At 32.7% G+C, this 109995-nt stretch overlaps 4 protein-coding genes and 1 long non-coding RNA gene across 17 annotated transcripts; 2 read left to right on the forward strand and 3 right to left on the reverse strand.

The window, feature by feature from the left end:
* Positions 1-4060: 4060 nt before the first annotated feature.
* Positions 4061-18940, reverse strand: LOC148626866 (uncharacterized). Of its 5 annotated transcripts, none has more exons than XM_088552010.1 (7): positions 18685-18940; positions 12278-12330; positions 10252-10320; positions 9587-9843; positions 8929-9112; positions 7463-7639; positions 4061-5159 (listed from the first exon to the last, which is right to left on the reverse strand). In XM_088552010.1, exons 3-7 carry the CDS (start codon positions 10313-10315, stop codon positions 4663-4665), a joined length of 1179 nt encoding a protein of 392 aa, XP_088408136.1. In that variant the 5' UTR covers positions 10316-10320; positions 12278-12330; positions 18685-18940; the 3' UTR covers positions 4061-4662. The 5 variants fall into 5 exon arrangements, with proteins under 5 accessions (XP_088408136.1, XP_088407976.1, XP_088408055.1 ...); XM_088551850.1 differs by having other exon boundaries at positions 12272-12330; XM_088551929.1 differs by having other exon boundaries at positions 12247-12330.
* A 762-nt stretch (positions 18941-19702) lies between these two features.
* On the reverse strand, positions 19703-32126 carry LOC148626867 (uncharacterized). The gene is made up of 6 exons (XM_088552214.1): positions 31787-32126; positions 24659-24732; positions 23567-23823; positions 22829-23027; positions 22303-22479; positions 19703-22134 (listed from the first exon to the last, which is right to left on the reverse strand). Exons 2-6 carry the CDS (start codon positions 24723-24725, stop codon positions 21968-21970), a joined length of 867 nt encoding a protein of 288 aa, XP_088408340.1. The 5' UTR covers positions 24726-24732; positions 31787-32126; the 3' UTR covers positions 19703-21967.
* Positions 32127-40077: 7951 nt separating this feature from the next.
* Positions 40078-73068, forward strand: LOC148626868 (uncharacterized). The gene is made up of 31 exons (XM_088552988.1): positions 40078-40276; positions 41795-41964; positions 44588-44660; positions 44964-45031; positions 47134-47256; positions 47780-47924; positions 49018-49145; positions 49647-49820; positions 52004-52278; positions 53894-54068; positions 54647-54837; positions 56168-56264; positions 56551-56677; positions 56974-57178; positions 57939-57996; positions 58447-58575; positions 59840-59970; positions 60103-60238; positions 61844-61992; positions 62706-62856; positions 63486-63620; positions 64030-64209; positions 66813-66920; positions 67484-67612; positions 68610-68774; positions 69321-69416; positions 69650-69757; positions 70384-70481; positions 71330-71396; positions 71951-72057; positions 72296-73068. Exons 1-31 carry the CDS (start codon positions 40147-40149, stop codon positions 72831-72833), a joined length of 4566 nt encoding a protein of 1521 aa, XP_088409114.1. The 5' UTR covers positions 40078-40146; the 3' UTR covers positions 72834-73068.
* Positions 73069-74597: 1529 nt separating this feature from the next.
* Positions 74598-105504, reverse strand: LOC148626869 (uncharacterized). Of its 8 annotated transcripts, XM_088552561.1 has the most exons (13): positions 105332-105465; positions 101307-101327; positions 100696-100716; positions 90256-90306; positions 86850-87005; positions 86482-86570; positions 84208-84449; positions 83645-83865; positions 82507-82620; positions 80544-80612; positions 80169-80267; positions 78949-79137; positions 74598-76414 (listed from the first exon to the last, which is right to left on the reverse strand). In XM_088552561.1, exons 1-12 carry the CDS (start codon positions 105362-105364, stop codon positions 78955-78957), a joined length of 1299 nt encoding a protein of 432 aa, XP_088408687.1. In that variant the 5' UTR covers positions 105365-105465; the 3' UTR covers positions 74598-76414; positions 78949-78954. The 8 variants fall into 8 exon arrangements, with proteins under 8 accessions (XP_088408687.1, XP_088408759.1, XP_088408912.1 ...); XM_088552633.1 differs by lacking the exon at positions 101307-101327 and having other exon boundaries at positions 105332-105467; XM_088552786.1 differs by lacking the exon at positions 90256-90306.
* On the forward strand, positions 98595-105845 carry LOC148626870 (uncharacterized). 2 transcript variants are annotated; one of them, XR_015916668.1, is made up of 4 exons: positions 98595-98845; positions 100891-100975; positions 102556-102771; positions 105062-105845. It is a non-coding gene; the product is annotated as an uncharacterized LOC148626870 (long non-coding RNA). The 2 variants fall into 2 exon arrangements; XR_015916678.1 differs by lacking the exon at positions 100891-100975 and having other exon boundaries at positions 98601-98845.
* Positions 105846-109995: the final 4150 nt, after the last annotated feature.

Genomic DNA, 109995 nt, shown 5'->3' on the forward strand with positions numbered 1-109995 from the left:
ACCAAGTACTTGACTTAGTTTGACTAAATTAAGCTTTTTTAAGTACCCACTTACTACTGTAATATGTGCTATTTTAGTCTTATGAACACGATAGAGGGTTCAAAAATGTTAAGCACGATAACAAATATTGTGAATTTTCGTTTCATATATTTCTTATAATGATTGATCGATTCACGTTTCTCCAACATTTTTTTATTTTTATCACCTCAGACTAAAATAACAACAGGGGTTTAAGGTCCCATTAAAGGGGTATTTCAATGTATTCAAACATATAAATAATTTGGTATTGCTTTTTTGCATTAAGTTTTTAAAGTATTGTAACTTCATCTTTTTTAATTTTTTTTCTTTTAAGATATCTTATTATCTTGTTATATGTCTTTTGAGAGTAAATATAAATAACTACTGTTGTGTTGTTGTTCTTAATTGTATGCTTTCAAGGAAGAAGGGAGAAGACAAGTGTGTACATCACACCGTTTACTGTAGCATGTTTAATTGGGTAAACTGGTTTGATGAAGTGTGGAAGGTTCCGTCACCATTAGTGATGTTTGCAGAAACAAGTTTGACGAGGTTCCCTGTGGTAGAAAGTATAGTTATTTTCTGCGCCTTGTCATCGTCTGCTCTTCCTCCGACAAAAAAAAACGCAATTCTTATTAAACGTTTTGTATGAAACGGGAACAGATTGTTGTGGTCACTTTTTGTCATTTTCTAAATCGCCTAAGATAGTTTAACATGGCAATAATAAAGCTATACTTAGAGTGCCATGTATTATCTAAGATTATTATAGTTTCTTATTTATTCTACTTTATGTTATCCGAAGCCATCATCGTATATATGTTTTAATTTAGCTGATATTTTCATCATTATTTAATATTGTTTATATTACTCAGTTGATAAACAAGAAGATACAGAGGTAGTAGGGGCGGACAGGACAAGGTAGGCGACATCACACAGATTTGTCTTGTCTAAGCTTAGATTTCTGAATATGTTGATTTTGGAAACTAGAAAAAAAGTTTTATCTAACTTATTATTAATTTTGATGAAAAGTAAACAATTATAGAGATCACCAAACATTAAGTCATTAAAAGATGATAAAAATATCCAAATTATACTGTCAAATAAGTTCGAAAAGATTACAAACAGTGTTGTGCATAATGCGATGATATTACTTGTGACAACGTTCAAGTGATTTCACAAGTCCATGCGATGTGGTTTATTGTTATATTCCAGTTTTATGAGGAAATCTCTTAGAACATTGTTTTGTAAGTTTAATACAATTAAGATGTCTTTCACTACTTATTTAAAGGTGCGTTTACACTTTTTGAAAAATTTTGGTGATTTGTGAAAGTATTTACTATTTTGTATTTAGCCTATACTCTGGTGCATTTCAATAGATCCGTTCTTTTTTCAATTTTTATAGAAATGAAAAATTAGTTAGATTGTCTCATACTCTTATGTTTTAAGAGTATTTTCATTTTGTTTCTATTTGTTATTAATGTCTTTTCTCTTTCAGGAACTCGCCCTTTATTGTAAACCATTATCTATATGGCACCTTTACCCTTTATGGTAGACAATTATCTACAGATGAGATTACTTCTAACCTCTCTCAAAATCTGTCAGAATCTGTCAGGAAAACTGTTCTATGACAGCGGTTAGAACAGAAATCCTGACAGGGTCTGGCAGAGGCTGTCCTGGGTCATGATGACACACTTTGTCTAATTCCCTGACAGATCCTGACAGAAACTGTTCTGGGTCGAGACAAAGAAACACGAAAAGCTGTTCTAAACTGTCAGACCCCTGGACAGTTCCTGACACTAAATCTGTATTCTACGTGACGTCATTTAGAACAGGAAGTTTGATTAAAAAATGAAAACTGATCAAAAAAGAAGATTGTGTCTGTGTGTCGTGATTTAGAATAGCAATTCAGATTACAATTGTCGTTTTATTTCGAATATTTATATAAGCGCAGTCACTTACTTGTACACTGGAAACGCAGAAGTTATACCGTCTTCGCTTTGCGACTTTCACAGTACGTATAAACGATGGCGGAAATTACGTAAGAGATCGCTCGACGAAGTAGCAAAAAATCGTTACACCATCACACGAACAAGTTTTCAAAGTAACGAATCTGGAATGGCCATGGACATGAGAACGTATTGGCTGATAAAATTGCCCAATAGCCTCTTTTGAAATAGATATTCTCTCAGAATCTACTAAAATCTTGGCAATTTCCACATATGATGTTCGCCTTCTCGTAAATTATCGATCCTCTGTCTCAGATAAACTGAAATTCGGTGAACCTTTACGACTGGCATTACGATACGTGTCTTCTGGTGAACCAAAAAAGTTCTAAATGACGTAATTTGGAAGAATAGTATTATAATCTGTCAGGATCTGTTCTCGTTAGAAACTGTTCAGTAATAGAAACTGTTCAACGTAGAACAGTTCCTGATAGAGAAAGAGCGGTATCAGGACCCAGGACAGTTTATGATAGAGATTGTTTCAAGTCCTGACAGAGTCTGACAAGGTGTGTCATGGGTCTGGACAGTTCCTGACAGATTAGAACTGTTCTGACAGCAAACCCTGACAGGATCGAAGAGAGGTTAGAAGTAAACGCATCTGTACCTGGTCCCCTTATCCTTTATGGTAGACCATTATCTATCTGGCACCCTTACCCTTTATGATAGACCATTATCTATTTGGCCCCTTTATGTGATGACTTTTCATTCAGAATTGTCAACTTTCCTTTCATCTGTGGCAACATCCCTTCAGCACCTGCGTATGGAGTGTTCATATCAAAACTCATACGTTATGCCAGGGCTTGCCGTAACTACGCAGACTCTTTTGTATCGGGCTAGAACTCTAACAAATAGGCTTCTGGAACAAGGTTATGTTGCTACAAGATTGAAGTCATCACTACAGAAGTTTTATGGTCGTCATCATGAACTCGTGGATCGTTATGGTGTATCCATCTGCACATGAAAACTGATTTATTCAACGGGTCATAGTTTTCCTTTCCTCGTTTGTCTACCCCGGACTTGACTTTTTAAGAGCAACTCGGCGGGTGTTTCTAGAAAAGCAGAAGACGCTTACCCTACCGGTGCACCTGGTCCATGCTCCCAGTTTTAAGTGGAGTCCGAGTTGCTCATTTGCTTTTGTTACTTTGTATGTATGATTTTAGTTACTTTATGTTCTTTGTTGTGTATGTCTGCTTTCCATGTCTGGTCTTCGTCCCTGGATTAGATTCTTTTGATTACCGCTATAACCTTGGTTCCCTTGATTACTCTTTAACTGTAAATGACTATTGTAAAAGTAATCAAGGGAACCAAGGTTATAGCGTTATATAGGTTATATGCTAGATGTAAAAATGAAAAACCCTTTCAAATAACTCCGTCGTTAATACCTATCAAAGTATGTTACCTTTGAATGCAACAGGCCAACAATACAAAAACTATCTCGGTTTCCCCTTTCCGAAGTTAGATTATATTCTCATAACTAATGACTAACACTATGATTACTACAAAAAGTTGTTTAGTTAAGAGTAATAATTCTGGGTAGATACATACAGAATGAAGTTCGGTATTAGCCCAACAGTTGCATGTATCAAAATACCGTGTACTAGTGATTAAACATATTCTCTGTAAAAGTTTGAGACTTCTCGCCGTCAGCAGAATTCCTGGTGTCACGGTACGGATTTTTTTGTTTTGATTATCAGTAACAACTCTTAGGTCGCAGTATGGATGAAGATTAGAATAGCGTACACGTCATTTGTATACTGATTCACAAAAAAAATCAATTAGTTCGTTTATTTCATATTAGTTCATTTTATTTCATATAGTAATCCCGCCATTGGTCTACAAAAATAATGATATATTTGAAGAAAGAAATTATGCTGTCACGAATGTTACTACTCGTGAAATCATTTAATGTTAATCACTGTTCAGTAAAACGAAATTTGCGATAGAAGATCCTGTCTTTTTATTTTTTTTCCTTACGACCTGTCCTGTCAGCCTACATAACAATACAATGGTTGTTCCCTTAACCAACATGATTTATAACTATATGAATGTAAATCTTTATTATAAGTAAATAAAAGCCTAACTCATAAATTCTACAATGGTCATTCTGACATGAATGGATGGATATGGAAGAGATCTTGGGCTGAATATAAAAATGTATAATACATAATGAACTTTTCACCAAAAACATACAAACATAAACTGGAGATAAATTATACAACACAGCATCATTCTGTATAATATCAATGAACAACACATAGGAGTCATCTTAATGTATATTCTTAATTTTCTATACTACTCTTAAACATTCGTTTCAGTGTTAAATCAAGTCTCGAGGCAGATAAATCTCATTTCACTAAATTCACTAAAAATGTACTTCTTTATGGAAGTATAAGTTATGGAGATGACAGGAACTTGACTTACATCCTAGCTGCTCCAATATATATATATATATATATATAATTTACCTCTCTACCATGTCCATCTATGTATAATATTTGTCATATTTCTATCCATTACATGGCACATTTTTAACATTTTATTCCAAACATGTTTTAGGAACTCTCATCTGTCAGATCTCTAAACATCTATATACAACATAGCTACATTATGTATCACTTTTCAGGGAATCTACATCATTTATTGATCAGGAATCATTACTGCCTTCCTTGTTATCGTCACCAGGAGTTGTAATAGTAACTGCGGGCACATCGTCGCTAGTAAGTCCCTCCTTATCCCCTGTTTCATCTGACTTTGTTACCTCCCCTTGATTTTCAGATTTATTTCCATCGTCAGTTTCATCAGTCTTTTCTTGTTCATTGTCCTTTACTTCTTCTATATTGTCAGATTTCTTATCAACATTTTCGTCTTTCAATTCTTCAGTTTTATCTTCAATTTTAGCTTCCTCGTCGGCACTTTCGTCTTTCTTTTCTACGAGAGGAACTTCTTCAGCTCTATTTGACCTGAGTTTATTAAGAAACCGTAGACCACCTTTTTTCTTAGGTTTAGCCTCCTCGTTCTCTATTGATGCCTCGTCCTTAGATGTTTTATTTTTCTTGTCTTTCTTAGACTTTACTTCCCCATCTTCAGCATGTGATGCCTTATGGAACGTCATTTTTGCTTTAAATCCAGCAAACGATGGTCCTAGAAATTAAGCAGATTTATAGGTAAAACAATAATGTCTCCACAAATAACCACTTTGATACGGCTGTTTAGTTTACTCTTCCAACAAACAAGATTTTTCTTATTGTTTTTAAATGGTGGTGAGTAGAATGGTAGTTATTCAAATCTGTAGAATGCATGAGTGGTGCAATGATGTAGAAAAGATACATTGGTACTTATTTGATAATTCTATAAACGTAAGAGGTGTAGTGACTGGTGAGGTAATAGTTTGAGTCTAAAGAAGTAATACCTCTATGAACGTGAGAGGTGGGGTAGATATCGATGTATAGTGGGTGGTAGTTTAGGTATGTCGAATCGATACCTATAGTTGATTTTATTTCCAAATTAAAGGGCTCCATATGATGCATGGTGGACAATACAACAATCATGATTCATACAAAATGCACATACATTAGTTCTTGGTAAAAATTCCTCATACTTTGTAAAATATTAATTCCAAATACAGAAAAAGAAGTTTTCAAAATGTTGGAATTTTTGATCGACAACATATTTGTCAAGTGTGGCGGACGCAATTTTCAACGAACGGTCGGCATTCCAATGGCAACAAATTGTGCTCCTCTATTGGCTGACCTATTCCTTTACTCTTATGAGGCTGACTTTACAGCGGATCCGATCCAAAAGAAGGAACATCATTTAGCTCGATCCATTAATCTTTCCGCTATATAGATGACGTATTATCGTTATACAATCCTAGTTCCGGAGATTTGATACATCGCATCTACTCCAAAGAACTTGCGATAAAGGATACAACGGACACTGTGAAGTCAGCTTCATATCTTGACCTCAGTTAAAGAATGATAGTAACGGAAAACTACTGACCAAACTATACGACAAACGCGATGACTTTTCAATCCGTATTGTCAACTTTCCTTTCATCTGTGGTAACATCCCTACAGCACATGCGTATGGAGTTAGTTTTAATATCACAACTCATACGTTATGCCAGAGCTTGTCGTAACTACGAAGACTTTTTGTTTTGTATCGCGCTAGTCTACTTACAACTAGGCTTCTGGAACAGGGTTGTATTGCTAAAAGATTGAAGTCATCACTACAGAAGTTCTATGGTCATTATCATGAACTCGTGGATCGTTATGGTGTATCCATCTGCACCATGAAAACTGATTTGTTCAAGGTGTCATAGTTTTCCTTTCGTGTACCTTGGACTTGACTTTTTATGAGCAACTCGGCGGGTGTTTCTAGAAAAACGGGTGCCGCTTTCCCTACCGGTTCACCTAGTCCATGCTCCTAGTTCTTAGTGGAATCCGATTGGCTCATTTACTTTTGTTACTTTGTATGTATTATTTTTGGTTATTTTATGTTCTTTGTTGTATGTGTCTGTTTTCCATGTCTGGTCGTTGTCCCTGAATTGCATTCTTTAGATTTCCACTAGAAACTTGGTTCCCTTGATTACTCTTTATCCAACACACAAATTACAAGGCACTAAGATTTGTAATGATGAAAAGGACAGATTTGTTATGTAACAAGGAGTAAATCCTGGTAAAGACTGGGACATTATCCACAGACTTAACCCCTACATTAGACTCTAACTCAATTTCGATGTTTCTTTTATATTATTTTATTGAATTAACTTCTAAATGTAATTATTTATATATAATTTGATGTAGTTAATGTTTTTGTTCTATGCCGCCTCGTACTACAAGTAAAATAGTCAGACAATGCAACCTCGTAAAACAAGTAAAATGATAAACACATGACCAACATTTCGTGCAACACATAGGTTGCGTCTATTCAGAAATATGAAAAACTAGTCCAATCAAAATCGAAATAAATAACGGAAACTCCATTTTATCATCGTTTGACCACAGTTTGACCATTTATGGTGTTATTTCACCACTCACTATCGCTCGAGATAAAATAGTTCGACATAAACGTCAGCCCGTGCTAAGACAATGATAAAACAGTTTTCGTGATTCATTTCGATTTTTGATAGGACTAGTTTCTCATATTTTTGAATAGACGCAACCTATGTGTTGAATTCTAAATTCTTAAAGTAGGAGCAGTCGTACATGAGAATAGAAAATGTTTTTTATCGTCAATCTCGGGGTTGTACACCTTAGGCATCGTCTTTATTTTTTGGTACGTAATAGGTGTAGCGATGTAGAATCGATACCTCTGTGCCTATAGAATTTTCCTACCCCCCTGTGAAAGTGACAGGTGTACATGGTAGTTGTTGAAGTATGTAGAATTGTTCCCTCGATGAACGTGAGAGGTGTGGTAGTTCATTAAATATGTAAAATTGATACCTTTATGAACATGGGAGGTTGGATAGTTGTGTATATCTCTGCGGAATGGTTTGTTCTTGTAATAACACCATGTGATTAGAAGCATGATCAGGAACATAACGGCAAGACATACACCCACTAGGATCCCTTCTACACGTGATCTGCTACGGGCTCCGTCTTCACGCTCTTTCTTTGCGTCTACAAGTAATCAGATTAAGCAGAATGATTCCGCACCTGACAATAACAAGTCTGTTGATAGCAGTTTTTATATAACTGGAATTACTGTCCACAGAGGGAATCAAAGTAGGTGAAACAAGAGTTCATGGCTTGCGATGAAGCATTATAAATATTCCCGTATACAACATTGACAAGCCTTATAAGGTTCCTTGGTTAACTCAGATTAATTCAAAGTGCGGTCAGCACTGGAGGTGTTTTATTCTAGTTAAAATTTTAGCATGAACAAACTTACAATGATTACATGATGTAAAATAAAACTATAATCATACATTTACATTTCCCATAATATTTAGTATAATTTTTCCTGACATGTAAAAACTGAAGGTTTATCAATACTACTGATTTCTGAAGTACAAACTGTAATCAACTTCACACACATTTGCGTATTTCATTCCTTTTCACCTTTTTCACAACGTTTTAAACCTGTGCAAAAGTAAATTTGCAATCACATTCAAAATTATTTCAAAAAAGTATTATCCTACACTGTAATTATACTCAAACAGAACCAATTTCAGCTTACGAAAACAATTTCATTGATCAATATAAGATTTACAAAACTATACACTTTTTATCAATTTGAATTTTGCCGCCAATTTTACTTGATTAAAATCACTGCTCTTCACTTCCTGTTCATTAATCACAAAGTATTAATGTTGACTGATAATTGTGTTAAATGGAACACGGTGAGCACATTTAATGCTTCTTGACACATTACTGCAAGAACTCAATTCCCAAAATGCTATTTTTTTTATTAATCATCTTTCAAGGCCAAAAAGGAATCCCATAAAACTTCAGATCATTTGAAGACTAGTTCTTAATTCTATTTGCAGAAATAATAGAATATGATTGAGCTGAATTATTGCCATAAACATATTTTCAGGTTATAGAAGATGTGTTGAATGATAGAAAAGGAATTACATTTGGACTAAATTTTTGTGTAGTGTTCAGAAACAGTAAGGAAATTCCAGGCATGAACCGGCGAAATAAGATATTTTGATCCTAAAGGGCCAAAAAAAAAAAAAATCTACATTTTCTTTCTTTGTCTACTTTTCTTTTTTTCCTGGTCCCTTTTATTTGGTCCCCTCCTTAGGCTTAGTATCATTTATATTGCTTCTTTAGAAAGGCTGCCTGTCATTGTCAGCAAATATGATTTAGAAAGCTTTTTTGAAGGCCCTAAAATAACAAAGTAAATTGTAATACACATCTTCATGTAAATCCATTAATTATGAAGATAAATTGTAAATAGCTACCTTGTCTGGCCTTTATATCTTTACCAAAGGGCGAATCATCACAGATCGGATTGACTTCAATAGAGAAGTTGTAATGACGCTTTGACATCTCCTTGTTGTAGAAATACGACTCGGCAATCTCTACCGCCATAGCATTAGTATCGAAACACCACTCCCGAGGGAGTCGATGGAAACAGCTCATCTCCTGTAGGCATAAAGTGTGAAGATTATAAGAATAGGGGAAGACAATGATTCGTTTTAATGATGTTTGTTCACATTTAATTTACTAAAATAGTGTTTTTAATCTTTAATTCTGTTTATGCAATAGTGAAATCTGTAAAGACCTGCACGTCATATCCCATATCTGGTCTTGATAAAATATAAGGCTCTCTTTATAATCTTTAAAATATAGCCATATTTGCCATTTTATTGTAAAAAATGTTCATAGGTAACCGACCAAAACAACTTCGTTGGGGGAGAAGGATTAAGTAGGACAAAAATATCCCCAGTATAATGGTAACATAAAACAACAAAAACAACATAGATCACTGGCATTGAGCTCTCTTTAGTGGCTTGGTTGTTTACAGGGGGTTTAAATATTGTCCAAACACAAATGTATTCGAATTATTTCCATCTTTTGTCGTTTTATTTTCCCTAGTTAAACGAAATGAAAGCTTACTTTATATGGGTCATCATCTTTACCAAAAGCCATGCCTTTGAGTTGAACTTTGGCATGACATATGTCTATGTATTGTGACGTCACAGACATGCACATGCCGTGACATTTCTTGTTATCTTTCTTAATGGCATAAATAAGACCGGAACAGAAACCGATGTTGGTTCGCCCAGAACTTTTTAGAATAATTCTTTCATCTGGTTGGATTTCAATCGTTTTGCCACAGTGGTTGTTGGAAGAATCGTCTAAATTGTACATTGCTAAAAAGACAAATAAAGTATGTATAATATAACCATTGCATACGTAAATATCCTACAAGTAGTTCCGACGCTTGAGATCGCTTTGGCACCACTCTTCATTTGTAAGAATATCTTACTCTGAATATGTAACTTATTTTAAGTTTAAAAAAACTTATTTTCAGATAACTTTTGGAGTTGGATCATTTGATCTAAATAAAATAGAACTTTTTTTATAAATGAAGTCCACCGCACACAACTCTGAAGCTTTTCTTTGATAGATATTTAACTTAAGCGTAATTTGTTATTTGAATATATATTTCCTGGGATGGCTTGGATCGTCAGATTAAACGATCCTACTACTATATGATTAATAATCTAAAGATAAATCTTGACCGTAGACATTATAATAACATGAAGCTTAAGATTTACCTTGAGCGTAAATTCCACAGACTACAGCAGATAACAGGCAAACCACAACACTATAACTTGCCATTGTTCCTGCAAGAGATAGATCAACTATAGAATATACTATATCATGTGAAATTAAGCATATTGTCGTATATATATCTACTCCCAGACGTTAGACATGCTTTTATAGCTGTGTCATTATAATTACGAAGGGAATATGAATGAAGGATGTATCAGAATGCTAGCTACATTTTGTACTTTTATAATTACGAATCAATAAGTTCTACTGCTGGTTACAGGATCATCAGATAAATCTTCAATGTAATTACATATCGCAACCTTAACAACGTGTATTTAGAATACAACACGGTAGAAAACATAACAAAATCTGAGGCGAATCAATCAATACTTAGGATGTTCATTGTGTATCACTTGGAGCCTGATTCCAAATCGATTCCGATCACAAATGTATAAACTAGAGTGATTGGATCAGACAATACATACGATGTCTAATGAATTTACATTTTTCTTTTTGAAAATCCATATATATTCATTTATTTCTATAATGAAAAGTTAACACAATCTATTGTTGGCAATACCAAGGTTACAGGGTTTCATGCCTAACAGATTGTCATTGTTAAAAATCATATTGCTCACATATCTTCTGTTATTTGTGGGTTTTCTTTGGGGAATTGTATTTCAGCGTTTTGTTTTTCTAGTGGTTTTTGTGTGTTTTTTTCCTGTCCTGTTATTGTCTCTTGAGCTAAATGATTAAGATAGGGCTGTATCCATACTAGCACATCTCAAACACTAGACTAGTATCACCTGCTAAGCTTAGTACTCTGCCTTAATATTAAATCCTCAGTAAGGAAAAAAAGAAACATTTCATTCTAAGACCTCTAGGCTCTATCTGACAAATATTTTCCCATTTTTCTAGACTTTACCATCATCGAGCAGCACGCCGAGTGTCCTGCAATTTAAGTAGCTCGCCCCTCCAAGAGCATCGGCGCTCAACCCTGTTTTAGTAGTGTTTGTGTTGTTGGAGTCTCTGTACATGTATTTATCAGTTACATTTTTTTTTTGTTTTGCGTTGTGTGATTTTTGGTGCACCTGGTCCATGCTCCCAGTTTTAGTGGAGTCCGAGCTGCTCATTTACTTTTGTTATTTTGTATGTATGATTTTAGTTACTTTATGTTCTTTGTTGTGTATGTCTGTTTTCCATGTCTGGTCTTTGTCCCTGGATTAGATTCTCTTGATTACCGCTATAACCTTGGTTCCCTTGTTTACTCTTTCAAAGTATTGCTGTATAGCATTGTCTTGTAAATGTTTCCGGTGTTTTCCTCTAAGCGTTTCCGGTATTGTCCAGTAAGTGTTCCCGATATTGTCGTGTAGGTTTTCCCGGTATTGTCATGTTGGTGTTCCCGATATTGTCCTGTAAGCGTTCCCGCTATTGCCTTGTAGGCGATCCCGGGGTTGTCCTGTAATCGTTTCCGGTATTGTCCTATAGGTGTTCCTGGTATTGTCATGTAGGCATTCCCGGTATTATCTTGTAGATGTTCCCGATATTGTCTTGTAAGTTTTACCGGTATTGTCCTGTAAGCGTTCTCGCTATTGCCTTGTAGGCGATCCCCGGCTTGTCCTGTAATTGTTTCCGGTATTGTCCTGTAGGTGTTCCCGGTATTGTCCTGTAGGCGTTCCCAGTATTGTACTGTATAGGCGATTCCGGTATTATCCGTAGTTGTTCCCGGTATTGTTTTGTAGGCGTTCACGGTATGATCCTGTAGTTGTTTCTGGTAGTGCCTAGTTGATGTTCCCGGCATTGTCATGTAGGTGTATCCGGTAGCCTGAGTTCTGTGGGTGTTCTTGGTATTGCCTTGTAGTTGTTCCCGGTATTATCTTGTAGGCGTTCTCGGTAGGGTCCTGTAGGCGTTCTCGATATGTTATTATAGGTGATCCCGGTTTTGTCTTTTAGACGTTCCCGGTATTATTTTGTCCACGGATTTCAATCATTCGTACCTCCTGAATTAAATTTTCAACTCACATCTACCTTTAGCACACGGTGTTTACTTGTATATCTGCTGTTTTATATGATGCTGAAATCTAAATAATTGCCCCGTCTTAATTTTTGATATCCAAGCCAGTATAATTTTACTCAAAGAAAATGTTTAAAGATAATTTTCAAATTTATAACGAGAAGAACAACAAGTCACAAGGACGATTTGATACAATTTCATTAGATGTATGAAATACTACTAGAAATAACTGCAGGATAGTGATGTAGTTTGTTGGTAAAACAAGTCAACGACAGTCACTCTCATAGTACGTGGGCTGAGATAATCCCCCGTGCGCCCACAACTCATCAACCAAAACATAATTTTCAGGTACCCTTATACCTTCTATTTACGAATCTTTTTGTCGCCAAAAAATAAACTGAAGCATTCTTGTATTTTTTGGCTACGTTTCATACCACGTTGAGGCAAAAAACTATTTTTAAAGTTTTTTTTTTATTCTACGAACATCTTCTTTCTACAGAACGAAGTAAACATACAAATGTATGCATCATTATGCAGCTCAATGTCTCAGCTTTACAATAGCACCAAGAAAGAACACTTAGAATTAGCGGTAAAATGAAAAAAATGTACCCCTACTCCGCCGACATATTTTTTCGAGCACCCCCCCCCCCACCTACACACAAACACACTCATCAACTTCATGGTGATTTTTAGGTACCTTTATACCTTTATACCTTCCATTACCGGATCAATTTGTCGCCAAAGAATATTCTCGGATTCTTTTTTTTAGTATAAGCCTATATTTGTACCCTACTGGGTCAAAAAGCCAAGATTTCTGTGACTTAAATGTTTGAGCGTCTTAGCCTTCCTGGGATAACATGTGTGAAAAAACTAAGATATCATCGTTAAGCCCAATGTCTCAGCTTTACAATGGTACCAGGAAAGGTGTGGTAACACTTAGGGTTTTGTGGTAAAATGAAAAAATCTATTCCCACCCGCCGAAAAATCGCTTAAATTAATATATTTTTCAATGTCAAAACCCATAGAGTATTTAAGCTCCAGTAAAAAATGGCTTATTTGGTATTTTCTGTTTAGTATTATCACATTTTATACTTCTGGGATTCTTTTGATGAATTTTGGCGATTTTGGTAGTCAGAATTTATGGGAAAAAATGCGAAAAATGGGATTTTCGATTTTTCGGTCAAAAGTCACAATAATTCGAACTGTACAAGTTATTACTCAAATAAAACGTCTCAAACTTGATATTATTCGATAGATAATTCAATTTCCTACATAGATAAATCACGAAAAACTAAATTTCAAGAATGCATTTTTAGAAAATGTTAAAATTACTACCCCTACACCTAGAAAACTGGTCTCGGTATCAAACAGAATTCTCATTCACAGCATACTGACACCGTAGAACTCATGTTTTATGCATTCATAATTAAGTTAATGATGTACCTAACATATCTGATCAATTCGGATGCTTAGAGTTTATTTTTGGGTTGACAATTACTATAAATTTGGAAAAAAAGAAATTTTCAGAATTTCAGAATTTCTTCTATATCACCCTATATTTCGCTTTTCCTCAGAATACCGTAGTTCAATCAAGCTTTTAGGTGATACAGTACAATAATATGATGTCTTAGCTTCAAAATGAGCCCAAGTAATAAATATTTGAACTTTTCTAAGTCAAGTTAGGTGAAAACTTGCCTCCCCTACCTATGATAAAAAATTCATCAACATGAACCCAAATGTTAATAATTAATATGTAGACGGTTTACTATAGACATGTTGGGTACTATTGCTTTATTCATCGATGTATCCAACATATTTGCTCATTTCAGCGGCGTATTTTTCAGCTTCAATGAGACAATAATGAGTTTTTTTAATAAAAAAGGGTATTCTCAGAATTTCATACTTCCTTCCATTTCACCTATAACTGGCATTTTTTTTCAAATACTGTACTTCAAATAAGCTTTTGTATATTCAAATACGATCAAATTGTTTCTTAGCTTTGTAATGAGCCCAAGCAATATATTTTAACTTTTCCAAGTCCAATTAGGTAAAAGATTTCCACCCCCACCCATGATAAAATGCCTCAATATGAACCAAAATGTTAATTATTAGCACATAATCGATGTAAAAAAGCATGTTGGGTACTATTGCTTTTAATTATCGATGTATTCAACATAACGTCTCATTTCAGGCGAGGTATTTTTTGTTTCAAGCTGACAATAACGAGTTTTTCATGAAATTGGTAATTTTCGGCATTTAATATTTCGCCTGTAATGGGCAATGTTTTTCAAGTCCACTACTTCAAACAAGTTTTTGTATATTCAAACACATTTATGTAGCAGCTTACCTTTCTAATGAGCCAAGGCAATCCGCAACTAAACGTATTCCAGACCATTTGGGCGAAAGAATGCTACCCCTACCCACTAAAATCTGCCCCAGGTGAAAGATAATGATCATTTTTAGAATACATGGACTGTACGCAATGTCTGTCTTGTATTTATTATGGAGATCTTCTTGTAACAATCACACTGTCAAGCAAAATTATGCTTTTATTGCCCCGAAGACGACAAAATATTACAAAAAAGGGAAATTTAAGAATAAAACAGATGATCACGCATTTTAGCATGTAAATTGTATAGTTTTTGTTTACAATATCACAATTTTTACTTGATTTGATTTTGTTTGCTACTTTTATTTTTATACATATAAGGTTTCAAAGAAGCAACTACGATGAATGTTTGGCATACATATATCCATCACCATTTAAAAAATGCAAATCTACCACATACGAATTCTGGTTTTTTCACGGAAATTTTAGTGGGTATGGGGTACCATTCTTTCGCCTTTATGGCTTGGAATTCGTTAAAGTATGTGATGCCTTGGCTCGTGAGAAAGCTTAGATGCTATATAGATGTGTGTATATACAAAATTGTGTTTGATGTTGCTAAGAGTGCTTAAAAAAAAAATACAACTACCGTAGAAATGGAAGAAAAGATGAAAATCCAAAAATTCTTAATTTTGTGAAAAACTCATTATTGTCGTACTGAAACTGAAAAATACGCACCTGAAATGAGCAGGTATTTTGAATACATCGACAATTAAAACAATAGTACCCAATATGTCTATTGTATACCATTTATATGCCAAAAATTTTAGTTTATGTTGATGCATTTTTATCATGGGTAGGGGTGGCAATTTTTCACCTAACTTGACTTGGAAAAGTTCAAATATTTATTACTTGGGCTCATTTTGAACCTAAGACATTGTAATAATGAATCGTATCACACAAAGGCTTTTTTAAACTACAGTATTCTGAAAAAAGACAATGTCGGGTGATATAGTAAAAAATTCTAAAATTCTGAAAATTCCCATTTTCCGATCTTATAGTAATTTCGCCCCAAATGGAAAATGTTAGCGCCTGAATTGATCAGATATATTATATACATCATTATTTTAATTATTAAAGCCCAAAATATGAGTTCTACAATGTCAGTATGCTGTGAATGAGAATTCTGTTTGATAACTGAGACCAGTTTTCTAGGGGTAGGGTAATATTTTTAACACTTTTTTAAAATTGTTTCTTGATAATTAGTTTTTCGTGGTTTATCTATGTAGAAAATTGATTTATATATCGAATGATTCCAAGTTTGAGACGTTTCAGTTAAGTAATAACTTGTAGAGTCGAATTTTTGCGACCTTTGACATTTTTTCCCATAAATTCTGACTACCAAAATCGCCAAAATTCATCAAAAGAATCCCAGAAGTATAAAATGTGATAATAATAAACAGAAAATACCAAATAAGCCATTTTTTACTGGAACATAAATACTCTATGGGTTTTGACATTGAAAAATATATTAATTTAAGCGATTTTTCGGCGGGGTGGGAATACATTGTTTTTCATTTTACTACAAAACCCTCAGTGTTATCGTAACTTTCTTGGTACCATTGTTAAGCTGAGACATTGTTAAGTTTTTGCACACGTTATCCCAGGAAGGCTAAGACGCTCAAACATTTAAGTCACAGAAATCTTGGCTTTTTGACCCAGTAGGGTACAAATATAGGCTTATACTAAAACAAGAATCCAAGAATATTCTTTGGCGACAAACTGATTTGGTAATGGGAGGTATAAAGGTACCTAAAAATCAACATGAAGTTGATGGGTGGGGTGGGGGTGCACGGTGGACCCTGCCAGCCCATGGACTATTAGTTCTCAGTTATTGGATAAAAGGTAAAGTATATATCTGTGGTATTTCTTGTTTCTATTAAGTACGATATTATTTGCAGGAGAGTAAGGAAGCCTTAAGATTACTATGCACTGTTCACACTAAGTACATTTCTTGCTAATATTTATGAATAGATTAACTTAGTAATATAAAGGGCTACGTTTACATGTACATATTTTACTGCAGCTAATACATCATATTGAAAACTATCCCCGCCATTTCGACATCATACCTGCTATAATACGCTTCATGCAAAATTGAAATAACTCTTTTCCCCACTTGTCATTGTTTGGTTTTCACCTTTAGTTTACTATTATACTGCTGGAGTATAAAGGGGCAATTAACTATTTCGCTGTACCTGTGTATAATGTTTAGGGGCCAGCTGCAGTCTGTCCTGTGGTGTGAGTGTTTCTTCGTCGTTCATTGAGGACCAAAGGGTGGCCTTGAGCTGACATTTTCTATCCTGGTGGGTTTTTTGTCTCTTCGACATATACTCCATATTCATTCTCATTATATCATACACATTATTTGATTTGAGGGATGTCCACTACTATCTAGAAATTTGGGTATAATGTTTCCTATAGTTTTGAATAACAACTGTGTTATTCCTCACTGTTTCCTTTTTTTCATGTTCCCAACTTCATTATTCCGTAACCATAAATACTTAAAAGGTCTAGTTTTCAATCATACACCTAAAACCATTAAAGAAACTCAAATGTTTCAAGCATAAAGAAGTGTAGATCTGACCTTGACCAATATTCTTAAAAGGCCAATGATTTATCAATCAGTGAATCACCAGATAAAGTTATGTAAATAGTGCCTCGCGATTGTTTATCAATTATAGATTTCTGTTAATAAATGTTTTTAGACATCAAGATTCTTACACAGAAAATCATAATAATGTAAATCTAGTAAAAAACCCACACAAAATTTAAGGGATTCAATATTAATCTCTTTTAATAAATGACTTGTGTTACAAATGATGGATTGGTGCACTTGATGCTCCTTAAACATATGCCTTTTTTGAAAGTTTTTTTTTTAAATTCTGCTTATCACTATTTTTTTTTATTGTTAACTCAGTCATGCACTGCATTGAGGATCCTACTAGCAGTGACTGAATGGAACAATGGATAGGTCTTATTTTAATTAGATTAACTATATTTAAACTATTTTTTCTAAAAATCCTTCTAGTATATGTGTGTCACGAATATGCTTCTTCTAATAAGAGCTCACATGAGAATACCTTAAAATGACTCTGTGGAGACACCTAAAGTTTTTTGCTAACTATTATTGACCTTGATCTCCGCCTGGTAATGACGTATATTACTTTATAATTTTATGAATAATTCATGCTGTGATCAGGACTGCCTTTATTGCACATTAATTGGTAAATAAAAAATGTATCTGCATAGTGAAGTTCTTTTAAAAACGATACTTTGTGGTTTCGTCTGAATCCATTCGCTATACTCACAATATCAGGGTTATTTTGTCCACTTGTGTCGACACCAAGGTGGAACAGGACCTCTGATATTGTGAGGAGCATATATTTCAATTACTCAATCATGTACAACACCCGGAGTTTCTATATTCGATCATCAGTTGTAGTCTAAAAAATACACAGGGAACACAAAACCAGCACTAGTTCGTCGTCGAGATGTGTACTTTCACAATTCATACCTGTGATATTATCTGTGAAGCGTTTGTAATCCCGTTAGAGAATCAATACGTCAGCTGCTCAATCATTGTTATAATGAACTGCGATTTTACCCCTTGTTACAAAAAACTACCTTTTCTCATTTAATGCCGACTTGAAATGTGGTCTTCGGTTGATACAATGCACATTTAACATTTAGTTCGTATTAACATGAAAATACTTAATAATTTGTTGTAAATGTCAAACTTTTTATCATAAAAGTATATCGATCCATTACATAGGCTGATAAAGCTACGATTCATCATCATTTGGAATTCCAAATATCATTCAATCTTGTTTTTGCTGTATAACATATATCATTTTTCGATATTGTGTATTTGTTAATAGTGCATGGTAAATGTGAAATACGTGGGTAGTAAATCATTTTAAGCCAGCTGCTGAGGCAACATGCGGAAAAATTTACATAAAATATGCGACCATCTTTCTATTGTAGGACATTTCCATTAAAAAGTAAATTGTCAAAAATTAAAAATCCACTTACCGTTGATACGATTTCTGTGCAAAAATATGAATAATATAAACCATCAAACACAATACGAACGTGAATCAATCTCGAAGCGTCCGCGCTTTGTGACCCAAATACAAAACCACAGATGCCATCCGGCTTTTGATTCGTTGTTTTAGAATCTGAGGCTCTATACGGAAATCATTATTTTAGCAATCAATTAACATCAATTACAGCTCCTGACACGTATTATAATCTTAACAATATTTTCTAAAAATCAATATCAGATATGTATCAGTTATTTATCAATCCCGCAGGTGGTGTGGCGAAAACGACTCCTCCATGCCGGAAGCTTTTTACAATTGATAACAATGGACAGAAATTATATTTACTCACAATTTGCTAAATATCTAATATTTTCATTTTTATTGAATTGTATAATCGTAAACATGTGATGAATACCTAAAGCTAAAAACCGACACAATAAAAGGCGGAAGCGAGGACAAAGAAACTTTTAAATCCTTCAAGGGAAATAAAATTTGTTTTAAACATCAGTTCCATTTTTAAAAGCTTTGATATCAATATTAGGAAATATTGATTCTTCTTTGATTGTGAAGGATACACATATCCTCATTTAACCTGAGAAATTTCCATAGTAACCAAACTTTCGTTAAAATATTTTTATAGGTAATCAAAGCGTATATATGCGAAAATCAGCAAAATAGTCTGGTTCAGTTGAAAAGTACAATCAGCCATTGTTCAACCAAGTGGATTTATTCGCAACAGCGGACCAGGTTTTATTTAGCCAAAAAACATCTGCCAAATTGAACAATTAAATTGTCACTAATTAATAGAAAAAAAAAAAGAATTTTATTTGAAATACAGTTATCAGATTCTATACAAAAATATTTTTTTGTTTAAATTACAAGTGCAGGAGTATCTTAAACATTACCAAATACCATAATAATTTCTGGTTATTACATTATACGTGTATTGTCAAGTTTTTATTTATCTGCATGCAGACTTGTTCATAAATTATTAATTGACGGTGAACTAATTAAATTAACAAATTTATTCGAAGTAAAAATTACAAAATATACTACATTATTAAAAAGTGTTGTACGATTCTGTTTAACACAATAAAGTGTTGATATACAAAACGAATGTCAATAAGTTTTACAAAAGGGGAAACATCTGTACCATCAACTGTCGAAAGCAAGGTATGTTCGATGTCTGTAGAACGTCTATCAAACATGTCAAACTAGGAAACCCAGTACACTTATAACTGTTTCTAGCATTAATACATTGCAGTTCAACAATCTAGTCCAAAACCTGGACGAATTTCAATAGATACATCAAACTCGTAGACTAAATAAAAGAAAAAATTCGTGCACATTATAAAAATGGAAGAAAAAGTCTATGTACAGGAATTTATATTATATACGTTAAGTATAAAATACAATTAAACATACATTTAATATATTTACAGATGTATATTAAATATTTCAAAAATGTTTAATTTATTGGTTAATTTAAATAAAAGGAATAAAATCTTGACCTACACTTCGGTAGTAGCATGATATCAATGTTATTTAAGGAAGAACTGGTATGTTTTTTTTTCGGTCAATGCAGAATTAACCTCAATCACGTGGTGCACAAAAGGTCATTTCAAATAGACCGAACAAATGTAACAGTCATTCCTTATAATTAAATTATTGAACTACATGTATATCAAAAGAATGGCCAGTCTACACTGATCACGATTCAAATCATGGCGTATGATGATTGCTGTCCATGAACAAGGTATTCAAGTTCTTTTAGAATTTCTGTTTAATGAGAAAATGTATTTTCAAATTAGTTGCTCATTTACTTTTGTTACTTTGTATGTATGATTTTAGTTACGTGATGTTCTTTGTTGTGTATTCTGTTTTCCATGTCTGGTCTTTGTCCCTGGATTACATTCTGTTGATTACCGCTATAACGTTGGTTCCCTTGATTACTCTTTTATATAACATATATACTTCACGTAATACATTGTTTTTTTTTCTTCTTAATCTTGAACTGCTACATTGAATACCTAGGAAAACGTCAACAATAAAACAGGTCAAGATGAAAAATACAACACAATATGACATGAAACAATATTAAATTATTCCCCTTATTATACTGTTTAGAATTGTTTTGGTTGAAAAATTACAAAATATATATATATTTAAAAAACAGCTCTTCCGCGTAGACATGGAACACAAGGTTTTCTTTGGGGGAAAAGCGTTGCGTTTGAAATTGCACTACATAGGGACTGAAGTACTGGGTGGGTGCAATGTTGATATCTATCTACCCAGTTGATCCATTAGCAAAATAAACTACAGGACCAGTTAACTGTCAAAGCAAAAAATAATAATAATAATAATTGCCCCGCAAGATATCGTACTTCAAGACTTTTTAGACCCCCAGTTACTTACTGTCAAAATGATAAATTGTATTGTACAACTTGAAGGTTTTATGTGTGCTTTTTTCGCATGTCCATTAACTGCACATTCATTTTTTCTATAAAGACAATTGTTGTTTCCAGTCCAAGTTTTTGAAAATCGAAAAATTTAAATAAAGTAGTCTTGCAGTCTGTGTGGTGCTTTGACCTCCCTACCACCAGTTGTTAGTTTGTATATTTCTGCTAGTTCAAAATCACTATTCTATGACGAAACCCAGCACATGTAGAATTCTTTAAACAAATCCTATGAACAGTCTCTAAATCTTAAAATACAATGCCAAAATTACAATGTTCGAACAATAACGTGCATGTCACTGCTACATATGTCATTAGCGAGCCATCATGTCACTTCGTTCTACACTAACCAGCGTTCAAAGAATACTGATGACACCATTGTTGTTTATAGTGCCCTGACGTAAATGGTGTGAAGTCAGAAAGTGCGAAGTCTGTTAATGGATGTAGAGCATTGTGGTCAAACGAATGAATCCGATTCCTGAAAGACTGAGTGAATATTTAATTCAATTTAATATTCCATTCCGGTGATAACTTGTAATGGATTGTTGTCCATGCATGAGCTGTACGTAGACACTTGCTCCATTTACATGTATTTCTTTAATATAAGTAAAAAATATAACTTTATTTTTTAACTAAGAATATCAAATAATAATTAATACAAAACCGGTGGAGTATAGGACACTTCCATGCATAATTGTTTTAATTCTGCCTTTTTATTTCATTTTCGCTCGAATACTTTACTCGGTAAAAACCAAGTTTAACACCCATTTCATATACTAATACAAAAACGTGATAATATCAAACACTTCTTTGTGTTTAGACTGGACTGCTCTCAATACTTTTGTTATTATGGTGCGAAGTACTCGCCGAGAGATCATCATCAGTTTGCCTGACTTCTTGATACTTATCAAAATTATCGTTTTCTGAACGTGCTGTTGTTGATTTCCCTCCAAATCTTCCTCTTATACTGGTAAAAATCATTCCTGTAACATGGAGAAAATAAAATGTTTATTTCAAAATTACAAGAAGCTTTTATTTGTGAACTCTGCTGACTTTTGTCTCTTGTGTTGTATAACTTAATATATTGTTTTTTTTTCTCGTGTAATCTAGCTAGGATAAATAAATGTAGTCATGCTTGTCACGTTACTAACCTGCACCTCGTTTTGAAGATTCTTCACCAGTGACATCATCAATGGCCTTGGATTTGTAGTACAGATACATGACCACCAATAGAACTAGGAATATACAGGCTAGACAGGTTCCAACAACTATCCCTTCAACCTTTATCTGTTCCATTCTGTCATTCTTTTTCTGGTTGGAATTTTTTACTATTTAGATGTAAAATAGTTAACATTGTTTCAGTCAATAATGTATCGTGTATGTTTTCACCTTACCATATGTTTATCCATATAACAGACATCTATAGAATATGTACCGAAAATATTGAGTTGAACATTGAATGCCGGTAGGGTTGTTGTATCTTTGACATATTCACCATATCCATTCTCGTTGTACTGAAGATCACTTTGACTGCCATATTGGTATAACCTTAATAAATCAATTGATAGGAGACTAGAGGCACATGTATCTGTAAAATTTCAGGAAGTCAAATCTCAAATGAAATTATTATGGTATATATAAAATTGTATTTACTTTATCGTCTTTTAACGTACTCACCTGTCTTCGAAGTCACAGTCATAAACGTTTTAGGAGAACAGACCGGAGTGACATCTACAGAGAAGTCATAAGAACCTTTAAATGCCAGGTCTTGATAGCTGTAGTGGTATGGTTCACTCTCTATAACGTCCATCTGTAGCTTGTCCGTCGTAGGACACCAGGGTCCAGCAAAATTGTTCTGATGCCAACAGTCATAGACCTAAAATATATGGTAAGACCATGTACATTGATACAGGCATATCTGAGTGTTTTGTTGGTTCATTGGAGTTTTCATTATCATGTAAAGCATTGCCAAATTGTTGAATTATATGTACTTTTAATTTGTTCATTTGAATTAAATTCAACAAAGAACATAAAATAATCAAAATAATACATACAAAGTAATAAAAATAAATGAGCAACTCGGACTCCGCTCAAAACTGGAAGCATGAGATAATTTACATTAACTGTGTTAATGTAATAAAATTATCTCTGCTGTTTGTCCTTCTTATTTTGGAGTTTTAGTAAAACAGGGTTGTTCTGTTAATATATACTGGATAATCGTTAAGCCATATTAAATTAGTTAATTTGATAACTATTAATTATTTAACCGTTGCTGATGTAGTCTTTCAAAAAATGAGATATTGAAATTTATTTTTGTTATTTTTAGCAAACAAAAATTGATTCAAGCCATTATTTTTCACTGTTTTTACACTAAAAATTCGCAAGCATTAATTTCTGATCAGTAACTTCACTTACGTTAGTTTGATCACCATTGTTGTCAAACTTAACCGCTGTAAATTTCACTTTTACGTAACAATCTTTAAAGGACTTTTTCCTGAATGTGACACAAAACTTGCTACATTCAGAGTCTTTAGTTCTTGTTGTCCTGAAAAACAGGGTGCAGTGTCCATCTGGCACTTTCTTCGTTGCAAAAACAGATGTTTCGTTGCCAGGATTGATAACAATGGTCTCTCTGCATCTGTTGTTTTCAAGATTTGACGGACTCAAGTTTACTATAAGATAAAGTTTCCAGTAACATATTAGTACACTGGAACTAATTTATAGTTTTTTTTTCTGTATGTGTAGTAATTTTTCTGTGTTATCAGTGTGTTGTTTGTATAGGAGAAATCAAGGGAATCAAGGTTATAGCGGTAATCAAAAGAATGCAACACAGGGACAAAGACCAGACATGACAAAAAAAAGACATACACAAAAACAAAGAACATAAAGTAACTAAAATCATACATACAAAGTAACAAAAGCAAATGAACAACTCGGACTCCACTAAAAACTAGGAGCATGGACCAGGTGCACCGGTAGGGTAAGCTTCCTCTGCTTTTCTAGAAACACCCGCCGAGTTGCTCATAAAAAGTCAAGTCCGGGGTAGACAAACGAGGAAAGGAAAACTATGACACATTGAATAAATCAGTTTTCATGGTGCAGATGGATACACCATAACGACCCACGAGTTCATGATGACGACCATATAGCTTGTTATTAGCTGTAATCTTGTTAAAGTGTCGTCTGTTTGACTTGTTATTAGCTGTAATCTTGTTAAGGTGTCGTCTGTTTGACTTGTTATTAGACGTCCGTGAAGCATATACATATCTATTTATTATGCGTGTTGTCTCTATGTTCATGTATGTTGTAAGACTTTTTTGACAACTGTATGTGTTTTCAGTGTGTTGTCTCTGTGTCTTGATATTAGCTGCATCTGTGTTGAATATTGTCGTTGTGTAGTCTGTTTTGTCATTCAGTGAATTATCAGTGTGTTGTGTATATGAGTATTTTTAACTTTAAATTTTGATAAAATCATTTTATTGTCTTAAAACCACATTCCCCTCTTACCAACAATATCGGCATTGACTGGATAGAAGTTCGGAAGAAAGATCAACGTTGCTGCCAAAATTATCATTGTAATCCTGAAAAGAGACGTTAATGCTCTTTAACAACTTAACAAACATTATAACAAATAATAATTGGTTTTACCGGGTATTTTTTTTCTACACCATAGAGCAATGGTATAGAGAACAAAATTAATAACAACATACATATATATATATAATTACAAAATACACACATCTAGGGCTAAGGAGTTGATTGGTGTATATGTTTCTTAGAAGGAAAATTATAATAGCTTTCTATATTCATAACTTTAGAGATCTACCCTGGAAACGATATTTTTGTAATTTTTCACATAAGTTTATGTAAATTGTTAAGATCAGAATAAGATGAGCTATTTATCAAAGCTTTCAATTTCATGATATTGGTCTTTTTACGATTTTTTGGAGGAGTATATAGCTCTTTCGAATGATGTACATTCAAATATTTAATTGGACATGTCCTGATGAAATGTTTTATACAACACTGTATTTTGAAGGAGGATTACTGTTTTTCTTTAGTTGGAAGAGCGATAAGTTTTTTTTTATAGTTTACAGGTTGCTATATGGTAAGAAGTTTGAGGAATGTTTTACAGTTGAAAACAAATTATGAATGTTTTTCTAATACTTTTAGAGTGTTAATGCGTGTTTCACAGCTGGAAAAGTGAGATTTTTTTTTTACTGTTAGAAGAACAATGAATATTTTAAGTTGGAAGGGTACTAAATGGTTTATAGTTTGCAGGATAATGAATGTTTTAAAGTTAGAAGAGTGCTGAATGTGTTTATGAATGTTGTAAAGTTGAAAGAGCAATAAGTGTCGTATATAGTTTGTGTAGGATGATAAATGTTTAAAGTTAGACATTTTGTGAATGTTTTAGAAGTTGATGAGATTTACCAAATAATGTCTGGTTCTTTCCGAATACTTTTGATTAGACTGTGATCATAAATTACCCCACAGTTTATCAGATTACATAAACTTAACTATAATGACAACCAAAATAAGTTCGTGTCCTCGGTCTTCTGTTGTAATGAGTTTGTGTCCTCGTTCTTCTGTTGTAATGAGTTTGTGTCTTCAGTCTCCTGTTTTAATGAGTTTGTGTCCTTGTTCTTCTGTTCTTAAGAGTTTGTGTTCTCAAGCTTTATTCTAATGAGTTTGTGTCTTCAATCTTCTGTCCTGATGACAGATGAGTTGGTGTCCTCAGCCTTCCGTTCTAATGAGTGTGTCTTCAGTCTTCTGTTGCAATTAATTTGTGTCTTAAGTCTGCTGTTCTAATCAGTTTGTGACTTCCGTCTCCTGTTCTGATGAGTTTGTGTCTTCAGTTCCTTGTTCTAATGAGTTTGTGCCCTCAGTCTCTTGTTCTAATGAGTTTGTGCCCTCAGTCTCTTGTTCTAATGAGTTTGTGTCCGCAGTATCCTTTTCTAATGAGTTTGTGTCCTAAGCCTTTTGTTCTAATGAGCGTGTCTTCAGTTTTCTGTTGCAATAAATTTGTGCCTTAAGTCTGCTGTTCTAATGATTTTGCGACCTCAGTCTTCTGTTCTGATGAGTTGATGTCCTCAGCCTTTTGTTTTAATGAGTTTGTGTCTTCAGTCTTCTGTTGTAATGAGTTTGTGTTTTCAGTCTGCTGCCTTAATGAGTTTGTGTCTTCAGTCTAGAGTTCTAATGAGTTTGTGTCTTCAGTCTGCTGCCTTAATGAGTTTGTGTCTTCAGTCTAGAGTTCTAATGAGTTTGTGTCTTCAGTCTGCTGCCTTAATGAGTTTGTGGCTTCAGACTTCTGTTCTAATGAGTTTGTGACCTCAGTCTTCTATTCTGATTTGTTGTTGTCCTCAGCCTTCTGTTCTAATGAGTTTGTATCCACAGTCTTCTGACATAATGAGTTTTTTGTGTTCTCAGTTTTTTGTTCTAATGATTTTGTGACCTGTCTTCCGTTCTGATGAGTTGGTGTCCTCAGCCTTTTCTTCTAATGAGTGTGTCTTCAGTCTTCTGTTGCAATGAATTTGTGTCTTAAGTCTCCTGTTCTGATGAGTCTGTGACCTCAGTCGTCTGTTCTGATGAGTTGGTGTTCTCAGCCTTTTGTTCTAATGAGTTTGTGTCTACAGTCTTCCGTTGTAAAGAGTTTGTGTCTTCAGCTTAAAGTTCTAATGAGTTTGTGTCTTTAGACTTCTGTTCTAATGAGTTTGTGTTCTCAGTTTTCTGTTTTAATGAGTTTGTGTCCTCAGATTTCTGACATGATGAGTTTTTGTGTTTTCAGTTTTCTGTTCTAATGAGTTTGTGACCTCAGTCTTCTGTTCTAATGAGTTTGTGACCTCAGTCTTCTGTTTTTTATGAGTTTGTAACCTCAGTCTTCTGTTCTGATGTGTTGGTGTCTTCAGTCTTCTGTTGTAATGAGTTTTTGCCCTCAGTCTAGAGTTTTAATGAGTTTGTGCCGTCAGTATTCTATTCTTCAGACTTTCTGAAAATGCTCTACTTGGATCTCCCAATGATTGTAACGTCGATATTTAATCCTCCCCGATAATCTTAAGAATCCTTAATATATACTTTATTCAGCATGTTCAAACCGTGTAACATGCACAAATTATACAAAATTTGTCCAACTAATGCAGTATTAACCTTAAGTATATATGGCTTTATTACTTCCTGGTGTGTTGCTCGATATCTAAGTGGTAAAATACCTATAAGTGATGTGTGATCTTCTAAGGATCATTGAGGTTATGTCATTCAATAGTCACATTACAATCAAAGTTGAAACAAATGCAGGATAATAACAAAATTACCGAACCGACAAAATCTAGGCAGTAGCCAAAATGAATATTCAAAAGGAAAGTCCATATAACAAATGGCATTATCAGAGTGAAAGCAGGAAAGTTGGAAACCATTGCAATGGTCCTGACTTGACACAGGCACAGGTGAATTAAACCAGGTTTTATAGCGCTAAACTTCCCGTTCGAAATTATTTCCGCTATATTTCAACACTACTGGATAGTATAAAATTGTCAATCAGTAATGATTCATGGGAAAACATTCAACCTGGTCAACTTTACATCACTTGCGTGAAACACTATATTAAAACCACTTTGAAGTCAAATTTTACATCGATGTTTTAAAAATTGACAATTATTTTGACTATTTTTCATCAACAATTGTGTCATTGCTTACCGACCACGTAAGGTGAGCCTTTACTAATGTATGTTTTAATACAATTTCCGCTACAAGTTTGCATTCAAAAAAGAAAACATATTTCATCCGAATAACCTGATATACGCAACAATTAAAAATAACATTAATCTGCGTGGTTTGTAAAGATATTCAGACATACCATTTTATCGATAAATTAATACATTTGTATACATGTATATTCCACGTCATAAATGAATGCTGGATTCTGATTGGTTGATAGCAAGTGTATTTTAAACACATTTTTAAAGATTTCGGTCATTTTTACGGCTGCCTTGGAATATGCATAAAAATATACTCCATTTCTTCCTTAGCTGTGGTGTTTGCCATAACGATTACCTTCGCGAGAATTCGTTGGGAAATCTTTTGTCTTGTCACTCAAAGATTCGGTGTGATTTTAAAAACATATATATCATGACAGTGAGGGGCATTTGCGATAAACACCAGTTTCCCTCATTACTTAAGAAGTGAAGATCAACCACCACGCATGCACCTGTACAGCAAAAGGGTTTGAGGGACAATAAAGAAATCATGTTGCATAGTTTTAACTTAACTGCTATTCAAAAGTAAAAAGCGTCAATTTTGGTCGCTCCTTCAGTGGGATTCGGACCCTTCTTTTCTCTGACATCTATGGCTACATCGCCTGCACTTAGTCCAGCGCTCTAGACCACTCGGCCAACTAGACTAAAGAAAAACCGAGTGATACTTCCTCGTAAGTAAGTCTAGAGCGCAAGAGCGCAAACATTAGCACACGATACATCAGTTTTTTTTAAGACTTTCGGTAGACTTGTTCCATACATTGTAGTTCAATGAATGATTTTAGTGCTGTGTTTTCCTATATGGTGACAGTTAGTTTTATATTAGTATCCTTTTCGTGTCTATGTCTTCTTAAGGTTCCAATTTTTGCTTGTTTTACGACCTTCTCAATTGACAAATGGAATTTGAATATTGTGCATTATATGTAAATTTTGCCAAATGACTTCGGCGTCTAAGATGAAACTGAAGTTTTCATTAAAGCTGAAGTTTTATATAAGTATCTCACAGGCTAATAATATAGCGATTAAATCATCATAAATATAAACAAAAGGTTCGGCTCCAATCAACAGATACTGAGTTCCTGTTTGCAATTAAAATGTACACGCGTTATTTTGCAAGTAATAAGTGCAACTATGTAAATAGGGCTTAATTTGTCATGGAAACAGTTTAATGCCTATGCCAGACACATGAATATTACATGTACGTAGGGTAATGTCCTTCTACCATTTATAGGGAAATGCTTATAGGATTGGTGTTAATCATGATTTTAATAATGTATATATGTAAATTTTAATATCACGTATCGACCAGGCATACATCAAATTAAAATTGCATGGTGTAAATTCGCAGCCATGCTAGACACGAGTACAGTTAAAGTAGGTCTTGGGTACCGTATCCTGGCTAATTTGCGTATCTTTTCATGATTTTTTTTATTTTTCAAATGTATTTTTTCGCGCAGTCTTGAATTCGCTTTCGTTGATCAAATTGTATGAAATCTTCATGTTTAGAATGAGAATTTTTCATGTTTAGTGCATCTTGCACTGAACAACACAAGGTTCAGTACTATAAAAAAATAAATACGTCTACATGCATAACAGTGGTAAAAACCTCATAATTAAAAGGAACAGACAAAACTACCTTAAATAATACATCTATACAAAAGATAAAACAAATCCCCTCTCCAAAAAAAAAACAAACAAAACAAACAAACAAACCTGCAAACAAATAAAGAAATTCAGTACAACAAAAATGGAGCAATCCTATTTTTATTTACATACACAGTTTGTCATCATGTATTGTTAAACCCTTTGTACCTTATGGCTTTCTGATAATTAATAACGATGACTAAGAGATAAGCTAGTACATGTTTTATAAAGCATATCATATCATATTCCAGGCAGGAGTTTTCTTAGATTTCTCAACAATTAAAAGTCAATAACTTCGAGAGCTATGTTGTATAATCTTAATCCTTTATTGATTTAGCGACGATATCAGTAAAATTATAAATGATTAAAACGGAAGTAATGTGCTTTAACATGCGAGAAACATTTAGCTGATTGTTTCAAATGTTTTATGTAGTTCCACGTGGACAATTTTTAGTATTTTTCTCTCATTTCTTAGTGTTTGTTAATTAAAATAGCTTCTCAACAAAGCTAGAAAGACAGCATTCCTTTCAGTGCACGGCCGCTTATGTTACTGGTCGTTGTATTCATTGTTACACGTATCACGTATTGAATTGTATCTTTGTTTCGTCATAAATTTGTCTTTAGATGTATATATCAACCTTGATATTAGAGCATACATTGCATCATTTCTTTTTGCATAATGCTATTTGTTTTTGTGTTGATGTAACTGCCCGAGTATTGATGTATATTATACACTATAGACAAGTTTATGTCCAGTATGACGATGAATTAACGTCCATTGGGATCAAAACCACAAATTCTAATGGAAGCTTCAAATCCAATGTACAGAAAATTGTAGACTATCTGTCTGTCATGTGTTTTGAGGTTTGACATGAAAATGGTATGTTCTATTTATACTCAACTATTTTGTGATTAGACTTTGCGACTAGCTTGTTCTTGTTTTGTTTTTGTTTTGTTTTGTTTTGTTGTGGTTTGTTTGTATTGGTGTTTGTTTGTTTGTTTGTTTTTTTTTTATTTTTTTTTAGCTTACAGAACAATGGGTGGACTCATTTCTGATAATGATGAGAGGTCAGTATAAAAGATTGAATCATGAACCATCATTGGTTCCGCCTTTCGCGCAATAAAGTTATTGTCACACGTAATACAAATAGTAACTAAGGTTAAACAATACCGTCCATAATAGACACAGAAATCATTCATTTTAAAAGTTCTAAACTAGGACGATTGTAGTGTAATTGTCATTAATAATTAAGTGGGAACATCTCCCTTGACTCCCCAAGTATCGATAACTACTATTTGCAGTATATCTCAGTAATTGCTTTTATCTTGTTCTAAAGGCCTCTGTCCATGTACAGAGCATTGGCTTGGGATCAATACTCAACTCATGCCTTTATACAAAGTTAATAAGTTTTGATTCAGAGAGAATGGTTTCTCCTAGATCATTAAAATAATAGTTATAGAAAATAAAAATGCGTACCGTCCAAATCGCATTTTTTTTTATAAATGACCACAAATATTTATAATTTAGAGGTTGTCATTAACCAACACAAAATATTGGTAATAATAAATTTACATCACACGATTGGTTATTCAGCTAGAGCACTTCCACGGTTGTTAGCTAGAAAGTAAATGACCGTCAGTGTTTTCATAATAAGGGACACATTTCTTTTACTTTTTCAAGCACAGCTAAAACACCTTTATATAACAATCTTGGTAAATTTTACATCACGCAATATTTATAAGTTTATATTTCTATTTATTAGCCAGTATTTTACAATGCACCATGTAGGGTTGTTTCTATTTCAAAATCATAAACCACGCCTTTTTTTCTATTTTCAAAGCATACATTAGTTCCTTTTCCATTTTAAATAATAATAAAACTGTTTCTAAATACAAAGTATACATGTTCATGATCCGGTCCGATATACATGTACAATATTTGATTTGTTGCTAAAACGTTCTCTTTCATTTCCACAGAAAGTATGTACACGTTTCATGCGATATCTGTCAATACACTTTATACGGACCTCCCCAAATATTCAGTATTATTCCCTTGTAATCATGATAGCCAGCTGACCAAGTTTGCAGTAATTAAGGCTTTTGTTGGCTCATTGGTAGAACCTTCAAATAGACTAAAGTCAACTGTTTAATTTAAAAAAAAAATACAATGCATTTTAGTACCCTATTCAGAAGGAATATAAGCTCTACAAAGTAAATGAGAACTCTTAATTGCACAGCTTACCTTTTTTGTCAATGCCAATATCCCACAATAGGCTGTATTTCTTATCAAATACTTGTAACAACGTCTCAACACCTCATTTGAATGAATACGAATATGATTTTTTTGTTTTTCGTATCAGAGAGTACTGACCATAAATATCCCTTTTCTTCAGAGTTCAAACTGTGAGGATATGTATTATTAATTACATCATTCTGTAGAATCACAAGTATATTAATTCAATTCAGCATCATAAACCAGAAACAAGTAATATCATATCCTCTGCTATAGTTGATTGATTTTCTGGAGTTCTAGTGTATTGCCCCAGAGACCCAGCCAACATTTACTCATCGATCGGTGAATTTTCAAACCCCATCCATATCCAGCCAATATATGTAATTACTGGGTAATGTTTAAAACTTCAAACTCGATCAATACCTATTGTTTGTATTTACTAGTGCTTGGAGCCATTTTTTTTTATTTGTTCCAGCGATGCATCATAATCATTATCTCTATAAAACCGCTCTATCATTCCAAATACCTGATTAAATATTTGATACGTGTGTTTACCAAAATATACTTTATTCCTGCAGGACTATTAACGCCATATAGCTCACCTGATTCTCGTCTTGAATCTCCATGGAGACACAAGACTGCTGATAAATAAAATCTTATATTTCCGTTAATTTTGATTAGTTTGCGACTTCTTTGAATTCCTTGGTCTAAATTTAACGAACAGCGCTTGGGCCGATGTATTAAGCTGGTGACAGAAGTCAATCTGGATTGCTTAATAAAACTTGTACATGTATTATGTAATTTAACAATTCGTTTACTTGGCGTAGTACCTATCCCGTGAGATTCAGGAACTCGTGACTGAAATAATTTATAATTTAGCAGCTTTGCACCAAAACAGATGATATGGTATTAGGGTGTGTGCCATTTTTCCCCGACTTGTCATTTATACACATTTATTCTGAAACCTAGTTACAGAAATTTTGTCTGGTAACTATCCAAGTCTATTATTACCTTTTTCGAATGTTCAAAGGAATAAAAGATTCGTCAAATAGATAATAGCGCTATTTAGCTTGGTCTCAATGCACATTTTAAAAAAATCGTTTTGATACTAGTGTGATCAATAGGCTATTAGCTATAGCTGTTGTAATTTCTAGCTATAGCTAGTAGCTATTGTCAGTTCTAGCCAGCTGTTGTTTAAAGTATCCCTAATTTTGGTTGCAGCGCTGTTGAAAAATCTTTCTTAAACGTTTAAATCAGCTCGGAAATTATCATGCTATTTGTGACAACCAGAAGAATAGTACAATCAAACCTTAACAAAACTGTATACAAAATGTCAGAAGACATTTCATGACATGAGCGATTAAACAAGTTCCAAGGCATTGTACATGTACCCCCTAATCTTCCGTCATATCGTATACTGAATTTTAAAGAGTAATCAAGGGAACCAATGTTATAGCGGTAATCAAAAGAATGTAATCCAGGGACAAAGACAGACATACACAACAAAGAACATAAAGTAACTAAAATCATACATACAAAGTAACAAAAGCAAACAACGCGGTTTTTTTTTTTGTTTTTTGTTTTTTTTTGTTTTTTTTTGTTTTTGTTTTTTTTTTTTTTTGTACAGCTGTGACATCTATGGTAACACCGCCTACACAAAGTCCACATTATTCCTACAAGGAAAAATGACCCGGCCAGCGAAAGCTATATTTTCATATAGCTTAGCTGGCCGAGTGGTCTAGGGCGCTGGACTTTATGCAGGCGGTGTTGCCATAGATGTCACAGCGGTACGAGTTTTAGTCCCGTGGAGGGAATTTTTCAGACGTTTCTCCCTCCCTCTCTCTCTCTCTCTCTCTCTCTCTCTCTCTATATATATATATATATATATATATATATATATATTTAATATCCAAATAAATTGTATGATTCTCGTTATATGAATTTGTTAATCTAGTTATTTAAAATGTTGCAAAATTTTTAAGATGTGCTCAGCAAACACCAATGTCTGGCCAGCAGCATCAATTAGTAGCAATCTTCAAAATGCACTTTAACTCAGCATGAATAATGACAAAGTTTAACGAATTACAAAATACCATAGACTTGTAATAATCTATCAAAGTTAATATAATCATGAGGGGAGAACTGAGATTTTATGTCGAATGAGATTTCTTGTTCGCGCAAGCGAAAAATTTTTATTTATATTTCAGCAGTAAGCGAAATTTAAAAATCTGCCTTGTTAAGAGTAATCAAGGGAACCAAGATTATAGCGGTAATCAAAAGAATGTAATCCAGGGACAAAGACCAGACATGGAAAACAGACAAAACTAAAATCATACATACAAAGTAACAGAAGCAAATGAGCAACGCCGAGTCCACTAAAAACTGGGAGCATGGACCAGGTGCACCGGTAGGGTAAGCGTCCTCTGCTTTTCTAGAAACACCCGCCGAGTTGCTCATAAAAAGTCAAGTCCGGGGTAGACAAACGAGGAAAGAAAAACTATGACCCGTTGAATAAATCAGTTTTCATGGTGCTGATGGATACACCATAACGATCTACGAGTTCATAATGACGACCATAAAACTTCTGTAGTGATGACTTCAATCTTGTAGCAACATAACCCTGTTCCAGAAGCCTATTTGTTAGAGTTTTATCGCGATACAAAAAGTCTGCGTAGTTTCGGTAAGCTCTGGCATAACGGATGAGTTGTGATATGAACACCCCATACGCAGGTGCTGAAGGGATGTTGCCACAGATGAAAGAAAAGTTAACAATCCTGAATGAATAGTCATCACGTTTGTCGTAAAGTTTGGTCAATAGTTTTCCTTTACCATCGATTTCTAAGTGTAGGTCAAGATATGAGGCTGACTTCACGGTGTCTGTAGTATCCTTTATCTCAAGTTCGTTGGGGTAGATGCGATGTATCAAACCCCCGAAATTAGGATTGTTTAAAGATAATACGTGATCTATATAGCGGAAACTGAGATTAAAAAATCTAGCCAAACGATATTCTTTCTTTCGGATCAGATCAGCTATAAAGTAAAGGGGAAATATGGAATCATTATTATTATATTTTTCAATTGATGGTTTTTAAATTTGGGGCATATATTATTATTTCTAGTAAAGGAGTCTAGCCCCTCGCTTATAAAATGACCGGTACCTTAACGTTAGCTATACAGTACTCATACAACGTAAGAGGTTGAAATTTCGTTCTTTCGTTCTCGCGATTCCTCCGTACTCAAATGGTGGATGGATGTGTATCGAAGTAAACTTTCAGCACTGCTGCGGTAAGCTGTTCAACCTTTCTACTTAATGGTGTGTAATTTGACTGCTGATACAATACAGTTTTAACAACTTACAATTACAGTATGTTTGAAGTACTAAAATTATTAACACGGCTGTCAGTGGCGGATCCATGGAGTGCAGGTGATTGGCACCCCTCACTTTTAATGGAAAATTTGTTATTTTCATGTGTAAAATTGACAAAAAATTGCAAATGTCATAGCATCCCCTTTTTTTAGGCCTCCTCTTTTTCAAAGTGTCTGCTCCGCCCCTGACAGTGCTGTGTCAGTGATGTCGGTAACTGCAATATATAAATTCCTGTCTTTGTCTATTACAATACATCCTAAAACTGTCCTGGCAAACTTAACTTGTCTATTACAATACATCCTAAAACTGTCCTGGCAAACTTAACTTATCTATTACAATACATCCTAAAACTGTCCTGACAAGCTTATAAACTTGTCTATTACAATACATTCTAAAACTGTCCTGGCAAACTTATCGACCTGTCGTCTGTTATAATACATTCTAAAACTGTCCTGGCAAACTTATCGACCTGTCGTCTATTACAATACATTCTAAAACTGTCCTGGCAAACTTATCAACCTGTTGTCTATTACAATACATCCTGAAACTGTCTTGGCAAACTTATCAACCTGTCGTCTATTACAATACATCCTAAAACTGTCCTAGCAAACTTAACTTGTCTATTACAATACATTCTAAAACTGTCCTGGTAAACTTATCGACCTGTCGTCTATTACAATACATCCTAAAACTGTCCTGGCAAACTTATCGACCTGTCGTCTATTACAATACATTCTAAAACTGTCCTGGCAAACTTATCAACCTGTCGTCTATTACAATACATCCTAAAACTGTCCTGGCAAGCTTATCAACCTGTCGTCTATTACAATACATTCTAAAACTGTCCTGGCAAACTTAACTTGTCTATTACAATACATCCTAAAACTGTCCTGGCAAGCTTAACTTGTCTATTACAATACATTCTAAAACTGTCCTGGCAAACTTATCAACCTGTCGTCTATTACAATACATTCTAAAACTGTCCTGGCAAACTTATCAACCTGTTGTCTATTACAATACATTCTAAAACTGTCCTGGCAAACTTAACTTGTCTATTACAATACATCCTAAAACTGCCCTGGCAAGCTTAACTTGTTTATTACAATACATTCTAAAATTGTCCTGGCAAGCTTATCAACCTGTCGTCTATTACAATACATCCTAAAACTATCCTGGCAAGCTTAATTTGTCTATTACAATACATCCTAAACCTGTCCTGGCAAGCTTAACTTGTCTATTACAATACATTCTAAAACTGTCCTGGCAAACTTATCAACCTGTTGTCTATTACAATACATTTTAAAACTGTCCTGGCAAACTTAACTTGTCTATTACAATACATCCTAAAACTGCCCTGGCAAGCTTAACTCGTCTATTACAATACATTCTAAAACTGTCCTGGCAAGCTTATCAACCTGTCGTCTATTACAATACATCCTAAAACTATCCTGGCAAGCTTAACTTGTCTATTACAATACATCCTAAAACTGTCCTGGCAAGCTTAACTTGTCTATTACAATATATTCTAAAACTGTCCTGGCAAACTTAACTTGTCTATTCCAATACATTGTAAAACTGTCCTGGCAAACTTATCAACCTGTCGTCTATTACAATACATCCTAAAACTGTCCTGGCAAGCTTATAAACCTATTTCACTCTCAGAAAGTAAAATTAGATCATCTGCATATTGTAAGCAGCATGGAGTTAAATATATACATATAAATCCTTGTAAGCAGTAAAGTTTTGTTGTAATTAACTACATTGGGTCCGTTCATGAAAAGTCAGATATTTTTGGTAAGTCACTTGTATAAATATAAATAGCAGATGTATAAGTCCATCCCATTGTCTTAAACCCCTTTTTGCTCCATGTGCTTCTGGAATTCCTGATTCCAGATTTAGATTTTTATTGGAAAATCAATATTTATGTTATGCTCATTACAGAATTGTGAATAGAGCTTTTTGCAGTATCGAATTGGTCAGCAATGCTGCCCATTGTTTTTACATTGGCTATAAATACCGTAAAGTTATCAAAGTCTGTTTTTCTGTTGGTATTCTTTGATTTTCCGCACATCATCAATGTTGATGATCACGTGCCGTATTGGAGTATTTCAAGGTTGGGCATCTAATGTTGGAAAGTGCTGGTGAATTACACATAGCAGACTTTCATTTGTTGACCTCTCTAATCGTAAATGAGAGAACAAAGGTATATATTTTTTTCAAAACATCCCTTTGGTCGGATATATTCTTCATGGATAGTCTGCGATGGAAGCGTCAAGAAGGCTTTTAAATAAAATTGGCATGGATCATGATGCTTGCTGGATTTGAGCATATTCAAAGTCTTGAGTATAACGTTGTTAGTTTCAGCACATGTCTCATTTTATAACATTTTCTATTGGAAGGCTACAACTGCCGTTTGTTTAGAAACCATTTTTCTTCAACCTTTTCGTTTTTTTTTCTCCCTTCAACATGTTTATGGTTTAAGCATGTTTCAGATTGTTTTTTAACCATTAACATATTTGAGTACAAAAAACAAGCCTATATATACACGTATTGTATTCCACACAATGAACAGATATTAACACAATACGTATCATAAGCAGTAGAAATAATATTTGAACAGAGCCATCAGTTATGAAAATGGTATTTATTTATACAACCAAAAGCCTTTTCAATAAAAGTGCAAATTTCTAGGTTCATAATTCCAGGAAGAATAGTAGATTCCTTCTCAGAGTTGTTTAAATCAGAGGGGTTATGTCTAAATTTTTGAAAGTTTTTGACAGGATAAAATAAAATGTTTTTCGTCTTCTAATGCACCACATGTCTGACAAAGTCTTGATTTGTGTGGAACTTTTGGCCTATGATATGCCCTTTTTCTGTTAGAAGAGGATGGAATTTATTCTCAACTTTGATAGATATTGAGAGATTTAATTCTAGATATTTTTTGAATGGAAAAATCTGAATGAGAAAATGAAAATACTTAAGTTTTCAGTATGAAATATCACCAGAGATAGTTTTTAATAAATATTTTTCATACTTTGTTCTCTTTTTTAAATTTTCATTTTTTAGATTCTTTATGTCCAAATTATTTTTCTACAACTATAATCAATAAAAGAATATCTGGATTTTGACCCCTCTCTGAAAGGCAAGGTATATCTACTCTATTGAAAATAATTTATCAGATGAAAACAGGTTTAGTCTGATAAAAAAAAAGACAGATATGTAATGCAACCAAGAATGAGTAACCTTTCTATTCACATCTTGAGACCAAGTTTGATGCCTTTTTATGGAAGCCAAGAAGATATTTGAAATTTCTGTGATGAATGTTTTCAAATGGAATGTTATCCTTTTTAAAATCTTGTAAAGTAAAATCTGGTATCCAAATTTCGGAACCATTAGTTGTTGTAAGTTTTAATGTATCAAATAATTTTAACTGCAGTTTTGTACTAGAATATAGTTGTACTCTATAGAATATCAAACTAAATCCTTCTTTTAGTGCTTTATAATATAAATGTTCGGCCGCATGCTTTAGATTGCCATTGGATGAAGTCAATATTCCTAGATATTTTTCATTTTTGTCTCGATTTAAGAGAATGTCTTTTCTTCCTTTTATAACTTTTTATTTCGTTGACATTGATATTCAGCTCCCGTCTATTACAATACATCCCAAAACTATCCCGGCAAACTGAACTTGTCTATTACAATACATCCTAAAACTGTCCTGGCAAGCTTAACTTGTCTATTACAATACATCCTAAAACTGTCCTGGCAAACTTAACTTGTCTATTACAATACATCCTAAAACTGTCCTGGCAAACTTATCAACCTGTCGTCTATTACAATACATTCTAAAACTGTCCTGGCAAGCTTATAAACCTATTTCACTCTCAGAAAGTAAAATTAGATCATCTGCATATTGTAAGCAGCATGGAGTTAAATATATACATATAAATCCTTGTAAGCAGTAAAGTTTTGTTGTAATTAACTACATTGGGTCCGTTCATGAAAAGTCAAATATTTTTGGTAAGTCACTTGTATAAATATAAATAGCAGATGTATAAGTCCATCCCATTGTCTTAAACCCCTTTTTGCTCCATGTGCTTCTGGAATGTTCGCATGTTTCACGACAAATTTGTTATTTATCTTGTAAAAGTTTTCTCCAATTTTTAGATTTAAACATTTTTTGTTTTTTTTTAATAAATCTGAATGCCAAAAACAGAGTCAAAAGCTTTAGAAATATCTGCAAAACGTGCAAAAATGTTTGTTTTTATTTATGTAAATACTAATTTATCAGAGTTTTGATTGTAAAAACTGATATGGCCCGTATATGTATAATCAGGTATAATCCCTGCTTGAAAAGGGTTGTACAATTTAGCATCTACCATGTAATTATGGAGTCTTCTTGGTAATGAAGTGGTAAAAAGCTTACGCAAACAGCTGGTAAGACTGATACGAAATGAAATCATATTTTCTATGACACTTGATGTTCCCATTACTGTAAATTTATTGTTGTATGGCTCAAATATTCTAAGTGCTGAACAAAATGTAGAAGTTTTTCTTAAAGTTCAGAAGTTTATTATCAAAAGTAAAGGTTTATAAATGATTGACTTCCATGTACTGCATCTCTTCACTAATTTTGTAATTCAATTTTTTTTTCTATTCGTTCGTCTTATTTACTAGTCAATTAAGAAAATCCTTCCACATGCATCTTATTTATAAGAATATTCTTGCAAGTTTACTCTTAAGGATACGGAACTTTGTATAAGCTATCTAGCTTCTTTCCGAATCCTACCGTGAGTTTGTATGTAAATGTGTATACTGTATTTGCTTGTGCTTATATACTTGAATAAATATGTTTAAACTAATTATCACGTAAATTTATGTTCACCTTATCGGCGAGAAGTGATACGGGATCAAAACATTTTTCATGAATCTAACCTATATACATTAACTATTATTTACTTCCGTCGTCTGAACTCATGTGATGTTCAAGTAATTTTTGAAAATGTTCAGCCTTTATGAAATTGTAAAATGGATGACAGTTCGGGATGAAGATTCTAAAGACCACAGTATTTTGAATTATGCATGGAGGGAAGCGGGCGAGGTTAATTTTCTCGCACTTGTCGTTTCAACAGGTAAACGTCCAACAAAATGTCAGAAATGTCTGTTTCCTCGTATAACTCTTGGCTTCTCTACATATATATATATATCACAAAAATTTGCATCGTAAATTTGACAGTTATAACATATATATATGTCCCTGCTCTCTAACATAAGATAAAAAAAAGTTGACAACTGTAAAGAACAAAACAAAAGTGATTTCTGTTCCTACTCCCTGTTTATACTGGTTTTCTGTATGTATACAGACTACAGTGTTTATACTGTATTATAAGTTTAGGTCAGTACAGAGAATATGGACATTCAATTGGGAACTCTTATCAATTTAATTCAGTGTTCTTTTTCATAGAGGGGAGCTATATATTTTGGAGCTACGTGTACATTTGTACATATCCTGGTGTCATTGGTTCTCGATAGCATAACAGCAATGTTTTTTACTTGTTTGTTGAACTATTTATTGATTGGCAAGATTGCATGTTTACATTGTGAGAAAAACACAATTTAGTGTGGTGACCTATTAATAACTTTATGTGTAATACATCATCAGATATGACTTCCTGCATGGAGGGCATGAGAGACATTATTGGAAGGTGAAAATAAAGAAAATAAATAATTCAATATATTTTCATCAATATTTCATCTATACATTACTTCCAGTGAATGTTATAATTGATTAACTTTGATATGGGTACAAAATTTTAATCACATCTTATATTTTTTTATTTGCTGTGATATGGTGTTCCAAGCATAGGAGAAAAGATATACCAGGTTATTTGTATTGTAATTCGCCAAAAAGAAATAAGCTTTTCATATTATTGATATTCTATCTCCCTTTGAAACATTGATAATGTCATGACGTTTTTAACATTTTTGGGCAAGAGATTATAAGATACCACCAGAACTGTGCACCATACATTTTTTTTTACTGACATAGCCATGCATATATCACGACTACGCATGACCGCTGAATATATGACCTACCACTTTCAGTAAAAGTTTGTTTACATTCAAAATGTGTGTTGGGAGAAGTGGGCACTTAAAGAATGAACTTTTTAGGATTTAAGAGAAAGATAAAAAAGTTTTTAGGACAAATTCGACCTGAAAAATTGTGTAAGCGGAACAAATGGTCAAAATTGTGAAAACACGATTAAATCGTGTAAGTTGGCAAGTATGCCCGATTTGAAATGAATCATATCGCAACTTAACTTTAAGTATGCCTATCTTAGCTGGTTGACAAGTTGAAGTTCAAAAGTAAAATTGGTACATATAAAATATTAAAACACAAGCTCTAATGAGCTTTTAAAATTGACATAAGCTTTGAAAGCTTTGACTAAATAAAATGGTATACTTCACTTTTTGTCATTTCTGGGATGGGACTTTTTTATGTATATAAGGGAACCTTAAGGGAAATTAAGATACATGTTATAACTGTAAAGTTCACACTGCTTCAGGGTGCTCACTATAACTGTTAATAACAAAATCAGCTTTTTTAAATTACAACAATAATAAGTCTTAAATACATTTTGTAATTTAAGGAGATGTGATACTGCGATATTATTGCAGTGGACATTCACCAGTTGTACACCACATTCCCTGGACCAGTGAGAAACCAATTAGCTGTCTTTGTTTTGATCCAACAGTTTCGTGGCTGCTGGTTGTAACTGAGGACTTAACTGTCTGTATAGTTCCTGTTCTTTCTCTTGTGGTAAATGATATCCTTATTTTTAGCTCACCTGGCCTAATAGGCCATCTGAGCTTTTGTCATCACTTAGCGTCCATCATCACAGTTGTTGTCTGACGTTAACTTTTCTTTAAAATCTTTTTCTCTGAAACTACCGTACAGAATTCGATAAATTTTTAGGGACAATCATCCATGACATGATATTTTCAAGATAGTAGATGTACAGATTTTGGAGTTATTGCTCTCTTTATGATGATTTTTACCTATTTTGCCTATTATTTTGATAATTGTAAGATGTTGAAATGTTTAGTATTTCAATATCGATGTTTGGTGCAAATTTCAGAAAAATCTGTTGACACTTCAGTCTTCTAGTCTTACATTTAAAGTCTTCTTTACGGGCATAGTAAATATAATGTACAACTTTTCCACACCAAAATTGTGCTTGCCCTGGGTAACGTGTTATGTGAAAGTGGAATCCTAGAACACTGTAACGTGTTATGTGAAAGTGGAATCCTAGAACACTGTATTTCCTGGAGTTATTGCCCTTGAAAGTATCATTTTGATGTCTTTTTTTTTTTATCAGTTTTTGCCTATTATTTACAGTAGAAAACAAAAGCTGATTGATGATTAATGTAAACTGATAAATTGTTCGGTATTTCAATATATTTTTTTGGTGCAAATTTAAGAAAATCTGTTGACACTTCTTAGAGTTATGACCCTTGAAAGTGTCTTTTTTTTTTTTTTTATCAGTTTTTGCTTATTATTTGGAATTGGAAATCAGATTGTAAAGTGTGAATATGTTCAACATTTCAAAATCTATTTTTGGTGTTAATTGCAGAAAAATCTGTTGGCACTTCTTGAAGTTATGGCCCCAGAAAATGTCATTTTGACCATTTTCCCAGTTTTTGCCTGTTATTTACAAAACCGTAGCAGATTGATAATTAATGTAAACTGTAAAAAAATATCAAATATGTAAAGCTCTACAATTGGTGCAAATTTGGGAAAATCTGTTGATTGCATTTTTAATGAATTTTTGCACTTTTAGCCTGTTATTCAGTTTTCAGTTAACATAAGTAGAATGTTGATTAATGTTTATAACAAAAATGTTCATTATTATGACAAATATCTTTGCAAATTTTGTCAAAGATATTTGATCATTTTTAGTGTTTTGCATGTATTCAGCTTTTTAAAGGTATTAAACCATTTTAGCCATTCAGGCTCTCAAGAGCCTCTTGTTTTTAGATAATACACATGTTTTTAATGTCTTTACATTTGTAAATTTGTCTTAGATAAAAATCATAATTGATACCCAATAAATGGACTATAAACAAGCATTCTGAGAGTATTGCAAAGCATTACATAGTTCCCTACCAGTTGTTTATATCACTGACCCAAATACTACCTTGGATAATCAATTATAAATGACAAACTGAGGAAATGACCTTGATTTTGAACAGGAAAAGGGATATGGACAAAGACAAGAAAGATGTTCAGATCTATTTAACTGATGCAGATTTCCAGTTTTGTGCATGGACAGTTGGACAGATTAGGTTCCAAATAATGGTTGACTGATTTGTCAAAACAAAATAAACAAAAAACAACTCAATATTTTAAGTCTTTCGAAAAAAGTGCATAAAACTGAAATTTAGTATCTTTTTTAAAAAATCAGCAAAGCAGAACGAAATGCAAATTTGATCTGTAACTTATCAAGGCAGATTCATGTACCAAAAATCAGCTCAATATCTGCAAGCATTTAGAAAAAAGTATAGAAAACTTAAATTTTGGTGAATTCAAGGGCCATAACTTGGACAAAAATCAGAGAAGTTGAACAAAACCTAAACATGATCTATAACTCATAAGGTAGACTCACATTCCAAAAATCAGCTCAATATCTGCAAGCATGTAGAAAAAAAAAGTATGGAAAACTTGAATTTTAGTAAATTTTTCAAAGTTCAGTTGTCATAACTTGGACAAAAATCAGAGAAGCAGAAAGAATGTAAACTTGATCTGTAACTCATTAAGGTTGACTCACATACGAAAAATCAGCTCAGTATCTGCAAGTGTTTAGAAGAAAAGTACAGAAAACTTCAAATTATTGCAGGACTAACAGACACACAGATGGAGTGCAAATCTAAAGTCCCCTTCGGCTAAATCTGGTAGGGGACTAACAAAAACTGCAACCCTGTTAACATAGCTATTTAAAAAAAATAAAATTCCATCTGGAGGTATGTCAGGCAACTGTTTTTTCTTCACTGATAAAACTTCAGATTTTTGCATTTCACCATAACTATGGTGTATGGACAGATTCACCATAATGATGGTATATGTTCAGATTCACCGTAATAATGGTGTGTGGTCAGATTCACCATAATGATGGTGTGTCAGGTCAGATTCATCATAATGATGGTGTATGGACAGATTCACCATAATGATGGTGTGTCAGGTCAGATTCATTATAATGATGGTGTATGGTCAGATTCACCATAATGATGGTGTATGGTCAGATTCACCATAATGATGGCGTGTGGTCAGATTTAATTACTATGACTAGATTTATGATTGTAAAGTTAATTTTCATACAAAGGCCAACAAAACAAGATAGTTTTGGTATAATAACCAGAAGCCATGGTATGTATTATTGTTACAGGATAACACTGCTAAGGTTGACAGAAAATGGAATTTAGAAGATGTTACAGTACTACGTTTTAGAAAACAGTCAGGTAATAATTTGGTGTATGTAACAACTGTATGTGAATCAATAAAAGGAGCAATGTTCAAATATTGCTTTTTTATTTTGTTCTTCAAAATGATACTATGTTAAGTTATTTTGTGATAACTTTTGGTGATATTCTGTGGAATGTCTCTCATTTTTGTTTTCATTCTATATTAAGAAATACATACAACATAGAAACTAAATTCAATACAGTGACTGGAATGTCTCCCAAACAATGAAATTATAGCAGGAATTGTAAGCCAAATTTTAATACTACAATGTATATAATTTAATTGTCATTATGTTACAGGTATTCCATCTGTGGTCACATGGTGGCACACATTGGATGATAGACAGATTGCTATTATTGGAATGAAGGTATTCATCTCACTTTGAAATATTAGAATTGAATGAAGTGTGCATGTTTCAAGACTCCAAGTAATAAGTATTATTAGCTACAAAATAATGAGGCCAAAGAAAAAATATGTTCGTTTCGGGATTCCTGATCGACCCTAATTTTTTCTCCCGACCCTAATACATTTTTTCCCCAAAATTGAAAAAATCGGTAATTTTTGCCAATTTCCGGTATAATACAGATCATTTCCGGTAAACCGAAAGTATATTAAAAACCAGGTCACAAAAGCGTTTGAATAGGAGACTTATTTATATCACGTAAATCCAAGCGTAAATACAGTGTACTTATATTTTGTTCAAAATTCCTACAAAAAAATAAATGTATTGTAATAAAAGACATGATTATAGGTGTGTATGTTAAAAATTAAACTTTCTACTTAAAACCATACACTTTCATGACTTAAACATGATGCTGTTTTACAAATATAGGGTCAACATTAGTAGAGAAAAAATAAAATGAAAAAAAAAATAAAATGAAAATGCCGACCGATCTACCTTATTTTTGGCAGAAATGTAATCCTAAACAGACATTTGTTTTGGGTCTGATCCAATATTCACAACCAAATAACTCTTATAAAACCTTTATGTGTATCTGCTTGCATGACTTATTGTTTTTACCAGAATACATGAAATTAATTTATTTTATGCTTTTGTATAAGCATTTTGAAAGGAGAATGGGTGATAAAGGGTCTAATTGGCCTAAAATTCAGCTGAAAATTAATCATAAGGTGTTAAATTATTTAATTGTGAATTTGGTAACTTGAATTCATAACAAATGAGAAAGCAAAAAGACTTCTGATGATTCTGGCATTGAAAGGACAGAAAAATTTTCATTTTTATGGGTCTAGCCATTTAAGAGTTATTGCCCTTTTTCGATATATTTTTAATGTTATTTCTTTCAAAAATCTTCTCCTCTGACCCTACTTGACCAATTGGAACTAAACTTGGTATGAATGTTCCTTGGGGTATCTTGCACAAAAGGTTTGCTTATATTTTTGATCTGTCAAAAACATGGCTGCTGTTACTAAAAATAAAACATAGGGGACAGACTGTAGTTTTTCGCATATATCTTCAAAACCATTAGGTTAAGCCAAATTCTGACGTGGGTTAAAGTTTTCATAATGCAGCATGATGAGATCTATCTATGGTCAAATTATCAGTCAAGCCATTTAAGAGTTATTGCCCTTTTTCGACATTTTTGCCATTTTTAATGTTATTTCTTTCAAAAATCTTCTTCTCTGACCCTACTTGACCAATTGGAACTAAACTTGGTATGAATGTTCCTTAGAGTATCTTGCACAAAAGTTATGTTTATTTTTTTTTCCATAAAAAATGTGGCCGCCGTTACTAAAAATAGAACACAGGCATCAGACTGTAGTTTTTCACATATATCTCCAAAACCATTAGGTTAGGCAAATTCTGAGATCATTTAAACATGTTCAGCATGATGAGATCTATCTGTGGTCAAATTTTCATTTTAATCTGTTAAGTCATGTAATGGTCCTTATGATAAGTACTACCAAAGTCTTTTTGAGTCTAAATTGTTAGACAACTTCTTGTTAAATTTATTGCTCTTGAAAGGCAAAATTTTACAAGGTGAGCGACTCAGACTCCTGGGAGCCTCTTATTGTCACTTTCTGGTCATATTTGTGGCAAGGAAATGGTGTCCACACCCAAAAAACAATTTCATATTTAGTGAATACATTCATTATAACATAGTTTATCATATGTTAAAATATAAAGTTCTTTCTTGGGCATGGACACAGTTTTCTGGATGTAAATAAGTCCGAAAAAAACAACAAATTTACAGTTCTCAGCATTTTTTGCTAAATAACATAAAAATGTGGTACCATTGTGACATCATAACAATGAACTAAAGACACAAAATATTATTTTTCTTATATTTATGTATTTTACTATGTGATGAACAACTTATATGTTAAAACAAGAAAGTTGATATTTTTAGGCAATATTCATTGCTTAATGCCCCTACACTTTTATAAATGAAAAGTATCATTTTGAATTTACGACCATTTTTCACTGAAGTTCTATTGTTTGTTATACAGAATGGAACCATCCAGTTAGTAGACTTGATGACCAGAAGGAGTGTACATCAGTTATCGCTAGAAACCAGAATAAACAAACTGGAACTAATACAAGATGACCAGCAGATGTCAACTTATCTAATGGTGGGTAACTTCTTATCCACACATCCCTGTCTAATTTTTTATGGCCCATGACTAACATGACTAAGAGTCAGAAGGCATATTGATTTAACTCTATCAGTTTTTCTTTCATCTGTTCATCTGTACAGGGAGGGGAAACATGATTTGTGAAAATAATGGAGATACTGCATATAAAATAAATTCACAGCTTTGAAGGATTTCTATTTCTTCTCTTATAGTAGTAGAAATGGTCACTATTTAAATTGTAATAATGAATTTTCAGAGAAAAATATGCTGAGCAAATTTGAAATATTGCATGTTTGATTCATACTTGGCAATTTTATAGCTTAAATTCAGCAGATAGAAAAACAAAATCATAAGTACAACCAGGATATATAATTTTAAGATTATGAAATTATTTATAGGCTTTTTTTAGATGGAAACGGCTGTATCTGAACTAAGTTTTTAGCATTTTCTTATACATATAGTCGTTAAAACTGAATAAATTATTTTTAAGAAGATGTTTTTTTTTCAATCGTTTTAATAGATATCAAGCCAGCCATTAGGTCAGTGGAAGCTGATGTTAGAATGTAGGATACAGGACCTTGCCTCCCCAATGGAGAGAGAAGCTAGAGATATGGGATATGACAGCCTTAGTAGTAGTCCTATATTGTCTATTACTCAGATCACAGGTCAGAAGTTCTTCATTTTTTAGTGTACTGAAAAATGGAAAATACAGTTGAACTTCACTCCCTTGAACTCGCATGGCTCGAACACCCAGGATTTTTCCTATATTATAACCAATATAAAAAAACCTTGGGATTTCTCGAACACTTGAACTGAATAGTCCGTCCATTCAATATAAAATCTTACAGAATAACTCTCACTAACTCAACTAGCCATTTTGTCAGCTTGGGTAATAAAAGGTGTGAAAAACTGAAACTCTATCATTAATTAACTTGTCATTTTAGTTAATTACAGATAATATTTAAGTCAGCGCTAATTAGGTAGCTTTATTGATTGCAGTTCCAGCATGTTCTGAAATTGGCATAATGAAAGCATCAAAGAAAATTTATTGACCAAGGAATTCAAACTCGGAATGTTTTTTTAAAGGCAAACAGCATTTTTAAAGTCACCAATAAAACATAATCATTCCAAAAGCAAAGGAAAAATATCAAAAAATTAACAAAACTTAATGGGAAGAAACAATTTCTAACAATAAAGACAAACTCGGACCGGCAATGAAAAAACCTGGAAATTTATGAGCTTTTCAATGGTCCCTTGCAGTTCAAGCTACCAAGGTTTGACTGTAATTGGAATGTTTTTGTTAATTTATATGCAAGTAATATAATTACCAGAAGGTATAAACTTCAGTAGTTATGTCTGTAACAATATTTTCCATCACAGTTTACTCAACTACTCATCACAGCAGCTTGAAATTTGAACACATTCTTCCTGTAGGTATGCCATGTGGTGGGATTTATTTTCAGAAAAATTCTACAAGAACTTCCTGTTTATCAAGGACTGTTTATTTTCCTTATATCACAATTGAAAGCTGGAGTTTCACTAGTGAGCGGTCGCTCACAAATGTCTTGATATTGCAAAAATGAAAGTTGTAAAAATGACCAGGATCACACTAATTACGTGGACAAAATATCTGAATTCACAATTCTATTAATTAATTGGTAAAGTTGCTTAAAAATTGAATAATGGGAGGCCTGCATTTCACTTCTAATTCTTTTGAGATATCATCATTTTGTTACTCTTCATAATTTTGTATTACAGAGGAGACAAGAAGTATGTTTCAGCCTCAGTTGTTAAGTCAGTTTCCTCGTTCTGTGATGTTACAGCCACAGTTTGCCAAAGGTCGACATTTTATTACATCTCATTGCTCAAAGGAATCAACCTTTCAAGTAAGATGAATTCATAAGATAAAGATGAATTTAAGTCTGTACTATAAAGGTTTCATTTTGTATATGGTAATAGCAACCTCTCATAATAGATAGGTGTTTCTTTATCTGAAAATATATAGTATCTTCAGAATGTAATGTTTTAAATGGTAGAAAGTGGCTTTAAAGGCTAATTTATAGAAGGTCTAATGTTGAATGTCTAAGAATCTTTAAAAGAACTGTTGCTCCATAAATGAATCATCTAAACCTTTAGAATATAGTAATTTATGCTTGAAATGTTACTTTGACAATTTCTATTGCTACAGTTATAAGGATGTCACTGATTAAGGTTACCAGAAGCATGTACTATAGTCCATTATATTGATAAGGAAATTCATACTAGAAGGCATCTAGTTTTGTAAAGGTTTTTCCAATCTGCACCATCTTTAATTTCTTTCATAGTACTTTATTATGTAGTTTGGTATAAATTACTTCTGACAGGTGTTTTACATGTTTTTTTTTCAGATTTATGACAGTAACATAGAGAGATTGCCACTGTTTGTCTACAGACTGCCCACAGGGTCAGATACAGTGCTCTATTCTGATAAGGTCCTGCTGGCCATGACCAGGTTAGCTAGTGGGAAAAAATTCTATGTCTTAGCCAATCAGAAAGCAGAAACTTCTACTGACCAAATACAGGTAGGGTTCTGTGAAACTGTAACATTTTAAATCAGGAAAAAATGGTTACATCATCTATGAAGTGTTATGTAGATCATTCAAGCCAATTTTCAATGGATTGAATTACTCATTTTGTACATCGTGTTGATAATTTCATTATTGATACTAGTATGTACATAATATTTTTTTATCATGTGTTTATCATAGAACAAGTGTATGGTATGACAAAGTTGTGATTGCTGTTAATAAAAGCAAGTTATTTTCATTTTTATCATTTGCAGACTTGATAATGCAATGCTTATTATTAATGTCAGTCATTAAAAAATACTGTAGCATACTAACATTTGCTATTTTTGCAGTGGAAAGATAAGGGCAAAAAATAATAACCATGAAATTATATAACACTACTTATGTTTGAAGCTGCAAAAAATGATACCCACGAATATGTTCAATTGACAGAATCTGTGATATTAGTAACCAGGAAGTATAATATGTTTACAATATACCTTAGTATTTGATTTTTCCTGTTTTATATGTTAAATCATGTCTATCATTTGTAAATTGCACCTACATAAAATTGGGCTAAAAAAAGACATTTTTAATAATGAAGATAGTTAAGAACATTATATACCAGAAATTCTAGTAGATATTGTAGAGATATCAGTATATCAAATTAAGTATACCATATTTTGGTGTGTATAGTGCGCAGTTGTATATAATGCGCATGGTGGTTTTTCCTTTTAAAAGTTGATGTAAAAAACTTTTTACCAATGTATGTATGTATTGTACGCAGTGAAAATTGCATAACTTCTTAGAACCACAAACATTTCTGGCTTTAATTTATTTGTAAATAGAAGGGACCATTTTGTCTGTTTTGTGTATTTATTTCAGTAAATATTGTTTTTGTTACTTTTTGTATTTATCTGTGTTGTCCGTGTTTATGTGTATTAATTTACTATTCGGGTAAGAATTGTGTAACGTAGACAATTGCTGAAATTGTCAGCTTGGACATATGTTTTGATTACCTTTGAAAGGTTGTCTAATGAGAGTAATAAATTTCTGAAGATTGCTAATTCTAGAAGAAAGACTGTTTTTACTACAATAAATTAAGGAGTCTGAGCGAACAATGCAGTTGGTCATCAAATAGGGCATGTGTGTTGATAGCTCGGCCAAGCTTGATAATGAGATGCAGAATTTTCTCTGATGTGTATCGGGGATACATAAAGGGTTTATGTTTAAAAGTCATAGTTTTGATGTTGGATAAGGATTTTGATATTAGTTTACTGAAAAAAGGAAGCCAAATATTATCAAAAAGTAGAGTATCCAATAACTATGAAATAGAGTTCAATAAGATGCGTAAATAACAATATTTTTTTTTTAACAAACTACTTTGTACAATGGAAATGTTAGGGCTCTATGTCCAGTGCACCCAAGATTTTGTTATTCAGTAATTAGATTGTTTAAACTTGGGTGTATTTTAATTTCTTCTTTCAAATCGTTAGCAAGTTGTATACATCTAAAGATGTAATTATATACACATTGCAAAACAACTTACAATCTCCTTTGATAATACCAGTAACTAATTGTCTTGTGTCCTCGTTATGATTAATTTATCCCCTCAATAAACATGTCAGTTGCTTGTTAGATATTAAATTAACAGGTGAAACCATAATCAGTGACATCTAAATACCCTTTGCAATGCCTCTATAACCATGTGACAACATTAGTTAATCTATACACAAAACGAAGGTATGGCGGTTATAAACATAATCTGCCATGTTCTTTTGGGAGGAAATAAATTAAAATCAAATTCTGTTCAAGAAGATTTTATTGACAATCTATGCTTACAAAGGTAACAAGTCAACAAAAAACTCATGAAAAATCCATAAATATGTTTGGCAGCTCATTAGTGGTCTCTGATCCGATGTTGACTCCCGTGAGGTGGTTAATTTTCAACTGATCTTAGGTCTGTTGAAACGATGTATTGGTGTATTATACGCACCTCCATGTTCTGAAATTAGTTTCCTGGTAAAAAAAGTGCACAATACACACCAAAATACGGTAATTGCTGCTGCAGAAACATGACCTAAGGTACAAATAGAAATTATGGAAATCTTGTTGGCCACATAACTAAAATGGGGATAGATTAGCACATTTCAGTCTTTGTGTCGTACTGTAAATCATTTTACTTTTGTATTTGACAGGAGTTTAACAAGGATTCTATCTTACAACAGTTTGATATCCCTCAGAATGAACATATACTGACAGTACAGAAGAAATCATTTCCATTCTACTGGCATGAGAAGTGTGAGGAGAAATTACGCCAGAGATTACACCAGGATAAACAATTAGGATTAACATCTTCTGGATCATATCAACTTGGAATGGCCATGTCACATGGTATAGAACTGACCAATCATACAGTGTTAGATGGTTGTGTAATCATTACTGATGCTTCTGTTTATGAAATCAGACCAAGGTTTGTAGTTATAATACTATCTAAGTTAATTTTGCAAGTTTTTATGCCCACATAACAAACAGTCGCGGGGCATATTAATTTACCCCTGTCCATCTGTCATGCCGTCTGCCTGTCTGGATTACACATGATCATGGCTTGTCTGGCTTTCTCCTCGTATAGTTTTTGAACTACATCTAAAATATTTTGCAGGATATTTCTATACATGATGAAGTGTGCAGGGCCAAAAATTTTGATTTTCATGAAATATGGAAATTGGTGATTGTTAGACTAAGTCATTTTCAGCAGAAATAGGGCTATATGGCTTGTCCGGCTATCACCTCCTGTAGTTTTTGAATTACATCTAAAATATTTTTAGCAGGTTGTTTCTACACATAATGATCGTGTGCAAGGTCATAGGATCTTGATTTTTGTTGAATATTATGGAACTGGGTGGTAGTTGGACTTTGTCATTTTTGTCAGAAATATACTGCAAGCAACAAAGTAAGGAATTTGTTATTGGAGGTATTAACATTTTGTATGTGTCCGTCAGTCCTCTTTTTCTCATTGTAAGTATATTTGCAGTGCTTTGCCTAATAAACCAAATATTTACTGCATCAACCATCAGTACATAACCTTTTCTGAATTTGCAAACCATGTCTTCATAAAAGAAAACATGTTCTTAATTTGGCAAATCTAGCAAGCGGGGGCATCATTAGTGCCTTACAGACACATTTGATTTACTAAACTAAAAAAAAAATCACTACTAACAAATGGCACAGGGGCTCCTGTTACAAATATTGCTTCTAGTTTTTTAATGCCAAACCAATAAAGATATGAGCTAAGAGATTTTCTGTCTCCTTATGCTAAACCTTAAGCTTTAATTTGCATTGACATTTTCAACTGGCCTTAAGACAGGTGACCTAAAGCTATCACTTAGCATCCTTCGTTATCTGTTTTTGTCATTATTGTTGTGGTAAACAATTTTTAGGTCACCTAACAGAAGGCCATGTGAGCTATTGCCATCATTTTGTGCCTGTCTTCATCGTCGTCGTCGTCATCCATCGTTGTTAACAATTTTTCAAAACTCTTCTCCTCTGACATTACTGGACCAATTGGAATCAAACTTGGTATGTTCTTTTGGGTATCCTGCATAGAAGTGATGTGGGGATTTTTGATCTGTCAAAAAACATGGCAGCCATTACTGAAAATAGAACATAAGGGTCAGACAGTAGTATATTACATGTATATCTCCAAAACCATTAGGTTTAGCTAAATTCTGGCATGATTAAAAGTGTTCAGGATGATGATATCTATCTGTGGTCAAATTTTCGTTTAAACTATGTTGGAGTTTGGAACCTCATCCTCATGAGTACAATACTCGTATACATGTATATCTGTCAATCATGAAATGACCTTATAGGACACATAGTATTAAGGACAACATTGTTGAGCCATTTCATTGTCTTACATGTATTTTGCACTTTGAATTGTACTAGTAAGTTTTTTATAATGTCAGCACATGTGGTGTCAGAGTCTTGTAATTTTGTAAAAAAAAAAAAAAAAGACATCTTAAGGAGTAACCAAATTTTGCTCAATTAAAGATGAAAAGTTTTTTCACCTCCGTTTTGTGCTACAGAATATCTCCTGAGCGACTGTTTTTAGAGCTGACATTTTACAATGAGTCTGTCCACATAGAGAACCTAGGTATAGGCCTTGGATTAGATATTAATTCACTGTATGAGAAGTCAGCTGAACATTTACTACAGAGAGGACAAGTAGTGCAGGCTATCAAGTTCTGTAAATTTGTCAAGGTTAGTTATTAGGGTTTTACTTACATTAATATGTAATTTTAATAAAACAATATTTAGAACTAACTTTAATATATTGCCTGAAAAGTTTTGAAAACAAACATAAATGGAGAAATGTCAGAAAGATCACAGGCCAAAACTAATCAACAGGGAAATATATAAAGAAAGAAGGAGGTTATTTACTATGTGAATTATACAATGTTAGTAATTGAAAGCTTCCTCTGGTTAAATCACCCTTGAATACATCCTGGAAAATAAGTTATCTCCATTTCATTGCTCCAACAGTTAAGGTAAAGTAAACAACACAGTTCTTTGATTTAAATAGTGTCAAAACTATATTTTTCTGTTCTTTGAACTAAGTAGTTAACACAAGCTATGGACATACACACTGTGAAGTGACATCTAAAATATTTTTAATATCAATAGGTAGTCTGTGTATTTTAAAAAAAAATCAAATATTTTGCTGTGATTTTAGATAGAGATTGAAACTATGTTCCCTACTGTAAGGCTTACAGCTAATAACATTACTATATATTTTTGAAGAGAGACTAATGCCTGTAGAAAATACCTTTGTGTTCCAGAGTACTCCAGGTAAACTGGTGACCTACCTGGCCAAGTATGGCTATGTATCAGATGCTATAACTCACATCAAACAGGCTATGTCCTGTAAAGATTCTAACATTGACAAGAAACAGTTATGTAATCTTTACATCTACTGTATGGTGTATCTTCTAATGGAAGAGGGCAAGGCTGAGGGTCAACAAAGTTTAGTGTAAGTTCAACTTATTATCTTATGACATACTGTAGATTACTTGATGAAGACAGGAATTACAGTAAACAATGACTAGAGTATGTAAGTTGGTAATACCTCAATGATAAATTGCTTCCAGTAGACCTTAGGTCTCACTAACCACCTCTGGGTGAAATGGCCAACCCCCTATGTAATACCAAAAACACACTGAACCCAGAAATATGTATTGTAAGTGCATTATTTTTGTGTATTCTGATCAAAAGTAATCAAAATAAGGCTGGGAATGTGTACTTGAAAATCATATTTGTAATTTACTACAAAAGTGTATGAATATTATTTACCTGTCTGAGTAATTTGCCTCCATGCTGTCAGTGAGCAAAAAAAGTAAAAATGTTTATTTTCAGTATTTTTTATTCAAGTAAATTTTGTGAAGAATTTCTACGGTCATTGTACCAGTAGAATAATGATTTTGAAAGCCTTATTTTCCAAGCTTCGCAATGGTATGCAACTTTAAGGTGTCATTTGTCCTGGGAATTCATAGTGAAACTTTGGAAATTACTTGTTTAACATGTGAAGTAATGAAAACGTTAGAAGTGGTTAGTGAGACCTTACCTAAAATAGTTTTCCATTCTTCAATTAAGGAAGCCTTTTGATGTGTTATTTAGGTTAAATGATAACCTCCCATGTCTTATAAAGTTGCAACAGGGATTTTGTAGCACTATAATTGTAGCAAAAAGTATTAATGTACATGGGGTACAAATTTTCATGGTTTTCATGGGAAGGCCAAACCACGAAATTAGGTTCCCAAGGAAAATGAGATTTTCATTTGATGTGTATACTGAAAACATCAAAGCCACAAATTCAAGAATCCACGAAATTAAAGTACTTTCACAGTATTTGTAATATCTCTAGAATCAGAATAATGATTAAGCAAACAATAGCCATGTATAAAAGGTAAAAAGGAACTTCATACAAATAAAATACAAATAAAACATAAAAAATATGGAGAATATGGACCCAAATTTTTGGTACTTCAGCTTTTGTCAGGGGCAAAAAGTATTGAAAAGAAGACTGACAACTGGCAATCCACACCACAGAGAAAAGGTGCCCTTTAAAATTGAATTAAAAATCTCTAGAATCAGCACCCTTTAATGGATTTTAATGAATACTTAGTCATTATGGAAAACTGGTTCCCTGAATGATTTTCAGTATCAAATACCAGGAACATAATGGGACTTACAAGATCATGGTCATGGCTTACCTGCCAATGAGATGCCACACCTTGCTTGTCCTTGTATTATATTGATTTCTATTTTAAGGAAATTTGAATTTAGAAATATTTTTTTTGCAGAGATTTTTTAGTAAGAGATTTCCACTATGAAGAACAGCTGGCAATAGAATTATTAGCAGAACATAACTTAATCTCCATATTGCTGGATGTGGCCATGGTATGATATATTAATTAGGAATGGATTAAATTGCATGAATAATTGTTATCTTAAAAAAAAACCTAGAATACATAAACATGAAAATATCATTTTATCATTTGTGTAATGCTTCAGCTGGGTATATATTGGTTCTGAGAGTATATGTTAGGACTGATAATTGTAAGGTTTTATTATGTTTTATCAGTATTTAGGTGGGACCAAAATTTAGTATTTCTCTAGACCTAAGGTTATATGTTGAAAGTTGTTTTGTACAAAATCAATCAGTAATAACCATAACTTATTCTAGGCAAGAGGATTGGTTTTAGAAGCATTAGAAATCTTAGTGCAGAAAGGTAACCTTGTCCTTGAACCAGTCCACATCAACAAACTTATAGACAAAGGATTTGCACATCACCTTGTAAAGGCCAGTAATGGTAAGAAACTTTTAGAAAAGGCATTGTGATTCATCAAATTAGGAATGATTGCTCATTAAGTTGAAAAAAAAATCTTTATTAAAAACTAAAAATTGTCCAGCGTAGAACCACTCACCACACACAATTAAAATCAAAGTGTATATACAACTTTGTTACTGTTTTCACTAGGAAAGTTTGAAATTATATTTTTACTTCGTTGTTTTATGTCATTACAATATTACATGTAGTTAAAAGAAAAAAATCTTTAGATATAATGATTTTGGTATGTTTAATTTGTACCAATTTAATGACTGTAGGTGTTCTGTTGGATGGATTGACACCTAATTCTTTAGTAAGACTATTCAGTAAGAAGCCAACCTTAGCATACTATAACTATACCAAGCTATTGAGATGTCTGGATGAGATAGATACATCATTACTGGAGACATTGTGTGAACTGTATGATCCTTCACAATCACAACTTGGTTATCATATTGGCAGACAATTATATACTAAGAAAAGGTAGACTCATTTAGAAATGGTTGTAAAAACATCAAACTTATTTTGCCATTTATCTTCCAGAGGTTGAAATTTTCTAGATGCACATACTAGCCCAGGGCTTTACAGCTATAAAATGTTAGTAGCCCTGCAGGTCATTGCACTAGCCCATGACATTTTTCATTGAAATTTACACTAGCCCCTTTTTAAATGTGTAATATGGATAAAACCATATTCCACTCATTTAACTTTGTCGAAGATCTTGGTGTGACCTCCGAATGAAATTTACTGTTTCAATTGTTGATTATTTTTGTGTTTGTAGCATTTCCACATATCCTTTCTTACTTCTTCTTTTTTATCATGAGAGATTATGGGCTTAATTCATATATGTTTCCTTCCAGTTTATAGTTTGGATTTTTTAAATAAATAAAATAAAAATAATTATATGTATGAGTTAAAGAAATGGATCAGCCTAATGCCATAACTATAATACTCTGTGGATACATCTCTTGAAACATTCACTGTAGTATTTTAATGCATGCACACACTTCACAAGAGACCTCACTGGATCAGCACTGTATGAGGTAATAAGTGATACAACAGAAATACACACGAAAATTGGGAGGTACATTATGTTACAAAATGTAGTAAAGCTATATTTTCATGTCAGCATTCTTATATGACTTATTTGGTAGAATCAGAAAGTAATTTTTCTGTGTACTGTATTACATGTTACTTTTCTTTTCTTTAAGTAATAAACTGCATGTATGAATATACATTTCAGAAGAGGAAGTATAAGTTCCCTGACTTCTACATCTAGTGATGGGGACAATATCTCTGAGGTACTGTTTGATATGTGGGATCTTAATCATCTATTATTGAGTTATAACAGTGTGTTTTTTGTCTAATTCTTAATTGAAAAAAATATTTAAAACAAACGTAGGACTGCAAAAATACTTATATTCATGGGGTATCAATTTTCTTGGATTTTGTGGTTAATTTAAACCACAAAATTGAATTCCTGACAAAATATATATTTTTCATTTTTTGCACTGTGAGAAATGTCAAACCATGAATTGAAGAATGTATGAAGTAAGGATTTGTCTGCAATCTAAAAAATTGATATAAAAGTACTTTCACGGTAAATCAATGCTTAAAATGTTTTGCCTTTCACAATTTTTGACCTAGTTGATTAATTTTTGCCAGTGGCTAAAGCCCATACAAAACAATTGCCAGATGTATTCCTTAACAGAGAAGTACCTACCCCAGCCTTACTTGGTCATTTGTTGTAGATTGATACCTTCCCTGATGTTGCCGAGTTAGTGGGATTCTTTTTTCTCCTGGTCTTACACTTGAACATGAGGTTTGATTCACCTACTGTGGAGGACTTCACCATTGTCAAGTTAAAAGAAATCAAAAGGGTATGGAACTACCAACAAAATCGCTTTTTTTTATTGATTATATAACTCATTTACTCATTACCACATGAGTAAGCACATTTATCTCCTCACCAGTGCTAAAATTTGTAGTCAAATGTGCCAAATCTGAATAAAATTTTTGTGTATATATATTCATATGTTTAAGTATGGCCTATATATCTGGGAGATAGCTCTTTTATCAACATCCTGCAACGGACATTGACCTACCTACCTTCTTACCTCTGAAGGTCAAAGGTGATTGTTATGGCATCAACTTTTCATTCTCTTGAGTTTATACATTTTGGTTTGATGGCAGTTAGTAGATGAAAAAGATATGGGAAGAATTAAAGGTAGTAGTCAAGGAGTTCAATGTAAACAAGCAAAAACACTCAATTTACTGTAAAAACTGCATGAATCTTAAAAACTTACATTGTAAAAAATCTTGCTTCAACTGTCCTTTTTCATATTAATGGAATGCAAGCCATTTTGTCAAAGAGACATAGCCTACCAACACAGGACATTCTTGTTGGTGGTTTCCTTGGGGAAAGGTAGAACAGTAAACATTTTTCTTTGTAACTTAAACTATTTTCACTTTGGTAAGTACCTAAATGGTTTGAAATGAATTATTTTAAAGTGTCCAAGTACTTACTGTAACTCCAAAAAATCAAATATTTTTATTTGAAGTCTACTGCTGTCCATTGCTCCAACTGGACAGTAAACCTGTCTGTAGGGTGGGAGAGTTACTTCCTTCTGCTTAATTATTTATTAAAATGCCGTCAAAGTCAGGAATATGACTATTTAATGCCATTTATAAAGAACTCGTCACTTCACTCCTCAAACATTTCACTTTATTCTTCTGTTTTCATTTATTACTATTTTTTTAAAGGAATTTGTGAAGGTATTTTATAATGCTACCATTTGTCTATTTCTCTGTCAAATTGTTTATTGGTAATGACCTTTGTTTCTGTAAACACTCTAGAATCAACATCTACCAATTTGATACTTGCTAAGTCTTCATGAAAATCTATATTCCTATCAAGGTCAAAGGTCAAGGTCAAAATGGACAATTTCTTTAACAATTCTTATAAAAAAATAAGTTAAAGATGAGGCGATATCTCACTTTATTTTACCCATGTTTTAAAAAAATGAATTTGTGTCTTAAGTTTAGATCTTAAAAGAACTTTCAATTGTAAATTGAGGGAACCATTTTTAACACAATTGGAATTACTAACCAATTTAGAGATACAATGTTTTTCACTATTTGTAGAAACCTGTACAGAAGAAAACTAGAAAGAGGAAGTTAAAATACCAGTCCAACCCAGTATCATCTGGGGCCCAGCATGTGGCTGTGGTCAGGAATGGTGACCTTTATACATGGGGCAGAGCTTCTCATGGCAGGTAGGTTTGTTAAAAACTACTAATTGAAATTATTTCATAAGATTTCTAATTTTCTTGTTTCTTTATATTCAGAAATAATACTTAAACAAATAGTACTGGTAGAACCAATCTTGTTTATACCCTTTTTTTCAGACTAGGCCATGGTGATCTGGTCCCAGAGAATCCTGTTCTGGGTCCCTGTAGAGTTGACACATTGAACCAGTTACAGATCAAGGTCATATCCGTGTCATGTGGAGCTGAGCACACAATAGCACTCACTCAGCAAGGGGTAGGTTTTTGTGAAAGATAGTATTTATTTTTAAAAAGAATGCTTAGAAACAGAGATTAGGACCAAGAAAAGAGATACTGATTATTTATCAATGCAGAGGTGAATTTTTGCATCTTATTGTTTTAAAATTGCAACAAATGTGATTATTTATTTGTCTTTTTTCTCTCTGGAAGTTTTAAGAATATACAGTTGAATCTCATTAATTCGAAGTCGAAGGGACCATGCAAAAATGTTCGAGTTATCCGAGGTTCAAGTAATCCGAGGTCAAGGATAAACCGGATATACTAGTAGTTTGGTCCATGATTGTTTCTGTAGTTACATCATTTGTTGTGCTTGTACATGTACATGTACTTCACTTTACACATACTTCCTAATGTCATGAGTTTCATATCGGAAGATATTTTTTTTTATGTTGTATATCATGTTGAACAGCACTGAGTGTTTAAGTGAAATTTCCTTTCTATTTTTTCTATATCAAAAACGTCATAGTTCATAACATGCTGCTTTGTTTGATTCACAATCAGGAGTATCGTCAAACCATGTGCTCTACAATATTACGATTAAATTTCAAATTCACTGGCGAAAGGAATGTAGTCATTGAAATACCCTTACTATCGTCTGTTTGATGTTTTATTAAATAGTCAGATACCATTACAATTCATCTGTTTTTTTAGAAAATTTTTTCAAAATATCAAAATATCCGATATCACTGTTAGTGTAAATTCCCACGTGTTATTAATAAAATTTATTTCTTTTAACAACACGAGCAATTTTAAATGAATTAAATAAACAAATCAAACCATAATGAGTGTCAACAAATTAATTTTAAAAGCCACGCTAACTGTTGTTAAAACACACTTTGATCATGGTTTGTAATAAAGCAATCAGTTTTCGAACTAATTAGTTGACTTTGAGACTGTAATTAGTTCTAACTGTAAACAATAGAACAACATTACCTTGAATATGAACTAGTTTTTATTACTAGTTAAATATTTACTCTGTATCATAGGAATCACACTGTCTGTCTGTCTGTCTAGCTGTCCCTCCATCTGTCTATATTTCTTGTATGGGCAACTCCTCCTTAACTGGCCAAGGGATTTTGATGAGATTTTATAGGAAGGTTGGACTTCATATGTAGATATGCATGAAGGAATATAAGTACTGTTCAGGGACTCCAAAGGGAGATCATCCAACTAAAGGGTTTTACATGTTAAAACCTAACAAGCCCAACTCCTCTTAAACTGTTCAAGGGATTTTGATGAAATTTTATAGGAAGGTTAGACATCATACATGTATGTAAATATGATTGATAGAATAAAGGTACTGTTTGAAGACTCCAGAGGGATGAAAATTGAACTTAAGGGTTATACATTTAACTGCATTTGAAGTGCATGAAGAGAGGGCTATTCTCTTTTTCTATTTTAAAATTGAACTTAAGGGTTATACATTTAACTGCATTTGAAGTGCATGAAGAGAGGGCTATTCTCTTTTTCTATTTCGTCAATATTTTTCCATTATCAGTAGAAATAGAAAAAAGGAATAAGTTGCTGTAATAGTTGATATATTGAATATTTCTCCATGTTCAGTTATATGATAATAATTTAGATATATGGTTGGGGATCATCCATGTATGGCCAGGTTGGTGTTGGAACCAGACATATGTATAGTAGACCCATGCTGATTAACTTAGGCCAATCATGTGTTAGTGTGACATGTGGACTACATCATACCCTAGCCCTCACACAGGATAGTCAGTAAGTAGATCTATGCTGATAAACGTAGGCCAGTCATGTGTTAGTGTGACATGTGGATTACATCATACCCTAGCCCTGGCACAGGATAGTCAGTAAGTAGATCTATGCTGATAAATATATGCCAGTCATGTGTTAGTGTGACATGTGGACTACATCATACCCTAGCCCTCACACAGGATAGTCAGTAAGTAGACCCATGCTGATTAACTTAGGCCAATCATGTGTTAGTGTGACATGTGGACTACATCATACCCTAGCCCTCACACAGGATAGTCAGTAAGTAGATCTATGCTGATAAACGTAGGCCAGTCATGTGTTAGTGTGACATGGACTACGTCATACTCTAGCCCTTACACAGGATAGTTAGTAAGTAGATCTATGCAGATAAATGTAGGCCAGTCATATGTTAGTGTGACATGTGGACTACATCATACTCTAGCCCTCACACTGGATTATCAGTAGGTAGGTCTTTGCTGATAAACTTGGGTCTGCCATGAGTTAGTGTGACAAGTGCTCTGTATCATACCCAGTCTTAATTAGCTCATTTCGTTTTGGAATTATGAATGACTAACATGCATAACTTTAGAATGTAGTTATTTATGCTGTCCTTAATAAATATTTTGGATTTCTTACACTTCCAATTCATCCTGTCTTCACAGGTTCTGATCCTGAATAGAACTAGGGACTTACATTAGTCATACATGTTTTTGTAGAGTATACAGTTGGGGATGGGGTGTCCATGGACAGTTAGGACATGGAAGTCCAGAAGATTGTCTCACTCCTACCAAGATACAGACCTTATCTGATAAAGGTATTACAAGTCTGGCTGCTGGATACTGTCATACAATGGCACTCAACAACCAGGTACAAATGAGTCTTCTAATTTCAATGTTACTTATACTTTTTGTTTTAGTGTGCAATTAGTTGAGATCATTGAGATGTTGTCAGAACTAGAAAAAAAACAAAGGAAGTTGATGAGGTGTAATATAAACTTAGCCTCAGGTGGGCCTGATATAAACTTAGACATCAGCTTGTGAGGATGGGGAATTCTCTTGTTTCATTTTCAAGTTCAAAGATCTTAGTCTTTGTCAATTAACTATATAGTTGTTTCATATATAGAAATTTTATCAAACTTATACTCGTTTGATTCTTATTTACGACAGTCGTTTGATAGATACGCTATAAGAAACTGCTATACACATACAATAACCAAAATACACTTTGAGAATTGCAAAGATATTTGGTCAAGTTTTTGTTGTATGTCTTCTAATTAATTCAAATTCATTGGAACTTGAATTTAATACTGAAAGAGGGGGATATAGTATGTGCTCAATGGCAAGTTTTAAAGTGAAATTTTATCAAGATATCTTGTGGATAGGGATTTCCAATACATGTACTATAATTTTTTGGAAGAAAAAAAAACTGATAGATTATGTTCCTCCCTAACTAAGATTCTATATTTTAGAAGTTAAATGTTCAAATTTCAATTTTAGGGTGAATTATGGGTGTTTGGTTGTGGGTATTTTGGACAATTAGGGATTGGGCAAACATCAAAGCAGTCTTTACCTGTAAAGATGGATAAAATACCCCACAAAATACATCTGATAGCTACAAAATACTTCCACAATGTAAGTACACTATTAATATTCCATTGTTCACAAATATGACCAGTTTAGTAAGTTTTCAATTGGATGTCAGTTTTAAAATTTAAAACTTTAGCTTAGCATGCTTAATGGCAGCATTTTGGTAATGTGTATGTAGCACTAATAATTTTGAACAACTCCGGTTGTTAAATTAGTTTTCTGGAATATGATCAACTGCATGTACATTGAAGGGTGTTCAACTCCTTATTCTATATATTTTCTGTAACTGAATTATCTAAAACATCTTGCTTTATGGTATGGGTTTTGCCCATCATTGAAGACTATGTTGTGACCTGTGGTAGTTTAATTAATCGTTGCTTGCCTTTGGTTGATGACTGTCTCATTGGCAATCATACCACATCTCCTCTTTTTATATTATCTGTTTTTGATATAGGTGGCAGTAACTGTACACAATGTAGTATATACTTGGGGAGTCCATCCCTACAACCTGAGATTGAATGCCCACGCTGTTAGGAAAGCTAGACAAACTGGCACCACTATTAATGATCCAGTAGAGAAGTATCTACAGCCAGAGAGAGTTGATACTTCATTTGTACATGGAAGGATAGTTAAGGTATAGTTAATCCTTGTCTCTTAATTTGTACATTGAAGAATAATTAAGGTATAGTTAATCCTTGTCTCTTAATATGTACATGGAAGGATAATTAAGGTATAGTTAATCCTGTCTCTTTACGTGCTGCTGTTATTCATTGTTTCAAAAAAATGACTTTAAAATTTTAATGTTTTTCACTTCATAATGTTAGATTAAAATTTTCATGTTTTTCACTTTATAATGTTAGATTAAAATTTTCATGTTTTTCACTTTATAATGTTAGATTAAAATTTTCGTGTTTTTCACTTTATAATGCTCGATTAAAATTTTCATGTTTTTCACTTTATAATGTTCGATATGTTGAAATAAACACTGCTCATAGTTATTTGATGATAAATATACTAGTAGCTTGTTCTAACATTATTACAATACATCAATGTTTTAGCATTCAGGAGTAGGGATACATATTTTTATACCCCTCGCTTGAAAAGCAGGAGATATATAGTGATCATGATGTCTGTCTTCTCTTCTGCCCCTGCTCTGATCGGCAACTCCTCTGAAACCTCTAAATGAGTTTTGGTGTATTTGATTGTTTGAGTTTCCTAATGCGAAATATGGACTTAGTAATTTGTCCACCAAGGGGGACCTATTTAATCTGCAACTTCTTTGAAACCTCTCAATGGAATTCAGTAAAACTTCTTACAAATTCTTTCCCACATGATGCCATTATGCATCTCCTATTTATTATACCCCTCACTTTAAAAACAGGAGGTATATATAGTGATCATGGTGTCCAACCATACTTTTGTTTGTTCGTCCTCTGTTCTAATTAACGACCTCTCTGAATTTGATGAAACTTTCACAGATTTTTTTATTACATGATTCCATTGTACACTTCCATTTTTTCCATCTGATTGATTTTTGGAGTTTCCTGATGCAAAATATGGACTTAGTCATTTGTCAACCAAGAGGAACCCTATTTTTATCAGCAACTACTCTGAAACCCCTGAATGGAATTTGATGAAACTTTCACACATTCTTCATTACGTGATGCCATTGTGCACCTTCTATTTTGTTTTTCCACCTAAATTACTTCAGGGGTTTCCTGATGTAAAATATTAACCTCAGCATTTGTTGACCAAGGGGGTCCCTCTTCTTATACACAACTCCTCTGGAACCACTGAATGAAATTTGATGAAACTTTCTGAGATTCTTTATTATATGATGCACCCTTTTATTTATTTTTTAGTTCACCTGGCTGATAGGCCATTTGGGCTATTACCATAACTATGTGTCTGTTGTCCATTGTCTAATGTTTTGTTGATGTCCGTTAACTTTTTCAAACATTTTCTCCTCTAAATCTATTAGACAGAATGTAACCAAACTTTGCTTGAATGTACCTTAGTGTTTTTTAAACAATCCTATCCTGAGGTTTTTTTGTGATCTGGCAAAAAACATGGCCACCGTTACTAAAAATAGACCATATGGGTCAAATGCAGAAATTTGGAAATAACACAGTAACAGTTGGATTTAGCTAAAATCTGATATTGTTCAGAATAATGAGATGGACCCTTACCAAAATTTTCTGAAAGTCTTGTTGATGATGGAATAACTTACAGATTTTTTTACTGAATTTTACATTTCCAACTTTGAAAATCTCCTCTGAAACAAGTGGATGGATTGAAACAAAACTTAGCATAGATGTTATGTAGAACATCATTAACAATCTGTGCCTGGGGATTTTTGCTGTTACTAAAAATAGACCATAGGGTCAAATCACAGAATTATACAAATAACTCATTAACAGTTGGGTTTAGCTAAAATCTGGCAGATGTAAAATTATTCAGCATGATGAGTTGGAACTATGCCAAAATTTTCAGAAAGATCCGTTGATGAATGAATGAGTTATGGGTCCTGAAATGGTATTTTTACCAGAATTTTATATTTCCAACTTTGAAAATCTTCTCTTATGAGACTACTAGTTGGATAAATTGTAACAAAACATGGCATGAATGTTTGGTAGGATATCCTTAACAATCTGTGTGTGGAATTTTTTTGAACTGTCAAAAAACATGGTAACCATTACTAAAAATTGAGGATTTGAGGAAATTACTTGAAAACCAATGGGTTTAGCCAAGTTTTCACAGGGTATTATTTATCAGCATGGTGAGACCTATGCCAAAACTTTCATGATGATCTGTTGATTGATGTTAGAGTTACTGCTCTTGAAGAGTCCAAAAATGACTATGAAAGATTTATTTTGTAATATGAAAACCTAGTGGATAACTAAGTAAAGTCATGAGCCCAGCTTTAGAAAACTTAAAAACTATTTGACCAGGAGAGCCTCTTGTTTTCTCCGTCTGAATTATTTTTGAGGTTTCCTGATTCAAAATATGGATTTTGTCATTTGTATGCCAAATTTTGCTTTGCTCACAGTTTAATTGAGGGACCTAAGATGATTGGTGTATCTGCTTTTGTTACTGTCCATAAAAAACATGACCAGCTAGTATTATGGTTGTTAACGATAAGGCATAGACTTCTGTAAAATGATTGATATCTCAAAATCAGAGAACTATGCTTTATAGGCAGATTTCTTTTTGTAATGAGAGATAATTTTCAATTAGGCAACATGTGGTAAATCTCATACCTGTTTGGTAACTTTGGATGGAGATGTGTACACATGGGGAAGAAACATGGATGGACAACTTGGCAATAACTCTAGACAGGATGTGGTGAGTATATCATATGGAAGAAAAAAGGATGGACAAATTGGCAATAACTGTAGACAGGTTAATGGCAAGTACACCTATGGAAGAAAATGGATGGACAACTTGGCAATAACTGTAGGTAGGATGTGGTGAGTACACCTATCGAAGAAAAATGGATGAACAGTTTGGCAATAGCTCCTGACAGGAAGTGGTGAGTATACAATTGGGGGATGGATGGAGAGCTGGGCAATAAATCCAGACAGGATTTGGTGAGTACAAAATATCACGAACACAGATAACATGATATAAAGCTGATTTACTAAAACTTCAGGTACAAGTGAATTTAAAAGCTGGGATGGGCTTAGTACACCACTTCTTTGTGCATAAAAATACATCATTTATGGCAATATTGTAGTGTCTACCTTACAGATTTTCTGTTTTGCTTCTGTTATTCCTTAGGCCAAAGTTTACATCATTCTCCATAAAACTCCAGAAAAGGTAAGAATGTCATTTAGGGAATGTTAACATTAGGATATTATATTATCAAATAGTTACTCTGTATCCCTTAATATGTGCATCTTTTCCAGAAAAATCCCTCAATGGTGACCAGTATAAATGACCACCAGGTCATGTACATAGCAGCTGGAGGAGAATTTAATATTGCCATGGATTCTGATTATACCTTGTGGGTCTGGGGCAAAAATGAGTTTGGTCAGGTGAATATCTGTTATTTACCTTTTTGTGTTAAATTAATTATTACCTTTTGACAATATTTACTCAATTTCACCATAAGTTTCCATCTGACTACTGATAAATTTGTCAAAATTTTAAGGTATAGCGTGCTCTAGATATGAAAAAGATACATTAATTATATTTTGAATGAAATAAAAATGGACCTAACTTTTGCTGTGCATTTTTTCCAATATGCAGAGGATGACCAAGTAAAAAAATCCCCAGAGTTTACTTAATACAGTCCACTTATTTACAGTGTAAATCACCTGTTGTGAAGAGGTAGTTTAAATTACGTGTTGTGTACAGGTAGTTGAAATCACTTGTTGTATACAGGTAGTTGAAATCACCTGTTGTGTACAGGTGTTTATTGTCCTTCTATTGATTGGCATAGTAACTTGAAAAGAGCTCACCTCTCATGTATAGGGAGCATCTCAAAATATTTTCTCAACCTAGTTTATTGTAAGCACTCTTTGCAGAATTCTTAAATATGGAACAGCATTGAGATTTTTGATATTCTAAAACAAAAATCGCATTTAAATTTTAATCATCTAGGTCATCCATGCTTATCATTATTTCTATGTGCACAGACTTGTATGTAGTCAGATGGAAAATTTTTATTAATTTAAGCCCTTCTTTGTCAAAAAGAAATCCATTCTTCAATCATAAAGTCAAAGATGCCTTAAGATTTATTGATTCTACAAATTAAGATTAAAAAGTTCCCTTCTATTTGAAATAGCAAAGGTAGATTATATTAAAAAAATAAAGGATTTCAAAGAAGAAATGAGTGCTTTCACTCATACTTATTGTGACTGTTGGATTTCTTCTACTTGTGAGAGAATTCTAATAGTGACTCATGGAAAAACCTAACAATCTATATTGTTGTACTTCCAACAAAGTTTTGCGATAACTGCTATTTTTGATCTAATATGAAGAGACAATGTTAAATCATCATTACATACGATGTTTGTCTCCCCTTTGTAGTTAGGACTTGACCAATCAGAGCCGCAAAGAAGAATCAGACCCAATAGCAACTTCAAAGAACATCTAGTTCCAACATGTTGTAAGGCTCTACCTCGCCTACAGCATCAACACAGACACTTAGCTTTATCTAGGTCAAGGTCAACAAGCAGTGAAGAGGATGTTGTGGTATGTATATATAGTAAATTGACTTTTGGTTTTGGAAGACTGAGGCAGTATTTTTTTTTTTTTTCATTTTTAGAAGGAAGCTGAAATTGAGTTCTGATGGAGGAAATTTTTTGGTGATAGTTTAAGTCTTTATATAAGTATAATGTATATTTTTGTCCTAATGTGTATGTATCTGTCTGTCTGTCACACAAGTAGTGGATGTGTTGTATTTATAGCTGTAGGATTTGACGGTTGCTTATTGAGTTTAATCTTTACACGTCAGCAGAGCCAGTAAACAGTCATTTGCAACTGTAAAATCAAGATTGACGACAGCAGATCTTCAAATACAATACTATGTTCTAATGCATCGGTCCAATATATATTCAAATATGGCATCTAAAAATATTTGAAATTTCTTCTGTGCCTGGGTTGAAAAATTTAGGGAGTTGAAAGTTGAATTGATACCATGAAATTTATGACCTTACACAATAAAATTTCATGTTGCATTAGATTTAGTAAATTGATGTTGGTGCAAGTACTAGAATATTAAATTATTTTCTTTTTTAGTTAAGTGAAGAGGATGATTTTGTACCACACATTCCAGATCTCCAGTCAGAAACAGGTGTTAAATATAGCAGAACTGTCTTACTTAGTGTTTTAGAGGTATGGCTAATATGCTTTATCTTTGTAGAGGTAAAAAAGTAAACCTTTCAATTTGAACTTTTAAGATTTTGTTTTTAAATGACACTCAGTATTTTCTCATGGTTGTTTAATAAAGACTTATATTCAAAAGAAGTACTTTGCATTTTCTATTAAAAATAAACATCCATTTAAAACTTTCTTACTACATGTATATGATTTGTCCTTTGAGTTCTAAGTTGAATTTATTCTTACAGCATTTACCAGATGTATGTAATTGTCTAAAGCTGTTAAGGATTTATGTTGACAACAAGGATTGGCTCAGTGCTGCATATGTCTGTCTACATCAACAAAACTTTCCTCAGGTAATTAATATACTTGTATATGAAGAGGATGATTTTGTACCACACATTCCAGATCTCCAGTTAGAAACAGGTGTTAAATTTATGTTGTGAAAGTACTATTGTTTGTGGGGTTTTAATTTTCTTGGTTTTCGTGGGAAGGGCAAACCAAGAAATTTGGTTCCCAACGAAATGGAGAATTCAATTAAAGTGAAAACAGAAAACCTCAAAATCACAAATTCAAGAATCCACGAACTTGTGTTTTTCCTTCCCAAATCAATGATAATTGGTATCCATAAATTAAAGTACTTTCACAATAATACTGAGTTTGATTACAAACATACCTTTGTCCTGATTTGATTATGTGACTTAAGACCTTTGACCTGATTTGATTATGTGACTTAAGACCTTTGACCTGATTTGATTATGTGACTTAAGATAAGTGCAGTTCTTATTTTAAGATGTGTTTTCTACTATAATCTTTTCATAACATGTCGGCCTCATGAGCTGCTGTAAATATCTTTTCTTTGATTGTTCCTCTGTATGATTTTACAAATTTTATCTTGGATGGTTGTCAAAAGATCTTTAGAACTTTTTTATAAAATGTATAAGTTCTAAATTAAGTAACACTTGATATTTTTGAATTTCAGGCTTTATCATTCCACCTGACAGCTTTGTCTCACTACAAACCTTCATTAGAGGACAAATTTTCTCAGATTGCTGTCATGGTTATTAACAAGTATACCAGGTAAATAGCCATGCTGTACATGTTGTGTAGCAATCTAATTCACCACAAATTAAACAAGATATAACAAGAATGGAAAAGCTGAATATGTCAAAGAGATAACAACCTGGATGAAAAATATAAACTCATGGCCACCCATGGGTCTTCAATGAACCACAAGGAAACCCTCACGCCACAGGGCAGGTGCCTGACACAACAGTGTTGAGGAAACTCGCATGTCATCGGGCAGGTGCCTGACACAACAGTGTTGGGGAAAACCTTTCGCCACATGGCAGGTGCATGACACAACAATGTGGAGGAAAACCTCACACCACAGGGCAGGTTAATGACACAACAATGTGGAGGAAAACCTCTCACCACAGGGCAGGTTAATGACACAACAATATCCTTCTTAGCTTTATAACTATTCCTGATAAGTAGTAAACTATGTTGATTATCATCTTAATACACCAAGTCATTTAAAATTCAAACATTAGTTTCCAAGTGTTTTATACATGATCATAACTATTATTCATTATCTGGATCACCAAAGCTGAAAACAGGTGAAAGAGGTTGGTCTTTCTGTCCAACTAAGGGGTTATCTTAAACTTAGAACTCCTTTAATTGGAAAACTGCAATTACTTTTAACACATCAAGGATGTGCATCTTCCTTCTTTGGTTATGATGATTTTACTAAAATGTGTAAAGTTGTTCATAGAAAAGATTTTTTTTTGTTTTTCAACTCAATTTTTTTGCATGTAGTATACTTTGTTGTGTAATGTTTGTCACAATTAATCTGTCATTAAATTATTACTGACTTGACAAATATTAACAAGCTACCCTATTACATTGCATTGTTTGTGTTTTTCTAGATTGTGTATTGAGCAAACATCATCAGCATCAGAGAAAGAAGAAGTTAATAGAATGTTATTGTCCCAGGTAATTTAGAAATGGTGTTCTTGTAGAAAATTATTGTCCCAGGTAATTTAGAAAAGATGTTAATAGGATTTTTTTGTCATAAGTAACTTAGAAAAAATATTAATAGGATATTATTGTCCCAGGTACAGTAATTTAGAAAAGATATATATAGGATAATTAATTGTAAAGAGTGAATAACCAAAATATGATGACAAGTACTGAAAGCTATGATTCCCTGCTTGAGTCGTATCTCCAAGTATTCTCAGTATATTTTGGTAAATCATGATAAACAGTTGATTATCCTATTTATTTTATAGATTTCCTCAATAATGTACTGCTAGCAGATTGATTCTAAGCCATTATTGGCATTAAACTAACTTACAAGAAAAAATTGGTAAATTTTGGAAGCAGTGAGTCCAAGAGTGAAAATACTGAATTGGTTTAATATGCCTGAAATTGAATTTAGGCATCCATAGATTGTCTTCTCAAATCATATGCTGAAATTCAATCATAACATTATTAGCGAAAATAGTGAATCACCGAGGTTTCTTTTGTTAATACCTCTACTTTTTCAGATTTTAAAGTTCTGGGAAAAGCATTCTCTACCAATATTAGAACTGGAGATCATACTTGGAGAAAATATTAATAATTTTGCCTGTACTTTATGCACTATTCTGTTCTGGTGAGTTCAACTTAAAGTGCTTGCTTCTATAATTTGTTACTTTTATTTGAATTTATTTCTTTTGCTTGCTGTCATAATCAGATTTGTATCTTCCATGTCATTAGGGAAGATAATTGTTTAAGATATTGAATTGTTGAATTATGATGGTTTATTAAAATTTTGTTTATTTTCTGCCTTATAATGTATACAATGCTTATAATAAAATGTAATACAAATGTTTTGCTCACTGTTATTTTAGGACTAAATCAGAGGAATCTGACCTTGAGATTTCTAACAAATTCAGGAATTCTTTCTCAACAACCTTCAAGTTTAAAATCCTTCAGACTGTTATTCAGACAATCAGTGATAATGACTTTGAGAGACGACATCCTGCTCTGAACCAAACACTCTGTATATTGACAGGTCAACAAAGTGTTACATCTTTGTCAAATCTAAATCCATTTAGTCATTTGTGGCAAGATGTTGTCCAAAACCTTCAGAAGGACACTACTAAATACATTTATGTTTCTCGTAGTGAACTTGACCACCTTAATGAAAACCTCCATTCGTCACGTAGAACAGATTCTTCAGAACCTAACTCTGTTCTGTTTACATGTGGACATAATTACACAAGACAATCCTTTGTGGAAGAAGTTTTAGGTAAATTTGAAAGGGAGGTAACCCATGGTCATACCAAGCTTGAGAAAAGTGGGAGTATTCTAGTACAGTATTATCAGAGACCTGGGATGTTGTGTGTGGCTTGTCCAAAATGTGTGCTTAATGCTTTGAATCAATGAAGAAGTTTGTTGTGGTTGCAGCATTTCAAAGCAATTAATACTCGGATGTGTGTTTGTAATGCTTTGAATCAATGATGAAATCAGTGTTTTGAACCATTGAAGAGAAACTTATTTCTTGTGCCATATTAAATTGAATTGTGATAATACTCAGGATTATACTTGTTAAGAAACAAAATGTTATGTTCATATTTTTTTTTCATATCTGAAAAATATTGAAATAAAATCTTATTTTGAAGACTTTTTTTTTACAAAGAAGTGAAGTATACTGGTTTCAAATAATTGTTCACCACACTCACTATCAAATTTCTGAACTTCATAAAGAATCTGATGCCTGAAAGGTAGAGCTTTCATTTCCTTTAATCATCAAAGACTCTAAAGGAGTAAATTCACTAACTCTTGTTTCAGGCCTACTATTTTCACGAAGTTTCAATTTACTATTTCAAATTTTCTAATTGCCTTTTTTAAAGCTAAAATATTATCTGAATGTACAGTAAATACAAGCTATTGGATCATAATTTAGTCACAAAACACTACTTCCACAAAGTTTTCAAGGAATTTTCACAAAAATGAGAGGATTAGGGTATACTTTTTAATCCAAGAATATGGAGCGCAGGCTATGAACAACACAATCTTTTCTCAGAAGTTGTGATAGTATAGAAGGTTATTTTTGTATAAATATCAAAGAGTTCGACAAATGCGCTGTATATTTTCTACATAAAAATGTCTCATTAAATAAGCTGTTTTAACACAATTCGACTTTATTTTCATCTACAATTTTAGTGAAACACAGGCATTAACAGCAATGAAACTGTTTTATAACAAAGGCATATATTCAAATACATGTACATGTAGTAAATTATACAATTATCAAATTTATTTGAAACATGTTAGTTTTTGGGGCTGATTTTGACATTTTCTGAACATACTCCTTTAGTTACTACTTGTAGTATTCAGTGGATATCTGTAATAATGGTTCTTTACTGTTGACAAGTCAATATAAACAATTATCTTGCTAACACCAGTCTTTACTGCATTCAGATTTTCTCAAGTCTGGCAATTTCCTTCAAATCATCAATTTCATTTGATCTGATTGGTTGAAATTTGATTTGAGGAAGGATTTTAGGAAATCTCAGTTCAAGATTTTTTTTTATGAAACTAGGCACTGATTATCTGCAAACATCCTCAGTTTCTTTTGGGCAAAATGATTTCATAATAAATGGTAAGTAGTTTTATGATGGTAAGCTGTACCAAGCTTTCCATATTTCCAGTTCTATCAGACCAAACATTTATTAAAGACCTTATGGTGGTCTCTCTAAGTATTTACTATTTTATAGGGTTTATGGCATGGTACATTTGTCATGTTTCATCAGATCTGTTCCCTTTTCTATAAATTATGTGTTGAATGCTGGGAAATAACTGATAAAATCTATGCAGTCGTCATCAGTAAAGTCCGAATAACAAACATCAAGATAAAAACTGGAAAGTTGGAAACCACCGCAATAAGTCCAGACTTGGTATAGGCATTCCCAATATAAAAATGTTGGTAAAACCAGTTTTCATAGCAAGCTAAACCCCTGCTTCCATTACGGATCATTATTTTTAGTATAATTCGACACAATTGGGTGACACAAAATTTCCACTGGTCAAAATCAGTAAAATCCATTTTTTTCACAATTTTTCCAAAATCTGGTGGTGAAAATCTTACTATGATAAAACTACTTTGTTATATATGTTACAAGGGACTCAAATAAATCAAAACCAAAATTTGTTAAAGATGATTTTTTTATTGAGGTGATTCTATTCTATTCAAAAAAATAATAAAACAGAATGTTAAAAACGGATTGATTCATTAACAAAATAAAAATAGCAACAAGTCATATAACAAAACACTACTACCCTCACTGTGTTACAATTACATGTACTAGACCAAAAGTGATTGTAATTAAACCAAATTTTATAAAATAAGAAATATTCAATCATTCAGCCTTAAACACAGGAATATTCAATTAAATATTAAAATAAATTTATAAAAATAAAAAATGCAATGTACTTGTGGCAGATTGTAATCAGTCTAGTGGAGTATAATAGAACCACTGATAATTTCATAGGCAAGAAAAAATTGATTGGAAAGACACACTGAAATAATAAATAGTTGATATATTAATAAATCTGTGCTCAAACACATAAACATGAATTGTGCTAATATTAACTTTTCTAAATCTAATGTTTTTGGGGTTTTGTTTACTAGTCTATTAGTTAATAATCTATTCAAAGATATTGACTTCGATAACTGCTTTAATTCATTATTATATAAGGCCACAGAATTCTTAATTCAGTTACTTCATCAAAATTTGACAACAATGTAATTCCATCTACCAATGAGAAATGAGGAATCAATAAGCACTAATTGCACAATAATTGAACAAAGAGAGTCATAAAATAATCTTACTGTAGAAAGGAGGTTTACCAATGGAATCAACCATGGGGTGTATACAAAGGGTTTAATCAAAGAATACATGTGTAACTGCACTAATAGATAATTTATCATTTAAAATGAACATGTTACAAATGTTATATTCTTACTACACTTTAATATAAATGGCCTAATAATGCTGATAAAAAATAATAATATTTCGAAATACTGCATTGCCACTGATTTAAATAACTTGTGGGGTAATTTTATTATGAGTTATTATCATAAGCACTTAATAAACATCATAAGTAGTGTTTCACTGAGTAAGGAACAATTGATAATACGTTACTTACCAAGACGGCAAAAAAAATTATTTAAAAGTTCAGTCATATGATACAAAAACATTATCACAGATAAATATATTCAAGTGTTTTTTGTTGTTTTTCTTTTTTTCAATCATACTACATCACAGTGTAACATAGAACATAAAACAACACAGTGTAAAAATACAATCATATTACAACTTGACTTTGTATGATGCAATTAAGATCATCTTCATTATTCATTCTGTGAAAAAAAAGATGGAATTCCAAAATAATTTATCAATATCAAAAATAACAATGTTAAACAACACACCTTAGTATAAACAGTATGGAACAGATTACTATGTAAACATTAATTTACAAATTAACATTGTTTTGTGATAACGATCTGTTCGGAAGCATTTATTTTTACCATTTTGTTATGTAATTGTTTTAAATGCAATGTCTTGTTACATGAAGCATTTTTTTAATAGAAAGATATACATTTCAAACTTTCTCAACAATTTTGAAAAATGAGAAATGTAAAAAATACAAATCTATATGATTCAGTTATCTCTCTGTCAAACTGGTCATGATTTATAATATCATATTGTGCACATGAATTCAAACAAATTCTGTAAAAAATATGAAGGTAACAAAATATATTTTTGAAAAAGAAAACAGCAGCAAGAAAATAATTTATACAATTTAGCGACACACACACATACTGAACACATAAACTCTCAGGCCGTGCTTTGGTTGGCATAGTTTTCAGGAGAAAACATACGTCTTGGCTGGTAAACATTCTTAGGCACTGGGTGAGAGTAAGTCCTTTGGTCTGCTCCATGTGGATTCACAGGACCCACCTGTAATACAATTTTATTTTATAACTAATGAGTTTTTTAAGTACCAATATAGCAAATTGCTGTTAACAGATCAATTCATAGAAGTCAAAAAAAATTGAAATCAACAAAATTTAATCAATATGAAAGATATAATGTTCAGCAAAAGTATAAAAGAGTGATTTAAAAAAAAAATGACAAGAAAGTAATAAAAAAAAAAAAACTGACATGAAAACACTTAGTAATGTTCTACCCAATCAAATAATGATCATTAACCTAACATGAAACACTTCTATTTTAAATGGGTCATAGAGGAATACCCATTAACAAAATCACTGTACATGGTATAAAAAATGTGATGTAAAAGCTATAATATGAACAAGTAGCAATATTCCATGCAGATGAACATGCTAACTATCATTTAATAACCCTTTATAAATCCACTATATTTCATGCAGATGAACATGCTAGCTATCATTTAATAACCCTTTATAAATCCACTATATTTCATGCAGATGAACATGCTAGCTATCATTTAATAACCCTTTATAGAACCACTATATTTGCATGCAATGTCATGCATTGTTCATATGAAGTAAACACTTCACAAGAGAAAAGCTTTGTCTACTCTACAATTAAAAATGGAAAAAAAATCCTGACTTTTAGAATAGGGCACTGATGAGAAAAATATGTGGCCAGGGACACTAATGTGTTACACTGTCTTTCATGTTAGAGACATGATGACATTGATGCAGTCTATTATTTTATTGGAATTAGTCCTATAATTCTATTATAATAACTTTTATGTCTTTCTTGTGTGTTTTTTTAGTTGTTTCTTTAAAACAACTCACTAAAGGTTTAAATGACTAAACAGATGCTTGGTGCACACATTTATTTCCATTATCACAAGATCATGCGGCTATATCCATTTGAAAAAAAAATGTAAAACCTGAAACATGATAGAATTATTGAGAAACACAAATTAGGACATAACAATCAAAGACACGCATACAAAAAAGGAGGGGTTGTATATTACTTGGATGTGACTAATTGCACATCAAGGTGAATTATGTCAACCTTCGTCAGTCTGATTGGTTAAACGTGATATGTGAAATTAATGCACTCCATGCCGACATACATTTCACCTGATCTATATTGTTGGGAGGAGTTTAGATTTTTGTCTTTTAGGTTTGCTGATGCCAACATATTCTGATATGAGTGAATGTTCTCTGGTTGGTTTAGATGTTTTGCTCCAGCCAGCGATAGACTGAGCTCGGTTATGTTTGTAAACAGATGTCCATTCCGTTCCATCTAAGAAGGATTTTTCATGTTTAGTTATAAAACTTGGTTCACGTGTAGGCCCAGGTGGTTTTAGAAAACTTGGTTCACGGGTAGGCCCAGGTAGTTTCGTTTGATTCTTTTTCCCCTTTCTGGTTTGCTGGCGAGTCCCTTGAGACATGAGCTTTATAATGAAATGATGAATTAAGTGAAAGCATTAAAATAAATGTCATTAAAAAAAAAACGAAATTCTTTCTCAGTTTATGTTGCAACTAGAATTTTTAACTAAGCCTTCTGACCAACTTATTACAAACATAAAAAAGTATAAAAAAATTTGTAGGCCTTTCATTAAGAAGTGGTACTGTGTACTTTTACCCGCCTAAGCTACTGAAAGGTACCTCGTGAATTTAAAATTTCTTACATGTTTATAAAAGAAAATGATAAAAGGTAGCTCCTACAAAACTAATGGTACCTACATTGCAAAGAAATAATGAAACCCCTGAACTTATCTGTTTTAACTTGATTCTGGTGAGTTTGACAATGATTACATAATGTGCCTTAGTGTGGTTAGGGAATGAAACATAGATTTATTGTCCATAATGTGATGACCTTATGAATTAGCACTTAATGGACTAACAACATCAGAATCCTGACACTACTGATAACACAAAGATGACAAAGAAACACAGAAATGTTAACATGCAAATTAAAATCTCTTTTCAAATTTGTACTACAATGAAAAATTAAATTGCAGTTGCAGAGAGACAATAACACTCCAACAGTATCTACAAATAATAAATCATGCCTGGAAGTAAAATAAAAAGTATGGCAAGCCTATGACATTAGCATTACAATATCAACTGGCAGTACAAAGTGAGACGTAAACCTTTGGCTACAGAGATGTAGTGTGTCGAGACAAACCAGTATGTTGTCTGGTGTGCGGTCTAGATCTGCTTATCTGTAGGAAACCATTAATACACAAGAAATTATATTAGTGACTTTGTCAAGCTGAAATGGAATCATGGATAACACTTGTGACATTAAATTAATCTGTAAATAAAACAAAAAAACAAAAAAAGTAAAAACATAAAACCATATTGATATATATATGACTGTTATTGATATATATATATGACAGTTATTGATAAATATTTTTGTCATCCCTATTACATAAGCATGTGATTCATGCAGTCTACATATATCACAGTTGTGAATTATTTTCAATAATCTGGCCATTCCCTATAATTTTCAGTGTCAGTCTTAAGCAGTGACTTCTTTACCATCAGTTAGTCAAGATCATTGCTGAAGCATGACTCGACCTCTGTTATAGGGGTCAGACAAGGTTCTGTTCCTTGGAGAACATCTTCATCTTCTTCATTATCATACTGAGGGTATTCAGTTGGCATGTAATAATATATAGGAGGTAGAAGGCCAAATCTCTGTTTCCCTTCCTCACACTGTTGTTTTATCTTCAGTTAACAAAGATGACAACAGACTAATTTGTAGACTTTTATAGAGTATAGAAATGACTTAAATAAAATGAACATTCAGTGTCAGGGAGCAATGTCGAATGTTTGTGAACTATAAAAATGTGAAAGAGTCATGAAAAACTTGAAAAAGAAGCTCTCAAGAGCCTGAATTACTCCCTTGGTTTAATAGTCTTAAAAACTTCAATATGTGCAAAAACTAAAATGGTCGAACACTTTTGATAAAATATGCACAGATGATATTTGTCTTGATACTGAATATTTTTGTTAACATCAATCATCATTCAACTTATGTTTTATTTGGACCAATAATAGATATAAAATAGATATAGAAATAATGAACATTTTATCATTTTATCATTCATCAGCAATCAGCTATTGCTTTGTTAACAGCAGGAAAGAACTGGGAAAATGGTTCAAAATGACAATTTCTGTTTTTTTTTCTAAAATTTGCACCAAAAATAGCTACTGAAATACTGAACATTAATCATCCATCCGCATTTGTTTTCTAAATAACAGGCAAAAACTGCCAAAAAATAGTAAAATCGGCATAAAAAGGGATATAAATCTATAATTGGTAAATCAAGTATCTTGAAATTTTAAGGGAAGGAAGATATATATCTTTGAGCAATAGAGTTTAAGATGTCTTTGGTCTGTTTTGAGATATAAGCAATAATATATGATGATACCCCTACATTCCTTTTAAGTAACAACAGCCATGTTTTTCGATAAGGGACCATAATTGAATTAATTTTGAGAGCAGACATGCAAGGGATGATTCTTACCAAGTCCCATCAAAATCTGTTCAGAAGTTTCAGAGGAGAGATGATAGATGATGATTAATGCCAAGTGATTATAAAAGTTCACAAGGCCTTTCAGGACAGATCAACTAAAAGGGCCATTGTTATACACACACTTTAACCCCAATTAAGAAAGTAACACAAATTATATTTTAGTGATAATACAAATGATATGTTAATAAATGTTTTCCCAGTGTTGTCATGGTAACTCACCTGACTCCATCTGTATTCCTCATCAAACTGAGCCAGTTGTTTCTTTAGTAGGATCCAATCAGAAGCCTGACGAGTCAAACTCTTCGACAAGTTCTGGTGCTGTAAAATTTCCAACATAATAAAATTATCTTAACATTTATTTCAGTTAAAATATTACTGTTAGTTTATTCTAGTATTAAAAATGCTGAAGTTAGAAGTTCATAATTAAAATCTGGTAAAACTATACATTTTAAATCCAACAATTCTGTTTAAGTAAAACTAAGTCAATATCATGGTCAATAATAATGTCGGTTAATAATAATGTCAGTTAAAAAAAATCCTGTTAAAAACAAACATCAACATTTTCCAATTTTTTTTTTCAAGTTTACACTGCACCTGTGTTTTTTCTCTCTCTAGCCTCTTTGACAGTTCTCTCCTGTTCATTTCACTTGTATCAAGACGATGCTAAAAAATTAAATAAAAAAAAAAATATGACAATAAATGTGTAGTATCAATCATGATCAAACCTGTAACATTAGGATAACAAAGAACAATGCAAACTAAAATAAGGAAACTTGTGAGCCAATAGTGAATATTCCTGGATTAATTTTTTGCAGAAAACTGATCACACCTTTTGGCATAACTACAGAAAGAACATTTTGAAATTTCAAGCCATTGTGATAATAAGTTGCAGAGAAAAGTGTGACAGCTTTCAAAGATATAAAGTAAAAAAAATAAACAAACAAGAATATAACAATTAATGTATATCCCTTAACCATGCTATGCATTTAATAAACACCTTAGTATCAATATCAACAAGATAATGTATGCTTAGTTGTGAATACCCCACAATTCAGTCAAATACAGGAAAAGAACATGGTACAGATCATCATGCAATAGCAATACACCAAAGTATTCCTTCCAAGCTGAGATATCTGCTACAGAAAAGTGTAACAAAAAGAAAGACAGACTGACCAATGAAAAAAGGTAACAATGAGTGGGGAATCATTATCAAGGAGAAAGGATTTTTGTACTTTAAATTAATGTTATTTCTAACAGACATTTGTCACACTCTATTATGTATACAACAATGCATTTGGGTTGAACACATGTTGATATATCATAACATTTTTATTTCGGATTTGAACTTCAACACTGTACTTCTACTGGATTATATATATATTATAAACTATTAGTTATATACATAAAGATAATCTTAACAGTCATTAATAGCATCATCTAGCTATTCATTATAACATTTAATGACCCATTCAATCCTAAAAAATGGAACTTGTACCAACATTTATAAAAACGATATATGCTCACAATACCCTACATGCACACACTTTCTCAAAAAACCTTCATTCCCTATACCTAAATAAAAAGGATTTACCTTGACCTATTTCTGTAAAATCAATCCCATCCAAGTTTTTATTGGTGTCATTCACCAAAGTTTGAATGAATGAAGACAATGCCACAAACCTAAATAATTAATTTTTAACTAAGCCCCTTCTCAAAATGGTGACCCCCTTCACCAATTTGTGAAAATCAATCCCATCCAAGTTATTTTTTTTTTTGGCTTAAGTCCCCCACTAAAAAAATGTTTCTCCAAATCTGATTCTTTGAAAATCAATCCCATCCCCCACTAAAAAAAGTGTTTCTCCAAATCTGTGAAAATCAATCCCATATAAGATTCAACTGCTAGTGACCATTCACAGAATTTGAATGGTTAAAAAAAATGGAGGCGATATCCAAACAATAAGACTGAATCATTGAAGTCTCCCTCCCACAAAGTGGTTCCCCTTGACTTTCTGTGTCAATCAAAACTATCCAAGGTATTATTGGTAGTAACCATTCACCAAAATTTGAAGGAAATCAGTACAAAAATGGAGACCCTATGCAGGCAACAAGCCTAAATCTTTGATTTTTTAAAGTAAGTCCTTTTTGACCAATTTCTGTGCACATCATTCCCATCTAAGATTTTATTGCTACTAGCTAATCATCAAAGTCAAAAGGTTATCACTAAAAAAGTGGAGGCGCTATCCAAACGACAAGAAGTTGTGACGAACAAGGAATAGATGAACAAATGAATCAAAAACATTATACCATCACACAGTATAATAAATATAAGTAATATTTACATGTAAGTGCAGTTCTCAATACTTGCAATCAGCCAATCTTTATCAGACATGTAAGTGCATTTCTCAATACTTACAATCAGTCCATCTTTATCAGACATGGAAGTGCAGTTCTCAATACTTACAATTAGTTCATCTTTATCAGACATTTAAGTGCAGTTCTCAATACTTACAATCAGCCCATCTTTATCAGACATGTAAGTGCAGTTCTCAATACTTACAATCAGTCCATCTTTATCAGACATAGCATGTTTACATTTCTTAATCAACCCAGCATTGTCATGTTTCAGTCGTCCTATTTCTCTATGTAATCTTTCATTTTCTTCAACTAAAACCTGGCAAAAATTAAATATTCATAACCATAAATTACCAGATACACTCTCTCTTGTTATGCCCAATAATTTTGGTAATAAAAAGTTTGATGAGCTCTTTCTACACTCACCAACACATTTTCTTGTTGAAAGAATATTAAAGTTTTTTCTCAACCTGCACAATGTTACTAAAAATGTACCTTAAGACAACTCCTTGGGTTATTTCTATGAAAAGGGTATCATGGGACCTGGTTGCCAGTTTATTTTCAGTACCAGCTGTTTATTTACATTGTTTATACTATTCAAACCAAGATCTGATCTCCTGATGACGACAATCATTTACTAGTGGTATAAAAATATATGTCAAGAGAAACACTAAAAAAATTTACAGCCAGAGTTATCCCCCTTGAGACATATAAAGTATGCTTAATCCAAGGAACTGCATATAATTTGTAGGAATGTTATGCAAAATACACACTCATACAAGTCCATTATAAATGAGTGTTCTGTGATGGGAATATGTTTTATTCTTTTTTTACCATTATTTTTGAAGGAAGTTGAGATAATTTCAATTATGAAACATTTTTTCCTTAAAATATATATATTGTTTTCTTTTTTACAATTTGCTTTCAAGGAATAATTCATAATTTATGTGGGTAAATAAGCAATTTTCCCAGTTTACCATTTGACAATGAGCATCACAATACATCAATAGACACAATAACTAATTATGAGATATTAAAACTTTAAAACCTTTTAATGAGTATTTTATAGACTGGTCTAAATTGAACCAGATATTTCAAGACAATCAATCAGTAAGTTGGATGCTACTTTGCACTACAGAAGTAACACTAAACATGATATTAGAGCTAGCTCAATGAAGCCACTGCTCACAGCAAAACATTCCATCCAGACTTAGTTATGTAGTCAACAACAGTGTGTAAGCTTGAAAAGAAATCATCTTTGTTATGTGGTCCACAACATTGTGTGTAAGCATGAAAAACAATTCATTTTTAAACACCCAAAAAAAAACACCTCCAAAAAGTACCTCATTTTTCCTTATAACATCATTAACCCTGACATTTTGTCCTAGGAAGCTTGAAGCATTATTATTGGCTCTTGGGGAATTAATTTCTGGTTCTGGTGTGCTATGTGCACCCTCTGGTACACCATTTCTCCGTCGCTCCATATCATACATCTGATGATACTTCCTAGCAAGTTGTTGAGCTTTGTTTAACTCTTGTTGCATTTCTTTAAGTTTGCCATCAGCTTAAAACAACAGTTAACATACATGTACATAAATATACAGTAACTTTTTAAAATAAAATAAATATTACACCATATAAACTCCATCCCCAAAATAGCATTCAAGAATCAACAGAACTTTTCATCTGGAAGGGAAAAAATGTGTAAAAAAGTTAAAACATTTTTTTTTTTAATCTGAACAAATCTTGGTACAAAGTAGTAAATAATAATCTACTTACACAGGAAAACTTTTACATTCTTTCTTTTTAAATGACATACCAAAATATATAACATGATAAGCAAAGGTCAAACTCCATTCTATAAATCCCTAGGAGAGTGTAAATCAATCGTTTACGACAACCTTACCATCCTTAGCTTTCTTCTCAAACATCTTCATCAGCCGTAGAGTGTTAGTTTTAGAGGTTGTGTTGTCATCATACAGTCGCTTGTTTTGTTGGTTTAGAAGTTTTGCCTCTGTCATTTTTTCATGTAGAGATAGTTCTGTTTTCAGTCTATGATTCTGCATTTCAACATTTCTAAGTAGCTGTGATTTCAGTTCATATGTAAGTACTTGTTCCTCTGGTGAAGCCATTGGCCTTCTTCCTTGTCTATAATTGTACATTTATTTGTCTCTGTAGGCATTTTTACTAAATATAATTTTTTCACTCTGGGTTTGACACTAACTTTTCTTGCTATAGGTAGCTCACAGGACTTTTTGAAAGACACACAAGGTAGTCCTCAAAATTATGTTGCAATTCTGTCCCTTGGATAAAATTTAAGAATTTGTTTTGATATTCCAAAGGACAACCTGTCTACCAATTAAAATTTCAAGGTAGTCCTCTCTCTAATTAAGTAGGCTCAGGTCTACCGGACTACTGTTAGTGTTAAATCCTGCCTGTCCTTTTTTATTCATGCCCCTCTTTCTTCAACCAATTATTTTCTCTTACTTAAAAAGCTTAGAAGTTAATTATGATACAAAATTATACTAAGAATTGCTGTAGTTTATTTTTACTGACAATTTAACATATCAAACATCAGCAAGAATGAATACAGAAAAAACAGAAACTGTGACCCAATGCCCACAAGGGACAAAATATATACCAAGTCATCAGAGCACATAAATGGTCAGTAGCCAGCCATGTCAAGAGAAAATTATTGAGATGCTGGCCAGATTTGTTAGGAGAAAAGGTGGACAAATTATTTCTGTTGGCAACCTTCCTAAAAATGGTTACCATTAAAAAATTGTAAAGTCTGTTTTTTTTTATGAAATATTATACACTATACATATTAACTGTTAACACAGAGATATGTCCCATCTGTTGCCTATGATTCAAAACTTGATTGATGGTGACAGTGTTACTTATTTTGTATATAACGGACAATACATAATATCAACTCAACCATTTCACACCACCACATGTGGACAGATTCCTCAGGTATAGTTTATTGTTTGCAGATATGGAACTGTGACTAAGTGATTATCTCAAAATCAATGGACTTTTACTGTCGAGGCATTTGCACAATACTGATTTTTGAGCTAATTTTGGTATGAATCAAATAAACGGTTTCTGAGAAATACCAACTTAGATTGACCAAGCATATGTGGTTTCTGAGTAATACCAACAAAGATTGACCGAGCGTATATGGTTTCTGAGAAATACCAAAGAAGATCGACCGAGCGTATGTGGTTTCTGAGAAATACCAAAGAAGATCGACCGAGCGTATGTGGTTTCTGAGAAATACCAAAGAAGATCGACCGAGCGTATGTGGTTCATATCAAACTAATCTAATAACAAATCTTAACATGAAACATGTTGGAAACATAATATGCATGTCTAACCTTTCGCTGCATTTATCACAGGCCAGACAAAATGAAACTTAATCATAAGGCATTTGAACCTTCTAGCCAGAAAAATACCCAAAAAAAATACTTATCAACATCACAGTTAATATCCTGTAAAATTTAAAGTGCATGCAACTTCCTACTAGGGTCATGTGTTCATACACCAGAATACAATGAGTATCAGTCTCACTGCAACCAAATCACTGCAAGTATCAAAGGCTTGATGGCAGCATGATCACCAGTGTTTTGTGTCTACATTGTAAAAATGAATGATGACTAAATGAAACTGATGACCTGCATCAAATAACACTAACATCTAAGGGAGACAATTTACCGAGTGGAAGGGTAGGCAGTGCGTGCTCGTCCTATATAACTAATGGAACAATACAAACTTACATAAAACATAATATTTATATGAATATTTACAAGTATTAAAATTCAGAACAGAACTGCAATATCACAGTTTAGTTTAAAAGCATTTAAATCACTACTTATTCACAAAGTATCCCAAATCTCTTCAGAATAAGCTTCTTTCATGTGTTCACTGTCTTACAAAAGTTAAAAGATTCTGAAAAAGCTTAAAATGTTAATTAAATTTTCACACAGCTCCAAATTATATCTTCATCTAACAAACAATAAAAATGGGTACTGTCTCATTCTGGGATTAATCATCAAATACCAACAGTTTTTATTCTTTCAATTCCAAAATAAACAAATACTTTCTTGTAATACCAGAATTTTGTCTAAATCCAATGCTACTTACAAAAAAGTGGTATTTTAAGTTAAAATAAACTTACGTTGAGGTTTTTTCTTCTTCTTTCTTAGGAGCAGGTTTACCTAGTCTTTTTCTTAATTCTTCTTTCAATTCATCAATTTCCTTCTCAGTCTATAAGAATAAAAAAAACTGATCATTCTAAACAAGTAATACAGATTTATGAAACCAGAAACTCTTCATTGAACAAGATATTTAACTGAATTCAAAGCATTCCAATCAAGACCTTTAAGGAGTCATACATTTAATACTTTATCATTTCAAGTTTGTCAAAATACATGAAAAATTTCCTTAACAAGTTGTACATTCTATGTTTTGTCATTTTATTTTTATTGATGTATCAATACTGTAAACACAGCTTCATAGCACTTTTAATTGAGGGAAACAACTCACTTGTTGGTGCATTTTCACATGTTCATCAAGTTGGTTGTAAATTGTGTCCATAAGAGCTTTGGCATCTTTCTCTTTCTTTGTACTTTCTAATTTCTTCAAATCTGTTTTTATTTGTACATTCTTTTTCTCTGTCTCTTCTATCACTGCCTGCAACCTCTGTTAACACAGAAAATAATTTATTATTCAGAACATCATCGGCTAGTACTGTCCTTTAAACAGTATAATAAATCTAGAATTTCAATTTATATATATACAAACCTCAGCACAAATATATAAAGCATATTAATATACAAGTAACAAATACATAATATTCTGGTCAGACAAATAAAAGTGTGAATAAGTGTGTGATGAGGATAACTAATGTTTGTTGTAATCAAAATAATAATAACTTATGTGTATTTGTGTAACCCCCCCCCTTTTTAGAAACATGAAACAATAAAAAAAGAAACCTTCCTTGTTAATTTGAAGGAACAGAAATGTTTCACTGTAATCATGTTTATAATGAAAATGACGCATTAATATACTGTGACAGTACATACATTTGTGTGTATCAATTTTCATGGTTCAGGGAAAAGCCCAAATTTGTGGGTTCTTGAATTCATGGTTTTGATGATCCTGTCATACAATTTAAAGTAAATAATGTTTCATTGGGAATCAAATTTCATAGTTAACTTTACCCATGAAATAAATGAAATCTGATACCCAACAAACAATTATACTTTCACGGCATCTCAGGAAAGTAACCGGCACAGTCAATAATGTAGCTTAAAAAAAGAAACTCCAGTGCAGCCATAAGACGGCTGCAAAGATTGCTGACATACTTTTTTTCTTAACTGAAAATGATGAAGTACATGTGCATAAGATTTCCAAATGAGTAAAAAATGGAGATCATTGAATATTGTTCTTCAAATATTCATATAATTGGCTAAAGAAAAGTTTTCAAATGGGAAGTTGATGTTACTTCCACCTGAAATCAAATCTCATGGCATACTTATACAAAGCTTCTGTCAAACATCAAGTGGCTGTGATAAGTTGTTGCATAGAAAACTGAAACGAAAATATTGTGGGTGGACAGACAGACAAACCGATGAACTGACACCATCTTAAATACCTCCTACAAAGATACAACTACATGGTATTATTTACTGTGATGAAGATTTTGTGAAACTAGGATATTTATCTTATAAAGCGAGGATGGAAAAAAAACGTGGTCGAGAAAAAAATAAGCACATTAAAATGGTCATCTTGTGGCCTAGCCTATCATATGGCTGAAGAGTGATTATCACTGATAATAAAGGAGAAAATAGTCAGAAAACAAGACATCCTAATCCAAATATAATCTGTTTCTATTACAACCTGATAAACTTTCTACAAAGTTAAAAGGATTGATAACTATGGGATTAGAATTATAACATCTTTACTATCAATAATTCAACCTTCTGGCAGAACTAGGCATTATAATGGGTACAATTGCCACATAAAAGGCATTAGCAAATACAATCGTTTCTCATTAAAAGTGAATATGGCATTCAAATTTTTGTAACATTAAATGATAAAACTAAATCCCAAAAGACAAAAATAAAAGCATTACAAAAATTCTTGTTAAAATGTTTCCACTAGGGGGTTTACTATCAATATCACATCCAGAAGTTACCAAACATAATTATTAGAATGTATCTAATTTTTAAACAGTTTACTTGAAATAACATGGTTTACACTTATAAAGCAGGAATACTTTTTAAATTTTTTTGTTTGATTTTAAAATCTTATATCATTAAATGCAAGCATTTTCAACCAGATTTCAGATATCTCTTTGGATATCAAGGGGAAGCCTTCAGAGAAAGCCCTATTCAGGAAATCAAAAAGATAGCCCTATTCAGTTAAGGAAATCAAATGGAAAGCATAATACAGTGAATTAAAACTACAGGAAATCCCAGTTAAGGAAATCAAATTGAAAGCCTTCTTCAGTTAAGATAATCAAAGGGAAAATTCAGTGAAGGAAATCTGAAGGAAAGCCCTATTCAGTGAAGGAAATCTGAAGGAAAACCCTATTCAGTGAAGGAAATCTGAAGGAAAGCACTATTTAGTTAAGCAAATCTAAGGAAAAGCCCTATTTAGATTGGCAAATCTGAAGGAAAACTGTATTCAGTGAAGGAAGTCGAAGGGAACATCCTACTCTGAAAGAGAAAGTCAAGGAAAAAGCCCTACACAGTAAGAGAAGAAAGTTCTAGCAAGAGAAATCAAGCCTAAAACACTGAAAACAGAAAGACTGGTCTTGAACACATGTTGAAAAATTATATGTCTATATTAAAAATGCATCATAATTTCCAACAACTTTGATTTTCAGACTTCTGCATTATATATATATATACAAAATAAAGGTGATGATCCAATACAAAATAAAACAACATGTAGTGTCTATTATGATATAACAAACGCAGACAACAATATCAGAGTTATTCTGTAATATGTGATACATCCAAAACAATGGCTACACATTTTCATTTTTTATTGAAGCTGCCTTATGGGTTTATCTGATGTAATGTATAATTTTAAAATTCATACACTTGTAGTAAATTAAAAACATGATTTTTAAATAAACATCCTCAGCTTTATTTTGACTACTTCTGATCAGCATATATACACACAAATTATACAATTACAATGCATAGATCTAGGTACAGTGTGTTTTTGGTACTACATAGAGGGGTGGCAGTTTGACCTAGATGTGGCAAATGAGACCTCAGTGTCATTTACAGAGTTATCTCCCTTGACTTTGAATAATACAATATATTCTATATAATTCATATTGCCTCAGACCAAGAATTATAAGAGAAGCCATATATTAATTTATGTTTACTACAACATTTTAAATGAAATAACAAAACATGAAGAGCTTCACAGAGTTCAGCATGACACAACACCAGCATGTTGAGCCCTATTCACTTTGGCCTGGTGTGGACACAATACATGTATTAGTTTTTGACACATTTAAGCATAAGGACTTTTACTTCATAGTGGACACAAAAACTGGTTTGGACACAAAGTTGCACAACTTTTGAAATTCAACTAAGGGTGAATGAAGTTTTGTTATATCAAGGACATTTGCCCTCACTTCCTATAACTAAACAAACTGTTAGAGATATCTGAAATCTGTATGAAAAACACCAGCTTGGATTCTAAGGATTCCATTTTGCATGATTCTTAGCTGGACTACTACATAAATAAAATATTGTTCTGTCTAATAAACATATGCTACAAAACACAAAATGACTTGACATTCTACAAACAATATCCTATGCTGCACTAATGGTAGAAATAAAAAAAAAATAAAATAAAATAAAAATAAAGAATATAATCAAGCCAACAAAATACTGTGTAAATAACAACTATGTGTCCATCATACCAATGTGTCTAACTGTGCACCATCATCCTCACTTTGTTCACTGTCTTCAGACTTATAGGAAAATACATATTAATGTTTAAGAACATGTCAATAATTCAAGCTAACTGTGATTAATTATCAACTCAGTCAATGATGGCAAACTAATTCATTATGTAAAATATATCTAGTGGTTGTGAGAGAAGTTGCACAGAAAATTGGACTAACAATTAGGCAGTCACCATGATAACTATTTATAATATAGATAGCAGTGTTTTATCGAATGTTCCCAGTGTAATAAATTCTTATAATTCACACTGTGAAATAAATTCAGTAATTTCACTCTCACGCTTTCTCCCGCAAACCGTCACAACTTTGATATCAATCCGCCAATCACAGAATTCAAAGTTCATATTGAAAATATCGATAAATTATGAAGAAAATCTATATAATAAATAGGATAATCAACTGGTTATCGTGAATAACTAAAATACTATCAGACATGCTGAGAACGCTTGAGAATTTAACTCGTGCATGGAACAAGTTCCGCACACTCGTTAAATCTAGGTTTTCTTCGGCACTCTTGATAATATTTTGCCTATTTACTCTTTCCAATTAATTATCCTATTAATATCTGTGGCAAAGTGAAAAAACCCTATAAAGTAAGGCTGATGTTCTTGTACATAAAACCCTATAAAGTAAGGCTGATGTTCTTGTACATTTAAAGTCAGGTAAAACTACTCTATAACCTCAGAGTGGACTTGCAGGGACGTTTGTATTTCAAGGAGGGAGAGATAACATGTCAATAGTTCAAGTTAACTATGATTAATTATCAACTCAGTTAATGATGGCAAACTAACTCTTCATGTAAAATTTATCTAGTGGCTGTGAGAGTAGTTACACAGAAAAGTGGACTAACAATTAGGCAGTCACCATGATAACTATTTATAATATAGATAGCAGTGTTTTATCGAATGTTCCCAGTGTAATAAATTCTTATAATTCACACTGTGAAATAAATTCAGTAATTTCACTCTCACGCTTTCTCCCGCAAACCGTCACAACTTTGATATCAATCCGCCAATCACAGAATTCAAAGTTCATATTGAAAATATCGATAAATTATGAAGAAAATCTATATAATAAATAGGATAATCAACTGGTTATCATGAATAACTGAAATACTATCAGACATGCTGAGAACGCTTGAGAATTTAACTCGTGCATGGAACAAGTTCCGCACACTCGTTAAATCTAGGTTTTCTTCGGCACTCATGATAATATTTTGCCTATTTACTCTTTCCAATTAATTATCCTATTAATATCTGTGGCAAAGTGAAAAAACCCTATAAAGTAAGGCTGATGTTCTTGTACATAAAACCCTATAAAGTAAGGCTGATGTTCTTGTACATTTAAAGTCAGGTAAAACTACTCTATAACCTCAGAGTGGACTTGCAGGGACGTTTGTATTTCAAGGAGGGAGAGATAACATGTCAATAGTTCAAGTTAACTATGATTAATTATCAACTCAGTTAATGATGGCAAACTAACTCTTCATGTAAAATTTATCTAGTGGCTGTGAGAGTAGTTACACAGAAAAGTGGACAAACAATTAGGCAGTCACCATGATAACTATATACTTGTGGCAAAGTGAAATGTATAAAACTACCCTATAACCCCAGAGTACACTTACAGGGATGATTGTATTTCAAGGAGGGAGAGATAATATATCAATGAACAGTGAAAAACTTATATTTATCAACTATCACTTTCAATTAACAGATTTTTCATTACTATGCAAGTTTTAAAATTAACAAAAGATTAATTGAATTGAAGCCCTGTATCCAAAACGAACTATGATACTCATACAGAAAACCATTTATATGAAAGAACGCATGCCTTTACCCTCATTACTGTTTAATGGCTATTTGTTATTGTACAGTACAATCTACTGAAGGGTTTTATGACTAACTTAAAACCTGAAGAATTCTTAGAAAAAATACAAATTACAACAAATAATACAGAAGTGGCAAATTGTACTCTCGTCATTTTGTTTGTAAGCTAGCACTTTCTTGCAAAATCTACAATTGACATAATACACACCTTTGTTTAGAAGTAATAAAGATTCTTGTCTCTTGTTAACAATCAATTGGACTGAATAAATGAAGGTGGTAAAATAGGAATGTCAGAGAAACCATGGTTGCTATAGTATCATTTCTAGTTCTTATCTAAATAATATCTGTCACACCTCAATCCCTCATACTTCAGGATTGGTTGGGGAAATTTTAATAGCCATTTAAAGTAAAAATGAATTTAAATGACAAGTTTTAAAACTTGAGATCTTATCAGCTTTACTCTAAATACATTACAACTTATCTTAACGATTCCTGACAAAAATGATTTGGAAAATACAAAATAAATGCTACAAGTACTTTAGCATCCAAAAAGCATATCTAAACTAATGCACAAAAAAGTAAATAAATGTCTTTGGGAGTGTAACAGATGTTTTATTCAGTGATGCTAGTAAGGGCTGAACACAGGGCTAAATAAGTTGAGGAGTGTAACAGATGTTTTGTCTAGTAATATGAGTGAATGAGGAGTTTGACATATGACTATATCACAACAGGAGAATAAACATTATCATTTCTTTTATTGCAGAAACACAATTCTAAGTATAGCCAATGAATCTGACCTTTGCCCTCCATGTTGGCTGGTATCTTTCTATCTTTTCATAATCTTCCTTATGCTCACTACAGAAGTAGCAGGGACCAGAAGTTGTGTGTGTATGAGGCAGACCATGCTCGGGATCTCTATCATCCTTTTTAATAGGAGTGACTTGTGGCATTTTAACATCTACTGACTTTTTCTGCATGGCAGCAGACCTTGAATTCATGCTGGATGTTTCCACTGGCTCAAAGCCATAAATAGACACACCATCCAGTGATTTGTTACAGTGATGACATCTATACTTGCTATGGTGAACATGTGGAAGACTGACTTCACTCCCACTTCTGACTGGACCTACAACATGTAAAAGGCGAAATAAAATTCAACAGTTATTAGGCAATACAAACTTAATTACAATAACTAGAGACTTCCTGAATTGTTCACCTGGTAAATGAGAAATCTGAAAGTTTCTTTGAAATTCCATTATAGTTTTCTAGATATCATCTAAGAACCAAAAAGATCATGACATTTCAAGAGCTATAACTCTAACAAGGAGCCCTCCTACAACTTCGCCACAAAAGAAACTTTTACCAAGCTTTTTATGAATAAAAGTCACACTAAGAGTTCGTGATATTACTTGAAATAAGTGGTTTTACCATTGTGTTCTGTAAATAGACATGGTGACCTTGTTAATTGCCCTGTTCATAGTACTGACAATTTTTCAGCCAATATATTAAGGGTGTTATTAGTCACATTTGATCATCATTTGCAGAGATGTTTCAGGGGCAAAAGTTTTGGAACAAGTTAATATTGATGGGCCTCAGACAATAATGGATGCCAAGTGATGGTAATAGCTCACATGGAATTTCAGTCAAGGTATGCTAAAACCTAGTGCAAATTAATCTCTCAATTCCCACTAAATACATTGTAATAAACTTGGAAGCTAGACAATGAAAAAAACACTGTTAAAACTAGAACTTTGTTCCTGTTATTCTTCTTGCAGCCTGCTGAACCCTGTACATTTGGGGACCAAAGTGGAAATACCATTCATATTTTAAACAATTTTTATGGGGTAATAAAATAAGTACTTCTGACACACAATATTGCAGCCATTTCTAAAACACACAACTCCAAATGGCAATCAGTACTATTTTTTTTATTTTGTGAATTGTGAACAACACAATGACAGAATATACCTGCAAATTTACTTTTCACATAAATTCCTGACAATATGCACACCCCAATAGGGTAATCTAATACTCCATTGAGTTTTATTACAATCCTGCAAGATGTTGAGGAGGACACAACTTGAGACCAAATTTTATTGAAAATGCCTGAGTTCAACAGCAGTCATTTCAGACAAAATATACATCCCAATATGGTAATCTAACACTCCATTGAGTTCCATTACAATCATGCAAGCTGCTGCAGAGGAGTTGCAGACAAAGCATCGGACCAAGTTTTGCTGAAAAATGCCTAAGTTCAAACAGCTGTCACTTCTACAATTTTGCCCAAATAAAAATTTCTGACAATAAGCCCATCCCAATATGGTAATCTAACACCCCATAAAGTTTCATAACAATCCTACAAGCTCTTGAGGTGGAATTGGAGACAAGGCATGAGACCAAGCTTTGCTAAAAAATCCTTAACTTATACTTCGTTTGTGGAGGGTATAAAAACTTAGGTCATGACACTTGTGAAGAACAACTACAGCTAATTTCTAATTAATGATACCTGTTCATTGTGAAGAACAACTATGGCTAGTGTTTTAGTCAAAATGCCATATCAGTTAATGTCTTAGTCAAAATTGCATATGACTTGTCAAGTCACAGCCTATGTACGAGTCTTAATAACAAATCACTTGTCCCACCACAGCTAATGTCAGAGTCAAATTGTCATTTCACTTGTCCCTACACTGCTAATGACAGTGTTTATGGGACATCAAGTGCATTCGAAAAACCCTCAAAGTTAATATTTCAGTCATAATGTCATGAGTGTACTGTATTGTGCCCTTACTTAATCTATATCCAAAAGCATTGGACAAATAAATAAAGGGTTGACGAACAATTATTCACTGAGTATTTACTAAAAGTACTGTATAATTTATGGCATATCAACTATAATGAATATACCGTACATTTTAATATTGGTTATAAACTTTTGAAACTTTTCCATGTATAATGATTACAAGGCTTATAACTAAATAGAACTCATGAGATATTAATCCAACTGCCAAGTACATGTATATACAAAACTGAATTGAGATTTTTAATTTCATTGAAAGATTAAGTCAAGTTAGCAGCACAGAATTTACAAAGTAATAACAGATAACTTCCTACAGGAGGGGTGTAACATAATAACACCAATACAAATTAGAAAAGAGGTTTTTAATTTTGTAGGGAATCAAATTGTAATCTGGTCTGATTATCACATAAAGCCAAGAAGAAAACGAATGTCTAACTATGACCCCTTGATCCTCACACTAATTCAACACTGTAAAGTCATTATGATAGAGCATGATATTCATGGTAAACAAGTTTGGTTGAAAAAAAACATCAACAAATTGACTTTTTCAAAAATTATAAATAAAATGAAGTTGCAATTTAAATGTTTGCTTCTAACACAAATTCATTGAAAGTGACATTTTAAGAGCATCGTTATATCATTATTGTCCAACAGTCTGTATTTTGAAAAAAATAATAAAAAACTTACCCTTCCTGGACATTTTGTTCTTTCTGTAGTTTCCTGCACTCCTCCTTCTTCAACTCGGTACAAAATTTAACGAAAACCTGTGACGTATTTAGAAAGTGTTATGCATAAGTGTTTAAAAATTAATCTATACTGTTATTAGGATCTATTGTTCCAAACCCAGGTAAAATATTGGATAAATATATTTAAGACGCTAACGATGTAGATTAAAATCGGTTGGCCACCTATAAATCTCTTAATCATTAAAATATTTATTTGCTGAAATGACTTGAAGTCATCACATTAATAACAGAATACATGTAAGGTAGGACTAGTTTTTTTAATGCACCATCACTGAATCTAAATTATAACATCACATCCACCTCTTGTCGAATCTTATTAAATCTTCTGTACAAAAATATCACTGCTTGCTTTTTAAAAATATAGAAATAATTTAGTTTTTTAATGATGTGAACACAGAAACTGTGCATGTCTGATCAGAATTAGTTAAGAACCTCACCTCTATAATAATTTACATTGTTAATATCAGTCTTCTTATGTATCAGTTTGTCTTTACTTATACAGATTTGGTCATATGGTCTTTCTTTATGAATACACATTAGTAACAATTTTAAAAGTGGTGAAACTTGCAATGCAACTAAATAATAAATGAGGTGGTAAATTACTTAAAAAACTCAGCCAAAAATGAATTTCAATTGGATAATTAATTGGAAAGAGTGAATACCCAAAATGTTACCACAAGTGCCGAAGAACACCTAGATTTACAGAGTGTGCAGAACTTGCTCCGCACACAAGTTAAATCCTCAAACGTTCTCAGCATGAGTGATAATATTTTGCTTATTCACGATAACCAACTGATTATCCTATTTATTATACAGATTTTCTTCATAATTTATTGATATTTTCAATGTGAATATTAAATTCTGTAATTGGCGGATTGATATCGAAGTTGTGACAGTTTGGCGGGAGAAAGCACGAGAGCGAAATTACCGAATTTATTTCACAGTTTGAATTATCGAAATTTATTACGCTGGGAACATTCGATAAAACACTGCCATCTACATAATAATGACCTATAACCAATTCATTAATAAGATTCTCTTATGCAAACAGTACTTCTTAACTGTAATCTATAGTGTTTGCCTGCCAAAAAAGATATAACACCTTGTCCTCATTTAACATAATTACTAATTCAACCTGTTCACTTTGAACTATTACATTTGTTTTTGTTCCTGATGTTTAATTAAGAGAATAGCTGAAATTAATGCATTTTTTTTCTACATATCAGATATGCTTATTTCATAGTTCTTTGTAAATTATTCACAAACATGAAACTGATAATACAATTTTACCTCATCTGTAACACTGGTTTACCTTACACACGGTTTATTGTTATTAACTTTTTACACAAACTAAACAATGATTTGCAGTGTTTAAGTGTCGGTCTCAGTGAGAATTGGTTGTGGTATGAAATATTCCAGAACAGTGATAGTCACAGTAATTTGATTAGTACCATCATAATCAAGGACATTTAATTAAGATTTTCTTTATAATTTTTTGTGAAATGGGTCATCATTTATTCGAAATGCAGTATAAATGAACATTCCAAAGGCAGATAAATCTGTCAAAAACATCAATTTCCAAATGTTCCTATGAAGAATTTTTTCAGATGTCCTTTGATGCAGGAATCAAATAGTGGAGATGAACCCCTAAATGACTGAATAATAATTATACAGTTCTTAACTTGGATTAGTAGTCACACAATTTACTCATCAAATAAGAAAACACATTACATATTGAGTCTTACCTACTCTATTCTAAAGGACAAAGTTCACCAAAAATGTTCATTTGGTAAATATTGAATATATATCTATGTTTTGTTGTTCTAGATAAAAAGCACCTAAAACCATTAAAAGCAGTGATCATGGGTATACATGCCATCTCATAAAAAACAGCCCTTGATCTTTAATCTACTGATCTTGAAATTAATACATATAAATGTAGATGTCTTCCTTGTAATCTAACCTGTGTGCTAGTTTCTTTAAAATTCATCACATAACAAACATTTCTAAACTTGGTACTAAATTGTTAACAATAGAATACTATTTTGTTTCCAGATCAATGTCTAGTTAACCTTATTATCTAACAAATAGTAAAGAAAATAAGGAGTCAACAGTCTGCAAGAAAGGTGTCAACCATTAATATTAATTATGGCACATTAGGCCTTCAATATTTTTTATGTACCCTCCATACCAAGAAAACTTGGATATACAATTAATTTTTGTTCATGCTTTGATTTTTTTTTGTTTCATTTAAACAACATTACTCGTAGCAATTTTCATGTTATTTTGGATTTTTGAGTCGACTTTGGTAAAAATAAACATAATTTCTCTACCTATCTACCAAATATCTGAAAGTATGGAGTAGGCAACATCTAACAAAGAATCTTAAAGGGTGGCCTTATGTCTGTCTCAATAAGCTCTAACTTTCTCAAAAAACAAGTGAAGTCATCATAATTAACTTTTTAATAATTATTCCAATTAAGAACTTAAGAGGATAGCCAGAATTAAATCTCAATATTTTTGCATAAAACTTACATTAATGACCCAACAGGTGAATTTCTTAATCCTTATTTATATAAACTTGGCTAATGGCACATTGGTGAACAAGAACATGTACAAAGGTGTCTTAATCCAGCTAGGTTTGGCCTTAGCAACAATTGTCAAATTAAATTTTCACAGTAGGACATTAAAGGAGGGATATTTGTTTATAACACTTTATAATAAATGGTTACAGAAGGATTATTTGTCTACAACATTTTATAATAGAACTGAATACACAAAAAATCCAGGGAGGTCTCCATGATCTGTCATAATAAAATAAAGCAAGTTTTGGTGGTGTGAAAAATCCAAACCCCTTCAGGGGTCCTTCAGTAAAAAGAAAGTGATGTAGTTAGTAACAGGCCCTCCATCAATACCATCATTGTCCTCATCCAATATCATATTTAAAGTCCTTGATATGCAATTTGATTTTCTACAATGACCTGTTATACTTTTAAACTAACAATTTACAAATAGCTTATTTAACAATCCTGTATTCAATTAAAACAAATATTAACATCAGGAGGAATCATTAAGTCTTATAGAATATCTTCATAGGAATCCAAAATTTGTGGTTCAATTCTAAAATTTTACACAAGAAGAAGGAACTACAAGTATCATATATATACTCAGATCAAGTAAGAATTTGCATATAAGTTTTTGTTAATATCTTTAGTCAGAAATGGTTAACATAAAATACATAGAAGTCAATATTGAGAAATATATCGGCACATTTTTTTTTCCAAATATAGTGACTGTAGTATTGATATCTTTTTTCATATTTTATTCCTAATTTAGAGATATTCATCTTTTATGATTCAGTAGGTGCATAAATACTCAAAATTTTATTCTTTTTTTTATTAATTATCTCCTTTTTTATATTTTAAAGACATATAGTAAAACCACTCTAAACCAAACTCCTTTCGAACTGTAGAATTCGGTTGGATTTGACAGGTGTACGATTTATCCATGTTCAAAATACATTGAAACTGGCACAATGGGACTTTAAAACTGGTTTGGTTCAGGTTAATTCTGGATTTGGTTTGGACAGGTTTTGGGTTAATTAAAGGTTTGGTTCAGGCCTGTTTTGAGTTAATTCAGGGTCTGGTTCAGACAGGTTTTGGGTTAATTCAAGGTTTGGTTCAGACAGGTTTTGGGTTAATTCAGGGTTTGGTTCAGGCATGTTTTAAGTTAATTCAGGGTCTGGTTCAGACAGGTTTTGGGTTAATTCAGAGTTTGGTTCAGGCAGGTTTTGGGTTAATTCAGGGTTTGGTTTAGACAGGTTTTGAGTTAATTCAAGATTTTATTCAGTCAGGTTTTTGGGTTAATTCAGGGTTTGGTTTAGACAGGTTTCACTGTATATATTTATAACAAATGCTTTTTAGTTGTCCTCATTTCCAATACCTTCAGAAGAAAAGGTTTACAATGAATATTAAATACTATATTTTTACATGAACACTCAAATAACACTGTGAGTGTAAAAAGTATCAGTGAAGTGCGTATTTTTAGGATTGAAAAAAAATATGTAAATTAATTCATTTAACATTAACTTATGTAGCATTTCTAAGGACATGTTGAAAATTAAAATTCCGCAAAAAAAGGGCGAGACCACAAATGTCAGAAGAAAAAGTAGTCTTGAATTATAAATGCATTAGCCATTTTCTCTTCTTTTACTTTCGTTTTGCACTCATCAAACCTACCTTTTCACAGGATCATTTTATGTTTAAATGTTAAATTTTCCTAACAAAAAGTTAGTGTAATGTTTGCTTTATTTTATTCCAATTTTTTTAGAAAAAATTTGTTTGTAAAAAGACAAAAAGAAAATGCACTATAGTTTTACACCCACTCAGGGATATCAAATGTAAGACTTGGTACCCAAAATGTCCAGGATGAAGTGAAAGAGTTAAAAAAAAAGGGGAGATAAATACTGAAAATGATAGGGAAAAGTTAGGTGAACGGGAGATAAGCATGGTAAATAACAGATTTACTAGTTGAACAGTTACTAATTTATACACATGTAGTTTAACTGAATGAATTATATGGTGTTTTATTTATTGCATACAAACAACAATAATATCTAATGCTTGATCATATTATTTCTAAAAGAGTACAGGTGTTTTGGGTTTTCTTGCTTAAGCCTGGTCACAAAATTCACTAACACAAAATGCTATCAGTAAATTTATTCAACTGATGACGTTGATAGCTATAAATACATGTAAAAGCTGATCTCTCAGCTTTTGATTTCTCCATTACATAAAAATACCAAATATAGTAAACATAAATATTGCTCACAAAAAACTGGCCGCCCACATTCTTATATAAAAAATCAACTTTATTAGTGATGTAAGGAAATACATTTGGGTGTTGATGGGAGGAGGTAAACTTATTTTGATAAATATTGTAATGTTAAAATTGTGCTTGAAACACTTGGTCACATGGTGTGCAAAGATATCAGTGTTTCTGTAATGGTTAATATATATATACTTACATCAATAAAAGTATCATCATCCTAAACAGATGTTGCATTATGGTAAACACAATATTAATCAATATATAATAAAAATATATTACTTCATATAGTCAGTATATTTCTACAGCAACTCAAAATGCTTATTCCCAGAATGTTTACTACCACACTCTCACCTAAACAAAGAGAATTTGCTTTATTTCCATGTATATAAAGAGAATGGATATGGTGAATATGTCAAAGAGACAAGCCCACCAGGAATGCAGTTCCTTCAACTTCCAGATTGTGTGATAAAGAAGTGGTGAGCACGAGTGTTGAAAAAATCTTAAATTTCCAAGAAAGATTTAAAATAGCAATTTTGCCCAATTAACTTATCACCTGTTACTTATTACAAATATAGGGTGGAATATACATGTACAAACAAAAAGATTCAAATTTTTGCAGTGATCTCCCAATCAACTGATTCTGACAAAATTCAAGTTCTTAATTGTTGACTTTGGAAACAGATGCTGCTACATGTACATGTACCTGCATGTAACATTATAAAAATGTTTTATCCCTGGCAATATATTGAATGATCTACATGGTACATAATACACCTGGTAGCCAACTCAACACAAAAGTATACTTACTATGCTAATATCACTGTCATCCTTTAGTAGGCAGAAAAAATAAGTTGCCATATCACATTACCTTTCAACAATCATTGCCCTCTTGTGAAGTAAATGTCATATTTTCCTACATGAGACTTAAGCCTCAGAGAAGGCAAAATTTTCAAGAAAGACAATTGTCATACCTCAAATTGAAGGAGGCAATAATTGTTTAATCAAACTATATACTGAGTATAAGTGTTAATCATATAATATATGTAGTAATACACAGCTGTGTTATAACTGTTGGATACCTTTTAAGCTGGTCTTTATACATTAAATAAAGATTCATGATTGACTAATGGTGATTGAGACAACTTCTAAATTAGATCATCCCCCAAAATACATGCTCAGAAATATGCATCAGTCCAAATACATGAAAGACTGCGAGAAAAATCTCTCCATTTCAGTGTAAGAATTTCACAGGAAAATTCCAAATGAAAATTAACTTTCCTAAAATTAAAGTCTGCTCTAAAAACTTAACAATCTTTTCAGATATGTACATGTCCTTGCCAATGAGAATGTGGAACATTATGATATACAATATTCCCACATCAAATCTGTACTCTACCTTGTCAACAGGAAAGTGGAATCCTAGTACACTGCATTTTTTTTATCAGTATAGTCCTATAACTTTAAAATGTTTTATTTTTAATCTAAAAAGTCAAAAGTGAGCTTAAATGAATAGAAATAAAAATTTCCAAAAGCTTAGGTAAAAATTGGTAAAAGCATTTTTTTAGTGATTTCAGAGAATGAATGAATGAAGTCCCAGAACTCAAAAACAGAAAATTTGAAAGGAAGCTCACATTAATGGGAATAAACAAATTTACGTTTAATAAAAAATCCAGTTAAGTAATTGAGTGAAGTGTAAACAAAGATGCTAAAGGTATACAATAGAAAGATAAGAATACAAACCAGAATGATCTTTTTTTCTGAATCTTTGATAAAATTATTCTCCTTATTTTTCAATTTTTCTTTGTATATTTGCTGACAAAAGTATGCTGCAGGGTATTTGGGGATGATTATTGCAACTACAGAAAAGCTTTGAGGTATTTGCAACAAGCCATTAAAAGTTTACAATTAACTTTAGAAATAGTCCATCATGAATATACATGTACTATGCTAAGTTATAGAAGGTATAATATACATCTACTTCAAAACCTATACTGTACAAATGTACATGTAATTACAACTGACTTACAAATTATTAATTTATTTTCAATGCATTAAGGTTTGACTTGTCAGTCTCATTGCAAGGACCTGCATTTTAAAAGACATATGTGCAGTGGTTAGCCATAAATGAGATACTGGATACTATGCTGGTCAATATAAAATCAAATGCTTACATGAAGTTCAATGTGATTCCAAATAAATACAGAAATACAAGAGATTCTAAAGACCTCAAATCTACAACCTGAGATTGAAATGTAAACCAGTCGATATGCAGGTATGCATCTTTTTCTTCAGTGATATAAGAAAAAATAATAAGATATATCCATCTTTAACATTTGAAGCCTTGGTAGTTAGTTCCAACATTAAAACTACAAAAATGTATGGTACTAGTCACAAGCTTCTATTGCAATTGTCCTTCGTGTCCTTGTAGGTACATTATGCAACTTAGATGTACAGAGCTTATATTCAATTTACATGTATGTTAAGTACACTATCATATATGTTCAGTTGCACCATAACAGGCTAATTATTACCACATAATCAGTATACATTTTGCTTGGTCATATATGAATCTTCAATGGTTGGATTAATGTAAAAATAATGATTTATACTGAAAAATTTAGTCTTTGGCAATTTAGTGTGCAAGGCCCACTTGGCACTGACTCTATAAAGGATAAAAAGATATTACTTCTGACATTGGTATCAAAGTGAATTACATTCAGACAAGGATTTTTAGCAAGCACATCTCAAGCTGCAGCTCTGCACATGCAATTAAGGAGGTGTCAGAATGATGAGAGCAAAAACTCATTGTTCAGAAGTAACATGTTAAGGAGAGAATGCAGAATAACAATAAGTGTCCACAATAATCACTATCAAAAAACTTTCAAAATGATGTCTTTGATGTCTTAAAATATAACTTAAAAGCAAATGAGGATATAGAATACAAAAAATATTTACTTAAAGAGAATGTCAAATTGCAATCAATGTTATCCCTTTTACTTTTATCCCTTACTCAGTAACTCAGTTCCAAAGACAAACGATATAAAAGGTTGTTAGGCAAAAGAACAGATGCATTTATGTAGTCCAAAATTGCTTGAACGTCCAACGACTGATTTGCCTGAAAAGCTGGGGCCTTGGGACATTAGAGCTTGCCCCTTATCAAGAACAAGGGATTTTGCGTACAAATTTTGGAGTGCAGTTCAAGTAATGATTTTATAACTTTATGGGCTATTGAAAAGTAAAAACTGGGCATGTAAAAGTTATACTATTAAAATATGTTAATGCTTTTCTGCAGTAAATGGTGTTTTTAGAATGGATTTTTTTTCAAATAAAAAAAACATTGTGATCTTTATGAAGTTCAAAGACCACAGAGTCAAATACTGTGATATTTAGTAAAAGTAAACAGTCTGCAAATTTCATGTGTTAAATATGTCAATAGTGTTGTCTATTGTACATGTATGAGTGTTAAATATGTCAATAGTGTTGTCTATTGTACATGTATGAGTGTTAAATATGTCAATAGTGTTGTCTATTGTACATGCAGCAACAAATATTACTGTCTTTTTTTTGAATTTACAGAATTTCTAATATCAAACCAAATTCCATGTTCTTGATATATATATGACAGTTCTAACATCGTTGGGAATTTTTCAGACCTTTCTATACGTTTACATATCTTCCCTGTATCAATTTGATCCGATGGAGCAGTGTAGCGAATAGAGTCGTCACATTCTGAGACGTTGTATAATATTGATTTGTTGTGACAAGTATCATTAATTTGATCCTCTATCCTACATAATAACATCTAAATGAACTGTCCCGTACTACCATACATCGTGTACTAAGTTACAGCCCTAGATTAATCCTACGAGGAGGAATGACCTGGCCAGAGAAAGCTATATTTTATATAGCCTAGCTGGCCGAGTGGTCTAGGGCGCTGGACTTTGTGCAGGCGGTGTTGCCATAGATGTCACAGCGGTACAAGTTCGAGTCCCGCGGAGGGAACAACCGAAAATTTGCATCGCAAATTTGACAGTTCTAACATCGTTGGGAATTTTTCAGACCTTTATATATATATGGGACAAGCTCTGACATCCCACAGCCCCAGCTTGTCTTTTAAATCAGTCACTGGACGTCATAGCAATCTGGAACTAGCATTTACGGAACAAAACACACATTTGTGTCATTTAAAATAAAACTTAATTAATACTCATCAAAAACAAATACTGTGCTCGCTTTTTAGGCAATGCTTTCTCTATATTACAACAGACTATAGTATAGTCTACAAATCCAAATAATTATGCCATCTTCAGAAGCTTATTTTTAATTTTCTTGATGATCTCACTGTGGGAGGAATAAACTCATAATCTTTAAGAGAGAGAAGATAGCCGACACATTTTCCCTGCATTGTTCATTTCAAATCCAATTTAGATTTTAGCCTAATTTAGGTAACCTGTGTGATCACTGTGCTATGTTTCGTATTTCAATTATTTAATTGGTCCAACAAGTAAGCTTTTACCAATTATTCAATATATATAAGATTATTCATAATTCAAATATTCCAGACACCAAAATGGAAGAAATGTGAGGTTTTAAGCTCCAGCAGTTACATTGCCGCGGTTAAGCATGATTAAGACTTGGTGTGGCTTGGACATTAGGAAGAGACTAAAAACACGAATTCATTATAATAAGTTATGCAAGAAAAAAAATCTTGTGGGGTTCTGAATTTGTCAAATATTTGAATACCGACATTTGTAATGTGATTTTCATTCGCTTTCGAAGATTCGAACCATATAATATTCTGGTTTAGTGGTTGTTTTCTTAATGAGGTATACCTTAACAGATTCCTTCGTTTCTTTCGCTGCCATATTTATTGTAACTACTGATTTTGAGGTAGAAACATGTGCTGCATTCACTTTCAATCAGACCGTCAATCAAAACAAAAAGCACCTGCTCTTTGACTTTGTTGACATGGTTGGGAAGGAAAAGTGCTTCCGGTAAAGGGAAGTAATTTTAGGCGGGAAGTAAGTTCTCCTTATCCAGTGAAGGTCTCCGTATCGTAATATATTCCCATAGACTTCTATTGTGAAGTGCATATTTTTAGGATTTAAAAAAATATATATGTAATTTGATTCAATAAAACTTTCGTTTATGTAACATTTCTAAGGACATGTGAAAAAATAATTTCCCACAAAAAAGTAGGGTGAGTCCACAAAGATCAGATAGATAAGTAGTCTTGAACTATATTTTCTCTTCATTCACGTTCGTTTTGCACTGATCAAACCAAACTTTTCAGCGAAAAATTTTTATGTTATAATGTTAGATTTTCTTAATAAAAAGTTAATCATCTTATAGTGTTATGTTTGCTCTATTGTGTAAGTCATTGTTCATATCTTTTGACAAAACATTAGTTTGTAGAGAGGTAAAAAGAAAATACACTATATTTTTATACCTTCCACGTACAACCGCTCAGGGATATGCAATGCGATCAAAGCTTAGGTGGTTGCGTGGCCTATATACATGAGTGTTACCAATTAAACTTATTTACATAGAAAAAAATGTGCAAGGAACAATAGTAGTAGACATTTGTAAAACTGTGTATGAGGGAGGAGAGGACACCATATTAAGGCTGTTCTTTAATGATGCCTACGTACTGAGGTAGAATTAATGGACAACTGCAATAGGTAGTAGGTTCCACTGGGTGATAGTGTATGGAAAAAATGAAAACCTGTAGAGTCTTTAGTAGTTTAGGAGAGAGTAATCAAGTGAACCAAGATTCTAGCGGATATCAAAAGAATTCAATCCAGGGACAAAGACCAGACATGGAAAACAGACAAACACAACAAAGAACATAAAGTAACTTAAATGACACGTACAAAGTAACAAAAGTAAACGAGCAACTCGGACTCCGCTAAAAACTGGGAGCATGGACCAGGTACAACGGTAGGGTAAGCGTCCTTTGCTTTTCTAGAAACACACATAGAGTTACTCATAAAAAGTCAAGTCCGAGGTAGATGAAAGAGGAAATGAAAACTGACACGTTGAACAAATCATTTCCTCTTGATTTATTTTTACCAAAATGGTTTCTACTGACAAGCATGACATTTTGAAATTTCGAACATTTTCAGTCTGTAAAAAGATTCTACGTTGACCCAATAATGACCTTACTACATTCTGAATAACCATTGCATTTTGTTTATCTTTAATTACTTGTTTTTAGAAGCTCTTTGTACTTAAGAGTATTGTTAATTTTCATTTTTTGAATCAAAACCCTGATTACATAATTTGCATTTTTCTACATTAGTCCAACACAGAGCCAACGGTGATCCAACATTGAAACCAACATTGAACCAACGTCGAAACAAGTTGGGTAAAACACATGTTAAAACAGACTTCGTTTAATTTTTTATGCAAAAATGTATGTCGATCTCAAGAAAACTAAAACAAGAAAGCAAGTCCAAATATATTAAAGCATCAAACTGAGATATTTACGTTGGGTCAACGTTGAAACACAAAAAAAAGATATTATTTTACTTTTTAAAAAAATAAGTTTTGTTGGTTCTTTTCACAAATTATGTTAACTCCATGTATAATATTTATGCAACAAGTATTCGCATTTAATATTTAGAACTTAATAACTCAAAAACTTATGAATAACCAAATATGAATTATTATAATAACAATAATATGCGTGATTATACCCCTTATACAGTTTTGTAACCGAGAGCATATTTACACTTTTCTCAAAACAAAAAAAGTCTTTAATTTTGAACAAATGTATATTTTGTAAATGCTACCTAATCACATAAACATTATCATTTTTCTATTACTAGTAAATGCAAAAAAAATGCAAATTTAATATACCAATGTTTGTAATATGTGCATTTTTTATAATAGATTTTCTTGTTTTAATTTTGTAAGCTGAAATCAGCTTGTCATTGGTATATTCTAAGTGGAAAGGTTTTACATGATAAATTGTGCGGAAATTTGAGCACTATAAAATCTTAAAGGGAGCATAACATAAGCGCTCTGTGACAACAATTTATAAAATTCTGTCTAGTATCTTCGAGAATGCCATTGTCGGACCATTTGATTGGGTTGACGTTGGGCTTATGTTAGGTCAAGATTGGACATTCGTTTGGTCAATGTTGCCATTACGTAAGCCCAAACTGTTGTTTGCTTCCGTTGGCTCTCTATGCACTTGAACAGTCTACGTTGGCACAACGTAAATGACGCCGTTGAACAAACGCTGGCCCTACGTAAGAATGCTGATTAGGACCATATCTATCTTCGAAATAGAGTTCATTATGTTCCATTATATGTTAATTGGCAGCAGATTCAAGTTAATGAAATTGGTCTATAATTGTAGGTCTATGTTTATATCCTTTCTTGTAGACAAGGGTGGCATTTGCATGGTTCTATTCGCTAGGTTTTTTCCAGATGCATGTGATTTTGTAAAACGGAGATAGAGAAATTAAAGTTAAAAAATAAAGCCCTGAAGTACCTAGCGAATGTACCTTTTATAGATGATAAAAAAGAGTGAAATGAGCATCATACAACAAAGATTTATCAGTGGCGGGTCCAGAGAATGGATGCAGCGGGTTGGCACACCCAAATTGTATTGGAAAATTTGTGTAACATTGATAAAAAATGGCAAATATTGTCCTAGCACCCTCCTTTTTCTGAGTAACCTCGGCTGCCCCCTCCTTTTTAAAGTGTCTGAATCCGACCCTGATCTATCATATATTTCACATTGGCATGAAGTTCAGTCAACTGTTTAAAAACTGTTCATGCTCTGGTAGGGTGTATTTTGCAGAACATACCAAAGTAAAGGTTCCCTCTTGTATACTATAGTGTTCAGTGTTGTTGATATGTTAACAATACATTGTCTATTAAAACAGAAAGTGCCCGAGTTTGCAAAGTCTACTCAGAGACCTATAATTACAGGTCTATGGTCTACTATATACATATAGTTTGCAAATCCGTATATCAGGGCGATTAAGTATATGTCAGGGATGAATCCAAGTGGTTCAGACACACACACGTTTGCATTCCATAAGTCTAGTAATTATAATTCGCTTCGATAAAGCGCTGGAAGTCTCCAATAAAAGTTTGCACTTGTCCTTGATACTTTCCAAGGTATTCCATCGTAAAAGACTTGTACATTTTTCTGAACGAGTACGTGATGGGAGACCTTTTAGAAATTAATTTACAGATAAAACGGTGAGCTATTTCTGACATGAATAATTCGGTTTGGGACAGTGTATTCCAAAGTTAACATCCGTAAAGGGCATTATTGTAACACACATCAAGTATGATAGACGAATATGTCAACGGATGTACATAGCTCGATCGCACCAAGAATTCAGAACAGATAAAGTTGTAGAACGTATTTGTCTATGTGCTTTTGTTGTTTGGTCCACTGATCTGAACCTAGAGTCGAGTAGAACTCCGACATGTACTGTGGAATTCACATTAGGTATATGGTAATTATACAAAGTCAAAGACAATGGTGTAGTCCGTGCCTAGTGTAGTAAACGAGGACATTACTTTTGGGTGGTAAAAAGTGAAAAGCCCACGTTTTATTGTATGTTTGGCAAATGCAACATGTCGATCGTTTAATTAACAAGATGAAATAACTTGACTTGAACAGAAAGTAGAAAGAGTAATCAAGGGAACCAAGATTCTTGTGGAAATCAAAAGAACGTAATCCAGAGACAAAGACCAGACATGGAAAACAGACCCACACAACAAAGTACATAAAATAACCAAAATAACATGTACAAAGCAATAAAAGCAAATGAGCAACTCGGACTCCATTTAGTGTCAGTCCCAGTAAGAATCAGGCAGTAGGTGAAACATGGTATGAAAAAAAAACATCATTTTGATAGTGTAATTTGGCTATTTGCACCATCAGAATCAGGGAAAACAGACACGATTTTCCATATCATGCTGGACAATTGAGTTACAATTTCATTGAAATGCACTGAAAATGAACATTTTAAGGGTAGATAACTCTGTCAAAAATCTCATTTTGCTAAGGTTCTATTGAAAAAATTCTGAGCAAAGCCAGTGATGCAGAGATCAAATAATGGTCTATTCAAACAGAGAAAGTATCCTTGAGTGATATTACATTGTCAGATTGGTTGGCTTTTGACATGCATGTTTCTGATTTTTCCCTATTTGCCTGATTCTTACAAATACTTACACTGGGAGCATGCATGGACTAGGTGCACTGGTATGGAAAGCGTTCTCTGCTTTTCTAGAAACACTCGTCGAGCTGCTTATGAAAAGTTAAGTCCGGGGTAGACAAAAGTGGAAAGGCTGAACAAATCTGTTTTCATGGTGCAGATGGTTATACCGTAACGATCCACGATATCACGAGGACGACCGTAAAACCTCTGTAAGAACTTCCACAGTTATGGAGGAAATATACGGATAATCAAGATTATTCTATTGACAGTATAATCCCTGGTAAATATATTCTGAAATAAAGGAC

This window comes from Perna viridis, chromosome 1 (genome assembly GCF_037379345.1).
Source record: "Perna viridis isolate PV_CMFRI_1.1 ecotype Kerala chromosome 1, ASM3737934v1, whole genome shotgun sequence".
Classification (NCBI taxonomy): Eukaryota; Metazoa; Mollusca; class Bivalvia; order Mytilida; family Mytilidae; genus Perna; species Perna viridis.

What these genes read in the sequence shown, in the direction of transcription:
- LOC148626866 (XM_088552010.1), bottom strand. Translation starts at nt 10,315, where the DNA reads ATGGCAAGTTATAGTGTTGTGGTTTGCCTGTTATCTGCTGTAGTCTGT. An exon ending in CTGTGGAATTTACGCTCAAG is followed by an intron (nt 9,844 to 10,251) that starts GTAAATCTTAAG and finishes TTGTCTTTTTAG; the next exon opens with CAATGTACAATTTAGACGAT. An exon ending in AGATATAAAGGCCAGACAAG is followed by an intron (nt 7,640 to 8,928) that starts GTAGCTATTTAC and finishes GATTACTTGTAG; the next exon opens with ACGCAAAGAAAGAGCGTGAA.
- LOC148626867 (XM_088552214.1), bottom strand. Translation starts at nt 24,725, where the DNA reads ATGATAATTTTGGCAGCAACGTTGATCTTTCTTCCGAACTTCTATCCA. An exon ending in AGTCAATGCCGATATTGTTG is followed by an intron (nt 23,824 to 24,658) that starts GTAAGAGGGGAA and finishes TTTATCTTATAG; the next exon opens with TAAACTTGAGTCCGTCAAAT. An exon ending in ACAATGGTGATCAAACTAAC is followed by an intron (nt 23,028 to 23,566) that starts GTAAGTGAAGTT and finishes CATATATTTTAG; the next exon opens with GTCTATGACTGTTGGCATCA.
- LOC148626868 (XM_088552988.1), top strand. Translation starts at nt 40,147, where the DNA reads ATGTTCAGCCTTTATGAAATTGTAAAATGGATGACAGTTCGGGATGAA. An exon ending in CGCACTTGTCGTTTCAACAG is followed by an intron (nt 40,277 to 41,794) that starts GTAAACGTCCAA and finishes TTGTAATTTAAG; the next exon opens with GAGATGTGATACTGCGATAT. An exon ending in AGTTAAAAGAAATCAAAAGG is followed by an intron (nt 58,576 to 59,839) that starts GTATGGAACTAC and finishes CACTATTTGTAG; the next exon opens with AAACCTGTACAGAAGAAAAC.
- LOC148626869 (XM_088552332.1), bottom strand. An exon ending in CTGATAAAGATGGACTGATT is followed by an intron (nt 80,613 to 82,506) that starts GTAAGTATTGAG and finishes TTAATTTTTTAG; the next exon opens with CATCGTCTTGATACAAGTGA. An exon ending in TAGAGAGAGAAAAAACACAG is followed by an intron (nt 80,268 to 80,543) that starts GTGCAGTGTAAA and finishes GAAATTTTACAG; the next exon opens with CACCAGAACTTGTCGAAGAG.